This window comes from Lissotriton vulgaris, chromosome 9 (assembly GCF_964263255.1).
Source record: "Lissotriton vulgaris chromosome 9, aLisVul1.2, whole genome shotgun sequence".
Taxonomy (NCBI): Eukaryota; Metazoa; Chordata; class Amphibia; order Caudata; family Salamandridae; genus Lissotriton; species Lissotriton vulgaris.
Window position 1 is genome coordinate 229,464,601 of NC_141697.1, and position 144,179 is coordinate 229,608,779.

Here is a 144,179-nt window from a genome sequence, read left to right on the forward strand (position 1 = left end):
GAAGACAAAGAGGCGCGGGCATTGAGAAAGGCAAGATCGGTGTTTGTGAAAACACAGTGCATCTACAAACAGAACTAGCCTGGGAGTGGTGCGGGTGCGCGCTCTAAAAGGATTTTTTTTAAAAGCATGGCGAAGATGCGTGCCTGCGCGGGCACCCTGCTCTTTTTCAAAGCACATGATCATGATTGTGGCGTGCCGCTGCACACTCCTGCAAGGTGTATGCCGCCACAAGCAAGAGTATGTGCTTTGAAAAAGAGCTGCACAATGGCTAAAGGTCTCTATGCAGTGCATGCGCAATACGTAGGCGAGACCTAAAAAATGGGCCCCCCTCCATCAGAGTCACGCTGCAATATGCTGGCCAACTTCTTTCTGGAGACGGTGAACAATATCCTCACATTAAGAGAAGACACAAAATCCTATAAGCCCCCTAATACACAACTGAGAAAATGTAAACTGGTTTCCAGAAATGACCCAGGAAGACACTAAAGAGGTTCTGAAATCCCTAAAATCAGGCTCCCCGAGACCCTGCGCCCCCTGACATTATGCTAAAAGGAGGGAAATCAGTAATTGCTGTGCTGACAGACATGTTTAACTGCTCACTTAGCTCAGGGACCGTGCCATGAACATGGCAGCATGCCATTGTAAAGCAATTATTAGAAAAGCCATCAGCCGACCCTGAAAAATGCGAAATCTTCTTGCCAATCTCCCTTCTGCTGGGACCCAGCAGAGTCCTAGAAAATATCTTAATAAGAATCTCTCATTATACTTGGAAACTAACGACATAGTACACCATTCACAGACCGGTTCCGGTCAGGTAGCAGCACATAAATTTGCTCTGCTTGCAGTCACAGAAGAACTCAAAGCCATCTTAGATCAAGGAGGGTCCACAGCTCTGATCTTTCTGGATTTCAGTGCGACATTCAACACGCCTTACACCAGTGCTGATCACATGGTTAAAGGAAGTAGGAATATCCGGATCTGCACTTACGTGGCTAACCTCGTTCCTCCAAAATAGAACCTTCCAAGTCTATGAAGAGACCACACTGTCAGACGTCTTCTCTCTAAACTATGGGGTCCCTCGCTGAGTTCAATCTGTATTTCATATCACAGACAGAAATCATGAACAGCCACGGTTTCTCAGCAATATCTTATGTCGATGACACTCCCTTTCCCACCAAGCAGACAATACCTCCACACCTCTCAACTCCTGTCTTAAGAATGTTGAGAAGTGGATGGTGGCAAGCTGCCTAAAACTAAATGGGGAGAAAACTGAGGTGAGGGTGGTGGGAAACATCTCCTCCAGATGGATGGACTTCAACTGGCCTGAGTCCCATGGCAGTCAACCTATCTCAAAATCAGTAGGTTAAAGCCTAGGATTCTGCTTGACAATAAGATGTCAATGGCAACACGAAAAACTGGCAGCAGCCTGCTTCGTCATGCTTAGGACCTTGAGAAAGCTGCTCAGATGGCTACCAGAGCCATCGCATAGAATAGTAGTACAAGGCTTGGTCAATTCCGGACTCTATTATTGGAATCCCTTGTACTTGGACTGCCCCAAGTCCATCACAAAAGGACTTAAGTCGTCCAAAATGCCACAGCAATTCCCAAACGTCACTCTGTTACCACAGAACTGGCAAGCCTTTATTAGCTGCCAGTGCTCAAAAGGGTGCACATCAAGGCACTGTGCATGGCCCACTAAGTGATGGATAAAAATGGTCCCAGATTGATTCAAAATCTCCATACATCCCTGCCAGAACGGTGCGATCTAACAACCAGCAATTGTTTGCAGTCCTTAGGATTATAAGGATTAGGAGTGGAGGGCGGCCCTTGGCTTTTTGGTGGTACCCATGCTGTGGAACGCACTCCCACAGAACCAAAGGCGAACCAAATCAGAAATAGTATTCAGGAAACTACAAAAAATAAATGTTCTTATTGTGATCTTCTCTGAAACTAGTTGCTATAGAATGATGGTTATAACCCAGATCTCTTGACTGGGAGTGAATGTTTTGATTTGTTCTGCATTCCGTCCATCAATTAAGTGTCTTTTCCTTTCTCGCCCTAAGTGCGTCAGGTATGCCCAGAAGTGGGTCCCACTGTGCCACTGGATTCAAGCTATCCTGGCTGATGAGAGGGTGAAACCCGAAATCGGTCCCAGGGTGCTTGTTTCTTGTCCAAGGAGGACCTGGCTTGGCAGTTCGGGCTGGACTGTTCCCTGGAGGCACAGGGTCAAGGCTTATTTGCATATGGCCAGGTCTAAACTGGGGTTGCGTGGTGAGCAAAAGAATGATGGATATAAACTCTTGACTGGGGGTGAGTGTTTTGATTTGTTTGTTGCATTCCGTCCATGTGCGTCTTTTGCCTTCATTTCATTGACAATTTATTTTAGCACTGGTGTCTCTACACATCGATGCCCTTTGCCTGTGTCAGTGCTGGTGATGATGTGTTGTTTATGAGTGGTCCTTACAGGGGTCAGCGTGGATGGATGCTAGCTTCAGTACATGTGCCAATGGGTGCAGGTGCCAGTGTTGGTGCCAGTGGGTGCAGGTGCACGCGAGGAGTGCTACAAAGGAAGGAAGCTCTGGGGGATGCTCTGCCCGCTGATGAATCCCGCAGATGAATCCGATAGAGAAAGGGGTTGCTTGAGGGGCACAAGCTGGGGGAATAGTTTTTAAAACAAATATGGGAGGGTGCATGTGTGCGCTTCAGCTGCAGCCGCCGGACACTTATCATAGTCAAGGAAAGAATGTGACGAGGAAGGGATGCTGTGTTCTGGGGATAACTGGTAAGCAATGTACGCAATGAATTCTGGTAATTGTAGTCCATGTCTACACTAAGAAACCTAGGGCCTCATTTATGAGGCAGCGCGTCACTTTTACGCCGCTGGTGCGTCACTTTTTGTGACGCACCAGTGGCGTAAAAAATGCGCCTTGTTCCGCCATATTTACAAAGTGACGCATCTAGGTAGATGCGTCACTTTGTAAACCCCTGCTCCACAGTATACCTGTGCCAGGTATAATGTATGCAAGGGGGGCGTATTGACACAAGAAAAGGTCGTAGAAGTGACGCAGTGAAATTTATGAGATTTCACTGCGCCACTTCTAGGACACAAATGTGTCAATTTCTTACGCCAGCCTCAAGGCAGGCGTAAGACTGATACAGGCCCTTTCACAAGGGGCTTGCCCCATGTGAAAGGATACATTGCTGGAGTTGCGTCACTTTTCTGACACACTCCAGCAATGTGCCACTTTTGCGCCATACAGATACGTCAGAAATACTGACGTATCTGTAACTCCTTGCGCAATGATGCGTCATACTGTAAATATGACGCATCATTGATGTTGCAAGGAGGGCGCAGTGAAAACAGCGATGCGTCACTATTTATAAATGAGGCCCCTAATATTTATTATATGTAAATTGAAAGCCCAGGACTGAAAATATGATTTTTTTGTCGACGCGCTTACTAGTAGGGCCATAATTCAACTCTCTGCGCCCCAGAAGGGGCTAAAATAAATATCTTTAACCAATCATTTCTGAGGTACAGTGAGCGCGATGAATAAACTTTGCAGGAAACACTAAAACAGTACATTGTGAATTGTTAAAATACATTAGCAGGATCTGAGCCACTACATACCAACTCTCTCACAAGTCTGAGGGCCAAAAACGTTTATTTAACAGATTCCTCTAATGCAAGTCAACATACGTCACTGGTCAGGCCCATTTTCAGACTGTGAGGTCTCGAATTGTTTACACCTTTAAGTAAAGTCAGTGTGCCATGTAATTTGCGTGTTTGGAGACCTCGTGCTCCTAGCGTTTGACTTGCATGTGCTTTGCTCACTGAGAGGTTTCGGAAATGTTCTGGTATATTCATGTCTCAGCCTGCTCCCACACGCTGCTACTTCTGTTGACTCTTTCGGGGAAGACGCTGGCACGCCTTACGCTTAGTTCTGCTGGGGAATTCGGAGGCACAGGGGACCCGGCTGCAATCCATCATCCGTCTGTTCTGGTGTCCGAGTGAGGCGCGCAGAGCGGCTGTTCCTGCACCCTCCGTCGAAGCTGTCATCCCATGAAGTTCCCCAGGGCACGCGACAGAGGGTGGTGCACCACAGACCGGATGTCCCAGAAACCTCCTTGCCTGTCATCTGCCCCAGCAGGTATGCTTCCAGTGATGGAGTGGTGCTGGGGTACCGAGTGTTAACTATATAATTACCAGTATATAAATACACACATTTAAGCTTGCTGACGTTTTGTAGAGAATTGAAGGTCAGATTAGGACCAGAATTAGGCCCGGGCATCCAGAAATAGCGACCCACATTATTGCATTGCGGCCTTTTGTGAATATGTACTTGGTTAGTAATAGGAACTAATTTGTGCCGAAAGGTGGTAAAAGAACATTTCATTTCCTCTCCCAACTTCCAACCTCTTTATTACCCCTTTTGATCCCCGCACCTTCACTAATATCTTGCAACGGACTCTATTCCCGCACCCCTCCATCGCCCCCTTAGCACTGCATGGCACATTTTCAGCATTTCTCCTTTTCTTCTCACCTCGCCTTATCTCCCTCCGTTTCTTCGGACCGAGCCTGTGTTTCCTTCTTTTCCTCTCCTCTGTCCTTTTCCTCTCCTCCTTCATTGTCCTACCTTAGCTATTGTTTCTTTTCTTTCCAGTGCACTGCTGGGGCGTAACTTATAGTTGGCTCAGGTAACTATAACTGCTGAATTTTAATGGTGTTGTACGAGTGGAATCTGAGCCTAACTATGACGCCCCCGAAACTATTGTTTTTTCCAGTGAATTTCTATGGTTTTTATAAGTCTCTTCCCTAACTATAAGGTCACTGTAATCTTTTGTTTTTTAATTGCATTTTTTTTAGTTCTTTATGAATGAGACACGTTTGCAGAGTAGTGGAGAAAGGGGACGTTCCAGCCAAGAAGACTTAATTCCTCAACAAGTTGTGCACCAGGAGGCTCTTTTGCAGAGTGGTTGAGAAAGGGGGCGAGCCTTTGGTGACTTCCCCCAGGGCCGGCCTATTTTACATTTTTTATGAGGGGAGGAGGGCCGCAAGGCCCCCTTCCCTAGGCCAATTTTGGCCCGGGAGACCCCATCCCCCCATGCTGGGCCTTTTCTGCCCCCCTTCCGGTGCTGATTTCGGCCCGGTGACCCAATCCCCAAGGACCCGCACCTATTTGTACTAGGGGAGGGGGACCCCGTCCCAGGGTGTATTATGGCCCTGAGGGCCCCATCCACTAGGGCCTAGCCATTTCCAAATTGTGGAGGGGAAGCTGCACAGCCCCCTTCACCGGGACGATTTCAGCGCCAGGGAGCTCATACCCCGGGCCTTGCCATTTGTTCAGGGTGCCCCCTGGGCACCAAATCTGTATTGGGACCACAGGGAGAGCCTGAAGTCCTTTGCTTTCCCTGTCGGCTCCCCGCCTTCTGAGGGAGCTGGTACTGCATTCAGACACAGGGAGCTGCTAAACATGCAGCTCCCTGTGTCTGAAAGGAATTAGTCTGTTTCCTTGCTCATTTGGCAGCAGGCAGGGCAATAGACAAAAGCAACGCTTCCAGTAAGCAGGAGTATGTCTCCTCTCTCTCTTGCTGGAAGTGGAGTATTTGTTGTGGCTTGGCAGGAGCAGTTAAAGCTCCCGCCAAGCAAACAGCTATGTCTCGGGGTGGGCACCCCGGGACATAGGAGGAGCTGGCCCAGGGTGGTGGCAGTCCCCAGGGCCATCTATGGGTCCAGAAGGAGGGGGCTGTGCGGCCCCCCTCCTTGGTTGTAGTAGGACCTGCCCCAGGAAGGTAGTGGTCCACAGGGCTGAGAATAGTCCGGGGGGCGTGCAGTACCCCTCCCATTAAAAAAAATAGAATTTTGCCCCAGGGAGGTGGTGGTCCCCGGGACCCGGGGGTCCATGAGGCCCCCCTTCACAAACTAAATAGCCCCATGGAGGTGGTAGTTCCCGGGGTGGGGGGCCCATGTGGCCCCAAAATTATTTTTGCTATATGGCTCCAGGAAGGTGGTGGTCCCTGGGACCCAGGGGGGGTCTGAACAGCCCCCCTCTATACATACACATAAGCCTCGAAGAGGTGGTGGTCTTCAGGGAATTTTGTAAGTTCTAGCTGGGGGGCCTGTCACCCCCTCCTTTAATTCCCCAATGCCCCTGGGACCTGCCCAACCCAGGGGCCTATTTGAAAAGAACCACTGGAGCCTGCCATTCTTTCTTTTTTTGTGGGGGCTGCGGGCCTGGCAATTTTTTTTTATTATCTTTTTTTAGCATTTTTTGTGGGACTTGGCTGAAGCAGAGTCCTAAGATGACTGCGAACACTGCCTGGTTGAAGTGTTGGCAGCCAATTAGCTTACAGCACTGGGACTGTCTGATCCATGGAGGATTTGCATCCCTATATGTACACATTTTGATTTTGGTTAGCATCTTTAAAACTACTGAATGGGTTAACACCAAATAAGTGAAAGCATGATTTGCGTAACCAAATCTACCTTTCTGGTAAATTTGCTGTAATTCCGTCCAGCAGTTTAGGCTGTAGTTGTCTTCAAAGGTACTATGGGACATTTCTCAGCCCCTGTTTGATGGACTACCCCAAAACTTTCCAGACACAAGCTGAAGTAAGTATTACATTTTTTGGGAAACTTTCGTGAAGATTCTTTTGATTGGCACCAAAGATATAGGCAACTGAAAAATAACTTTTTAACAGAAATCAAGTCCTAACTATATCTAACTACTGGGAGTATATGTATATTTTAAATATTGTTTGAATGTTTGTAGTTATCAGAAATAATACTTTTAATTGATTTTTGTGAGGTATTTAATTTAATTTATTTTTTGGTGATTTATATTTATATATTTAAATTTATTTTATGAATGTTATATATTAGATAACATATGTTTGTATGTTGTTTAATGTTTAATTTCACATTTTGTTTGTTATAAAAAGTTATTTTTAGGTTTTGTAATTATAATGTAATTATTATGCTGATAATAATGTGGTTGATATTGTGTGAGGCTATATTTTGACTATTTATATATTTATTTAACAACACATAGTAGCCCAGCACACTTTAAGCACAATTTAGTACAATCAATAAGTCAAAGAAAGTTTGATTTCACGAACAAGCCGATGTTTTCAGCTTCAATTGTTCTTTATTGTTCAATCTTTAAAACTTTTGACAGCATCACTTTTGGAACCGCCAACGCGTTTCGTCCCAACCAGGGACTTCTTCAGGGCTATAAAAGTACATATAAAAAAGGACTATTTACAATGTTATACATGACAATATTATACAAGATAAAAACACATACATCGACTTTTATTCATTTTATAGAACACGTCTTCTGACACTACATAATGTCATTCTTTATACAGTACATTCTTTTACTTAGATGAACGAATGGGAGAAACAAGGGAGGAACCACTTTCTAGTATTATATGACCAAATGCATCAGCACAAGCAGTCAAAGGACATACCTTGAACAGTCAATATAGTCAATTCTGGTTGACAAATTCTTAACAGTTCTTTGTTGACAGTTTCTTATGAATTGTTAATGGTAATACTGAAAATATTAAGAAAATAAGTTTATCAGTACGGTTGCACCACAGGAGCGTGAAGCATTAGTGTTGATCATTTATTATACTTACAAGTATTTCAGAAAAGGAGTATTCTATTTGGTGACCCGTTGTCGTTTCTTCATCTGGTTAAGGCATCATATTTGATAGTCGGAAGGGTAATTATACAAAATAGTAACCTAAAGTGGATAATATTAGTTGTGGATTAATGTCTACAACAGGGTCACGTTTATTTATAATTCTCATAAGTGATTCCCTAAGAATCATAGTCGGTATTCTTGAAAAAAGGGGGGAGTGAAGTTCATATTTATATGGACTCAAACCCTATTTTAGCAAAATGACAGAGAATTTAGATATGTAACTAGACATTTTGAGTCAATGACAGTCAATTAATACCAAGCTACCAGTAGTTAAACCATATTGGTTCAATTTTAGGAAAATATGCATATGTGGTTGTGATGAGCGCATTAAGCTAAGTAAGGTGGCAAGGTTGCTCTCGAATTAGCAGAAGTCGATATGATCAGACAGGCGCCATGTTATGACACAACAATGTTGCCCATGCTCTAAAACCAGTAAAGAGTGGCAATTATTCGGGAAGTATTTGCAGATGAAATTATTTTAAAATTCAAAGGATCAAAAAAGGGCAAATATCTAAAACCATTAGGCCGATATTTTTTAGTGCAGAATTCTGTTATTTGACTCGCACAGCTGAGAGGCAAATTGCAGTGGTTTAAAACTAGGTCGTTCGTATTGGTGCAGAATAGTGTTGTTTATACTCGCATAACAGTAGTTTTCAGGTTTAAATAACGAGGCAACCTCATTCACATAAAATATGCCGAACTGGGTCCTCTGATCAAGTTAGTTAACCGTCTAGCAGCATCAATATCATAGCTTTAGACACCAGTTCATGGACCGAGAGAGTTTCCCCTCTTAAGTATTTAGCAAAAGTCGGGCCATTTTTTCAGAGTCCAACTCACCCGGATATAGTAGTTCGGGTCCGTAAAGAGGGTCCTCGATCGTCTCTGCTCCAACAGGAATCACCACGATACTGAGGAGGCAAACCCTGCTTCTTATATACTGTGTTTAATTAAGAATTAAACCGCATTATTCAATCACTAAGTATCGCAAATTGGCGCGCTTTTTTAAAATTAGTTTGCATTTGTTATGGACTTATATGCCAAAGTAAGCGCCATCTTGGAGTGTCATTATTAAGTATGGTATGTGTTTATATTGGGACTCACCACAGTTATTAAGTAAGCAGATCGCTTCGTATTCAAATCAAAATATTAGTTTAATTATAATCAAAATATTTGAATGTTTGGGTGACGCGTATTGCGGAATATTATTTTATGACAAGGTGGTGCTCAACTGTAATTGATTATGTCTAACGAAAGGAGCGACATACTGATTATATAATCAAGCGATATGGGGTAATAAATGAAACAATATCGATCGAAAATTTATCTACGAAACGGCGTGGTAATTGCTGTTCTGATCCCGCCATCTTGGAACAGTAACACACTCCAAGGTTCATATCTGTTTCCAAAAGAACCTAATTTCAACCACGACAGAAGAAAAAATACAGTGGCAATACATCTGTCCAGTCTGTACACATCTCACGGAGAACAGCATGTTGCCAGTGCCACTAGCTGATATAAAGTCTTTAAAATAATAATTTTTATCGTAAACTTGATTTGAAAGGGGAAACAGAATAATTATTGTTTAGATACCGCCATCTTGGCGCAGGTAATCATACCAGGGTTTGTTTACTATTTTTTACGATATAACGGAGTGATCAGCAGGAGCCCTCAGCCCTCTTAACATACAATCGATTAGAGCTACAGTATGGTATAGTGAAAAAGTAAATACATCTATCTATTTTCTGAGTTAAGCAGAACAATACAGTTTTGAAAATTAACATTCATATAACAATAGGTCCCTTGAGTCATACATTTATTAATAGTATGTCGAACTTTAAAAGTGGGTAACACATGTTCTCTTTTTAGCAAATATTTATACGATCTGATATCGAAAACAAAGGAGGAAGGGAGAAAAACGGTGGAAAACAGAAACAGGTCTTTTTAGATATATGGGTAAATACCCATATTAGTTTTATATCATTACTATGATTCAAAATTGATTATTATACCATTGCTATAAATCAGAAATGGTTACAGTGAATTATAATTTTTGGCATGCAAGATACAGACATAAATATACATAATCACAGACTGTTCTTAATAGTCTCAAGAAGATCTTTGATCTATTACAGAAAATGATGAAATTCATTATTGATATTGAGGCCAGAGATCACACTTCTAAGTTTACAAATCCAAAGGGATTCCATCTTTCTCAGATGTACAGTTCTATCGCCACCCCTCGCATTGTACTTTAAATGGTCAATCGCATGAAAGGTGATGTTCTCATTTTCGGGATGGGTCTCCAATATATGTTGTACTATTGGGTTGGACATGTCACTATGTCTAATATTCCTTAGATGTTCCTGTATCCGTACTTTAAGACATCTGGTACTGCTGCCCACATACATTTTATTACATGCACACCGAATAACATATACGGTGTGAGTAGTATTGCAGTTGATGAACGTTTTTATGTGGTATTCCTTTGGACCATTATACTTAAATGTTTTCTTTTTATTCTGGCCAAATTGACAGACCGAACATGCCCCACAGGTGTAAAAACCACTTGGCTTTTCAGGGAACCAAGACACTGACTTTGATTTAGGTTTAGTAACATAGCTAGGACATAATAGATTTTTTATGGTACATCCCTTTCGATACACAACCTTAGGTTTAGTGGATACTAAATCAGATGAAAGCATTTCAGATCTAAGTAAGTGCCAGTTCTTTCTTAGGATGTTATAGATATGATTGCTATAGATCCCATATTCAGTAATGAACGCACACTGTTCTTGATTGTTATTGTCTTTAGCAGATTTCTTGTTTTGATGTTCTAAAGTATCTTTTCTTTTACATTTCCTGATCTTGTTTTCTGCCCTATTTAAGCATCCTTCATCATATCCTCTGTCCTTGAAATCATTTCTAAGTTTAACGATATTTGGCTCAAAGTTGTGTTCCTCACTGCAATTACGGCGGGTTCTAACCATTTCGCCGTATGGTATTGTAGTGAGTGTAGATTTGTACTCTTGAGCACTGGTTCTAATGGGAGAGGTATTGTTTGAAAGGGAAGAATGTCCCCTTTCCAATGGAACCCTGCCGAGTGGATCCCTGCTTGGGGCCCACCCACTAGCCACCAGTGATAGGCAGAGTGACCCCTTGGTCAAGGGCTTGTGCTCCCCAACTCCTCCTCCAAACGTTCACTTTTTCTTCCTCCCAGGGGCCACATAGGGGCAATTACCTAATCCTGGGCAGAAAGCCCACTTGACACTCGGAATCCAGGTTAGGTTTCAGTAGCTGTTTTTAATGCTTGCAAGCATTAACATATATATATATATATATATATATATATATATATGTATATATATATATATATATATGTATATATATGTATATATTAAGATGGCCACCACCTACATGTATTTTATGTTGGTCCTTTTTCTATGTTCGCAAACATCTTTATCACTGTGTTTGGTCTTCTGTTTTCTACACGTGGTCAAGCCGCTAGGCGAAACGCGTTGTGTGGAATAAACCTGTGTTCCTGCATATGTGGTTTCTGACTCACTTTTCTGAGAGCGTACGATTGAACTTTTTCAAAGGACTTGGATATATATATATATATATATATATATATATATATATATATATATATATATATATATATATATATATATATATATCACGCTCCAATTCCTCCTCTGATCCGAGAAAGATGACAGCACTCGGGGGTTACTTTACGAAAGTGCAGGTTTATTTATTCTTTGCAGGCACCCTCCACAAACGCGTTTCGGCGTGCTGCCTTCGTCAGTGTGGTAACAACGTTTATCATTACTCGGTGGATTTAAGTAAGACATTCTCAGTTTCTAATTACAGTAATAGAAATAGAAAAAGACAGAGGACAACCCCACTGTGGTTGCTGTAGGCGCCATCTTTGAGTGTTAATGTGCGCAACCTGAAGATGTTACACAGGTTTCACAATGTAGCCCACAGATGGGCAAATCTATACAGAGCGTGGGTATACACAAAAATCATACTGTTCAAGGCATAAACAAGAAATAAAGCCGTAGATCGGCTAGGGTCCTCTATCTAGTACATCAAATAACAATCCACCAATATACTGCATGAAAATGCCATCTTATGTTACCGAAAAAAAGATCACAAAATCATTTTGCTGTACAAATCCAAATCTCAAATAATAATTGTATACATTCTTGTATAAGTGCATTCATGCATGTCATGAGAAACAGCAGTGTTGAACCCTATGCATGGATAAAATCCAGACACAGGGACAGCCTGTGCCTCCAGGCAATGCAGAGATATGTGAGATAAATCGTACATTATCACAGGGTGATTGCATCTAACAATGTACAACAGACAAACAGGTACATGCGTCAGCATACGTCATGTTCAACTTCCCATTCCAGCCACAGTAAGGACCCTGTGTATATTCTATGGTCACCTGGGATGTCTACTCTAATCTTCCCAAGACGTTATATTGTAACAGGGAAAGGGGTATGTCCTATATATGGCCTAAATACACTGTACATGGTTCTATTTTCCCAGATGGAACGCCATCTCCTCCCCCGCATTCAGACCCCTGGGATGCTTCGTGGAAAGGTCAATAATAAACCTAGATTCCAGTCTGCGGAGTCGTCTCAAACGATCTCCGCCCCTCGCATTTATGGGTATGGTGTCTAGACCGTAGTACTGTAGCAATTTACGGTCCCGTCCATGTACCTCCGCGAAGTGGCGGGCCACTGGATAACTGGGGTCAGCTTTGTCGATGGCTCTCAAGTGCTCCATGACCCTCAGTTTCAGTTCTTTGATCGTGCTGCCTATGTAGCGCAAGCCACACGGGCAGTGTAGGCAATAAACAGCATATTGTGTGCTGCAGGTAATGAACTTTCTTATGGGCATGCTCTTGCCTGTGTCTGGTATGGTGTATGAGAGAACCCTTTTGCTATTTGCACAGGCTTTACATCTTCCACAAGGGAAGAACCCTTTTTGGTCCTTCAAGGTATTAACCCTTGGAGGGGGTTTCTCCAGATGGCTTGAAACGAGCATGTTGCCTACAGACCTTGCTTTGCTGAATGCCACCAGCGGATTGGGGGGAAGGTCGTCCTTCAATACAGTGTCTGTTTGTAAGATATGCCAGTTCTTTTTAAGCATTCTTTTTAGGTCATTGGCCCCAGTGGAGTAGGGGGTGATCATTCTGAATTTATTGACATTGGTGTCTTTGTTTGCATCACGGCCTGAACCAGCCGGTCTGGCGGTGAGCAAACTCCTTCTCGATGTCTTTTTAACCCTTCTCAGTGTGTCCTGTAATAGGTCTTCACCATATCCCCTTATCATGAAACGGGATATGCATTCAGAGGCAGCCGCCTCGAAATCCGAATCCCTGGAACAGTTCCTACGGAGTCTCAAGAGCTCTCCGTAGGGAATGCTGTTGATCAATTGTGGTGGGTGGCTGCTGCTGGCAAAGAGTGTTGAATTGCCAGCAGTCTCTTTTCTGAACAGGCGGGTGTGTAACTGCCCATCTTCAACAAACACCCTCAGGTCCAAGTACTCCGCTGCCACCGGACTAATAGTACCCGAGAAGTGTAGGTTGAGGTTGTTGTCATTGAGCAGTTTGATATATTCAGTGGCTGTCTCGATATTACCATTCCAAACGATGAAAAGATCATCGATGTATCGATGCCAACACACCGCGTTCCCCACCTCCTACCCAACCCTGCAGGTCCTTTTTCTATGTTCGCAAACATCTTTATCACTGTGTTTGGTCTTCTGTTTTCTACACGTGGTCAAGCCGCTAGGCGAAACGCGTTGTGTGGAATAAACCTGTGTTCCTGCATATGTGGTTTCTGACTCACTTTTCTGAGAGCGTACGATTGAACTTTTTCAAAGGACTTGGATATATATATATATATATATATATATATATATATATATATATATATATATATATATATATATATATATATATATATATAATAGGGGTGGGGGCTCCCTACCAGGGCGTGGCTATGCTCCACCCCAATGTACATGCAACAGTAGTTCTGCCCCTACGTGGGTGGAGTACTCGGAAAGCCCACTAGACACCAGATTATGTTCTAAAATTAAAATATATAATGGTGGGGGCTGGCCACAATAAGCATGGCCCTGACTCCACCAAAAAAAGGTAGACAGTCTTTCTGCTCCCCCAGGGGGGGGGAGCTGGGATCAATTACCCCGATAATTGCCCCCTCCCTCACGGGGTGCAGAAAGTCAACTACACACCACGGAATTAAAAAATAAATAAACATAGAGGTAGAGTCAGCCCAACAGGACATGGCCATGTCTACACCCCCAATATACACAGAACAGTCCTTCTGTCTCCACATGGGGGCATACGGGGTGAGTACCCCAATCTGCCCCCTGGTGGGTGGGGGGTAAAAAGCTCACTAAACACCAGAATATACTTTTTAAAGATAAACATAGGGGTGGAGGCTGCCCACCATTGGTATTGCCATACCCCACCCCCGAAAAGGCACACACAGTCTTGCTTCCCCACCCTGGGTGGCAGATGGGGGGTTATTACCACCAGTCTGTCCGCTCTGGGCAGAAAGTCTACTATGCACCAGGGAAACAACCTAGGGATGAGGGCTGCCCACCATGGGCATGATGAGGCCCTGCATCACAACAAGAGCTCAACAGTATTTCTGCCTCCCTAGAAGGTGGATGGGGCAATTACCCTTCCCCTAAGGGACAAAAATCCCACTGGTCAAGAGGAAATGCATTTATGCAGTATTGGTTTGGGGAGAGAGGGGGCCCCTTGGGCATGGGCCTGTGTTCTCCTCTCCACAGAGCCCAGAAGACTCTCTTCCCCCAGGGGTAAATAAGGGTATTCACTCCCAATCTGCCCTCCTCGGGGGACAGAAAGTGCAATAAGCACCAGGGATTAAACAATGGTGACAAAACAAACAAAAGGAGGTGGTATCTTACCTTGGCATCGAGCCGTACCCCGACCTCAGAAGGGGCAATAGTGTCTTTCCCCAAAAGAAAGGGGTGTGGGCATTGCACTCTGACATTAGACTACACCCCTAAAGCCTCAACAGGCATTCTGCTTTCCTGGGGACTACATCCCATCCTACAGGCAGGAGAGAGGACATTCAATATTTTTAGGTGTTGTTTTTCCACAAAGGCCATCAGAGTGGGGCTAAACCCCAATATCTTTTTACTTGCCGTGGTGGACGGCTGCACTTTTTGTTCTTGGATAGACCACCACCGGGAGAAAACTACCACACCCTGAAATTTCGAGGGTAGTCCATGGTGGTATTCCTTGCATGGATTCAATGACATTTTCTTACCCACAATACTTTGCATACCTAAAACTCTGCCTAAAGTCACACATTTTCCTTGCATTTCTGTGATGTAAAATTTTGGAATACACAGGGATCCAACACATTTTTAGTGCCCAGAATTCCCCGACTTGTTATAATAAAAAACGACCCTTCTTGTATGGGTGGCCTAGTGTCCACAACAGAAAAAGCCCACAATTTAATGTGGAAACTTCTACATTTCCTGTCAAAAAACATTTGGCAATAGGAGTAGCTGTGTTAAATAGAGCTTGGCTTGGCTGCCTCCAAGGGAAACCTACCAAACCACCACACTTCTGAAAAGTAGACATACTGGGGATGTAGGGTGGTGTGCTTCATCAGGATCCCATAAGGTTTTCTTACCCACAATGCCCTGCAAACCTCAAACTGCCTAAAAAACAAATGTTCTTGCATTTCTGTGACAAAATCTCCTGGAGTCAGGAGGAATCCACATAATTTGCCAAACAACCTTAACTCACTTATGCCAATAAAAACACTGCCCCATTTGTGTGACTGGATCCAGTGCATGCTAAATGAATGGACTCTCACAAGGGCTCCCATTGACCTAGGTGGGATCCATTCCTGTCATGGCACCAGACCCAGCCACAAGTGGCACAGAATCTTTATCAGCATAAGTGGGGTAATAAAGAGTGGTATCAATTTTGTGGATTCCTGCGGATTCTGGAAGTTTCCATCACAGCAATATAAGGAAAATGTGTAATTTGAGGTAAAGTTTAAGGCTTGAATGGCACTGTGGGGAAGAAAACCTTATGGGATCCACACAACGCACACCACCTTGGAATCACCTGGATGTCAAGTTTTAAAAAATGTCTGTGGTTTGTAGGTTTGCTTGGTTGGCGCTACAGTGCAGTCCCAAATACCATGGCTACCCCTATTGTTTATCTATCAATGTAGTGCTTTACCGCCTTTTGTGTCATGGACTCTTGGTCCGCCCTCATAAGCGCGGCCCATTCTTATCGAGGGACCTGTTGCAACTAAGGGTGGTAGGAGATGTGTGAATCTCTGCAGATTCCTAATGAGGCATATCTATTTTTTTAGTCAATTCTGAGGTTTACAAGGGACATTGAGTATAAAAATTTGGTGAGAACCTCGCAAGTCACCCCTAACCTGGATTCCCTCAGGTATTTCATTTTCAAAAATGTGCTAGTTTGCTAGGTTTCCCCAGGTACTGGCTGAGCTGGGGCCCAAAATTCTTAGCGGCCCACCAAAAATGGTCAGTTTTGAGTGGGAAAATGTGATATATCCATGTTGAGTTTTGAACTGTTACCTATTGCAGGCACTAGGCCTACTCACACAAGTGAGGTACCATTATTATGGGGAGACTTGGAGGAATGCTGGGTGGAAAAAAGTTTGTGCTCCCCGCATATTGCAGAGATTTCTATCACAGAAATGTTAGGAAAATGTGTTTTTTAGTCAAAGTTTGAGGTGTGCAAGGCAATTTGGGTAGAAATAACCTGGTGTGTGCCATGCAAGTCACTCCACCCTGGATTCCCCCAGCTGTATAGTTTTAAAAAATGTGCAAGTTTGCTAGGTACCCCTACGTGTAGGCTGAGCTATGCCCCAACATCCACTGCTACCCTCTTTGCAAAATAAAAGTCAGTTTTGACTAGAAAAATGTGATGTATCCATGCCGCGTTTTAGGCTATTTCCTGTCACCGGCACAAGGCATACCCACACAAGTGAGGTGCCATTTTTAAAGGAGAGACTTGGGGGAATGCTGGGTGGAAGGAAGTTTGTGGCAGATTCCAGAACTTTCCATTTCAGAAAATGTGTTTTGTTAGTCAAGGTTTGAGGTTTGCAAGGGATTCTTGGTAAAAAAAAATTGGTGAGAGCAACACAAGTCACCCCAACCTGTATTCCCCCAGGTGTCTAGTTTTCGAAAATGTGTATGCAAGTTTGCCAAGAGCCAAAATCTACAGCTACTCACTTTGCAAAAGAAATGGGTCAAATGTGAGGTGCCCATGTTGTGTTATGGGCCATTTCCTGCCATGGACACTAGGCCTACCCACACAACTACCATTTTTATTGGAAGGCATGTGGGAATAAAGAATATAATAACGATTGTTATTAGCAATTTGATTTCGATGTATTTGTGCCTTCCAAATGCAAGCCAGTGTGTAAGAAAGAAGACATTTTAAAAAATACCCTCTAAATTATATGTTACTATGAGTACCCACACAGTCAGAGATATACAAATACCCATTGCTCCTAAACTCCATGGGCCAGATGTGCGACCCACCAATTTGCAACTCGCAATTTGCAAATCACAAATTGGGACGTACAAAGTGTCTCAGCACTGCTTTTGATTCTTAATGTGGCGCAAATTGCATGCCTCATTAATATCAATGAGGCAGGCGCAATTTGCGACCCCATTAGGAATGGTTAGCACTCACAGGGATGGTGGCCTGCTGAGGTCATCAGACCACCATGTCTGTGACTGCTTTTAAATAAAGCATTTTTTTTTAAATGCATCCCGTTTTCCTTAAAGGAAAACAGGATGCATTTAAAAAAAATTAAAAATAAATTTTCAATTTCATTTTTTAAGGGCAGGCAGTGGTCTCTGGGACCACTGCCTGCCCTTAAAATTGATATTTTGACCCAATCACAAAGGAGAATGGGTCCTTTGCCTTTGGGGACCCCTTCCTGTTTGGGAATGGAGGTTGCAAAACATTCATACATACAAATGCAAGCCGCTATTAGGAAGGGATGCCCTTGGCATGCCCCTTATTATTAGAGTCCCAAACCTCATTTTACGAATCAGTAAAATTTAACAATGCGCAAAATGAGGTTTGTACGTGGCCATGCCCTAAATTGCGGTCGCAAACGGATGGATTGCCCGTTTGTGACTGCAATTTAGGGTCATACATATGGCCCCATATCTGATGCCCATTTCAGAAATGCATTGGTTTCCATAATACCATTTTTCACACTACATATTTCACCATATGAATTGGTCTATACTCAGGACACAAAGAAAAACCATTGTAAGATGCAGCTCAGTTGTTGGAACTGGGTACTTTGGGTTCTTGGAGAACCTACAAATCCTATACATCTGCACAACTAGACGGGTCTAGCAGGCTTAATGGTGCATTGCTTTTGTAAATCTGCCACTTTGACAAAAAGTGACAGGTGAAAACATTGTCCAAAATAGCTGTTTTTCCAATTAATTTTCAATGGTTCTTTATTTGAACAGTTTCTTTGGGAAAACCGTGAGGGATCTACATATATAACCCCTTGCTGAATTCAGATTTTTTTCTATGTTTCAGAAATCGTTAGCCTTCCTGGATCACTGGTTTACACCACAAACTGGAGTGGTGTGGCTCACTGGTTAGAGGCGGCAGACCCGGAAGCAGAGAACGGCCCGGGACCAGGGTTCAATTCCCGACGCGGCAGGGTCGTGGACCAGGGTCAGCGGACTCGATAATTCTCGCCTCGGTGCCTACTCTAACTAGGGATCACACTCGGCAACTCTGGGCATTACCTTGCCTCATCTCTACAACGGCCCCCCACATTCGCCAGGGATGCCTGGTTTCATCTTGGAGATACACAGTAGGAACCATCTCACAGGGATAGCCAGGACGGGTTCCCCAGCGGTCTACAGCGCCACGACCCCTCAGGGCAGCAGTGCGCTTTACAAGACACATACATACATACATACATAGATTAAGAGCTCATAAACTAGGAAAAATGTGCTACCTTTTTGAAAAATGCTAAAACAGTGGTAAGAAAAATGTTTTTTCATGCAACTCTGTATGTTTCAGAAAGCTGAGAAGATGGTGATTTCGGCACAGCAAACCGTTCATTGATGCCATTTTTAGAAAAAAAGTAACTTTTATTCAGAGAACTTTTTTTTAGAAGTATACATAAAACTTGAAATGTAGCTAAATTTAGCTTATTCTCTTGGTCCCCTCCAGGGAAATCAACAAACCCTAGGTATCATTAGAATGCCCAGGATGTTTAAAAAAGGGCACAAATTTGGAGTGGATACCTTAGATTAGAAAAAATGGTATGCAGCCCTAAGCACAAACTACCCTAAATAGCAAAAAAGGGCTCATCACACAAAAGCCCAGCAGTTAAGGAGTATATTTTTGTTTCCGATATTTTTGTTGTTGATAATCGTAAAATCCTATATTTATACCAGCGATATTTTTGTTGTCAATATTTGTGAATTTCTTATTTAGGTATTTGAAGCTGATATTTTTGTGAACAATATTTTCTGATATTTTTTGGCTCAATATGAAAACATCGATATTGTGTCATTAATCCACTTACAAGCCTGCTCAATTCAATTCTGGTAGAAAAAGAAAACATCTTGACAGGAAGCCCGACTGGTAGGAAATTTACTTAGAGGACCGTTCCTACCATTAGATATGACCCAGTGAGTAAGTCTTAGCCATGGAACTAACCCTTGGAAGTAAGGCTTCAAAAGTAACTTCACCACTTTACCAAAACGCACTAGTAATGAACACTCTTGGCATGCCCCCCAGAACAACAACATTTATGTGGTAGGAGCAGTCCAGGAGCATCACCATCAAAACCACCCCACTTCAGTTGTACTCTTTTGGCCAAGTTGAAAACTGTGAAACCTGTAGAGATGGAGGTCTATTCACAAAGGTCAATTTGCTTGTGAGTAAATCTACAGTGTAAGTGTACTTTTACACGTTTGAGTAACTTTACTACTTTGGACTATTCACCATTTACAAGTGTAAAGTTACTCAGAAGTGTAGATTTACCCATCCTCACCTCCTGAATTGAGGAGGTGGAGCCTAATTTATGAGTGTAAAGTTACTAGTTGTCACTATTCAGACTTAGGTATAGATATATATCTGAGACATTCTTATGGTAAAGTATAGGGAAAAGTTTATTAAAGTTAAAAAAAAGATAAACACTTTTGTGTTAAATACTTGATGTTAATGTTATATATTTTTTTTTTATGTAGACCAATATAACAAAGTTAAAGCATTATTACCTTAATTTTATATTAAACATGTAATTATTTTAAACATAATAAATTTAAAATGTAATCATTCTTTTGAACTTTAATAGTTCCTATGGGATTTTATTTTAAGTCCCTGCCTCTATTATTTTCTAAGGGAAGGTGTTTGTAGCCATGGATGGTGCTGGACTTTGTCAAGCTTTGAGCTGGAGTACATTTGCAACTGTATTGGGTCCTCTTGACTGTAGAAATTTTAGAAGGGCTGTTTGTGAATATGATGGGGTTCACTCTTTTGTGGGTGGGTGGGTGCATACTTCCCAGTTCTCACTTACCCCCCTCTTAACTCTTCCCTTCCCTTTAGTAGCAAGAAATCACAATTTTCCAGCCACTCCCCTCTGTACCTATTTTCTACTAACTCCCCACATAAATAATAGGAAAGGTGAATATGGAGACCTCCGCATGTAGGTATGTGTTAGAAATGGAGGTCTCTAGTTGCCAAGAGTTTGGACCTTTGTCCAAATAGGGACCCTTCTTCCTAGTCAGGGTAAGGGAGTTACACTCCTAAAATAACCCTTGCTCACCCCCTTGGTAGCTTGGCACCAGCAGTCAGGCTTTTCTTAGAGGCAGTGTGTAAATCATTTACACATAACCAACAGTAATACAGTGTAAGTACTACAAAAGGACACCACACCAGTTGAGAAAAATATCCAATATTTTCATGTACTTGAGACAAGACCAAAAACAATAAAAAAATCCACAATACAGTACTTCAAAATCTTCACTTATCAAAATATGCTTTAAAGATAGTTCCTTGATGTCAATAGCTCCGTCCGGGGCTATCACGGCGTTGTGATCAAACAAATCCAAACAGTTCTGGCTGATCGCAGCGGCGCAGGCCAGCTACGGGGTCGGAAAGACCGGCAAACAGTACCTGTTAGAAATGCAGGGCATCGATGAGCTCTCATGAGCTTCCGAAAACACGACATCCGCAGGAGTCGTTTCCGGAGGTCGGTGCAGGAGTCGCCGGGGCCCTCGAAGTCGCACGCTTTGCAGGTCGAACTCCTCTCTGATGGAGTCAGGAGCGCTGGCGTCAGCAGGCGTCATCTGCTGTGGTGCGAAGTGCAGCGGTCCGGCGTGTGGCGCCCACAGGTCGCGCTGCGAGCAGCGGCTCTGTGGAGGAGTCAGATGGCGTCATCTGTGAGACTAGGGTTGCGTTGCGGTGTTGCGGCGGTGCCTTCAGGACAGAGTCGGCAGCAGCGTTGTAGACATCGTTGAGTTGCTTTTCTTCTGTTGCAGCACAAAACACAGAGTCCCCAGTGCTGAGGGCAGAAGAGATTGAAGTCTTTGCTTTTCCTGAGACTTCTTGAAAAGGGGGCAAGCTCTACCTCAAGCCCTTGAAGAAACTTACAAAAGTAGATTGTAGAAAGTTCAGTCCAGTCCTTTCACTGCCCAAGACAGAAGCAGCCACTGCAGGCCAACTCAGCAAAGCACATAGCAAAGCAGTAGTCCCTCCTCACAGCTTCTCCAGCTCATCTTCTTGGCAGTCTTCATGATCTAAAAGAGTTCTAAAGTTCAGGGGTCTGGGCCCCAATATTTATATCCCAAAATCGTTTGATCTCTTAGGCAGAGAGTGTCTGCGCCCAGCCAGAATCAGTTTTGCCTTCTCTGGTGTGATTTCCTGGCAGGAGGTCGAGACAGCATTGTCAGAGGCAGACCAGACCCTCTGAGGTGCAAAGAAATCTCCTCCCCTTCTCCAATTGCAGCCCAGGTCTATTCAGCCCTTTCCTGACCCTACTTAGACTATCTGGAGCCACTCCTGCTCCCCAGCCTTCTGTCATCCAAACCCCAGACAGCCAATCCACATTCAGCAGAGGTACACAGGATGACTGAGTCTGAAAATACATACTTTCTAAAAGTGGTATTTTCAAACACAGAATGTAAAATTCACCTTCACTAAAAGATGCATCTTTTGATTCTGAGTTCACGTATACTAAACTTTATTTTCCCACCTAGTTCCCAGGGCCAGTTATGTTTTTGAGATGTTATAATCAAACTTCCCATTTCGTCCTATGGCGAACAGGTAGCCTTGAAATAGTGAAAAACTAAATGGGCTGTAATTCACTATCAGGACATGCAACACACCAGGGCATTTCATACATTTCACATACACTGCACCCTGCCCTCAGGGATACTTTGGGCATGCCTTAGGGGTGATTGACATGTAGAAAAGGAAAGATTTATGTCCTGGCAAGTGGGTGCACTCGCCAAGTCGACATGGCAGTTACAAACTGCATGCAGACTCTGCAATGGCAGGTCTGAGTTACCTTTTTAGGGCAACCACGTGGGTGGCACAATAAGTGCTGCAGGCCCACTAGTAGCCTTTGATTTACAGGCCCTGGCACACTCAGTGCACTTTACTAGGGACTAAAAAGTAAACCAAACACCCAATCCTAGAAACATCAATCCATAACACAATTTACCACAGGAGCACTTGCACTTTACCACTGATCAGCAGTGATAAAAGTGAGAAAAGTATGCAGAAACACTACGCCAGCAGACAAAACCGGGAAGGCAGAAAGCAAAAACTCAGGGGAAACACGCCAAAAGATGCCAAGTCTAACACTATGTGAATAACGGTTTGTAGTATGTTAGTAGTAGTATTGTAAATGCACTACAAAAACGCAGTTGGTGAATAAGCATCATGGTTTTCAATCCTGGATTTCCAAAGTAACCAAACTGTGTGTTCTTGGGCAAATGTGTGATCATAAAACTAGACTGGAACCTAAAATATATCTGATATTGTCCTGGAGGAGATCAAAATATGTTACAGGGAAATTAACAGGTCTTGGAAAAAGCAATCCTGAATTGCAATCTCTCTTCTACTTGAACAAAGTGGTTGTTCTAGATAAATCATGCACTCCTATTGCCTTAGTCCTCTAAGAAACTCAAAACATGAGAACAAAGGACATATACCTAGAACAGACCCAGCTCAGTTGTCCTTCAATAAAATGTAATTTTCATGATTGTATTATATTTTTATAACTAACTGGTTACGATTAAATGATAATGCCTACATGACCTGTCATTGTGACTGATTTATGAAACACTTTCTGAACCACTTTGGTGGTAGTTTGGGTCTTTCGACACTAATGTCCTAGAGCCTGAACTATTATGGCACTGCAACTGGGCACCAAGTCCACCCTTTCCACAATTCACTCTCATGATAGCAAAGGCTAGATTTTCAAGTCTTCTCAGCGAGATAAAGTGCGTGCAAGAGACTCAGAACTCAAACAGTTATGCAACAGAGACAATAAACATTGTCAAGTCATTTTCCTTTCTTTGTTGAAAGAAAAAAGTACTTTTAAATCACACACCAAAATGGAATACTACATAAAATAAGGTCAGTCAGGCACAGGGTTCTAACATGAGTGCTACTGGCTTATAATCGGATAGAATATGACTGGCGAAATTATGGTACAGGTTCAAGCTCAATATGGCATTTGTGAGCAGCCTAGTTCAATAAGCCATTGGAAGGTTTAGTTGTGTTCCACTACTACTAGTCAAGAATCCAATGCATGGAGAAAAGAAATGACCATTCCGTTTAGTGGTAGAGGCACCATGTTCAAATTCACTCTTTGGGGTCTACTGGAAGTATACAGCACTCAGGAATCTTGAGCTTGAAGTCTGTAGACAGCAATAGTGGCACAGGCAGGCAATCCTGCATCCTTTTCCTGGTGTTGGTTGCAGAATGTGGTAGCTCTAGCAGAGCAGGAGCATAGGCCAAAGTTGTCCCACCACCCAAACAACAGGGAGCCCTCTCCCTCTGTTGGCTGTCACAGGTTGTCCGACCGTAGTTCTAGCTCCCGGCAGAGGTAGCATAAGTCACTTCACCCCAACTGGCAGCTTACAACATTGTGGTCATACTGATGGGCATGCTTTCAGGTTGTCAGATGTTCAGGCATAAAAGGTTTGGTCTGGAAAGTTATGGGAGGCTCAGAAACCCATTCTTAGACTTGGGCATGGATGGGCTATACGCCCTTGATTCAGTATGCTCTTCTGGGCTGTCCCACACTCTTGGCACAGCTGCTGGACTTCTCGTCCTCAGACAGTGCTCTCCCTGCCAGCTTAGGCTCTCCTTCCCCTCTCTCAGCAGACCAAGCAGTTTCCCAGGAACTAGGCAGACCCACCATTCTTCCGGTAAGATGAAATAGACTTGAGGGGATGCCACCTCACATCTTGGAGTCTGGCTGTCAAGGACAGACAGCTTCTTTATTTAAGATGATGGCTCTCAAGGTAGTAATGATGCTACCTGCAAACTGGAGCACCCAAAACATAAGCACCCTGAAGTGTGAAGGGTCTTTGCACCTGGCTGTCATCAGCCTTCTGGAGCTGCACTATAGGGAAACACAGAGGGGCAGGTCCTGCATAGAAGAATTCCTCTGCAGAACAAAAGAAGACTCCCTTATCACCTATCACCAGCCAAGTGTTCAGGATGAGTTGGTCATGTTGAGTCACTCACAAGCAAGGCATTTTTTCTTGACATCTACACTTTTGGGTTAGCCTGAACACTTTGGGGTTTTAATGTTAATAGAAATGTGTGTTAGATCCGCCAAATCGGTTTTTTAGCAATATAGACCGATCAGTCAAAACAACAAGAGAAATCAGATGAGGAGAATACCTGAGGTGTTGAAGAGAGTATGTAAGGAAGTTTTCTTCAGGTGTAAGGGAAGGCTGTTCCAGAGATGAAGAACCATTGCAGAAAAGGCTTTACCTCCAAATTTATTCATAACCAAGTTGGCTGAGGAGGCATGTCTTCGAGGAAGGAAGAGTACCAGTAGGGTTGTATCTGTTGCTTGTGTTCTTTAATAGTTTCTGATTTCACCTTTTCAGGGCTTAAGCCATGGAGGCATTTGTGGACCAAAGGAGACTCTATTTTGAATAGATACACAGTGAAATCAGATCATCAGAGGGGAGAGAGTAACCAACCTGACCACTTAATTTTGTACAACTTGAAGTCTTGGAATCAGAGTTTTAGGAATTTCATTGAGCCCTTATGGTTGCAGCTGTTACAATGTAATACTATGAAATAAAAGAGGATGCATAAATTGATGGGTTTTAATGTACACATCCAGAAGGAGTAGGGGTAACCACGGTAAAGGCTTTGTTCTCTATAGCCAAATACCTGCCCAATTTCATCCAGATGCTTTTTACACTTATTTTAGCATTTGGGAAAGAACGAAAAAGAGTCAGGACAGAGAGATGCAGACAAGAACTAGGGATTACTGCATATGTGATAAAAAAAACTCGGATGGACCAAAATTGGCTGAAAAAATCATCAGTAAAAAGAAATTAGTTACTTACCTGTAACTGTAGTTCTCCAGTATTGGAATCATTCATAGATTCACATGCCTAAATCATCTCCTGTTTTCGAGATGGGAGTCACCTGCTACCTTTAGAAAGCAATGTAATGATAGGTATAGACAAGAAGAACGCTTAGCCCTCTTAGTTTAGTAACCTATCATAGTCATTTTATAAAAAGAGACCAAACTTAGGTTTTAACAAACCAGGTTGTATCATCCTCTAGGAGACTCCTGTGAGAAGCTCCGATGCCTCCATTGTTTTACTGCATGTCTTGTTAAGGAGTCTCCACTGAGCTCTACTCGGGCTTTCTTTTTCAGTGAATTTTCAGACATATAACTCTTTATATTTAATACAGAAATATGTATACACCTGTAATTCTATATTTGTCTTGCTAACATCTAACTTACCATTGCAGAAAGAAAAATGTTGTGCTATCTGTGATAAAAAAGAGGCTCTACACAGATGATCCTCATTAGGACTGCATCTACTCCAGACTGTAAGGTATGTCATACCTTTTCAGTTAAAACTCTTAAAGACCGTGAGGGAAGGCTGCTTTTATGGCTCCAAAACTGAAAAGAGGAAAGGAGCCTGTGACGGACACTTAGGGCCCGATGTAGGTGGCCAATACCGGTCGGAAACGGCCGAATACGGCCGTTTCCGACCGGTATTTGGCCTTTTGAGATGTAGGGGACCTTTTTTTGTCCGATTCGGTATTTTACCAATTCGGTAAAATTACCGAATTTGAAAAATACCGAATCGGTAAGTTTACCGAGTTTTAAAATTCGGGATGTAGGTGGGACTACTTTCAGTCCCACAGGCCCTTCAGATTCGGTATTTTAACACCCAATCCAATTGGGTGTTAAAATACCGAATCCAGGTGTGCATGCACATGTGTGCATGCACACCTATGCCATGTGACAGACAAACATGCCCTTAGGGCATGTCTGTGTGCCACATGGCACACAAGCCAGTATTGGGGGTGCTAGAGGGTGTCAAAGTGACACCCCCTGCACCCTTGCAGAAATCGGTAATTACCGAATCGGTAAATACCGATTCGGTAATGCACATTGATTCCTAGGGGCTTCAAGGCCCATAGGAATCAATGGGGGATACCGATTCGGTATTTACAGAATCGGTAAATACCGAATCTTACAGATTCGGTATTTACCGATTCTGAAATACCCACATCTCCCCCCCTCCAATTTACCACTTCTTAAATACCGAATCGGTATGATTCGGTATTTAAGAAGTGGTAAATTGGAGTTTACCTACATCGGGCCCCAAGAGTGAAGAATCGTCATTTTCTTCCAGAAAGTCACAAAAGAGAGAAAGGAACTCTTCCCATCCTCATTCCTCTCTAGAGCCTTCCTAAAAAGTCTCTAAAAAATCATCTCATGGTTCTTTACATAAGGCAAAACATTCTTCTTGTCATCAACAGAAAAAACAATGTCCAAAAGCAACTTCAAAGCCTCCTACACCTCCACCACAGATCAGACATTCCTTCAAATAAACGTCTTCAGTGCCTTTGACGAACAGATTGCAGACTGTCGATGACTAAGACGTCCACTAACATTACTTCCACTCTTGCTACATTCTTGATGACTTCATCACTCTTGACCCCTAACATAGTAATTTGTAGGAAGGTTCCGCTGTTGACGGCACTCTTGCCGAAGAAGACACCGTCATCGGCAAAGCCAGCATCGTTAACGGAGAGACCCTCATCGACTGAAAGCACTGCCTTCAGCGGATTCTCCTACATAGGATATTGGAGGATTGCGCAACCTGCTTGAGAGCGCTGCAAAAAGGTTCAACCTCCCAATGCCTACAAAGCAAACAGATTCTTTTCTGTATGACTTTAAGGAGATGTTTCTTAAATCTACCAGGGCTATGTCTATTATAAACTATATTTGGGAGGAAGGCATTAGGTCATGAAGCCCACAGCCTCGGGGGCAGCAGTTTTACTATGCCTTGACAAAAAAAAGGCTCCTGAAGATGCTCCTGCTTGTCATATTGGGCACCCTAAACCAGACTCTGTTGTCACCTAAGCAGCCCAGTGCCGCTCCAAAAACCCTTCTGCACCTATCTCAGTACCTCCAGATAAAGAGGGTAGGCACCTTGACAATATTGGGAAATGTTTTTCCTCAATGTCAGCATAAACTGTCAGAACAGCCAACTTTTTAGCACTTCTGGGAAAGTACAACCGACAAATGTGGTGAAACATTGCCTAGTGCATCAACCAGTTGCTAGATGACATCAAAGCAAAGGCCCAGAAGGTTCTGCTTGAAGGTGAGCGTACATCCATTGAAGTAATAGATTGCAACTTGGATATCGCCATTACCGGTTTCCGGCAATTGGCAGGGATCGACAATGCTCAGACGTCAAAGGTGGCTCAAGGCTACGTCTTTCCGACTGAAAGTTAGGAACACAATCTTAGACTTCCCCTATGACGGGGAATTCCTCTTCTGGAAACACATGAATGAGGCCCTCCGGGCTTTGAAATAGGACATAGACATAGCCAAGTATTTGGGAAGCTTACAATTTAGGAAAGTGCCCTTTCATGGCTCACATGGAAGAGGACAACCCTCATATAGAGGGACTACCAACAATACTGTTACTACTCATACTCCTCTTCCACTCAACAATATCGTCCTCAATACCAGCAGAGGAACCTACCACAATCCTAATATGTCAGACCTCTGCAGAGAGGAAAATCAGGACTTCTGGGCAAAGACACTGGCCTATGTCAATAATATGCAGCAGGCTCCGGCTAATTCCTTCACTCATTCGGCAACACATTGGAATTACTCCAATGACCACCCCCAACCCGCCTTAACCTTTTATACACAACCATCTAAAACTTCTCAAATTGGAGGTAAAAACCATGCTAAAAATAGGAGCTATAGAAAGAAGCCCTACAGCCCACAGAGCGAATGGTTTCTACTCCTGTTTCTTCTTAATCTGCCAGAACTCAAGGCAGTGGCAACCAATTCTAGACCAATTCAACCTCTTCGTCAGAAAACAATAATTCCCCATGGTAACACTACAAGAGGTGCTACAGCTTTTGAACCAGTGAGACTTTATGACAACCCTCAACCTCCAAGATGCGTACAGTCACGACCCATCCACCCCAAAGACAGGACATTTCTATGGTTTACGGTAGCCCGAAGCCACTGCCAGTTCGGGGTGCTCCCCTTTGGACTCAAACCCACCCCTCGCATCTTTACAAAGTGCCTCACACCTGTAGGAGCTTTCCTCCAATACCACCCCCATCAAGTCTTTCTTTATCTGGATGACTGGTTGGTCAAGGTGCAGTCCAAATCCTCTGCGCAGGCTTCCACTATAGCCTGCATGGATCTCTTCAAACAGCTAGACCTCATGTTGAATCTAGACAAATCCAATACTCTTCCATTGCAGACTAATACATTTTTCGGGGCCACCCTGGACACAGGATCCTCCATCAATTGTCTTACACAGGAAAGGCAACTACGACACATGAGGCAGGTACAGTCCATCCAAAGAAGAACATTTCTTTCTGTTCGCCTCTACAAGTCCATTCTAGGGATGATGTCCTCTTGCATACCGCTCATTCCATTTTGTTGTCTACGCATGCGTCCACTTCAGGAGGAGGTTTTAGACATACATTGGGTGCAGGTGACTGGTTCGTTCAACGACCTCACTCCAACAATGGTCAGTGCCTGGTGGACCAACCAGGAACATCTGTCAATAGGACTCTTTTTTTGCCCTCTAACTTCCCCTCTAGTCATCACTACTGATGCTTTCCTGGAATGATGGGGAGCATACCTTCAAGATCTTCAAGTCAGTGGAAAATGGCCACCAGTTCAACGTCACTTGCACATCAACTTACTAGAGTTAAAAGCAGTGCATCTTGCCTTGCACACTTTTCTCCAGATAATTTACAATTCTGCAGTGCTCAACTGCATGGACAATACAACAACAATACACTACATCAACAAGAAGGGTAGCACAAGATCCCACCTGTTGTCCAATTAAGCACAAAAAATATGGAAATGGTCTATTCATCACAAAGTACGTCTGCGAGCGGAACATGTTCCTTGGAAGCAGAAAACTATTGCGAACACTCTCAGCCGCTTGACAACATCATGCCATGTTTGGGAGCTGCACAAGGGGACCCTGGACAGCATTTTTCTCTGATCGGGAAAGCCAAACTTGGAACTCTTTGCCATCCCCCATACCCGCAAATGCCAGTTTTATGCCAGCTGGCAGCACCAAACGGAATTCAGAGGAATGCATTTTCAATAGCATGGTCCGGCATTCATGCCTACGCTTTTCCTCTCATTCCTCTCCTCCCAAGATTCCTAAGGAAAATGGAAGCAGACCTCTGCCAGATAATTCTGATCACTCCAGCATGGCCACACCAACACTAGTTTACGGAGTTGCTTCTCCTATCTCAACAGCATCAAGTTGAACTGAAAACATTTCGCACTCTACTGACAATGAATCAGGGTCAAGTGTTCCATCCGGATCCTAAGTCTCTTCATTTATCAGCATTGCATCTAAGTTCCATGAATTCCAGCTAATGAACATACCATCGGACTGTAGAGAAATTCTAGCTAGAGCTCGTGCTGATAGCACCAATAAAACTTATTGCCTTAAATGGAAAAGAGTTTGCATCTGGTGTCTGCAGGCTAAGATACTTTCTCCTCTTGTGCAGATGAAATCCCCCCATATCTCCTTCACCTAGCTAAATCAGGTCTAGCTCATGCTTCTATCAAAGTCCACTTAACAGCCATCTCTAGTTTCAGGCAGTCTCCCTCAGCTCAGCCCCTATGATCTTCCAGGACTATTAAACAATTTATCAAAGGCTTATTCTGGACCTTTCTGCCTGTAAGGCCTCCTCCTCCACTTTGGCAACTGAACACAGCGCTATTACAAAGATCCCTTTGAGCCCATCCACAAATCGGATATCAAATTCCTCTCCTAGAAACTGGCCCTTATCCTCGCTTTGACCTTGGCCAGAAGGGTTTGCGAAATTTTGGCCTTTACAATACAAGTACCATTTCTGCAATTCAGGGACAATAAGGTTATACTTTGCACAAACCTCAAATTCATTCCTACAGCCCTGGCAGACTTACCCCTTAAGAACCCATGGTTTTCAACTCTTTCTTTCTAAATCCTACAACCTCAGCAGAAAGATCACTTCACTCTCTAAACATCATACAATGCCTCAAATTCTACTTGGACAAGACTAAAGGTTTTCACAAATCCTCCCAACTATTTGTAGCTTACAGCGCTCCAAGGTTTTCCTTTCGCAAACAAAGCATTTCGAGATGGATATCAAGTGCCATTCAATTCTGACTCCAGAAAGCTGGAAGGCCCTTGACCACCTCAGCTAGTGCCCATTCTTCAAGGGCTATGTCTACTTCCATGGCGTTATTTGCTGGTGTCTCTCTTCCTGAAATTTGACGAGCAGCAACCTTCACTCAGTACTACTGCTTAGAATCAGCAGTCCACAGCGATGCAGCAGTGGGCCAGGCAGTACTTCAACATCTTTTTCACTAAAGGTGAGCTATTCCAGCCTTCCCTCCACCCGCTTATTCTTTACGCACGTTTCATTGTGTATTTGTATATATAGTGTCTTCTTCTTGGTGAACAAGTTCTACTTCATACATCTGTATATCCAAGTGTACTTCTTGTATGCGCTATACATTGAAAAAATACACAAAATGTGCTCTGCAACTGCTGTATAATCTGATTCAAGCATGTGAATCTATGAAAGTTTCAATACTGGAGTAAGAAATTAGTTAGCTACCGGTAACGGTAGTTCTCCAGGAAATACATCTTTCATAGATTCACATGCCGTCCACCCTCCTCCCCTGGGAAGCTCACCTTTCTTCCTCTCTCTTGCTATCAGTGAATATGTATATTATGCACTCGTACTCTAAAATCTGAGGGACTGGAGCTTCTCACAGGAGTGTTCTAGGTGGTGATACAACCTAATAGGTTAAAACCTAAGTTTGGTCTCTTTTTTGTCAAATGACTAGGATAGGTTACTATACTAAAAGGCCTACGCCTTCTTCTAGTCGTTACCTATCCTTACATTGCTTTCTAAAGGTCCTGGGAGACTCTCATCCCGACTACGAGAGATAATTTAAGCATGTTGTTGTATGAAAGATTCCAATACTGGAAAAGTACAGGTAAGTAACTAATTTCTTTTTACTGTTGATTAGGATCTAATTTTTTTCGATATTAATTTTCAGCCAATTTTAATCTATCTAAGTTTGTTTTTATCACATATGCAGTCTGTATACTCCATTAAGATGGAAAATTAGCTGAACATTGTCAGCATATGTATAGAACAGAACCTACAAACTTACAGGCTGATCATCTTCATGATTGGGAGCATGTGGATATTAAACAAACAGGACAAGGAATAAGATAGAACGCTGAGGCAAACTGGTGTTAGTAACTTTAAAATTGGAAAAGAAATTGCCTAGGCGGAATCTGTGGGACCTATTCCAAAAAGTAGGAGAACCAATCAAGAGCAGTACCACTTAGACCTCAGCTTTTGAGTCTTATTAGCATGGTGGTAGGGTCCACCATAACAAAGCTGGCCGTTAAATCTGAAAGTACAAGGACCACAGTGGTGTTAATACCAACAGATTTATGTAGATTGTCCATAACTGACACCACTGCTTTCTGCTTCTCTTAGGCTAAAAACAGCCTTATCTATCTTTGAGGATGCTATTTGATACTAAGAAAGTAGACAGTTGGACGACCACTGTATCTTCTAGTATTTTGGCAATTGCAGGGAACAAGGTAATGGGTTAGTAATTTGATGACTCACCAAGATCTAAGTCCGGCATTTTTTAAGAGTGGGCCTTACTTTGCCCTGTTTGAATTCTGTAGGGACAACACATGAACAGAAAAAATATTACAATTTGTTGTATAGCCTCATGTAAAGATGGCAACTTATGGTGAATAATGCAAAGGGGGTGGGGATCAAACGGGGCACCTGATTTGCATTCTTTTTTAAGACTCTGTTTATTAAACAAGTGCTCAATAGACAGCATTTAGACAGAGGAGACAGTGCGCAATAGTTTGAGCCAATATGCCACATACTTAAAAGCAGCGTGTATACAGTGAGTAACATATCCTGCCTTCCCCAGCAATCCATAACCAATTTCCATCACAATCAACTGAAACACATGGAAAGTACCTCATGGTTCAGTTATGTGCCCCTGTAGCTTTGCTAACACCCCCATACCATTTCCCATTTCTGAGGGCAGCCCCTGTTGAGATGCACTGTGTGTTCCGTCCATTGACACCAATCAAGATCTGCCTCCCAGTCCCTTACCATGAGGGGTGGGCGCCCTCCCATTTCCTCACAGTATTGCACTTTACCACCACTGATGCCAGGGCCAGCCATATTTTGTGATAACAGTCCCAGGTCACCTCACCCGTAATATTAGGGAGGTGCAATTTTGCCTCCAAGGGGCCCTCTAGACCTGTAACCTTAGCCATTATACTTATGACCTCCACCCAATAACCTTGAATTATGGGGCAGCTCCACAGCACACGAAAGAAGGTTCCCTCCTATCCATAGTCCCGACCACACAGAGGTGGCAGCCCACCCCATACGGTGCAGCAGTGTTCCGGAATAATATACCCTATGAAGAATCTGCAGTTGAATTGGATGGAAATTAGCCCTTATGGCTACCTCATTGGGCGACCTGGTCAAGTGTGCCTAGGCCTCTCTCCCATTTAGTTCTCAGCTTCACCAATGGATCTGGGGAAATGAATACCAACTTCTTATAAATGGTGGAGACTGCTTTTCCTGTCAGGGGATCATGAGCAAGTGGGCGTTCAGCGGGGTTGCCTCATGTAATTATTTCCCTTCGTGAATGTGACCTCACAGAGCATGTCCTACTTGCAAATAACTGAAACGCTCTGAATCCCTTTATTTGTACTCTTGCAGCAGGACCTCATAGGACAAATACACCTGTCCCCTTCACACATCAACAGGCCAATCAGTCCCCATTTTGCAAAGCCTTTCACCCCTCTCAATGCGCTCAAGAGATCGCTGTCCCATAGTGGAGTCATTACCGACAACTTACCCTCCCAGCCAAATTACTTGATGGCATCGCTCCACACCTACACCACCATCAGGGTCTGAATAGGTAGGGTCTGCTCGAGCCTTCTACGATCCAGAACTGGAGGGTAATCCCTTATGCCCATGGCCATTCTATCTACTAGAAAGACTGGTTCCTCAAGTTCAGCAAAAACCAAATCAACGACCGCCATCAAGATCGTGTCCCAGAAATATTTGAGAATTTTCGGCATCGCCAGCCTCTTGTCGTAAACCCACCTTTGAAACTTAGTCAGGGAAATGCGGGCGGATTTGCATTTTTAATCAGTCAGTGCAGATGTAGCTTCAGCACTCAATCCGCCTAAATTAGAGAAAGTGATTGATTTTGAATAGAATGGCAAATAGTTTTGTGTTTATCATTAAAATAGGTGACCAGAAATTCTCACAGAATTATTTAGAATAAGTCAAGTATGCCAAATGATTAAGTGGAAGAATTGCTATTTATGGCCTGTAGGAAGCTGACTCAGTATATGGTATGCCAGGTGGTTATATCATGCACAGAGTCCAGAGATTCCACCAGACGTGTAAAGGGCTCAATGTCAACCCAAAGTGCTCTATTTTTGGTAGTGTGGGTGACCAGCCTTAGGCCTAACACAGAGGAGTGTAAGACGTGTTATTCACACATTGACTAATCAATGATACACAACTCAAAAAGGAAATTCACACCAATTTGAGAAAAATAAGCTTCTTTTAAGATTTATTGTAAGACCAAGATGTTTGCAAACAGGTAAATAGTTTTTTCAGGAAAAATTATTTACACGTTAAAAAGTGGATTCAGTGCAGTTTTCAAGCTTTGCAATGTTAACCTATGGGAGGAAAACAAGAATGCAGTTTCCGAGGTAAGTACACGACTTACGAATCACGGCTTCGGGGTTTAAGGTCAGCACTGGGCAAGGTTCAAGTTGGGACCAAAGGTGCATTACCTGGGGCTAGGCCAGGTGCAGAGGTAGGCCAGGTGCAGAGGTGCAGAGGTTACAGTAGAGGTTGGATGCCCAATGTTAACCAATAGAGACTGGGGGTGACTGAAGATGCACTACTCACAGGTGAGTTAACCTGCACCTATGGATGATCTCCTGGATTTATGGTAAGCACAGGGGGGCCACAATGTAGCACCAAACTTACACCCACAGCGGCGCGGGTGAGGCCGGGGGCAGAGTGCCAACACAGCATTGGATGCCCAATGCTTGTCAATGAAGGAGATCGGTTTCAAACAAAGGCTGCAGGCTCAGGCCAGGATGCCAGACGAAGAAAGCCCACAGCTGCCCAGTTAAGTAGAGATGATAGGGGGCAAAGGGACAATGATGGTTGAGGTCCCCATGACCCAGGGGCTTTTGGTGCTGGCTTGTCCTTAGGCATCTAAAAACAGCTTACCGGGCGGATTGAGGATTCATTATCTTCATTTTAAAATTTGCAGAACTTTTGAAAGTACTGAATGCAGCTAAATTTAGATTCTTTTTTTGAAGGCAGGCAGTCCTCCCAGGGCTTTTGAGATCACTGGGCCTGCAGGACAAGTCGTCTTTTTCTAGCAGAGGCAAAAGACTGCAGATTGGCCGCCAGGGCTGGCGGAGAGTCAGTCAGCGGTCCTTCTTCTCTGGTGCTGGTGCGGCTCCTAGGTGTCCTTGATTCATAGCTCTGCCTTCAGGGTCTGCTGAAGCTACCTAAATACTAGATTTAGGGGCGTTTACATGGGAGTTACAGGTAGACCCCAATTGGTTCCTTACCTTGTCTGTCTATACCCACTATTATGCCACCCTCCTGTGGGAGGGGCGTAGCCCAAGCCCTGATTGGATAAGGCCCACCATCTTCAAGATGGTGGGCATTGAAAATTATGTATTACTTCGCCTCCAGCACCTGAGGGGTGGAGTTGGCCAAAAGTGGGGGTTTGAACAGGGCCTGCGATTGGCTGCTAGCAGCAGAGGCTGGAATTGCATTACAAAGGCAGCAAGGCCTTTGAAGCTCCCTCTTGAGAACTGTGCTCATCCTGGGGGAGGAGTTGTGACACCTCCACCCAGGATGTGCTTTGTTTCTGGCCTCATAGAGCAGGGGCTCCCAACCCAGGGGTCCAGAAACATTTGTGGTGGTGGCAGGCTGCCTTAAGCCAGCCAGAGACTACACCAGGGTTGATAGGTTTTCAGGGGGTACCTCTGAGGTGCCCTCTGGGTACATGTTTCAATAAATCCTACAATGGCGTTAGTGTGGGTCTATTGAGAAGAGTTGTTTGGTACCAAACACTCCTGGGTTCAGTAAAGCCATCTTGGCGCTGGGGAACTCGAGTTGAGTTTCTCTATGGCTTCACTTGCACTTACAATATTAAGAATATACTTAAATATTGTAGGGGCATATCTTCTCCTGGAGATATGCCCACACCTGAGAAATAAGGCACCCTGTCTAAGGGCTTGTAAGGCCTGCTAGTGGGGTGACTTACCTATATCTTAGGCAGTGCAGTTTGGCGTGGCACACATGCAGTGTGCCATGTTGACTGGGTCGTTTTTCTCTGCACCAAGGCTTGGGGGCTGCAGTGGCAGTTTGCATGGCCTTGGTGAGAGGACCCTCTTCAGTCCCAATGCCCTAGGTACCAGGGTACCATTTACTAGAGACTTACAAGGGGTCTGAAGTGCTAATCTTTGGTACAGTTTTAAGGAAAGATCACTGGTACTGGCAACCTAGACAGCAGGGACCAAGTACTCTACAGTCAAAGTTGCATCAAAAGCCAGGCAAAAACCAACGGGCTATCGTGGGTGTGGGGCCTCGCATCCATGTGAAGGCTACGCAGTGCTTGGCAACTATAAAGCCCATGTCTACTAGTCTAAGTTTGAGTGGCGTAATAGGTTTGGAATATCCCAACAAAGCCAGCAAGGGGGACGGAAGAAGGGTCAAGTCTGCAACTCTATTTACCTCCGCATATACCGCGCGCCAAAAATCAGCCACCTTCGGACATAGCCATGCCAAATGGAGAAAATCTGCAGCTGGCTCACGACATCTCTCACAGCCTGGGCTCTCGCGTAAGCCAAATCTAAATAAACGTGCAGGGGTGTGATAAACCCTATTCAAATATTTAAAGTGTAGTAAACGGTGCCGGCCGTTAAGAGACACCCTGCGGACGCTAGCGCAGCAGTACTTCCACGTGTCTTCAGGAATGTCGATCTCCAAATCCGTCTGCCAAGCCAGTCACGGCTTAGAATAGGCGGCCGTCCGCTCAGTTAGAGTGGTACGATACAGGTTCGGGATCAGTTTGGTCAAGGACTTGGCTGCGACTATATATTTATTTGACCATACTGTTGGCGGTTCCGCCATGTCTTCACCAAGCAGGCCCTTCAGAGCATGTTGCACTCTATGAAACTGAAAGCGCGGGAGCAACGTCGTCCCCGCGCCCTCTCGCGGAGTTAGGTTGTCCCATGTACAAACCTTTTCATTCACGAAGAGGTCCCCCATTACAGTCACATTCAATTCAGAGAGGTCAGATAGTACCCCTTTATCACCGCAGGGAACCAACCACGAGCACCAATCTAATTTCACCTCCGGGGCGTACAGCAGAGAACATGCTTGGGCATCCATTAAGTGATACCACGCATGTGTTACCGAATTCATAGAATCCAAAATACCCGTGCGGCGGTCCCTATGTCTAGACATCAAAGCTGGAACGGGGGCCGGAGATGCCACCAGTGTCTCAATCCGTATGTGCGGAGCCTCGGCCGGACCGTGAATCCAGCCATAAGCATGTGCCCCCTGTGCAGCACGATAATACTGCTCGAAGTCCGGAGCATTAAGACCTCCAGATTCGTATGAACGGATCAAAATATCCCAAGCGACCCTGCGTTGCTTCCCAGCCCACACAAGCTTGAGCACCAGGGCATATAGCTGCTGAAAAAATGTTTTACTCAGAACCATAGGAATTTTGCTAAATAGAAATAAAACACGATGTAAGACCACCATTTTCAATAACGAGCTACAACACAACAAAGACAGAGGCAGTACTATCCATCTGTCCACATCGTCTTCTAGCTTAGATATGGCCACTCCATAGTTTTTGCTCGTTCCACTGCGAGCAGCTTGAGAGACCGACGCCTCGGGGTACTTCTCCCTCACCGCGGACCAGTTATTCGTCTGGCCGCTTTCCCAGACTCAGCGCTAATTCGAGACGCTGCAGGACGCCGATCCGGCCGCTAAGGCATCCTCAAGCATATCAGCTTGCAGTTTCATCCTCAGAAACGGATCTTTTGCAAAATCCTCATAGTCACCAACAGACCAGGTAAAATAATGTCATAGGACCAGATGTCTCAGACTGATCATTTTCAAGACCAGCTCGTGCGGTTTCACCTCACCGCGCAAACCCTAAAGATCGGGCTGCATCAATCCCAGCACCAATACAGAATCGAGTGACCGACACCTCGGAGAAGAGTGTTATTTTAGATTGGGCTCCATCAACCCCAGCACCAACACAGAATCCATAACAACCTTTGGAACGTTTTACCCCTTAAGAATTACCTGGCGGACCCATTAAGTTATCTCATCTGAAGACAAGTCTGCGTCAAGCCACCACCTTGGTGTGTTATATAATTGTGTTCAGGCAAAATTATTTCACTTGTCCTGATGATGATCCCATGATACCCGAGCTAGGGATCGAAACGTCGACCTTAGAGTAGTTCATACATGTACTTCCTTGATACTATTGGTTGTATGAATGACTCCAGGATACACTGCTAAATGTATAACCTATACCAGTGACCTGCAAGCTCACACTGTTTGCCTGATAAATTTTCTTCACTTACCTCTGCTTTCTCACCTTTCTCCTCCTTGCATGGCACAGGACTGTGCCCCATTGTAACCCGTAATTCTCGGGTTATTTGTTGTATCTTTGAGACTATAAATTTATTGAACCAATAAATATTCTTTGGCCGGCTGGTCAAGGAACCTTGAACTATATAGAGCCCCATCGTGATCTATATATATCTAATTGTTTTCCCTATTTTCGTATGCTCAGGACCACCTGTTGTTTTGTTGAACTCTAGAGGCCTGCAGCGCAGCGTAATAATCTCTAAACCGTTACGCCACCTGCCCATCAGTTAAAGCCTCATCCGCGCCCTCATATCTCAATGCGGGTATTCGAGTTTCGTGCCAGCACCGCCCCCGGGCGTTCCCCCTCTCCATAGAACCTAGCCGTGGCGTACTTCCCTAAATGCAGCACTTCAGCATCTACTTCTTCGTGTGTGAAGTGAATTAATTTAACCTGACATTTATCTGAGTAAAGGCCAGATTTACAAAGCCTTTTTACCGTCGTAAACGGCCCGTTTCGCACAATCCGGCTATTTGTGACCAGAAAAATGCTTTTATTATGTACAAAATGCAAAATGCGATTCGGTACCTTGAAACTGAATTGCAATTTGCATTCAGTACTTGGAAGGGGTGTGTTTTGTGCGTCCCTTTCAAATACCAAATCAATATGGTATATATCATTGTTTTGCAACCAAATTCCAGTTGCAAAACAGTAATACTTTACCACCATATAAAAAGTAGTAGTAAACCATTCACAAATTGGAAGGGCTCCTTTTGGGACCACGCCCCTTTGAAAATGTTGAAAAAATATTTTTTTAGAGCAAGCAGTGGTCCCACAGACTTAAACGTTTCAGTTATTTCTTTTTAAATACATCCAGTTTTCCTTTAAGGAAAACGGGCTGCATTGCAAAAGATGATTGCTATACATAAAAGCAATCACAAACATGATGGTCTGCTGACCCTAGAAGGCTACCATCCCAGTGATGGCAAAGAATCCTATTGGGTCACAAATCCATTCTTCCTCTTTAATATGCATGAGGTAGGTCTATTTGCTACCCATTAGGAATCACTAATGAAACTCAAAAGAGTTTCATACAGTAGGAATAGTGATTTGCTATTTTCAATTCGCAGGAAATCACAATCCGGAAATCACTATTCCTAATCTAAGTACATCTGGCCCTTAGTGCTTTATTTTCAGACAGCACAGCCCAGAAACAGAAAGAGGCAAACCTTTCTCACTGTTTCTAAGTGGTATTTCTTAAAATTAAGCACTCACTCAAAAAAACATCGGGTTAAATAAATTCACATTACACACTGCAAGCACATAAAAACAGGTACTTGGCACTGTGCAGAGCCAGCAAAGTTCCTCATGAAACAGCCACAGGATCCTTGTCTGATGGGAGCTCATTAAATCTTATTAGGCCATTACTTTTTTTTTTTCAAAGCAAACCTTTAATGAAAACATCAGCGTAAAAATATACAAAACAGTCACCAGATCAGGTCAATCAAATTCTTATTCCTTAAACTTCCTCTGGTAGTAAACGCCAACTCCTCAGGTCTTGCCATCTTATCTAAGGTACCTGGGACAAGACTTCTACACTGGCCCTTCAACCTTTTTGGAGGGTAGCCAAGATAACAGCAGCATTCTTCGGGCAATCATTCTAGAAACGGAGCTGATCCCAGCTGAATTTAGCAGACAACAGGAGTACACTGAAGCTTTTTGGAGGGAAGCCGAGATAACAGCAGCATTCTTCGGGCCATCCTTCCTTTTTGGAGGGTAGCCGAGATAACAGCAGCATTCTTCGGGCCATCCTTTCTTTTTGGAGGGTAGCCGAGATAACAGCAGCATTCTTCGGGTCATCCTTCTAGAAACTGAGCCAATCCGAGCTGAAATTGGCAGATGACCGGAGTACACTGAAGCTTTTTGGAGGGTAGCCAAGATAACAGCAGCATTCTTCGGGCCATCCTTCTAGAAACTGAGTTGATCCCAGCTGAATTTGGCAGACAACATTAGTACACTGAATCTTTTTGGGGGGTAGCCGAGATAACAGCAGCATTCTTCGGGCCATCTTCCTTTTTGAAGGGTAGCCGAGATAACAGCAGCATTCTTCGGGCCATCTTCCTTTTTGAAGGGTAGCCAAGATAACAGCAGCATTCTTCGGGCCATCCTTCTAGAAACTGAGCCAATCCCAGCTGAATTTGGCAGCCAACAGGAGTACACTGAAGACAAAAGATTACATGGTGAGTGCTAGTAGCGACCTAATTGGATGGATTAATCAGGGACCACACCGGCACCAGGTACAGATACCCCATCGATTCTAATGACCCCTTACAACCAGTAAGCCTCCTTCTGACCATCTTCATAGCCTTTAAGTCTTGTTGCATACCATATTCTATGTTCCTAACTGTTGTATTCCTCTATGGCCGGTCAATAATACCTTAAAGTCCAAAAAGTCTACTTACAGAAGTACTCAAAAGACTCCACTGTTGTGACAAATCCACCTAATAGGCAAATCTAGTCCTGGATTTAGTTTACCCTTTGTTCCCTATTCTCCTTTAATTCCTCTTTCGAGCATACCATCTACCACATAAGTCTCCAAAGAGATTTAGGGGCATAAGGGATTCTGGGTGTGTCTGATTACTTGGAATCTGACAGATCAGCAGGCCTTTGCTAAGAAGGGTTAGTGCTGCATTTCTATAACAGCCCTTTCTCTATTCTCCCACACTTCATTGTTTGAGGCTACACTGTTCCACTTTGAAATACGAACAATACACTATTGCTGTCTTCTTGAGTTATGCTTTACCATGTGCTTCCAAAATAGAGCCCACTCATCTCTGCAACCATACTCATACCATAGCACATGATACAGGATGTCAGTGTAATGTCTGTGCATTAGGTTCAAGTGGACTTTACTCGAGTTGGGTCAGTAGTCAACACACTCATAACTAAACTGGAAGAAAGATCGCCTTAGTATTATCAATCAGAAAAACTGTAAACTGCCACACCTGTTTAATGTATGTGTGCCAGGACATTGAGCGTAGTCCCATGTTGACAAAAGAGTGCGCTTGGTGTGTCCCTCTGGGACTAATAGTTAAGCGATGGATCTCATGGTCAGCTACAACACCTACGTCTGAACAATCATGCAGGATAATTGTTTTTGCTGGGCCAATAATATCAGGATAATAACCTACAGCTGGGTCCCTCAGGGTACGGGTGCAAACCTGTATTACCATCCATGAGACTGTCTCATGCCTGTGCATTTATAGCACACCTTCAGTGCTGCAGGTAGACCTTGCTTCCTAGTCACCTCTTAAACATATGGTAGCCCTCAAAGCAGTCCCTATTCACTATTTTCTGTGATAAGCAGATAACCGTACCCACTTGACCCGTATCATTATCATTATTGTTTGCCAGACAGAGTATGTTTCGATCTGCTGCAGCCTTTTAGGTTGTGCAGGAGGAGTAAGCTGGCCTTGCATATTAATAAATGCAGGGAAAACCAGTACACAGCTGACCTTGACCTTTGGGCCTCAGGTTATGGCTGATAGCCTTCGTCTCTATCTGACCGTGAATAATCAACCTTTAGTTACAATGGAGAATCTTAAAAGGATCCCCAGTCTATTCCCATTTCCCATTGTCAATTTGAGACTGAGGATGTGTCAAGGATTAGTTTCCTGCTATCCCGGCGAGTCAGAGACAAAAAAGAACCCTTACTGGACTTAACTAGCATTGGCAAAGATGGACAGGCGCACAGGACAGTTGGCTTTGCCGATGGTTTTCCCCCAAGATGGCTGCTATGCATGGACACACACGATGTTGTCTTGGAATGCTTTATCATAAGCTTTAAGAAAATAATTCAAAGGTGGTTGCTGGGTGTGTACCTGCACACGTCTACATACACCACAATGCCCATCTTGCAATGCCTTTTCATTTGCTTTCTTATTTTAAGATGGCCGCTGTTGGATTTGGCCCTCTCTGCAGGGTCAACCCTATTAGTTTTGCCTTCTCCCCACCTGTTTCGCTGATTTCGTTTTTTGTTGACTTTAGGACTCTGTCTACTTTACCACTGCTAACCAGAGCTAAAGTGCTTGTGTTCACTCCCTAAAACATGATAAAATTGGTTTACACCGGATGGGCATATTTAATTTACTTATAAGTCCCTCATAAAGACGTATACCTTATACTGTCAATTGAACCCAGCAAAATAAACCCCTTTTCTAGTCCTAAAACTCATTCTTTAGTACATATAACCCCTAGAGTAGTCTCTTGCGGCGTCTACCCCAGCCTGAGTACCTGCCATTGACTACGCCACACATGGAGCTTAATATTACATGTCATTATTCTTCTGTGTTTAACTGTGAACCTAACATTCTAAACCAAGCTTTCATTGCCTTCTGATCTAACACTTGCCTCAGCTCTAAGGAGACCGAGAGGAACCAAAAGGGTTCCATAATAAAAACTCACAAGACACTACATCTCCCCCTCTGTTAACCAACAACTTGAAATGTTCTACTTTACCGATCAACATATATATGTATATATATATATTCACTGAAAAAACCATAGGTTATAGACCATATATAGTTAGGAATTTGCATTTACAAAACCTTGAAAATTCACTGAAAAAACCATTGGTTATAGACCATATATAGTTAGGGATTAGCATTTTCAAAACCTTAATTTACTCGCACAAAACCATAGAAATTTGCATATATAGTTAGTTGCAATAACTATATATCGCGCACCCGCAATCCACTGCTGATGATGTCACATATTACATCATTCATGACATGGTCAGTGACATCACTGATGACATCACTGATGACATCTCAAATGACATCACTGATGACATCACTGATGACAACACCCAGTGACTTTATGTTTCTGTAAAGTTAAAATATGTCTTACATATTGAAGAATGAGTGGATGTATAAGTGTCTGGATGAAGGATTTAGTAGGTGCATGACTGACTGTATGAGTGAGTGATTTAATGTGTCTCACTGAGTGCATGGGTTAGTGACTAAACTGTCTTAATTTGTGCATCATTATGTCTGTTGTTCTGTAAACTGCTGCATGTGTTGATCAGTAGCTATATGAGTAACTATATGGGTTATTGATTGGTTGCCCAAGTATTTGTATGGGAGACTGAGTGTGTGTGTGGGTGGCTGGGAGGTGTGTGACTCTGTGCATAGATGTGTGAGTAGTTGATTCACTATATGTATGGGTTCAAAAGTGCATGTGGAAACAGCTGTATGGGCGGTTGACTGTCTGCATGAGTGTATTGGTGATTACATGGATTTCTCAGTGCTACATGTCAAAGTAAGTACATATGTAAAACACAGTACATGTGAGAGTTGACATATATAAATAACTGTGCATAAGAGCCAGTGAATGTGTGAGTGGCTGTATGGATTATTGTGAACATGTATCAGGGATTGTATAAGAGAGTAAATATGTGTTAGTATATGTTTGAATAAGTAAGGTGTGTATAACTGTATAGTTGAGAAAATGGAGGTGTGATTGATTCTTTGCATGACTGACTAGGTGTGTGAGTAACTCCATGGATAAGTGACAGTCTGTGAGTGTCTGTTTACACTGATTGTATCTAAGGTTATATTAGAGTCTGAAGATGTTCATTGTATTATCACATAAATGATATCATCAGTGATGTGATCAGTAATGTCAAATGAGATGTCAAGAGTGATGTCATCAGTGATATCATTTGAGATGTCATCAGTGATGCCATCAGTGATGTCATTTGAGATGTCATCAGTGATGTCATCAGTGATGTCACTGACCATGTCATGAACGATGTAATATGTGACATCATCAGCAGTGGATTGCGGGTGCGCGATATATAGTTATTGCAACTAACTATATATGCGAATTTCTATGGTTTTGTGCGAGTAAATTAAGGTTTTGAAAATGCTAATCCCTAACTATATATGGTCTATAACCAATGGTTTTTTCAGTGAATTTTCAAGGTTTTGTAAATGCAAATTCCTAACTATATATGGTCTATAACAGTGAATTTCATTGGTTTTTTAAAAGCTAATATCCATAGCTGTAAAATATATTCTTTATTACGTGATGTATCACGTCGCCACGTGAGACGCCTCATGACGCGTCACATAAACGTGACGTATCGTCTCTGCAGCGCAAACAAAACCCGTAACGTAAGCGCGCCAGAGCACGCTTACAGATATATATATATTTTTTTAACCTTAATTAGACAAAATCCACACGTGCACATATCTTGAGGCCTTGCAAAGGCATATCAAACAAACAGTCCCTACAATTTTGCCAAGTTTGGTGGAAATCTTTTCCTTTAAATTTAAATTTTATTTTACTGTTTCTCTTGGTTTTCCCTTGTTACGCTTACCGGAACGCTACCCGGTACGCAAACCGGACGCTCCAAAACACAAGATGTCGGACTCCCGTTACGCTACCGTTTAGCTGCCCGGTTGGCATACCGGGAAGCGCCTCTACCGCGAAAAATCGCAATTTTTTTTTCTTTTTTCCTTTTGTCCTGCGGGGCACTTTAATATCCCCCTCATCAATCGTAGGGGGTCAGGAGGGGTCTACCTTGCCCCCTTTCCTTCATTTCCCCCTTCTTTTTTCTCCACCTCTTGTCTCTCGATCCTACCGAGAGACAAGATGGCGGCTGCTCCGGACTGTTTACAATGTTGACAGCCAATCAGCTTCTCCTCAGACTCCCGTTACGCTGCCAGTTAGCTGCCCGGTTTGCTGCCCGGTTCACGTACCGATTTGCGCCTCTACGACGAAAAATCGCATTTTTTTTTTTTGGGCCCCCGCAGGGCACTTTAATATCCCCCTCATCAATCCTAGGGGGTCAGAAGGGGTCTACCTTGCCCCCTTTCCTTCATTTCCCCCTTCGTTATGGCCTCCTCTTGTCTCTCGATCCTACCGAGAGACAAGATGGCGGCCGCTACGGACTGTTTAGAATGTTGACAGACACCGGAGAGCCAATCAGCTTCGCTTTGCAAAGCTCAGTTACGCGAAAAGTACGCGAACTAGTACGCTATCTAGGACGCTGTCACAGATATATCTGTTTTTTAAAACGTTAATTTCTCAAAATCCACTGGAGCACATATATTGAGACCCAGCAAAGGCACATCAGGCTAACAGTCCCTACAATTTTGCCAAGTTTTGTGTAAATCCATTCAGCCGTTCGAGCTAAAAGTGAGGCCAAACGCCCTATGGAAAAATGAATGGGAAAAACGCGTTTTGGGACCCCCCTTTTTTCTCGCCCCCCCCCTTAACGAAACCCCCCCATATTTTCAGGGGCTGCTCAGAAACAAAATGTGCCATTTTCCTGAAAATTTCAGCCAATTCCGTCCACAAACGCCAAAGTTATTAGACATAGAATTTTCAAAAGTTCCATAGAGAAAAAATCCTAACTATATATACCTACTGGCGACCGCCAGTAGGTAATATATATATATCTATATCTATATATATATATATATATATATATACCTCCAAAGCAGTTCCTTTTTGGGAGATGGTGCAGCGCTCACGCATGTGCGGTATCCTGCGGCAGAACCAAGCCGCTATTATCCTCAAAACTTTCTCCCAGCACGGGAAAAACGGGTCGCACAGCCAACTTTGGATTTTAAACAGCAATCCTTTTTATTTTGCTCATTTCCAAGGGCAACAGGCGCAGAGATCTACGCGTTTCGGTGTCACTCCACTTTTTTTCAAAAACAATTGTGTTTCCTGTCTAGTTTTTGCGAAAAGTTTGACAAAAACTTTTTGTGAAAAACAGTGCACCCAAATTAATAATTAAATTAAAGCTTTCAAAATTAAATGCATTTTAGTCATGTGCCTTCCAATAGGCTTAGAATGTCCATCTTTGATTTGCCTTCCAATAGGCTGACTCTTACTGATTACTGACACTTGTCCTTGCGTAGTTGATTCATTTCAGTCTGTTCATAGGTGCACATACAACTCCTCCGATTGATTCAACCCATTCGGGTGCAGGGTCCTCAGGTTAATGATGAATTTCGATTCAGCTTGTCGCAATTTTTTCGCTCGATCACCCCCCCGCTCACCTTTAAATATTGTTTGAATGCCATAGAATTTCAGTTTTTGCCAATCACCCTGGTGTGCTAGTTCCATATGTTTGGCTATGGCATTTGAGCGGTCCTTGTGAATTGTAGCCCTCATGTGTTGCAAGATTCGGTTCTTCAATTCAACAGTTGTACTGCCCACATATTGCATGGGGCAAGGGCACTCCATGTGACAGGAAACACAATTGTTTTTGAAAAAAAGTAAAAAAAATTGTTGTGGTTAAATGTTTGTGGGTGGGGCAAACCCAGTGATCGTGAACAAGGTGGAGTGACACCGAAACGCGTAGATCTCTGCGCCTGTTGCCCTTGGAAATGAGCAAAATAAAAAGGATTGCTGTTTAAAATCCAAAGTTGGCTGTGCGACCCGTTTTTCCCGTGCTGGGAGAAAGTTTTGAGGATATATATATATATATATACATATAAATCTTCAATTTGTCTTTTGGGTGTTTTAATCATGCAACCTGATCTGGTCACTGGAAGCTGGGAGATTTTGTCTTTAGTGTCAGAGATCTTCAAAGAAGGTGAAGAAACAACAACAGTCATTGGTCTTTCAGGCTAAGTCTTTTGTTCACCACTTTGATCAGCAGACCGATGAGTTAAAAGCCTAATGTGAGAAGAGTCTATGGTTACCGACTTCCCAGGTCACTGGGCAGTCACCATATGTCCCTTTGTGGATATCACGTAGAAGGGTTCAACATCATAGTGCACATCAGACTTCCTCCGTCGGGTCTGGTGAGCGATCAAAAGATCTTCTTGGAACAGGAGGTTCTTTGCCCATTGCCTCTTGTCTGCATAGACTTTCATTTTCTGCTTGTTAACCAAGTCCTTTAAGCGAGTGGTACTTTCACTGTTTTCTCATTAGTAGGTCCATTGAGGTTACTTGGTTATCACTACTCTCCCGAGCATCAAATTTGCAGGACTTTTGCTGGTGATCAAATGCGGTGTTGAACAACAGGCTCATTGAGTAGAAGTCAGTACCATTTTCAACTTGAGCCCGTCTAGAGTTGCATGCTGTACCACTTTCTTTAGTGTACATAATAAAAGGCTGAACGAGTCCTTTGGCCTGTGGCCACAGAGGTTTACTCTTCTGATGCTTTATGTTCATATGCTGTAGGAAATCCTTAAACTCCAGACTATTAAAGAGTGTGCCATTATCAGACTTCACAATGGCTGGAGGGCCCCACGTCACAAACATGTTATCCATTTTCTCAATGACGAGTAGGGGATGAAAGATCCTTTATGAGTGGCAAGCGAGAATATTCATCCACAATTACCAGGAAATGATTTTGGTTATCAAGTGGACCAAAGAAATTGGTGGCTATTCTCTCCCAAGCATGTTTAGGGAGTTCTGACATATTCAATGTATGTTGAGTTACCTTTGAGGAAAGGCAGTTGCATAGATGACAAGTTTTGAGTTCCTTTTAGACTCGCTCATCTAGGTATAGGAACCAAACTCGATCTAGAAGAGCTCTCTTTGTGGCAAGTATCCTGTGATGTCCTTCGCGAGCCACTTCAGTCATTCTCTGTCGCAGACTCTCCAGAATTAGGATTCTCGGCCCTCGTAGTATGACTCCTTCCTGAGTTATGGACAGTTCATCTTTCACGGTCTTGGATTTTTTTATATTCATCATTATTGTTGAGGGGTGGAGTGTGTCGGTTCCACGACTGATGTGTAATTATCTCTTTCAATTTCAACATGTCACTGTCATGACTTGTGGAATTGATGATCTGGGCTAATGCTATGGCAGCTGGTTTATTTGTTTTACAATTAAATTAATGTAGGCCTCAGCCACCTTAGATGGAGTACCTTGACCTTGTATAGGCCCTCTGGAAAAGTAGTCAGCAGTATTCTGATCCTCTCCTGGACAATGTACAATGGTATAATCATGCTCTTGCAATAGTAATTCCCATCTTTCAATATGAGGAGGAATCTTGGCTTTTGGATTGCCAAATATAGTCAGTAAAGCTTGACGATAAGTTACCAATGTAAAAGGTTTTCCATAAAGGAACACATAGACATATTCACAAGCCCATAACACACTCAGACTCTCTTTCTCATGTTGTGAGTAAGCATGTTCTGTCGCGGACAAACGCCTACTGGAATATGCCATTCATGCATTTGGATGTCCTTTATGAAGTGCAAGGATAGCACCTCACCAAACAGGGCTAGCATCAACAACAACCTTTAAATGAAGCTTTGGATTGAAGTAGGCGATTTTTAGTAGGACGTTGGATGGCTTATAATGTTTAGTTTTCGTAAAACCTATGGTGCATTTCTGCAACCACACAAATGAAAACATTTTTTTGTCAATTCTGGCAATGGAGCACTAAAAATTACAAAGTCTCTTATGTATTGTGAACAGTAACTGACCATGCCAATAAACAAACTTTGCATAGAAACATCATGTGGGGGATGAGTATTTGACATTGCTTGTACTTTGCAGGATCAGGTGTCATGCCCCTATCTGAAAAGATAAGGCCAATACAATTCAACTTCGTCTTGTGCAACTCACTTTTGTCTGCATTTAATGTCAAACCTGCATCTGTAAGTAAACAACACACTTGTGTGAGAGCTATGCCATGCTCCTTCTTTGTAGCTCTGAAAAACAATATGTCATCACTGTAGTTGAGTGCATTTACAACAGGTTGTATGATCCGTCCAATGACATCTTGGAAAAGTTGTGCAGCTGATGGCATGCCAAAACTGAGTCTCTTTTAATGAAACAGACCAACATGTGTAGAAAATGTTGTAGTGTACCTGCAAACTTTTTTGAGTTTCAATTGATGATAACCTTTATTTAAATGAAGGCGAGAGAACACTTTTGCACCTTTTAACTGTGGACCTGGTTGTTGTTCTCTTCCAATTGCCTTGTTTGCCTCACACATGTCAAAGCATATGAGTACATCTTTTGCACTGTCCTTTTTAGGCACTATGATTATGAGAAAAACCCATGGCGTCGGACCAGTAGAACGCTCAATAATGCCATGCTTAAGTAACAATTCAGGTTCTTTTTCAACAACTTCTCCTAAGTGGAAAGCAAATTATCCATGTCTCTGAGCAACAGGACGCACATCTTCATTATAATGCAATTTCACATTTTTATAGTCTTAAGCTTTCCTACCCCGTGAAATAATGAAGGAAATTTACTTACGATTTCTTGAGGAGCATTCATGTTGTAATTCATGGAATCTATGGACAATGTTTATATGATTTTGATGATTTGTCATGTTGACTTGATTGACATTTTTTCTCACACATGCAACCAGTCCAAAAATTGCAAGCTTTCTGAGGTAACCATCGACATGGCACCACCATCTTCTTCACTTTCACTCAATATTGAGGCAGATGAACAGTTTGATGATGATTTAGACCAAGTTCTAATTCATTCAGTCTCAATTTGCCTCACCTGATGTCGCAACTAGGCCTTTTGCGCGTGCGTCAAAAGTTGCTTCTGAAAGGTTCTGGCAGCATATTTTGTCTCTGCGCCGTGGCGCACTTACTTTTTCCTTCGCTTTGCAAACCGTCACAAAATGGTTCTCCTTCTTACAACCTTTACATATCTGTCCAATGGCAAGAAATTCTTTTTTTTTTTTAAAAACCTTTATTTTGTAAAAAGTGATACAGTTACAGACCCACAACCACGGAGGCTGGTCAGTCAAACACAACAACATCAATATCAAAGTACACAGCTCTTCAGCCGACAACCCGAGGGTCCGGCAGCGACATTTCGTGATGATGTAGAAGCAGGTGGTATAACTAGGAGCAGTGAAAGGTTTCACATTTTATCTTTTATAAAAATAAAACCACAAACAAAACGCAAGAAAGATCGAGGCATCACTATGTAAAAACTGGCTGTTCCTTATGGCAGTGGGAGACGGGTAAAAGACGTATGGCAATATAAGATAGGAGAAATATGAGGGAGGGTGGGGGGGTAGCCGGGAGCAAAACAATACAGTGTAGTCAACAAAACTAAGTACAGGGAACGCTCGGTCAAGGGAGAAGAAGCGGATCCGGAAGGTCGGTAAATGGGGGGGGGGGGTGCAAATCTCACCAGGGTATGCGTTCCATTGACCCCAGATCCTACCCCATTTCTTTGGTCTGCCGCGGGAAACATATACAGTTTTCTCTCTGAACATAGACCAGTCCATATTTTCTTTCCACGTCAAGAGCGTTGGCGGCCTTGGGGAACCCCATAACTGAGCTATGTCTCGTTTAGCAACCATATTACCCAATGTGACCCATTGAGTTTGAGCAACAGTACAATCATTTGGTTCCCAAACATTCAACAGATAACGTCTGGCCTCAGGCAACAACACAACCCCCGTCACTTCACCCATAACCGCATGCACTCAGCGCCAAAACGTCGCCACCTCCGTACATTCCCAGAGGATATGCAAAAAAGTAGCCAGCATACCACAACCGCGCCTACACAATCCATCCACAGAAAAACCCAAATGCTTTAGTCATGGGCCCGTGACATATACCCGATGCAGTATTTTAAGTTGCACCAACCTAAGACGTGCCGAAATCGCAACCTCCTTAGGGGAAGATATCGCCGCCTGCCAGTCTTCATCATCCAGTTCTAACCCGTCACTGGTCCAAGCGTTCCGCAGCTGCATAAGGAGATCCGAGCGATCATTGATCAGTTTCTTATAGATGAGAGATATAGTGCTGTCGGGGACGTATCCATCATGCACCCTATCCTCAAGAGGGGAGGAATCCGGAATAGTAGTGTCAGCCGGGAAAACCGAGGTAATCGCATGGCTAATTTGGAGATAACGGTAATATTCCCTGTCGCTCAGTTTATATTCCTGCTGGAGTGCCTCGAAGGTCTTGACCTTGCCCTTGGCCCAGAGGTCGCCCACCCTACTGATACCGATGAGATCCCATCTGTCAAAACCCTTCGATGTCCACAGGCCACCTAGCGCTTCCGCGGCGTACAATGGGGTCGATTTCGTCAATTTATCCGTCCATCCCGTGGCGGCGGTAGCGCTTCCCCAGACTCGCACTGCCACTGCCGTAGGGCCTGTGAGATGCTTCTGGTCGGCTCTAGAATAGAGCGCCCGATTGTAATCCCCCCCGGGGAGTTGCCATCTGTCCATCTCAAACGCGGGGTTTGGGATAGGGCCGTACATAGCGTGGTTCACGGCACTCAACTGGGAAGCCCAGTAGTAGCGCTTGATGTCGGGCAACGCGATACCTCCATCGTACCATGGCAAAGTCAATTTCGCCAGTGCGATATGTGGTCGCCCACCCCATACCAACCGCCTCTGCAAGCCCTCGATCTTTCAAAAATAGCTGGCAGGTACCAAATCAAGTGTGTTTTGAATGGCATACAAGAAGCGGGGGAGAGACATCATTTTGAACAGGGCCGCCCTTCCCAGGGGGGAGAGTGGCAAGCCGCACCACGCCGCAACATCCGACCGAAGCCGGGAGAGCGGAGGCAACAAATTCCGCTCATAGCGAGCTTTGGGGTCCAGTGAGATGTAGGTCCCCAAGTACTTAAAGCCATCCCTAGATACCGGTATCGGACAATTGCGGGGAAGAAGAGGTTCATCGTCCGTGAGTGGATAAATACAGGACTTGGCCCAGTTAATGACCAGACCGGAATTCCTCCCAAAGGAGTGTAAAACATCAAACAGGACGCCCAATGACTTACGAGGAGAGGTAAGATACAACAATATATCGTCGGTATAGAGCGATATCCGGTCCTCGAAATCAGGCGACCAACGGATGCCCTTAAGCGATGGTTCCCACCGCAACCATGCGGCCAGGGGCTCAAGGGCAAGCACAAAGAGGAGCGGTGACAAGGGGCATCCCTGTCTCGTTCCCCGTCCGAGGGTGAAGGGCTCCGAAGCACTACCATTAACCACCACCTGTGCCAGCGGCTGCTCATACAAAAGCCTAATCCACCCAATGAATTTAGGGCCGAAACCAAACTTAGCAAGAGCAGCCCACAAATATGGCCACTCGACCGTGTCGAAGGCCATCGAGGCATCAAGAGAAACCAAAATGGCCGGCTCTCGAAGAGATCCCGCCTTAGCTAAGACGCCGTGAAGGTGACGTAGATTGAGCGTGGTATTACGGTGGGGTATAAATCCAGATTGGTCCGGATGGATCAAGTCCGCAATCACCGTTACCAGCCGATTTGCCAGAAGTTTAGCGAGAATTTTGGGCTCAACGTTCAAGAGCGAAATCGGTCGATACGATGAGCAACGGTCCCGGGGCTTGCCATCTTTATGAATGACCACAATGGATGCCAATCTCTGATCTCGAGGAAGAGAGCCGAGATCTTGCGATGCCAAGAACATCCGACGAAGATACGGCGCCATTTTGTCAGGGCATAGTTTATACAGTTCCACCGGAATCCCATTTGGGCCTGAGGCCTTCGCAGAACGAAGTGAACGGATAGCGAGCGCTACTTCATCGGTGGAAAAATCCACCTCCATAAGCTCTTTGTCCGAATCCGACAGGCCAGGAAGGGCGATATCTGGAAGCAAAAGATGCGAATCCTCTTCCGGCCTATCAGAGACCGGTACATAAACCGACTGAAAGTGCCGGGCAAATGCTTGGACTATATCAATCGGGTCCACGACATGCACACCATCCATACGCTCAACAACAGGCACCACCCGGTTCAATCTATCCTTTTTGTCTAGCCATGCAATCAACTTTCCCGCCTTATCACCAACATCATACAAACGCCCCTGTTGCTCACGGTGCATCGCCTTGGCCGCATCAGTGACCAGCGCCTTATAATCAGATTGTTTCAGGGCCAGAGAATGCAGCACCTCCGGAGTGACCCCGGATTCCAACTGCCCCTCTAAGTCAGTGATCTCATTTTCCAGATCCACCACCGCGGCATTCTTACGTCTCCTTTCGCTGGCAATGAGGGACAAGGCCTGACCACGAATCACTGTTTTATAAGCCTCCCACAGTGTAACCGGGGAGGATACCAATCCCTCATTCTCAGCGAAGTAGTAGTCCATACATTTCACTATCTCTGACCTGATCTTAGGGTTACGAAAGTGCCAGGGGTTGATCGGAGCAATACGGCCCTCGGCACCCAATTGCATGTCAACTGTAAGCCAAAGCGGAGAGTGGTCAGAGATCCCCCTGGCCAGATGCCTAACCTCCCGCACAGAGACCATCTGAGCTGCTGGCATAAGAATATAGTCTAATCTAGAAAGACTCCTGTGTGCACCCGAGCAGAACGTATATTGGAGCTGACCAGGGTGCAGCTGTCTCCAACAATCAACTAGCCCGAGCGCATCCAGGAGCTTCCCGAGCCAGAGCTGTGCCGCAGACAGAGCTCTGGGGGGGCTACGATCCTCATCTCCACTAACTACAGAGTTAAAATCGCCACCCACTAACAGTATGCCGTCTGGAAGCCCCAGGATCACATCACCCAAATCAGCAAACGTGGTAGACTGCAGGCCAGGGGGGACATACACAGACATAATAGAAACCGTTTTCCCTTCCCATCGACCCGTAATAGCCGCATAGCGGCCCCTGTCGTCCAACACTACGTCGTCTATCTCCAAGGGGAGGGAAGTTCGTACTAGGATCCCCACCCCTCTCGAACCAGATGTGAACCCTGAGTGTGCCACCATACGGTAACCACGTCTATTTAGTGCGCGGCATGCATTTCCAACCAAATGCGTCTCCTGGAGCAAAATCACATCTGGGGCACAGCGTTTCAAATATTGCAATACAATACCCCGCTTTATTCTGTCTCCGAGACCGTTAACGTTCCAACTTAGCATCCTAAGCTCCCCCCCCCCCCCATCCCCGCACTGAGCACCCCGCCCCCCCGCCTGGGATTAAGCACAGAGAACAAACAAAAGGATATAAGGCAGCCTCGAACAAAACTAAAAGAAAAATACCCCCCCACCACCCCCAAGGAACCCTGAAAAACACACTCCCCCACCCTGCACCCCTGCATTAGACCAGAAAGCCACCCCAACTTGCAGTGTGCCTGTCGCCCCATTAAACTAACCTACAAGAAGAGAGAAAAAGCCCCCAGAGGAGGAAGAGGATGCCCGATTCCCCCCACCCCCGGGTATCCACATTATAAGCAAGTCTATTAAAAAGCCGCTGCTAAAAGTCCAAAGTAACTAGTTCGCCGTTGCAGACTCACTACTCCTGTTCAGCCAGGCCCCCCTCGGCGCCTCTCGAGCCCTCGCTGCTCGTACGATTCGATGGTAACGTGTCCAACCAGTCACTGGCCACTTCGGGGCGATCGAAGAAAAACGCCCGCTCCTCATACTCGATCCTCAGTCGGGCAGGAAAAAGCATAGCATATTTGAGGCCCATATCTCTAAGCCGTCTCTTCACCCGGGTGAAACCCATGCGTTGTTTCTGCACCGCCTGGGTGAAGTCCGGATAGAAACTGACCGAGGCATTATCAAATTTGGTGGGACCCGTGGTTCGTGAAGCTTGCAGGATAGCGTCCCGGAAATTAAAAATCCTTGCGATGATAGGTCTTGGTGCGGCCCCCAGCTTGGGCTTCCCACCGGGAACTCTATGTGCTCTCTCCACGGTAAAAAAGTTGCTGAGGCCCTTAGGTGCAAGATGTTTAAGGACCAGATCCTCCACCAGGAGGTCCGTGGAGACGTCCGCGTAGTTCTCCGGAACCCCCAAGATGCGGACGTTGTTGCGCCAGGCCCGGCTCTCGAAATCCTCCAGCCAGCGGGCAAGCTGGTCGTTGGAGGTATGGAGAGTGCGGACCTCAGCCTGGAGGTCCGAGACGTCAGTGGTCAAACTCGCAGTTTTAATGTCCAAAGACTTGACCCGTTCATTCGTCTTACCCAGGTCCGCCCGAATGAGGTTAACCTCGATCGCCACCGTGTCGATCTTAGCAGCGAGAGTTTCATATTGTTGCCCCATAGCTGTCCGAACACTAGTAATGGCGCCCATGATGTCCTTCAGTGTCGGCTCCTCCGATGAAGGAGTACCATCTCCAGTCCCTTCAAGAGCCTTGCTCGCTCCACCTGGGGACCCTTTCGGGCGAGTATAGCGCTCTACAGTCTGGGATTGAACAATGCCCCCACGATGCGTGCCCTTGGTGTTACGCTTCTCCGATTTCGCCTTGCCCGCCATAGTGGGCCTTGAACTCCCACGGAGTCGTTGTGATCTGGTCAAAATGATCCCGCTTTCGATGAACCTCAGGGGCAAGCGGGCCAGGAACCAGTGCAAATGTAGGAGCCGTAGTTCAGACGAGAAGTCGAGTGAGGCAGCTGTAGAGCGTCGTCAACAATGGCCCAAAACAAAACCGAAAGTACCACAGGGGCTGTGGGTGTGCCAAACTGGCCGTTGTTGTTGAATTGCCACCTGGGTACCTCGGGGACTCAAGTCCGGGGATGGTCTACGATGTAGGCCGCAGACTTCAGGATGCAACAAGTCCGGTTTTCGGCGTCCGATTTAAGTTCTCAAAAGATCCTCAGAATCAGCAGGGCATAGTCTACCAGTACCCGTCGTTCAAATCAGGATTTGTGGCAGGATAGATGCGGGAGGCGAAGAGGGTCTCAGGAGCCCTGTGCTCACGCGTCCATCTTAGATCCGCGCGAAGCTCCTCCAATGGCAAGACATTTACCTTCATGGATGTGGAAATGAAAATCCACATCTAAAAAACAATTTCTTTTTATGTGTAGACATCACTTTGTGTCCTTCTGTCTTTTGCTTATGTTTACTTTTTACTCTCATGACTGATTCACTCAGATCACCTCCTGCCTCCATTTCAGCAGCTTGTCTTTTACTACGCTCTTCAGCTCTCGCAGCCATCAACACTCGCTCAAGACTATGAGTTTCTATCAGCATTTGTCATCTCAATGAATCTGACAAGCATTCATCTATGACTCTAAGACACATAGCTCTTCATCATTGCATTAATTGAACTTACAGTAGTTGAAGAGCGTCTTGAGTCTCTGCACAAAGTCATCAATGGGTTCACAAACTCTTTGTCATTTTTGACTGAAAATATATATTTTGTAATCAACATTTTGTTCAAGATTAAACTTGAGATTCAACATTTCTCTAATCTGCCAGTATGTGATTTTTTCATCACTTGTGGCAGTTTCTTTATGACTTCCTTCACACCCTCACCAGCAAGATTTTTGAGATACTTGATAATCTTTTAATTTATCAGGCTCTTCAAGTGCATCTATGAAATCATCAAATGTCTGTAACCAAGCTGTCCATCCATCGCCAATATTTAGCTTTTTGGCTGTATCGAAAGGTGGTGTTGGTTTCAGGAAAGAAGCAGTGTTGTTAACCAGTGTGGAACTTACTGACACTGCATGGATCACTCCACTTGGTTTAGGCAACTTATCTGTGAGAACTTGCGACGTGCTGTTCTCGGAATCATCTTTAATGATAGTTGGAAATGTAACCTTCTTCGCTGCCATCTGTAGAATTTCACTCTATATATAGTCACTCTTGGCGCTTTATTCTTCAAAGACCTGTGAAATTGTTCTGAGCCCCACACAGCAGTTGTCGTGGCTGACCACTTCAGGTGTGAACAGCTCTGTATGCACAACCCCTGTCACTTCTCCCCGAGCCACTTAACCACTTGCTGTGATACGATGACTCTCTTTAAAGAATTCAGTAAGTCATTTACTTCTCTTCTTTGAAACATAAGTTTGTATTTTCTTCCACCTGGTTGAATCTGCCTTCAGCGTTAAAGGTCGTATAATGTACAATTCTATCTTGTGTAGCAGCGCGGTACCTTCATGTAAGGCTTGACCAACAGCTTCTCAGCCAACAATGTGTAGATTCTTTACACTGTTTCCTAATTTTCAATTGCTTCACTACTGCTGGAGCTCCACTTTGACTCCACATGCTTGAAGCATCGATTCCGTACTTTGGCAGCAACACACGTGGCCCACCAGCAGTCTGCCTGGACCACGGCACACTCTCTGAAAGAGCCCAGTTGTTCTTTGGGTTTCTTATCCTCTATCTCATTGCCAGTTTCAGAATCCACCCCAGCCTGGGTACCTGCCATTGACTACGCCACACACTTAATAGCTTAATATTACGCACCTTTATTCTCCAATATTGGGGTGTCTTTCATAGATTCACATGCTTGAATATTCCCTGTCGTCGAAGTGGAAGCCCCACAATAAATAAAATAGCAATAAAACCAATAATATATGTATATAAAAACATAATTGCATACATTCCAAAACCATAAATATGAGTACCAAGTTTAGCATTAGCACATAGGAATACATAGAAGAAAAAGAACACTGTTATAGCATATCCATGTCATTATGTTAGACCAAACTACAGCGGATCAGGCGCAAGGACCCCTCTAGAACTTTCTCCTCAGAGGCTCAGGCCCTCAGATTTTCTACCGCACGTCGTGTGAAGGGAGCCTCCCTGAGCTCTGCTCAGTTTTCAACATCTTTCTAGATTTCTACAGTTTTCTGGAATGTCTTCAAGTAAGAAGTCTTTGTTTCGACCATGTGCTTCTTGTGGGAAATTGCGACTCTTCTCAGAGGACCCTCACAAGAAGTGTATTAACTGCCTCTATCCAGAGCATGAAGCAGGAAAATGTAAAATTTGCAGGACTTTCTCAACCAAGGCCCTTAAGGACAGGGAAGGGTGTCTCCTCCTGTGGTTGCAGAGGTTGAAGGATAAGGATTCACCTCTTTCTGATGCCGAAAGCCTTGCATCAGGTGTGTCTAGAGCCACTTCTAAACGTAGCAGTGTGCAGGATTTGCCATCCCCTTTCCTAAAGAAGAGGAAACTTCAACTCCAGAAGGCTCCTGCTGTGTCTCCACCTCCTCCTGCTACGCCTATGCCCCCGAGATCTGACTCTCGGGGTTCCACTAAAAACATGCTAAATCGTCGACGGGAGCGTCAACGGTCGTTCCGGCGACAAAATCTGCCGTCTCCAGCTCTCTGACAACGACAGTGACGACGACTTGTCCCAGCGGGTCATCGACGGTGGCTGCGTCAACGTCGTCAGTGTCGACGATGGTGTGTGTGAGCTTCAAGTCTGTCTCGTCGACAATTCCAATCTCCTCGTCGACATCGAAATCTTCATCGGCGCTTGCTGTGAAGAGAGCCTCTTCGTCAGCGGTTGCTCCGTCGACGACGGCTCCTTCGACGGCTGTTTCGTCGGCGGCGGCTCTGTCGACAGTGGCTCCATCGACGGCGGCTTCATCGACGGCTGTGGTCTTGCCGTCGACAGCTTCGTCAACGGCTGCTTTGTTGACGGCTGTGGTCTTGCCGTCGACGGCTTGGTCGACGGTGGTTGTCCCGTCGACGGTGTTACTGTCGTCGATGTCTACATTCGCATCATTGCCTCTGGTGCCAATTTCTTCATCCGTTTCTGGGGCTTCTGCTGTTGACCCTCTGCACCAACGTCGACATGTGCCTTTGGATCAACTTCCGATTCCACGTCACTCTCAGCCTCCATCACCTCTTTTTGCCATGAGTTCGGAGCAGGACTCTGGTTCTGATGAGGATGAAGATGATAGATTTCGGGCAGCTCAAAGCCCTTCAGAGCTGGTCATTAAATGTCAGGACTATGAGGATGATCAGGAAGATCCTTACTTCCATGAGGAGGAACCTTCTGCTCAGGTTCCCACAGCACAAATACTGCTCTCCCTCATTTCTAATCTCCAATACATGTTAGAGGATTATAATAGATGATTTCCACCGTCTCAACAGGGGTCTCCTCAACCTAGGGTGCCTACAACTACAGCAGCTCCTCCCTCTACTACACTGCCAGAGCCAGCTGCGCCTTCTGCACCATCTACCACCTCTATTCAGGTCCATGCTACGGTTTATGAGGATGATGACGTTTGCCCAGATCGGGAAGATGGTGAGGTTGATGATGATGATGGGAACATGGCGGATTCGGATGATTATCAGATCCAGACACCGTCTCCGCCACGTTCGGGTCCAGGGGATTCCCCTCCCGTGGATATAGCTGTTTTTCACCAACTTATGGAACGAGCGGCTCTGCGCTTTAAACTTCCTATGGTTCTGAAGGATGAGGACTGTTTTCTTTATGATTTCAAGAGTAAACCTTCAAACAGGTCCGGACAGAGCCCATAACTGACTTCCTTTGGAATGAGGGTGTCAAACTGATGCAGACGCCAAATTCTATTCCGGCGCTTCTTCCTCGTTTGGAGAAGAAATATAGGGCGCCCCAGGGTTCTCCAGCTTGCCTGGTGGCGCAGCTTAAACCCGATTCCGTCATCACCCAGGCCGCACAGCGCCGTTCCAGGAATCCGTCTTCTCCTATTACCGCTCCTCTGGACCGTGAGGGACGTCGTCTTAATGCCATTGGACGAAAATGTTCCACTATGGCTTCTACCACCGTGAGGGCTGTGAATTCACTGGCCATTCTGGGGCGCTACGACCGCCAGATGTGGTAGGATATGTCTTCTTTTATCGACCTCATTCCTGAGCCCTCCAGAGCAGAGGTTCTCAAGATTCTTCAGGAGGGAGAGAGAGCGTCATCAGAGATTATCGACTGCTCTGTGGACATTGCGTGCACTGGTTTTCGTCAGCTTGTGGGGGCAGCCGTTTTGCGTCGTCAGGGCTGGCTTCGTTCCACCTCTTTTCGCCAGGAGGTTTAGGCAAAAATCCTCGACATGCCTTATGACAGCGAATCGCTCTTTGGCCAGCATGTGGACGATGCACTTCAAACTATCAAAAAGGACACAGAGATGGCTTGTGCCCTAGGCACTTTGCAGTTTTGCAAGCAGCCTTTTCGTGGTGCGCGTGGACGCGGCACCTCCTCTTCTTTTCTGGGTGGATCCAACCAGTACCGCTCCTACGGCCAAGGAAATCAGAGATATGACATACAGAGGAAAGTCTTCCTACAGAGGCTCCAATTCTAAGAAGCAATGATTTTCCTTCCCCGCACAAATTTGGAGGTCGAATCTCCCTTTTTTCTTTTCCAATTGGTCTTCAATCACCTTGGACGGTTGGGTGCTGGACATTGTATCAAAAGCCATGCTTTGGAGTTTGGCAAGTTCCCTCGAAACACTCCTCCAACTGGTCCGCCGCCGGCTCACCTCAAGGAGCTCTTTCAACAAATTCGACTCATGATTCAGAAAGGTGCCATCAATGTGGTTCCCAAGTCTCAGAAGGGGAAGGGATTCTATTCCTGGTTTTTCCTTGTCCTCAAGAAGTCCGGCGAATGGTGTCCGATCCTCGATATAAGAGCCTTACACAAGTATCCGCATGCTCATGGAAATTCTCTGCCTTCTCTCGAAGGACGACTTCATGACCACCATCGATCTCCAAGACGCTTATACTTCGAAAACGCCGGAAGTACTTGCGTTTCCGGGTAGGGCGCAGAGACTTTCAATTCAAGGTTCTGCCTTTCGGCCTTCTCTCCGCCCCTCGCGTCTTCACGAAAGTCCTGGCCCCGGTGGTGGCATATCTACGTTTGAAGGGCGTTCAAATCTTTCCCTACCTGGACGACTGTCTCATAAAGTCGCAATCTCGCCATCAGGCGTCTCTGAACACTCGATTCTGTCAGACTCTATTCCATTCCCTCGGTCTCTCCATCAACACCGAAAAGTCTCAGGTCGATCCAGCTCCCTGCAGGACCTTTCTAGGCGCCACTCTGACTACTTTGCTGGCAAAAACATTTGTGTCTCACGAGCGTCAGCTGCAGATTCTATGCCTAGTGGCTTTCATCCGTTCAAAAGGGTCCGTTTCAGTTCATGTATTGAAGTCCTTCCTTGGGATGGCGTCCTCCTGCATCTCCCTGATCCCAAATTGCAGGCTCAAGTGTCACCCAATTAAGGAGGAACTTGACAAACAGTGGCGTCAGGTCACCGGCTCTTTCAACGATCTGGTCCCGGTGACTGCTCGGATGAGGTCCGCTCTCCAATGGTGGGCTTAACCGTCAAACATCGCTGCCGGTACTTCTTTCCTAACCATCGCTCCGGAGCTCGTCCTTACCACGGATGCCTCCCTGTAAGGCTGGGGCGCACATCTTCAGGGGCTCTCCATAAAGGGCAAGTGGACCCTGTCTCAACGTTCCTGGCACATCAACTGACTGGAGCTAATGGCCATTTTCCTGGCGCTCAAGTCTTTCCAACTTCTACTCCAGGGAGAATCAGTGCTCATTCAAACGGACAATACCACTAGTACGCACTATGTAAACAAGCAGGGCAGCACCAAGTCACTGCTCCTTTCTCAGCTGGCGCAGAGCATCTGGGACTGGGCACTCCGTCACCAAATTACCCTGACAGCGGTTCACCTACCAGGCATCTCCAACATCCTAGCTGATTCCCTTAGCAGGTCAGCGTCCTCGACCCATGAGTGGGAATTGCATCAGCCGACTCTGGACTTCTGGACGACATGGATCTTTTTGCAAGCTCTGTAAACCGGAAATGCCAGTCTTATGCAAGCTGGCTTCCCCATCAAGGGTCATGCGGGAATGCCCTTTTGATGGACTGGTGCAATCTCTTTGCCTACGCCTTTCCACCGATTCCGCTGGTTCCTCGAGTGTTGTGGAAAATGCGGAGACAGCCGTGCCACATTCTCCTGATCGCTCCCAGATGGCCTCGAGAAGCGTGGTTCTCGGAACTGCTTCTTCTCTCACAATGCGAACCCATCCTCCTTCGTCCTCGAGCGGAACTCCTCACAATGGACAAGGGTCAGATCTGTCATTCGGAACCCTCCACTCTCAAATTATCGGCCTGGAACCTGAGCACCTTGAATTTGCCCACTTGAATATTTCGCCAGCATGCAGAGATGTTCTTGCCAATGCGAGAGCTCCGTCCACAGTAAAGAATTAAAAGCTAAAGTGGAAAAGGTTCTGTCACTGGTGTGCATCTGCCAACCTCCATCCCGTGTACTCCTCTCCTGCTCAGCTCTGCAGTTCTTTCTGCAGTTAGCTCAATCATGACTTTCCCACTCCCCTTTGAAGGTCTTCCTAGCGGCAATATCTTGTTTTCGGCAGGATGGGTCTTCCTCTCTCTATTCTTCCAGAGTCATTCGCCAGTTTTTCAAGGGGCTGTTCAGGATGTTCTCGCCCATTCGGCGTCCTCCTCCTACCTGGCATCTCAATGTTGTTTTGGCACAATTGATGAAGGCGCCTTGTGAGCCCATTCACAAAGCGGATTTGAAATTCTTGACCTGAAAGGTGGCCCTTCTTCTTGCTTTGACCTCCTCACATCGCGTGAGTGACATCCACGCCTTTACCATTCAGCCTCCTTTCCTTCAATTCTAATTGGACTGCGTTGTACTTCGCACCAACCCAGCATTCATGCCCAAGGTGCCAACTGATTTTCACCTCAATGAACCAGTGTTCTTAAAGACTTTCTTCGGTAATCCCCAATCTCCGGTGAGCAACGTTTGCATTCATTGGATTTTAAAAGATGCCTTAAATTCTACATCGACAGGATAGCGCCTTTTCGTAGGTCTGATCAACTGTTCGTTGCTTACGAACGCATGCGCATGGGGCGTTCTGTTACCAAGCCAACTATTGCACGTTGGATTTCCTCAGAAATTTCATTCTGTCCTCAGAAGGCTGGCAAGCCTCTTCAATCTACAGTGAGAGCTCATTCCACTAGGGCAATGTCATCCTCTACCGCCCTGTTTGCTGGTGTGCCGATTCACCAAATATGTCGAGCAGCCACGTGGTCCAGCAGACACACTTTCACAAAGCACTACTGCCTTGAGACGATCAACGAAGCTGATACAGCAGTGGGCCAAGCGGTGCTTTGCAATCTTTTTAAATAAGGTGAGCCTCTTTCCTTCCCTCCGCCTGTATGGTTTCTACTATTATCTGTCTGGCAGCTTTATGTCATTTCATTGCATTGCATGCTAATGCACTGCTATTTTGTCTTGTGGCCAGCTATTACTGCTCACTATTCTATTCAAGCATGTGAATCTATGAAAGACACCCCAATACTGGAGAAGAACAATTGTTACTTACCTGTAAACGGTGTCTTTCATAGATTCACATGCGACCCACCCACCTCCCCTCAGAGGCTCGCTCCTCCTTCTAGACTGTTTTGTCACTCTTGTGCTACGAAAATCTGAGGGCCTGAGCCTCTGAAGAGAAGGTTCTAAAGGGGTGCTTGCGTCTGATTGGCTGTAGTTTGGTCTAACTTAATGACATGGATATGCTATAACAGTGTTCTTTTTCTTCTATGTATTCCTATGTGTTAATGCTAACCTTGGTACTTATAAGTATTTATGGTTTTGGAATGTATGTAATTATGTTTTTATGATGTATCTCTTTAATTGGTATGGTTATGGTCGCATGCCACTGCATGCAACATGTTTTCATTCAACAGGGTTCTGTGTTCCACATGCTTTTAGATCTGAAATGTTGTTGGATGAGAAGTCAGTTACAGCTGGACTCTGATACCTGTGGATGGATTACCATGCTGCTAATAAATATACATCACATTTTTATTGAAGTTTCCTGATTATTCAACAAAATATGGCGACGAGGGAAATCACCACTAAGCAGCATGGATTTCAGTGGTGTTGAACTCACTATTTTACTTATTTTCTGCTGAAATTTTGGTATGTACTTTGCTTATATTTTTTTTTTCCTCTATGTACTGTGATTGTACCTGCGGCTGAAAGGGAATATTTATGTGCTATGATCGAACCTGCGGCTGAATTTTGCTTTTTATTGCCATTTTACAAGCTGTTCCTTCATTCCTTAGCGTTTATACTGTGTCATTTTTTTTTTAAAACTATTTTTAATTCACCTTTGTCTTCAATGCGAAAAATTTCTCATTTACTACACTCGTCTAACGTTTTAAATTATTTTTTGGATGTTTACCTACTTTTACGTTGAAGAATCTTAATTGTAAACATCTTCCGATTTCTCAGGCAGTGACTCGAGCGTGTGCGCATGAAACTGACTCGAGCGCGACTTGAGCGCGCATGAATCTCTCAGCACATGCGCATAAATCTGTATGACGCATAGCGTTCATCACCCTCTCACGTCACCTGCATCGCAGCCATCGTTGCTTTGTTTTGGTTTCCTTGGCAACGCGACAGATCTTTCTTCAAAGATTTAACATATCCACACACCTCGTTTTTCGACACAATTTTCTACAACGCGTCAAAGTAAGTTGTTTGTTCATTTGATGTTATTTTCTGGAAAACTTCCAAAAAATGTTCATTTCGAGACTGTTTGCCTCACGGAAATACAGCGTGTGTGGTGTATTATTCCTTCATTACTCGGAAAACTTGTTTTATTTTTATTAACTATTAAAACATTGTAAGGAAACATATATTCTATTACTGCTCCACTAGCAGATTAAAGACAAACAAAAGAATATTTATATATTAATTTAACAGAATTTCAAGCATTGAACAAAATTTTGCCATCTACAATTTATAATATAATTTTCAACTTATTTTACACAACATGCAATTTGATCCTCCTGCTAAATGTTTACAACTTAAAGGAGATCCACCCATGCCGTGGACAAGGTGGAAAGAGGAGTTCATGACTTATATGAAGGCTATTGATGGTGAAAGAATGGGTTCTGAGAGGAAAAAGAGTATTCTTTTACATTGCCTTGGTTCGGAAGGGCAGGTTATTTTTAGATCTTTACCACAAATAATCTCTCAAAGTGATGGTGGTGGAGATTCCATGAATGTCTACACTGAAGCATTAGCGAGACTTGAGAAAAGATTTAAACCTAATGTCAGCATTGCTTTAAATCGTTTTAAGTTCTACACTCAAAAACAGAAGGAAGATGAGACTTTTGATGACTTTTTAACTTCTTTAAGATCTCTAAGTTTACATTGCAATTTTGGTATGATGACAGATGAAATGATTCGAGACCAGATCATTGTACATGTTAAATGCAAAAAAATACAAGACAAACTTTGGGTTATGGGTGATCCCAACCTTACAGAGACAATTGCAATTGCGAAAGCACAAGAACAATCTGACTTATGGATGAAAACTATTAGAAATGATACAGAAAAGAAAGTCCCTGAAGAAGAAGTTTGCGTTATTAAAAATGGACAGGATAACAAATTTGTTGTTAATCAACCTTCAACAAAATATGTACCTTTCAGACCTAAAACTAATTTTACACAAAAGTCTAATGATTATAGTAATATGCAAGGAATGTGTTTTAGATGTGGAAACAAATCTCATTACGCTTCCTTTCCAGGTTGTCCAGCACTAAAAAAAGAATGCAATTTTTGTAAAAGAATTGGTCATTTTGGAAACATGTGTAGAGACAGACGCTTTCAAATTCATAATAAGGGTTCTGTTTCGCTGGTTAGTTAGGTCATATTTTTGGTGGCCTGCGGTTGACAGATTCATTGATAGAATTGTCAGGGAATGTCAGGATTGTGCATCCAGTGACAGAATGTTGAGAACTATTACTCCACCCCTCAAAATGGTTAAGTGGCCATTGGAACCGTGGGAAAAGGTTGCATTTGATATTTCTGGTCCTTTTCACATGTTGCCAGAATCTTCAAAGTATGCTTTGGTTATGATAGATTACCACTCCAAGTGGCCGGAAGTTAAATTTGTACCCAAAGCTTCCACAGAAGCTGTGATTGGATTTTTCAAGGAAATTTTTACTAGAGAAGGTTGTCCTTCGGTAATGGTATCTGATAATGGGGTGCTGTTGACTTCTGTGGAAATGTCTACTTTCCTTAAAGATTGTAATGTTGTCCACAGGCTAACATCTTTATACGAACGACACGAGAATGGGCAAGTGGAGAGGTTTAATCAAGTGTTGAAGAATTTTGTTGTGGAATCTGTCAAATGTGGGAAAAGTTGGGTAAGTGCTTTAAGAGAGAGGTTTGGACTTATCGCATCACGCCCCACTCAACTACAGAGGTGAGTCCCTTTAAACTTTTCAAAGGTCGCAATCCAGCCTCCAGTGTTCTACCTTGGTGGTTAAAAGAGAAGTATAGCAAGGTTTCTATGGATGATAAGGAAAACCTTTTTGATGTGGCTAAACGTGTAGAAAACAAACAGTTGAAAACGAAATCATGGTATGACAAGAAATGGAATACCAAACGACAATTTCTTCAAGAGGGTGAATGGGTAAGAGTTCTTAAACCTGGTCTTTTGGCCAAAGGATCCAGTAAATTTAGTGATCCAATTGAGATTAAAAAAGTGTTTACCAACAGTGTCATGACTCAAGATGGTAGGATTTGGAATATGGGAAGGTTAGCCAAATGTTCTAAACCTTATAATGTTCACAATAATCTGTCTGACGAGTATCTCGGTGTAGACACAGAAGATTCTATAGCTCATAGAGTCAAGGATGCAAAACGTGTTGTCAATTTACCTAAAAGATTTTCTGACTGAATGTAATGTCATATGTTTCTTCCTTTTCTAAATACTGTACATATTTATTTTGTTCTCTTTTGTTTCATTTGTTTTGAAAAGGGAAGATGTTGTATTCCCATTTTATGATGTATCTCTTTAATTGGTATGGTTATGGTCGCATGCCACTGCATGCGACATGTTTTCATTCAACAGGGTTCTGTGTTCCACATGCTTGTGGATCTGAAATGTTGTTGGATGAGAAGTCAGTTACAGCTGGACTCTGATACCTGTGGATGGATTACCATGCTGCTAATAAATATACATCACATTTTTATTGAAGTTTCCTGATTATTCAACAATATATTATTGGTTTTATTGCTATTTTATTTACCGTGGGGCTCCCACTTCGACGTCGGGGAATATTCAAGCATGTAAATCTATGAGAGACAGCAATACTGGAGAACCACCGTTAACAGGTGAGTAACAATTGTTCTTCTTCTGCATGTAACCACAAACTCAACATTCTAAACCAAGCTTTCATTGCTTTCCACTCTAACGCCTACATCACAGTCCTACGGAGTCCGGGAGGAACCTATAGGGTCTGTCATAGAAACTCGCAAGACACTATGGCCCTAACCAGCCCATAGGGCAGGGTGCTTTGGATTTTAAAAGTTGGACATGCACCTTTACGTTTTAAATGTCCTGGAAGTGAAAACTTCCAAATTCGTTTTTCACTACTGTGGAGCCTACCTCTCACATAGGATAGCATTGGGTTTACCTTATTACCTTTAATAGATGCTAAATTTTGTTTAGGATCAGATAGAAATATCATGTTTGGTGTTTAAGAAGGTACACAGTCAAAATATCGAGTATGAAATATCGATGTACCAAAATATCGTGTCAGTAATTTCGAAGGTGCAGAATATCGAAGACAAGAATATTGTTGGACAGAATATCGACCCTAAGGTAAGTAATATCGAAATACTTAATATCGATGTAAGTGATATCGAAGTTAGTAATATCGATAGCATATATATCGATGTTACTAATTTCGATTACACTAATATCGATATTTGTATTATTTCTGTTTTTTATTATGTATGTGTTATATGTTTTACTTAAGTAATTAAAATAATTAATATTATATGTGTATTACACATATATATTAATACATTTATTTATAAGTAAATTATATGTTTTAGTACCGGAGCGGGTTGTGGGTTTATAGGGGAATAGGGTGGGAAGTAATTTAATTATGTTAATTTGATTATTAATTAGTAGGATTTATTAATAAATTGTAATTAATTGGTCATTATTTTTAATTAATTGGAATACAATTTTAATTAATTGATTAATTGATAAATATGTTCTGTAGCGGGTTATGGGTTTATAGGGAAATAGGGTGGGAAGTAATATAAATATGTTAAATTGATTAATAATTAGTAGTTAATATTAATTAATTATAAATAATTGGTAATTAAATTTAATTAATTGGTAAATCATTTTAATTAATTGATTAATTGATAAATATGTTCTATAGCGGGTTGTGGGTTTATAGGGGAATAGGGTGGGTAGTGATTTAATTATGTTAAATTAAAAAATAATTCGTAGTTATTATTAAATAATTTTTAAATAATTGGTAAATAAATGTAATTAATGGTTATCTCATTATAAATAATTGATTAATTGATATATATGTTCTGTAGCGGGTTGTGGGTTTATAGGGGAATAGGGTGGGAAGTTATTTAATTATGTATAATTAATTATTGATTAGTAGGAATTATAAATTAGTTTTAAATAATTGGTAAATAATTTTAATTAATTGGTAATTAATTTTAATTGATTGGTAAATAATTTTAATAAATTCATAAATAGATAAATGTGTTCTGTTGTGGGTATTGGGTTTATAGGGGAATATGGTGGGAAGTAATGTAAATGTAATTAAGTAATAATTTTTTTAATATGATTGTTTTGTAAATAATATAATTGTTAAATAATTATTAATTGGTAATTAAATATTATAAAATTGTATTTTTTAATATTTATTTTTGGTTAAATATATTTAGGTAATCATGTTTTTTATAATTATGTATAGGTATTGTATATGGTTTAAATTTTTTTAATACTTTATATCATTTTTTAAATAAAAAGCTTTTATTTATAAGTATGTTATTTTAACCCCCACGCTATCCAACATTTTCCCTACTGTAGCATTCTTTGGAGTTGGAATAGTAATTGTTACCCCTACGCTATCCAACACTTTCCCTACTGTTGTACTCTCTGGAGTGGGAATAGTAATTTTTACCCCTACGCTATCCAACACTTACCCTACTATTGCACTCTCTGGAGTGGGAATAGTAATTGTTACCCCTACTCTATCCAACCCTTTCCCTACTGTTGCACTCTCTGGAGTGGGAATAGTAATTGTTACCCCTACGCTATCCAACGCTTTCCCTACTGTTGCACTCTGTGGAGTGGGAATAGTAATTTTTACTCCTACGCTATCCAACGCTTTCCCTACTGTTGCACTCTCTGGAGTGGGAATAGTAATTTTTACTCCTACGCTATCCAATGCTTTCCCTACTGTTGCACTCTCTGGAGTGGGAATAGTAATTTTTACCCCTACTGTTGCACTCTCTGGAGTGGGAATAGTAATTTTTACTCCTACACTATCCAACTCTTTCTCTACTGATGCACTCTCTGGAGTGGGAATAGTAATTTTTACTCCTACGCTATCCAACGCTTTCCCTACTGTTGCACTCTCTGGAGTGGGAATAGTAATTTTTACTCCTACGCTATCCAACGCTTTCCCTACTGTTGCACTCTCTGGAGTGGGAATAGTAATTTTTACTCCTACGCTATCCAACGCTTTCCCTACTGTTGCACTCTGTGGAGTGAGAATAGTAATTTATACTCCTACGCTATCCAACGCTTTCCCTACTGTTGCACTCTCTGGAGTGGGAATAGTAATTTTTACTCCTACGCTATCCAATGCTTTCCCTACTGTTGCACTCTCTGGAGTTGGAATAGTAATTTTTACCCCTACGCTATCCAATGCTTTCCCTACTGTTGCACTCTCTGGAGTGGGAATAGTAATTTTTACCCCTACGCTATCCAACCCTTTCCCTACTGTTGCACTCTCTGGAGTGGGAATAGTATTTTTTACTCCTACGCTATCCAACTCTTTCCCTACTGATGCACTCTCTGGAGTGGGAATAGTAAGTTTTACTCCTACGCTATCCAACGCTTTCCCTACTGTTGCACTCTCTGGAGTGGGAATAGTAATTTTTACCCCTACGCTATCCAATGCTTTCCCTACTGCTGCACTCTCTGGAGTGGGAATAATAATTTTTACTCCTACGCTATCCAACGCTTTCCCTACTGTTGCACTCTGTGGAGTGGGAATAGTAATTTTTACCCCTACGCTATCCAACATTTTATATAATTAATTGTAAAAATATTAAAAGTATATTTAATTTTTTATGTTTTGTACATTTTATTTATGTTATTGTTTTATGTTTGTAAATGTATATGTAAATTAGAATATATTTTAATAATTTATAAGTTAGTAAAATAATTATTACAACATATTGTTCAGAACATATATATTATATATTTACAGTATATATTTAATTAATGTATTATTATTATATATGTATTATTTATTAATTTTAAACATTATTAGATACTTATAAGTATGTATATTATATTTATTAGTGTTATTTAATTTATTTTACAATTATATTTTAAAAGAAAAAAAATCGATATTTTTAACATCGATATTTTTAACATATATATTATTTTTTCGATATTTTTGTACTTACCATGTTGTAGATAGGATGTCGATATTCTTGCCCTCGATATTTTAGACTCGATATTTCTGTAGGTCGATATTTTGGAGGTCGAAATTTTGTCAGTGATCCGTTTAAGAAATTGTAATTTAACATCCTCTTTCTTGGTGAAGTCAGATTTTAAGTCAGAATTCTGAAAAAGCCACTTTGAGAAAATTCGCATTTTTTTGTCCTAAACATTTAGTGGCTGAAGCCTGTTTCTTGAAACAAATTACCAGGAGTAGTTGGGAGTTGGCTTTTGTATTCCTCCCACACAGCCACACAATAGAGGGGCTAGATGTTGAAAGGATGTGCCATTGTAGCAAGATGAGGGGGCATGGCTGTGCACAGTTCCACTTTTACTTAAAAGACCCGGCCTCAGCTCACACACAAAGAACTTCACACTAGCCAATTGAGACTGCAGACAGCCTGAAACCAGAGCAGGAAGGCAGGAAATTCCAGGCACTCTGTAGCGGGACAACTTCAGAAGTTTTTTCCCGTTCAAAGCTGGCACCAAGTATAAAAATAGGACCCCCTCTGCAGTTCAGTTCTGTACCTGCAGAAGGACTCTCAGATGAATTTCCTGCTGCCAGTGGCCTGCTGTGTACCTCAGAGGACTGCCCTGGTGCAATAAGAGAGATACCCTGCTGCCTGAAGCCTGCCTTGTGCTCTCAAAGGAGTAGCCTGAAATCTGCTTTTCTGCTTGGACTGACAACTTCCAGAGTATTTCCAAGGCCTAGTTGGCGAGTGACCTGATCAGGGCCTCAGGGACAGAAAAGGCTCCACCCATCTTGAACCCACAATTGAACCGAGCCTGAGTCATGTTAATATAATTCATATTGTGCATGCATCACCCAAGAGGTGTATCTTGTCGTAGAGCCAAAAACGCATGCAAAAGCGTAAGCTGCAGAATTAAGAGTTTAAGTAGTTCTCTAAATTCGAGATGTTTAATGCACATTCAGATTTGGAGGCGTAGCCTGTTCCAATACAGAAGGGCTACGTGAGAAAAGACCTGCCCTCCTGTGCGGGTCCTTCTGACCCGTGGTGTCATCAGCAAAGCTTTATCACTGGATCTAAGAAGTCTGGCAGCGCAATAGAATGTGAGTTTAGAAGATGGATAGCTGGGGCCTTTCCCTATCAGGGAGTTGTGTGAGAAGCAGCAGATTTTAAAAATAATTATTTTTCTGACCAGTAACCAATAAAGGAAATGCAGGAGGGGTTAAGATGCTACTCTAGATGAGAGATTGCAAATAATACGATCAGCTGTATTCTGCACAACTTGAAGTGTCAATACTACCTTCTTTATTTGCAGGGGCCAGCAAGGCGTTGCCATTGTCCAAACAACTAATGACTTATGCCTATATCAGAGATTTCCTCACTGAGAGAGGGAGGAAGGTGAAAACTCTCTTCAAAAGGATACTGTGTAAAAACAGATGCTAATAGTAAAAAAGACCTGCTCTTCAATAGAAAAAGTTTGGCCCAATCAGACACCAAGGTTATTGACTACTTGTTTGGGGCTCAGAGCCACACCAAGTTCCGGAAGTAGAGGCTCAAAGCTGTTGAGCCTTGCCAAACAACATAAACTCAGTTTTGCCTGCATTCAACCGGAGGCACTTAAATGTTATCCAGTCGGCAATTGCTTTCATCCCGGCTGAAAAACACTGTTTAGCTTTGTATAGATCTGCATCAAAAGAGATTATTAGCTGGGTATCATCAGCATAAGATACTACCTCTAATCCAAAGTCTTATCAAGGGGGCCACATAGATGTTAAAAAGCATAGGGCTGAGACAGGCGCCCTGTGGCACCCCCTTGTCCATTAACTTGGTGTGGGATTTATAGGAGTCCAGAGTGATAGTTTGAGGTCTGTTGGTAAGAAAAGCCTCAAACCATTGTAATTTTAAGCCCCGAATTCCAATCTCAGAAGCCTTTGTATCAACCTGGTATGAGATACAGTATCAAATGCTGCAGATAAATCCAGCAACACAAGCAAGGAGGGACTGTTGGGAACAAGGGACCATCTGATATGGTCAGTGACTGCTACCAGGGCTGTCTCTGTGCTGTGGAAAGGCCTGAACCCAGATTGTGAAGGGTTCAGAATCTTATTGGCCTCAGGATAGTCCATAAGTTGCTTATTTATTTGGCCATCCAACAGCTTGAGTGAGTCCAGACTCCTCATGTGGTGCCCCTCCAGTCCTGGACCCATGGAAGTTGTGTTAACGGTGTACAGATAGCCCAAATCCAAAACGTAGTACATGGAAAATGTTCAGACAAATAGTGCTATAAGAACCCAGAAGCCACTGAGATCCTACATTCTTGTTGATGCACCTGAAGTGCATCGCCAGTCGGCCTCACTTCAAGCTATTTACTTTTTTGCAGCAGCACATCCTGTTCAGCAGCTCTTTTCAGAAGGGGTTTCCGACCTTGTGAGCCCTCGTGGGCTATAGCCTGCAGCTTCGTCCGGCTGGAGATGTTCGACTTCTATAAAGAGACCAAGTCAGAATGTAGAAATCTTCACTGCAAATTTGTCTAGCAGCTCCCTGTGACAGCTCCTCCTTGTCACACACGACCAGCTACCTTGCCCTGTTGTACTTTACCTTCTCAGACAATTTCCTTCAAAAATTCTGCTAAGTCTGAAGGAAACCCGAGACTGGGCCTAATCCACTTCATGTATCCGAACTGCGCTCCATCGCGGGGGCCATAACTTTTGCCTTTGCCCTGGTCTTGAGGGACTAGATGTCTGCGATTCGTAACCCCGGTTCTACTGATCGGATTTTTGTCATTTTCATGTCAAATAATTTATTAACATTTACTCAATTTGTCTACATTAGTGTGGGATTTTTATTTTGTTGTGTTTTAACTTTGTTACTGTTCTAAGTACTGCATACATTATTCACACATTGCCTGTAAATTAAGCCTGAGCCAAGCTGCCAGAGGGTTAAGCACAGGTTAATTAGGTGACATTTTGTGGTTCACCTGTCAAGGATTGTAGATGTTGATTGAGAAGGACTCACGTCCCCCTCAACCAACAACCCAATTTCCCACTGTCGTCATGAATGTGCATGTATGGTGGCTATATTTGGATAGTTTCTCTTACAACATGTAAGAGGCATTCCAAGATTGCAGATAAGTGTGTGCATGCATGTGCATGCATAAGCCCACATGGCAGCCATATTGGAGTAATAAATACATATAAAAAGCCTTCCAACGTGACCCACCGGTAAACTGGAGCCCTTTCTCGATTTCATTGAATCCCCGAGAGATAGGGCACTGTACCTGAAGTTGAGGCATGGAACACTCTCACTCAATGACTTTACGGTAGGGTGGAATACTTGTGATATGAAAGGTAGTAAGTGCCCCGCCTGTGCTTCTCCCACAGAATCTATTCCACACTTTCTTTTTGCCTGTCCGGTGTACAAACTCCCGAGAAGAAAATGGCTCAAACCCGTATGTACCAACCTGGGAGCAAGGAACTATAGGGAGGTGCTGCGCATTTTAAAATCCGATACATCCTCCCCTAGTACAATCTGTGGGACAGCTAAATTTCTAGGCTGCGCCTGGTTAACCAGAAGTAAGCTATTGAATGCTAATGCCGTTAAAAACCAGGATCAATAGTAAGGGATCCCCTTGATATGTGGATTCTATGTTATATGAATTGTTTTTAATCTGTATAGATTTTATGCTATTTTTACATTTTGTATAACTTGTTTTTATCATTACGATTGTGTTTTATCGAGCTAGTGTATGACATTGAGACACTGTTTCTTTTTATCAATGGATTGTCTCATTTGATGGACATGGTCTGTTTATACTTTTATGATATTTTTATATCGAATAAAGTCATAGAACGACAACAGCATTCCAACGTGACAGTCCTGCTTGTGCACATGCAAGGACAATATTTTAGAAGCCATTAAAAGATGGTCATCCACCAATACAATAAGGTGCGGCGAAAGAAATGAAGTGCTGATATACAAGAGTTGTTTTCACACTCACGGGTAGCACAAGTTAACTTAGTCCAATGTACTAGTGCTTATGTGAAAGGCAGGTTATTGCAGCCCCACAGAACCCCACCCAGTTTATAAATAAGGTGGTGTCAATGCTTTTGGGTTACTAACAGGGAAATGTGGTTATCCAAACAATTGTTCATTAATGATTTACACACTCAAGATCAGTAGAAAAAGAATATGTATCTCAAAATATTTATTTTATAATAGTTATTTTAGAATGTCCAGATCTAGTGCACATAATATGGGTAACATCACAGAAAATAATAAAAATCAGCTGTGCTTTTCAATAACAGTGAAAAGGGATAACAAATGTCACAATCTATAGCCCTTACACCCTCAATGTGCTATCTCTAAGCGCTATGCTAGTTCTAGCAGATGAATAAATAATAAGCCCTAGTTTCTGAGGTGGTGCGATACCTGGACTACAGGGTTTGTTGTCTAGATTAGCCTGTCAGCTATTTCGAACACAAGGCCAAAAGCTAGGAGATTTTACCTATGAGAGAACACAATCTTAGCACCAGTCCATGAAGGGACAATAAAATGGTTCTCAGACCCTTGGGAAGTCTTGCATGAGGCTTCTTTGGTTGAGTAGACATCTTGGGCCGTAATCATCTGGATTTGCAATCTGCGTCTGCGACTGGGTGAAGATTCTCTCCTCACTAAGTGGTTGTGACAATTCTTATATAGTGAATCTCATTAGAGATTGGAATTTCTGATATAAATTGCTGAATGTCTGACAGATTATGTGCATCTCAGAATTTCCTTATGGATATATAAGGTGAGAGTACGTCAATTCAGACTACACTATTTTGGCTATCAGTATCATATGACCTTGAAAAAGGTACCTGTCCCAGACTGATGTTGCACTGTGAGTTTTGTTGATGTCTGTATCTTAATGACATGACACTTTCACAGCTCTTAGAAAGATAGGCGTAGACGACATCTGGCAGCCTCCTTTGTCTAACATGGCAACCTCGATTACCTAGGATGGATTCGGGGCCAAAGGAAAACAAGCTGGACAGGCTAACTAAAATAGAAACTATAGCTAAAATTGAACCTGTCCTGTATGTGTTTCAGAACTGACACCTAAACGAAAGAAGCCTAAAAGCAAGTAATTCAAATAATAGGATTATGGAGGAACCAGTCATAAGATTTAAGACATTTCGGCAATCATTTCTAAGCTAAATAGCTACAAAATTTTCACTGAATATGTTTTTGATTGATTTTGCTCAACAAAGACATGTATTTATTATACATTTTCAGAATAAAAAGCACGTCAGAAACGTGCATTTGATGAGATAGCAATTCATCACATGCTACATGTTCCATAGCACGTCTTCAAACTGAAATAAGAATGGGGTCTTTACCCTGGAAGACATGATCCTTATAATTAATGCACCACTTTCCTCACACGCCTACTCACCTATACTTTTCCTCCTACTCATTCCTACTTGCTCCTATCAACTCTTATTCCTACTTGCATCACGCTTTTACTTTTAACTCAGCATGGTCCTTCTCCTCAGCCCATTATTACACCCACTTACTTCTACTCCTACTGCTAAACCTTCTCCTCATTCCTACTTGCTACTCCTACTTTCACTCCTGCTTACTTCTCATATTTCTCATATTTACGCTAAGGGAGTCCACAACCAGTCGCCAGCAAAGTATCCCACCAGCACAGGTACATTGCATCCACTTTGACCAAAGTTGTGCTGATATTCAAGTGGCACATTCAGCTGAGGCGCAATACACATTGAACATGGGAGCAGTCCTTATGGATCTGCAGTCCTCAATTGGTTTCTGGAATCACTTTCCCCTATCTATCATGGGTCGTGTGGCCTTGGCCCAAATGGTCCGGCTAACAGTGTCCTTGTTTCTCTGGTGTGGGCTCGGAAACATAGCAGGGTAAAGCTAGAGATTCTGAAGTTGGATATGGATCTGGGGGGAGTGGGCCTCCCGGACCTGCATTTTCATTATCTTGCTTCTCTCCTTCAATATGTGGCGCAGTGGTGTGTGGAGGGCCCTAATATAGAGAAGGACCTCCTGGCGGATTGGGGGCCGGAGACCAGTCTTCTGAGATGTCTCCTAATGGGATCTAGAACTCCCTGGAATTATCCCTTTAAGTTCGTCGAGTGATGTGGGCTTGGGAGCGAGCGGTCACCCTAGTGCTGTGGAAGTCACTATATGAACGAATGTTGCCATTGCAATGGCTACACACCATTCATCATATTCAGTCCGTGATGAACTTGACAAAGTGGCTTGAGGGGGGTGCCTCACGGCGGGTGACCTTTCATTTGCCAACGCACAGGAATGCGTCTGATTCCCAGTGGGATATTTTTTGCTATATGCTAAAAGTTTGTGCATAGCACATGAACTATAAATCTCATTCACCTAGAAGCCTGCAGAGTCTCACACCTTGTTGGTGATTATTTAACCAGGCTCCTTTAGGGGATTGATTTCTCGCTTATACGGGGCACTTAAAGACAACCATTGTGTCGATGTTTCCTGCGTGGATAGGTTGTCAGCAGACCTGCTGGTGCTTTTCACTGAGGGGGAATGGAAGCGGCGTTTGCACAGGTTCGAGAGGTGGCCATTAATGCTCGCTTCAAGCTATACAATTTCACAACTTACACCTCATGTACCTGACCCCTAATAGGTTAGCACGGTTCAGTGTGGTGCGTTCGCTGGTGTGTCCCTGCTGCAGATTCGAGCCAGCGACTTTTGCCCATATGACATGGAACTGCCCTTGTCTCTGAAACCTACTGGTCGGGAGTGTTGAAGGCACTTCGGGAAACCACAGGACTTCAGGTAGAAGCAACAATCAAGCATTGTCTCCTTAGTGTTCTACCGGTCCACACGGCTAGGACCAAGATACAATATAAATTTGCGATCTTGGGAATAGGGTTGGCTAAGCGCCGCATTGCAATTCATTGGATGCATCCTGCGCCTCCTAGGGTACCAAAACGGATAGCAGATATGTGCGAATGGGGTGTAGCGGAGAAGAGATGTATACAAATACTTTGCACGGTTGAGAATGCTGACCAAGACATGGGGGATACTACTGGAGAAACTGCAGTCTATTGGACAGATGAAAACGCAGACACTCTCCCGCAGATGGGGACCTCTGACTCATGGGCCAGAGGCGATGCCAGACATCCCGATCACGGACTCTATCAGCCAGCATAAACTAATAGGTTTTGGGGCAGAGATGCCTAACTGGCCTAAGCAGGGAGAAATGGGTTATTAACACAATTTGCTAGTAGTGGCGATAACCTCTGTAAATCTAGGACACTCTCTAGTCACACTTTGTGGGAGGAGCCTTAGGACACGGCCCTGTAAACTTGGTACCGAGTACGTTATAGATCAATTCAGAAGAAGGCGCGGGATGGACATAGATGCAGGGCTAAGTCAGTCTATGTTATTAGGGGATACATATGACGCACTGCTCTGTCAGTTTCTGCCCAGTTTTTAATAGTTATGTCCTATTTGATTAGCATATCATTGTTTCTTGTTTACCTTGTTGGGGATGTGCAGGGTTTTCGGCCTTCTTGGTTGCATTCTGTGCCATGGTGGATATTTTCCCCACGCACTGCAACTTGATTTGTCATTTGCTATCCATCCATGTGTTTCTTGCATGTGATCACCCTGTATATTGCTATATGTTTCCCGAAATATAAACAAGGTTAAAAAAAAAAGTTGTGCTGATGCATGTGCAGTGCCTGCCGCCTGGTGCTCTTTTGTGTCCTTGTCATCAATAAAAAAACTGCACATAGAAGCTGTAAACATCCTCAAAACACCATGAGCTGATACGAAAATATAAGTGCAATTCAATGAGCTATTGCTTGGAGAGAGATGGTTCAAACAAACCAATGACTGAACCAACATCCTTTCTGTATGTTGTGTTGACATGGACGATGCTTGACAGCTTAAGCAGTTCATTCCCGGAATTGAAAACGGATTCAGAACGAGCAATTGGATTTTCAACAGAATTTAATTTGGCTGTAAAGACGATAACTTAGGTAGTTCACAGTGAAATAATCAGCAAAGTGAGAAATTGTAAGACCTAAATCATGCTCTAAGCAGTTAGATACAAAACACTTAGGTCCACATGAAGTAATATTTGCATTGGTGCTTAATATGCATTGTGCAACAGGTGGCTGCTTTTACATTACGGAATGGAGAAAATCGATTTTGCTCCAGTCTGCTTTACAAAACTCCCTTTACACTAGGACATATATTGAGGAAGCAAATTATGAAACATTTGCAGATCATACATGACACAACAGTTGCTTATAAATCATTTTACATCAGTAATTATGTTTTAAAAAGGAAATTGTGGTTTGTGGCTAAACTGCCTAAATATGGAAGAAAGATATTTTACTTTGATTTTTACCTCAAATGTAACCCAACTTTTCAAAATTAAAGAGTGGTGGAAGATGCAGTGTCTCCATCTCTTATATTAGGTACCTGCTGGCTCCTTGGAAATCATTTTGCTCCATTCTTCGCTCTACTGGAAAATCTATGTTCAGAGCAATTACTGGTTTCTGTGTTACCTGGCTGCTATTATGCAAGCTTCAAAAACAGGGTAAAAAGATTTACTGTACACTTTGCACCAGTTGCAAACTTTACATGAGGCACCTTCTGTTTGTTTTACTTTCCTTAATCAGATTTTAGAGAGAAGCCAGTGGAAAAAGAAGTGCAGAATACCAGTAATGTGGGAGCTTCTGGATGAGCCTGTGATCAAATGTGCCTGAGGGAACAGAAGGAGAGGGTCTGAAAACTGTTGCTGCCACATGTCCCCTCATTCTTCTCTTTTTCATTGTAATGGGTTTGGCGCGTGCCTCATCTGCAGCAGGAGCCTGTTCAGCACGTGCCAAGCTGGGCCCCAGTGACCTTTGCTGTCGGCATCTACGAGAGGTCAGAGGTAGAATTAGGCACACGCGCGGAACAAGAGAAAATGCTTCCCGGCAAGCTACTACTTATATTCATTTGCAAGAACGCTCATTCTCAGACAGTAATTTTGAAGCATGTGATGTCTGTATGCATTTATAGTGAATTAGCAACTTTAAACAGAGTGATAACATTGTGAAAAACATATTCTGCAATTTTTTTTAGAATAAGAGCAGTTTCACTGCTATTTAAACATAAATATAAAAGAATCGAGGTGCAATTGCACAATGCGAAAATTAAAAACATGGTTCTTAAAACTAGCTCCTTTAAATTTGGAAATGTGACTTTCTACTTTTATATCAGTGCAGCCTACATGATGCTTTCTAAAGCCTTAATTTTAATGGGCAATGAAAATTCCACCTTTAATGAGAGGTACAGTAAATGCAGTGTTCATGTCTCCGAGGTCATTTGCATTGTGAGCACACTTCACAGCGTCGACTGATAACATACTTATTTAGCCTCAAAGAACTTTAAGTTTGTATGATAGTTGTGATATTTTATTCATTGGACTTTTGCACAGCGCTGCATGCATTATCGGTGGGTTACAGCATTACATAACTCAACATATACATAATTCCATTCATTTAAATCAATCTCTTAGGACATTGGTGCACACCATAGTGTTAGAGTTAACAACATGATTTTTCTGCACATTTTAAAATTCTAAAGATTCCAGTCCTTTGAGTAAACACAGTGAGGGATATTCACAAGAATGGGCGATAATCATCACCAACCTAGGTTAACGCAATTGTACATAACGCCATCTATCGCGGGAAATCAACGCTGTGCTAACGGAGTATCCTCAACACGCTGGCAACAGGCGATAGTCTCCCGATAACGTGTCATATGACTGCTTTAAAATGACCAGGACGCCAATAAAAAAGGAAACCCAAACGTGAAAAAAGTTGCGATGGACCCAACAGCGATAAAAACTTCAGCGATAAGCAGCGCTAGGCTTGCAATTTCCACATCAGGGATGAAAAATCACCACAAAAGCAGCATTAAAAAAAATAAAAAAAATACTGAAGAGCACCATGGAGGAAGCTGGAGCAACTACAGGGGCCAACCAGAACCCCACAAACCCCCCGGAGGACCAGCCAGGGACCTCGGGGAAGTAGAAGGGCAAGAAGAACAAGAGGTCCGTAGTCTTGTTCTGCGCTGCCTCGGTTGTTGTCCGGGGGGTGGTTCTGGGGGTGGTGGCGGTGGGTGTTGTGGCCCTCTTGGGTCTCCGAGCTGCTTGATTAGTAGCTCCATGGCATCCGTTGGTCTTCAGATGTGGCTCTGCGCTGGGCTCCCTTTATACTGCAGGTTTTCGTCCTACTTTAAACCAGAAAAAAGCAGGTCTTAAGTCCCTGCTGCTAACATGCCTTATCGCCGGTTTTTGGACCACATTGCCGATCTGGCTGGTCGCTGAGAATATCGCAAAGAGGTGTTATCGTGAGTTTTTGGACGGGAACGCCTACTCTTTATATGATTAGCGTTAGTAGTCGCTGTCAGCCTTGGCGATGTTTTTAGCGACAGCTATCGCAGGTAAACTGACGATGTTGGCTGTTAGCGCAGGCTTGTGAATAGGGCGATATATCTATTGCCACTTTTGTGGCGGAAAAGTGCCGCTAAATCTGCGATGTGTCCTTGAGAATATGCCCCACAGTCTGTGTTCTTTTAATGAAAGTAATGAGGTAGCTTGAGATTTCTCGGTTAAAATGATCTCCAGTTTCTTGTTTCTAAAGGTAGACACATTGGGAGTCATGGTAAAGGACTGAGCTTTATGAGAACATTATTGATATCGTAGCTCCAAAGAGGGCTTGTGCAAGACAGTGCCTCTTGAAAATGTACTTTTATGTATGTTTGAATATATGTATGTATACACGTATGCACTGAGTAAGATTGTTAGTGGAGCACTGCCATGTTGTCTGCTTCCCGCTTCATATCTCTAAATCTTGTTTTCATCCCACAGCAAAAAAAGAAAATATAGTGAAAACAGCAAACACAGCATAAAGTTCTTTACTAAGACTCTTCCTTCTTTATACACGCCCATCGTTGTTATTTCTTAGGTGTTTGGTAAAACTACTGTGAATCTAGTCTTGATAGAAAGTTTTGTTAGCTTTAAATTCATCCCAGGGGCTAAAATACATCCTCAGGGCGGTGTGTTTCAACTCTAATTCGTAGAAGAAAAAAAAAACGAAACTTCCCAACTCAGAAAGGCGGAAAGTTATTTGCTTCGACACAAAGATCAAACCCTCATTACAATGCTAATTCAAGGGAACAATAGTACACTGCAAATCAACAGCGCATTAATTAGTGCGAGTAAAGAGTTGTCCTGAAGCGGATGTGTCTTTACATAAAAGTGCCCTGTAACACTTTTACGTTCCCCATCTGCTTGCTGCCAACACCTGCCGTTCAATACATTGATTTTACAATTCGTGTAACAGCTTCCCGGGATAGTTTCTGTGCCAGATGCCAAGGGGCACTGCAACCACCCACCCCACCCCGGACTGTATTAAAGTGTAGAATAGCAAAGCAGTGTCCTCAATCAACTGTAAATGCAGAGCTCTCTTATGCAAAAAGTCCACCCCCAGGGAAACAGTATTGACCTAGTAATGACTACAAATGACTCTGCACACACGACTGGCCCAGACTTACTGATCTGTCATCCAGCCTGATCTTTATCACTGGAAGTCATAAATGTGCTTTTTTAATAATACCATATGTGATGTCTTTGTGACCTTATCGGGAATGTTCCCTTCTAAAGTTTGCAAAAATAAAACTAAAAGGGAGTTGTATTAGAAAACGACCTTTGGAAAGAGGGTCAAACCCAAAATCACCAAAATTAAAGAATGGGATAAAATAAATCTGAAGGCATGCATTTATTTGAGATAATGACAAAACGTTCCCTCAAAAATGTTTGGCTTAGTTTGCTCTAGTCTTAAGCCCTTATGAAACAGGATGGGTATTGGTTAGAATCAAGAGCGTGACCTGAACCCAGGAGTCTGCTGAAGTTTATACAAACAGAATATCCACATTCTCTATTAAATTTTATGTATAAATCTATGGTGCAGAGAAATCATGACATTTGACCATATACAGATTTGACTGTATGGCAACAAAGGCAAAATCTCGCTGCTGTAGAATCACAATAACTGAGCGCGAGGAAAACCTCAACAACACCTGCATGGTTCTAAAAAATATACTTACATTGTTTATAGTGAATTTCTTGCTTCCAACATCTATATCTTCTTTCATGTCTCCCATCCAAGAAACTGGGACTGATAATTTATCTCCTTGTCATTTTTTCCAGGGTCAAACTACAGTGAAAATAAACGAGACTCAGTGTAGTGTCTTGCAAGTTAGAAATGATGGAACCCATTTGGCTCCAGATGGCTCCGTAGAACTGGGACGTAAGTGTTCGAGTGGAATATAATGATCGCAGATTTAGAATGGTGAGTTCGTAGTTAAACGCAGCTGAATAAAGTTGTGTAATACTAAGTTCCGTGTGTGCTGTAGTCATTGGCAGGTACCCAGGCTTGGGATGGGGAGGATGCTACAACTGGCGACGAGCTTGGGGATAAGTAACCTGAAGATTGACAGTGCCCTCCCAGAGAGTTTGATGTGGTCCAAGCAAACTCCTAGTGCATGCCACATGTGTTGTCAGTCGAAATAAGGACCCGACGTAAACGCATGCAGAGTCAAAGTGCAACTCCAGGCGCTGTAAACAAGTTGAAAACAATGAAAGCATTGCAAAGAACTCTACATATCAGTGTCCGAGAACCTGCTGTTCAGATCATACATAAAGTGCGCTGTCAAACGTAATTCGTAGCATTAATGCTGAAGGCAGATACAGACAAATATTCAAAGAGCAGCTATTGACAATCATCAATTACATGATAACTCTGCAACTAGGTCTTAAATAAAGAAGTAGAGACAAATCCCGCAGAGATTCTATCATTAAAAAGCAGCAAAAAATCTCTTATGGATAAAATTGAAGCCTTAGAAAATACTAGCAGACTGAAGAACCGGGTTTTAGAACCCAGCGGCGCATGGGGAAACGCCCGATGTCTTCGAGTTCTCCTGTCTTGGGAAACAGAGACACGGGACACTTCTAGGTGACGTCAAAGACCAAGTTTATTGGCTGCAACCAGGAACAGAGGTCTACGAAGCAGAACACGGGTGTTTCGTCAGAGACTGCACAATTTAGTAGAGCGAGACATCGTCTTTTATGCCAAAAATCACATTCCTGACTAGCATCAACTACTTACGAAGTGTCCAATCACACAGTGACATTTCAAAAGATATCGCATAACGACAAGCCCACTTTCAGTTGTCCAACCCACCATAAATGACAAGGTGAAATCCAACATTCATGCTCGGACAGGCCGGACAAACCCATAATAATAAAGACCTCAACCCAAACCATAAATAGGCCACAAAAGAAGGAACAGAAACAGATGAGAAGCAAGATAGAAGGGTGTGTGCAGGTACCATAAATTCAGCAATGTCCTGCTCTTTGATCTCGGTCTGATCAGCTGCCTAACAAGGAACTGGCTCAACAAGGTCAGCCTCGGGCAAGGGAGTCAGTTCGTTCAGGTCACTCAGAAGTCAGCTAAAGGTGTATGTGTCCCAAGGACTCATTCGGCCGCAGTCATCGGCCTATGTGAGGGCAACCACCAAATGGCTGCCGTACACAAAATGGAACCCGAAGGTTCGAACGAAATCCCTGAATACACAGTGTATCCATCAATCGATTATGACGAAAACATTTGTACATACCGCACTCGTCATTTGCGGTCCGCTGATACCAAAATCGTCTTGATACGACGACCTTTATTGAACGGGTTCAGAATCACGGAAGAATCCACAGAGATCCGTTCACAAAAACACCAATAGAACAACACCTAGAAGAATTTTGGTAAACTTTAAAACATTTCTTCTGAAGGAGCGGATTTTAGCTGAGACACTCAAAGCTGGTTCCTACAGAAAGGGTGCCCGGTCCTTCCGAATTAAGTCAGATCTGTCTAGAATTACCCAAGATAAACAATAGGAGCTGGGGAAATTCATACCGATTTTAAGATCTTTAGGGGCTTCAGCACATTCTCGGAGAACTCCAGCCAGATGACAGAAATCAGCACTTTCTGCTCCACAGCGTCTACAGCAGGGCAAAGCCCTAAGCCCATATTTATGGAGCTGTAATGGCGTATAATACATTTGATGGAGATACTTATAATGTATTAGTCTCAGATTTCCATTAGAGGTAGGGATTTTCATAGAGCTAATCAGGACCAAGGGGTAAAGTTGATTTTGTACTGCAATATACTGTAAATATACGTTGTCCGCAGAGGAGGGGAGGGAACTGGAATGGGCGGCCTATCATCAAGCCCAGGTTAATGTTAGGGAGGGTTCAATGGGAGGGGGGCACAGTTTGAGAAAGTTAAATTTCTATCTTTCTTTTCAGTGGGTGAGGAGCAAGTTAGGGAAAAAAGAAAAAGAAATCCTTGACAAATAGACAAGACTGTACAAATGAAAGTGGGCAAAGTGGCAAGCATTGTATTTTATTGCCACTCTTTCTTTAACTACAATTAGACTACTGACCTGGAATGTTAATGGACTAACTGGCAGATGCATCAACGTAGACTTTTGCTATTCCTAAATAGCGATTTTTAAGGAATCGCTATTTAGGAATAGCAAAAGCCTATGCATGTAGGAATCGCTATTAAAATAGTGATTCCTAAACATTCCTTAATTGCTACTCGCAAATTGCAAGTCGCAATTAAGGAATGCTGTCCCATTCATTCCAGGCCCATAGAAATGTATTGGAGATTGCATGAGCAACTTGCGAGTACCAGTAGGTACTCGCAAATTGCTCATGCAATTTCAAGAGTGCAAGGGTGTCAAAATGACACTCTGTTGCACCCCTGAAATTGATCTATGCACATATGTTGCACACACACATGCCCTAAGGGCATGTGTGTGCGCAACATGAAACTTTGAAAAATGCACAAAAGTGCTTTTTTCAAAGTTTTAGAAAATTACCATGAAGTCCAACTTCATGGTAATTTGCTCCCCCTATTAGCGAATTCGCTATTTTTTTTTTACTTTCCTGCATTGCATTTAAGGAATCTCAATTTGGGATTCCTTAAATGCAATGGCAATTTAATGAATCTCAATTTAGAGATTCCTTAAATTGCGATTTTTGAATTTGGGATGATGCATCCCAAATGCAAAAATACCAGGAGCAAAGGGGCAGATTCTGAGAATCTGCCCATTTGCTCCCGGTATTTACTTTGATGCATATGCCTGTAAGAGTTCTAACCATGCAGAGGAGAATCTTCCAATATCTGCGTCAATCTGAGTTTGAAATTATTATCCTCCAAGAAACTCACATAACATGTGAGAAATGGGAATCCATCTGCGATAAACAGCGATGGATCGAATGTTCCTGCCACACGGCACAATCCTGTTGTACAAAAGGTGTAGCTCTTATTTTTAACGTTTAACGTTAGGTGAGGTCAAGGTGGATGCTAAAGGGCGCTGGGTCATTTGTAATGTTAAAATTCAAAAGGAGTGGCATACCATAGTTGGTTATTACAGGCCTAATATAGATGACGAAACCCAGTTAAACACAATTTATAACCACTTGATTCAATCTAACTATCCTATAATAATGAGGGAGATTTTAAGATCCTTCTGAATCCACTTCTGGATAGGTCCAGTGGAGGGAAAGTTGTTTCTTCGAAAATGGATTTGTTTATAAAGGTTTTGATGAGGTATCCCGGTTTGATAGATATCTGCTTTAAAAATATAATGGTTTGGGGGCACCGTCAGATTAAACATTCCATAACAAAAAGTATGGGCATTCTTCCCGTATTGATTTCTTCCTGATTGATTTAAGGTTGCTGAAATATAAATCATCAATTACACACGTCCCTGAACATCTCCCAGATCACTCTGCTGTTGCACTAGTCCTTCAATTGCCTAAAGGGGAATCTACGAGGAGATGGACTTTTGGTAGGACGATACTTCTCGATCCTTTAATAATAGCACAGTTGAAGAAAGAAACACTAACTTTCTAAATGTAATCGCTAAGAAGCAGTCATTAAAAGACCACTTGGACAATATAATTAGGAAAAAATGGGAAGTCAGCAAATTAGCTAACTATGAGTGTGGGAAGGGGTGTGGGAGACTACTTGCTTGGAAGTCTTGTGTAAATCAAACTAAGATTCTAATCAAAGAGATAACACTGGAATCAGGGGAGATTTCCTCAGATAATTTTAAAATAGCAGAGGAATTTGAGTTGTTTTTTCAGGATTTGTACACAGAAGATCTAGTGGTTTCAGAATAGCAAATCAAGAATTTTATTGAGGATCTACCGCTCCCTCGACTGATAGAAAGTCAAACTAGTTTATTGAATCGAAACATAAATCTAATAGAATTGAAGAATGTGCTAAACATTAAAAAATGGCAGGGCTGTGTGAACGGATGCTATAATGAACTTTATGTGGCATTGTCTGATGAGAACACCCAGTTTCTTGTGACTCTATTTGATAATATCTTTCTGGAAAATGACCCAATCCCCAAGTCATGAGATGAGACTGCAGTTTCTTTTATTCTTAAACCAAATAAGAACCCAAAGAACTGTGAGTCATGCCGACCCATCTCCCTGCTAAACTGTGACTATAAAATCTTTGCACACATTTTAGCAGGGAGGTTGAATCTGGTAATGAGCTCCTTGGTTTATTCGGACCAAAAGGGATTCATTAGGGGTCGTCAGCTACATGAGCTAACACACAAAATAATCGGGGTGATCAATATAGACACTGCTCACAATTGTCCCCTCTCGATTTTTGCCTTTGATGCAGTGAAGGCTTTTGATCAAGTGAACTGGCCTTGTTTAACATATATGAATCGATGGTTCGGGTTGGGTGACTATTTTATTAGAGCAATTAAAAATATCTTTAAGACGCCCACTGCCAGACTTATTATCAATGGTAATCTCTCTAAATCGATTATGCTGGAACGAGAGACAAGGCAGGGATGTTCATTATCCCCTTTATTATTTAACTTGTATATAGAACCTTGTAGTGTTAGGGCCAGTAATAGGTTCACACCTTTTAGAAGGGAGGGATGGGAGAAAAAAGTTGACTTATATGCAGATGACTTGATGATCTTCTCTTGTGAGTCTCCTTCTATCTTGCCCTGTCTAGAGAAGCTATTGATACATTTTGGAAGGATTTCGGGTTATTTTATTAATCCTCAAAAAACTCAGATTATGACTTGGAACACATCTGTAACCTCAATTATAACAAAACAGCAAATCCGTTATCTTGGCACCCAAATTACTCATGATATAACAAAGACGACCCTAGTTAGCTTCGAGCACAAAAGGAAAGAAATGGTTTTACTTCTAAACTCTTGGAATAGCCTTGCATTATCCATTTTGGGTCGCTCTAATTTAATTAAAATATCAATTCTGCCAAATTTTACCTTTATTTGTAACACGATCCCCTTATCTTTTGACCAGTCTGCTTTGAAAAAAGCACAAGTCTTAATAAGTAGTTTTCTCTGGGCTAATAAGGGGGTGAGGATTGCTTGGTGGAAATTGAGATGCTCCAAGGTAGAGGGGGGTATTGCTAGTCCGGATATACGCTTTTACTATTATACTTTTCAATTAAAAAATGTAAGACCTCTCCTGTTCAATTCTTTACTCTTTCCTCCTATGATGCTAGCCATGTCTAGAAACACCCCATTTTTAGGTTTGGTCACCCTAAATACTTTAAAAAAATAAGACTGAAGGTTCTAAGTTCGGCCTGTGAAGTTTGGTTCCAAATCAGGAAAGTCCTGAAGATTTCTTATTATAGTGCAGGGGCCCCCATCTGGAATTATCCAGGTACGACAGCCTGCTTAAAATACTCCCTATCCACTGTACTACAGGAAGAAGGTATTATGAGTTGGGGTCAACTGCTTCGAGGGAATACACTTCATTTGTGGGACATACTGGTTCAAATGGTTCAATTCAGCTCTGAAATTACAACACCTTGAGCTGCGCCAATTGGAGCGTAGGTGGAGGCGTAATTATCTAGAGAATATAAAAAAGCTATCACTACAACCAAGTCTGCTTTTGTCTCAGAGAGAATACTAACAGCTCCTAATAAATCTAAAGAGATATTTAAGGTCCTTGGCGAATTAACATCGGACGCCAGGACACTCCCGAACTTGGCCCCCTCCGCAGAGTCGTGCAATGCCTTAAACACCTTCTTTATCGATAAGATCTTGGCAATCAAAAACTCCATCCCCCATTCCCCTCTCTCAGCTATAGTTGCAGCCCCCCCTATCAATACCTCCATCCTGACTTGTTTCCCTATACTTGACTCCGACTCCCTAGCCAAGCTGGCTACGCGAGTGAAATCCGGCTCCCCCAAGGATTGCTGCCCTCCTTCAGTGCTTCGCGACATCTGTCACACTTTACCACGCTGCATTTTACCCTTACTCAACACCTCCCTCAGCTCCCCAGGTCGTTTAAGGAGGCCGTACTGGTGCCTTTGTTAAAAAAACCTGGCATGGACCCAGTGGTCCTCGCCAATTATCGGCCCATCTCCCTCTTGCCTTACCTGTCTAAAATCTTGGAGGCACACGTTACTGCTTGCCTCTCGCAATTCATCGAGGAGTCCAACTTCCTGGAAATAAACCAGGCCGGCTTCAGACCTGCCCATTCCACGAGGCTGTGATTCTCGCCATGTTGGACAACCTCAGAGGCAATGCCGACAGAGGACTTCCCCAGGCACTGGTCCTACTGGATCTGTCGGCGGCATTCGACACGGTGGATCACAACATCCTACTCCATCGTGTCGAGTCAGCCGGAGTCCGTGGGCCTGCCTTGTCCTGGGTCAAGTCTTTTCTAGAGGGAAGATCTCAAGCAGTTAGCTTGGGCCCTTTCAGCGCTACCAGCGCTCCTTCGCTCTGTGGTGTCCCCCAGGGATATTCTTTGTCCCCCCTCCTTTTTAATTTGTATATTCAACCTCTTATTCACTCCCTGGGTAGGTGGGACGTCACTGTGTTCAACTACGCTGACGACTTACAAATCATTTTCCCCCTCACTTCCCCTGACGCCGTCACCAACTTTCAGGCGGTCATGACACACATCCAGCATTGGATGAATCAAAATCAATTAAAGCTCAACCCTGGGAAAACTGAGCTCCTCCTTCCTGGGAGGAGCGCCTCCCACTGGGGCCCCCAGTATTGGCCAACTGAGCTTGGTCCACCGTCTCCTCCTGCTGGCTGTGTAAAGAGTCTCGGGGTCATTATTGACTCTGAGCTCACTCTCAAGTCCCAGGTGAGCGCCGTAACATCTTCCTGCATGTTCCAGCTACACAGGATACGGAAAGTCGCCCACCTCTTGACTCCTGAAGCCTTGCTACAAGTCCTAATAGCACTGGTGATGTCCCGTTTGGACTTTTCTAATTCCCTGTACCACGGCCTTCCCAAATCCCTGCTGTCTAGGCTACAGATCGTCCAAAACCAGGCTGCCAGACTGGCATTCAAAATTCCAAGATGGCAGTCGGCCAAACCTTTATTACATCAATTACACTGGCTACCAGTCAGCGAAAGAATAGCCTGCAAGGTTTGCTGCCTGGTCTTCAAAGCCCTGACTGGCCCCTCCCCCGCTTTCTTGAAGTCCCTGATTACTCCCTACTGTCCCTCCCGCACTCTGAGGTCTACCCACCTTCAGCTTCTGATCATCCCCCGTTTCAAACTCACCAAACTAGGTGGCCGCAGCTTCACTCACCTGGCTCCTAAGCTGTGGAATTCTCTTCCACTCTCACTTAAGACCTCGTGCTCTATCTTATCATTTAGGAAATCTTTAAAAACTCTGCTCTTCTCACACCCCCGCTAAATCCCTCTTGCACGGCCTCAGTGTCCAATCAGCGCCAGGAAACTCATGGTGGCAGTGCGCTCAATAAATTCCCTTTAACATTAACATTAACATTACTGTATAATCTTACCAACCAAAGATTTGCGGGATTCAAGTTTTATCAATTATCTAGTTGGGCTTCACATTTGGATAAATAAGAAGGAGCAAGTGTAGAATATGAACTTTCCCTTTGTGGCTGACTATTTCAACAAAAGGAGGTCTCCAAATGGCATTGGCTCTTAATTAAGAATGAACCCCCTTCAGCGCCTATGGAGGAGTCCTGGAAAAGAGACCTGCCATCGACAAATTGTAAAACATCTATGGCAAGTATCAATGCGCTCCTTTTGAAATGTGGTCAAAGGTGCCTATCTCAAGAGGAGCCCTTTGTACACACTCCACAGGGCTTACTGGTCACCAAAGAAACTAGCCGAAAGGTTTGCCCGAAATGTGAGTCTGACGACGCGGATGATCAACATATGTTTTGGGAGTGTCCTTCTATCCAGGGCTTCTGGCATGACATAGGTAAGCCTGTCTCGGAGGTTCTGGAGCGAGACATCAAGGTAAGCTTAAGTCTGGTTATGTTTGGGGTCCGACAAGAGGAGGGTATTAGTTTTAATTTGTCTAATTCACAGGCCTCATTATTTTTGTTGGTTCTTCTAGCTAAACAACAAGGGATGGTCCCAGTAAACAATACTTTGCCACAAAGCACATAAAACATATAGTATATATTTGCACAGCTTAAAAAAACATAACATAGAGGAGAAAGATTGAACAGTGTTATTTATTCACACTGTCAGTACTCAAATGCATATAGTACATAATCTCAATTTATAGAAAAAGTGCCCGGAGCAAAAGAGAGAAAAGGGGGGGGGGGGTCATTAAGGAGGTGATTTTGTGAGGGTGAAGTGGTGTGAAGAAGTGGTATTTGTGCAAACAGTTAAATCTCAATTATCCACAAAAATCCTGAAGCTGAATTACATAGCCATTAATGCACCATTTTATACATGATTAATCTTAGCCAGGCCTAAGAAATGACCAAACATAGTGAGGCAATCTCTGTTGTTTATGGCTGGCTTAAAGCGAAGTGTCGAAGTTTCGCCCCCGAATGACTGTAGGTTTAGTGGCACCTTATGAGGGGGTCTTCATCAGGACTGGGGTGGAAGGGGAAGGGCAGGTGGAGTGGGGCACCGTGGTAGCCCTACAGGGAGGGCTATGATGGGGCAAGGATTACTGGCCCATGGGCTCAAAAGTAGCGAAAGCGGAAAAACTGCACGCTCATCCCAGGAAGTCACGTTTTGTTCCAGCCACAATCTTAGAATAGTCCAGCTAAATTCCATTAGCTAAAAACTAGGCAGCATAAATCTGCTCTTGACTCCAGAATACTACGCACCTGAGGGCGAAGAATCGCTCCTCGAGGTTTATGAAGACATCCCAAATTAACTAGACCGGGCAGTGCTCAATCACTACTGGCCGGCTGCCCGGCCTCGTTAATTTGGGATTTGCCTACATAAACCTTGAGGAGCAATTCTTCGCCCTCTCATGCATAGTATTCTGGAGTCAAGAGCAGATTTATGCTGCCTAGTTTTTAGGCGGAGTGTCCCCGCGCTAAACACCAGTAAGTACCCAGCAACTGTGATCGAGACCGCCCCCCCCCCCACCCTGCAGCCAGGACCCCCTGTGGAACAGCTACCTATTGCCTATTTCCAGCCATCCGGTGGACAGCGGAATAGCCATGTCTTAAGTTTTTTCCGAAACAAAGTCTCCGACTGGCACTTCCTTAGGTCGACAGGGAGGTTATTCCAGGCTTTCGCCGCAAGGAATCCAAAGGAACTCCCACCTGCCCGTTCCTTCCGAACCTTAGGCACGATCAACTTTGCCGTGCCCAAGGACCTTAGGCAGCGGGCAGGTCTATAGGCGATAAGAAGGGGGTGCAAGATGCCAGGCCTTTGCTTATTAAAGATCCTGTACGTGAAACACAAGGCCTTAAAAGTAACTCTGGCCTGTATGGGGAGCCAGTGTAATTTCCTTAGAACCTCTCTGACTGAGGCCCGTCTAGGAATGTTCAGAATTAGGTGGGTCGCAGCATTCTGAACCTTCTGCAAGATGTACAGATTTTTTGGGGTCACCCCTAGGTACAAGATGTTACAGTAGTCTAAACGCGATGTAACAAGGGCCTGTATAATCGTCCGTCTAGCCTCTACTGGGAGAAGGTCCAGAATTTTTCGCAGCATCCTCAAAATGCCAAAATAGCCACCAGCCACCAGCCACCACTGATAACAGTTCGGAGAATGAAAGGGAGTCATTAAACCACACTCCTAGATTCTTAACCTTGGCCTTAGGGGGCGGGGATGGTCCCAGTTCCTCCGGCCACCACAAGTGTGACCAAAGGGAGGGCTGCTTACTGACTACCATCACCTCCATCTTGCCCGCATTCAGCTGCAAACAGCTGAGCTTCATCTAGTTAGCAAGCTCCCCTAAGCAGGCCTTGAACTTGACAGCCGTTCCTGCCTCCTTCTGCTCCAGGGTAACAATCAGCTGTGTGTCATCAGCATATGATACCAGTTTTACCCATGTCTCAACACAATGTTTGCCGTGGGGCACATATAAATGTTAAATAAGGTAGGGCTAAGAGCAGAACCCTGCGGCACCCCTTGCGACAATGGACAGACTCTGGATTCAAAAGGATGCTGTTGAACCTGGAAGGTTCTATTCTCCAGATAGTTTTTAATCCACCTCCATATCACTCCACCGACCCCTGCCTCCCCCAACCGTTCTAAGAGGAGGCTGTGTTCAATCTTCCTCCTCTACGTTATGTTTTTTTTTAAACTGTGCGAATATATAATATATGTTTTATGTGCTTTGTGGCAAAGTTTTGTTTACTGGGACCATCTCTTGTTATATTGCTCAATACCCAGGTCCCAGTACCATGGAGTCTACCCCTATACATAACTGGTTCTTATAGCTAGGCTGGAAATTTGTCTTAAATGGATTTTACCACAATCACCCGTAATATTAGATTGGGTGACCTCGGTGAGGCGTATTCATAATCTAGATATGACAACTCTATCAAAGAAAAGATATAAAATATGGAGGAATTGGGTAGACTGGGAGAATAAGGTCGGATAAAAAATTGCTTTGTTAATTGCTTGGCTCACATAAAGTGCAATGATTATTAAATAAGTGAGATTGGAGGTGATGTTTCTATCTCGTAGAGGTGAAATGGTTTCACTCGCTACTTGCATCACTAATCCCTACTAGAATCTTGGTAACTGGTTTTGTGGAATCTCCGGGGCCCAGCGACTTGAAGACATCGACAAACTTATAGGGGGATTCCTAAATAAACCTTGGATTGCCTAAAGATTGCTCACTTATTTATGTTAAATGAGGACAAAAAAAAAGATAACACTGCAACTAGAAAGTGGGGTAAACAAAGAACAGGCAAAGCGACGCCAAAGAATAAAACAGTTATTTACTCACCAGAATCTGAGTAAAGTGAGTCGGTACGACCGCAGCGCCAGGATCCACAACCCAGAATAAGCACCAGGGTTGTGTTTGACATGTGCATGACAGTCATCATAATCTCAGATATCCCTGGAATAGTGGAACACTGTTTTTCTGATGGAGGCAAATACAGAGGCTGTCTTTTCAAAAGTCAGTCATCAAGAAAGATCCAGATGCCAGCCCGTCCCAAGGCCTCAGAGGTGGCTCACACATACAGGTTCAAGATGATCAGCCGAGGAAGCAGTAGAGAGCTCCACCCTCAATGTCAACCACTTCAATAAATGGCTACAAAGCTACCGCTTTCCTGAATTCACCACCAATGTTCAATACCGCCAAAAAGCTAAATATTGGCAACAGATGGACAGCTTGGATAGAGACATTTAATTATTTCATTCATGGAATTGAAGAGAATAATAACAAAAAGATTGTCAAGTATCTAAAAAAACTTGCTGATGATGGTGTAAGAGAAGTCATATAGAAAATGCTGCAAACTGATGAAGAAGTCACATATCATCAGATTAAAGAAGTGTTGAATCTCATGTTTAATCCAATACCAAATGTTGATTATAATCAACACATCTTCAACCAAGAACACCAGAAAGTTGGTGAAACCATTGATGAATTTGTGAACACACTTGACATACTCATCAGACATTGAAGGTTCACTAAATTCAATGACTAAGAAGCTATATGTGTCTGAGACCTGTTGATGGATGCTTGCTAGATTCATTCAGACGACGAATACTGAGTCTGGAGCGAGTGTTAATGTCTGTTATAACTGAAGAGTGTGCTGATAGACAAGCTGCTGACATGGAAGCCTAAGATGGCCAGAATGAATCTGTCATGTTTGTGAAAAGTAAGCCAAAACAAAAGACTGAAGGACAAAGTGATGTCTACACGTAAAAAGAAGTTGTGTTGTAGATGTGACTTTTCGTTTCCACACAAAGGTAAATGTCCCGCTCTTGCACAGATATGTAAAGGGTGTGGGAAAGAAAACCATTCTGTGACGATTTTCAAATCAAAGGAAAAAGTAAGTGCGTCACAGCGCAAAGACAAAATGGCTGCCAGAATGTTTCAGAAGCAGCATTCGACGCACACCCACAAGGCCAAGCAGCAACATCAGTTAAGGCAAATAGTGTCAATGTTCAAAATATTTTCTCAGGAACGTCAAGAACATTAAGCAAGATCCACAACTTCCCTAAGGCACCTATTGTACCAGGACCCGTCAGAATAAGGCACGAGGCTATGGGTATGTAGAAAATGACACCGATTAAATGAACATACAGAAATATTCACCCTATGCCTCTTTCAGTTGTCTCTAGGGTACTATTCCCTACCTTAAAATAATAAAGCCAAGTCTTGAATGATCTTGTCTTCCTTATAATGGGTTAGGCTTGTGTCTGATTCCAAAATAAATAAATAAACATTATTGAAATGAGTGTAATTTGTGCAAAGAATTAAATGTATTCTTCAGTGCCGATACTAAAGCCTACCTCTATGCCATGTCTTGCTTGTGACAATAATGCATAAAGGTGTTTGTTCTGAATCCAGCGTAAAAGGAACAAAAAATAAACCTTACATTTTGGTATTCTTTCTTTTTTGTATCAATAGATTCACCAAAGAAAAAAGGTCGGATCCCCACAGTGCCAGGAGCAAGATCAGGTAAGTAGTAGCAGATTCGATATATGAAAGAGCAGCGCAAAAGCACTGTTACCGGTAATTTTCATTAATGCAGAGTTGATTTTCTAATCTTCTTCCTTTGCAGGTACGTGAAATTCCCCCAACAGACGTTGTCAAGAAGGAGCCAAAATAAGGGATGCGGCCAGGGAGAGACGCTGCAGATGAAAACGACACAGGAGGTATGCTGCCAAGGAGAGATGCAACAGGAGGGATGCCGCCAAGGAGAGACGCCACAGAAGGGAAGCTGCCGAGGAGAGACGCCGTAGGAGGGAAGCTGCCAAGTAGAGACTCTGCCGAGGAGAGGAAGGCCCGCGGGGAAGAAGCCGCTTCAATCGCCGGATCTTCACAAGAGACGCAGCTTCCTGTGAGAAATCAGGTAAGTTGAAACCGGGACCACTACAAGTACAAGTGAATGTGAAGCATCAATGCTCGAGGGAGGCCGGGCTTTGACTCTCCTGACATCCCTCCGCGCATGCGTATACCTGAACGGCGGCGCCATCTTAGTAATTCGCCGGGATCAGAACCGGCAGTTCTGACAAATAGATACTGAACAAATTTGATCGTCATCTAAATCATCGTCATACAGTTCTTCTGTATCAGTATCACGTGAAAGTGCTGAAAAAGATTGTGCCATGTCGATGTTTAAAAGCGTGCTAGTGTTGGCTTAGCCTCTTGTGAAGAAAAATGTCAGTCAATATAAGAACAGCATGCCTACGAACCAAAGTCATTCAAATATTGTCCTAAGGTTACACTGAAAGTAAATTGTTGTACAATACCTTTCATTATTGACAGTGATGCATCGTTAAACATTATGCCTGAGGAGAAATAAGATTAACTATCTCTATTACTACAACTTACACCATTGAAAACCTAAATCTCCCTTAAAAAGTCAAGGTTCATTTGTAGCAACACTGAGATACAAGAAGGCAAAGGTGCAAGCACCCATCCATGTGTTTCCAGGCACAGTGTCAAGTGCCTGTCTACTCAATTTCAGCACAGCTGCTGATATGAGACTGATTTCTGTGAATTACAGCATGAATGCTCACCACTAAATAGTAAGACAGTTGCCTTCGTTATTTCATGGTTTGGGAAAGCTTAAGACTATGAAAGTAAAGTTGCATATTAATGAGGATGTCTGTCCTGTTGCTCAGAGACATAGACAAATTGCTTTTCATTTACAAGAAGCTGTCGAAAAAGAACTTGAAGCATTACTTAAGCATGAGCATGAAGGCTGGGATTATACCTACCCCCTTTACGTCGACATCCTAATTATCGGAAGGAAGACCAAACTGGAAGGATCTTCCTGATTAGGAAGTTTCCTATTACACTATCGACCTTGGTGAAACAGAGTTTCTCCAGAAACGTTGACACAACTGAAAGGACAGTCTCAGACAAAAGCGCCAAAGAGTCTTCTGGTCGCTTTTTCGTTATCGTCTAAATAAGCATCTAGATGTCCTTGTATATACCAATAACCTTCCATATAATTTCTGTAAAATTTTGTAGTCACTTGATTGTCACTTTTTCTTGATGTTTTGGTTATGGTTTCTTAACCTGGAGCTTTTTAGCACCTATTCCTCTACAAACACTTACCACTAAAATCCATATGCGCCATTGTACATATGTATAGCTATTGTATCTAATGTTTGTGAAAATAATAGAAAAATAATTACTCAGTTCGGCTGAATTGAGTGTTATGACAGTTTGGATATGGCCATAAAATAATTTCCCAACTCTGGTTTTAATAGATAAATACTGTTCTATAATTCTATAACTTTTTCTTTAATTACACACATTTTTTTTTGCGAAAATATAAAAACGCTGTTGTAAATGAGGTCCATGTGGACATTTGTAAGAAGGTAATGCTTCATACCCAGTTTGCAGTGACATAAGGGTTACTCTTGTTGTTGTCTAAAATATGATACAGCCGAGCAGCTCAAAAAACACGTGAGACTAGAGAAGACAGTAAATGTGAAAACAAAAATCTAATGCTATGTGAACGCGTATGGGTGTGTGTCTTTGTGTCTGAGTACGCATTTGTGTGTGCATGCAGGTTAGAATGCATGTGTGTGTGTGGAAAATAGCACATGTGCATGTGTATTGTATATAAAGACCTTAGGCAGCCTATACATGTGTATGTGTGTGCATCTGTGAGTGATGGAGTGTATTGGTGTGTGCAAGTATCTATATGAGTGGGTATTTATATATGCAAGCATTAATATTTTGTCATCTGCTACTGGCATTTTAGTGGTACAAAAGGGGTTGGTGATGGACGGAGCCTCTGAATCAATCAGACACTCACACCCAGTCAAGAGATCTGGGTTTAATCCATCAGCGTTCTTTAGCCCACTCTGCCACCCCAGTTCAGACATGGCTATATGCAAATCAGTCTGACCCTGTGCCTCATGGGAACAGTGCAGCCCGAACTGCCAAGCCATGTCTTCCCTGGACCGGAAACAAGCTTCCGAGGACCGGTTTCTGTCATTCCAGCCTTCTTCAGCCCGGCTTGCTTGAATCCAGTGGCAAAGTGAGCAAGGGACTCACGTCTGAGTATACCCTGCCACACTTATGGCGGCCAAAAGCGGTACAAAAGGGGTTGGTGATGGACGGAGCCTCTGAATCAATCAGACACTCACACCCAGTCAAGAGATCTGGGTTTAATCCATCACCGTTCTTTAGCCCACTCTGCCACCCCAGTTCAGACATGGCTATATGCAAATCAGTCTGACCCTGTGCCTCATGGGAACAGTGCAGCCCGAACTGCCAAGCCATGTCTTCCCTGGACCAGAAACAAGCTTCCGAGGACCGGTTTCTGGCATTCCAGCCTTCTTCAGCCCGGCTTGCTTGAATCCAGTGGCAAAGTGAGCAAGGGACTCACGTCTGAGTATACCCTGCCACACTTATGGCGGCCAAAAGCGGTACAAAAGGGGTTGGTGATGGACGGAGCCTCTGAATCAATCAGACACTCACACCCAGTCAAGAGATGTGGGTTTAATCCATCACCGTTCTTTAGCCCACTCTGCCACCCCAGTTCAGACATGGCTATATGCAAATCAGTCTGACCCTGTGCCTCATGGGAACAGTGCAGCCCGAACTGCCAAGCCATGTCTTCCCTGGACCGGAAACAAGCTTCCGAGGACCGGTTTCTGGCATTCCAGCCTTCTTCAGCCCGGCTTGCTTGAATCCAGTGGCAAAGTGAGGAAGGGACTCACGTCTGAGTATACCCTGCCACACTTATGGCGGCCAAAAGCGGTACAAAAGGGGTTGGTGATGGCCGGAGCCTCTGAATCAATCAGACACTCACACCCAGTCAAGAGATCTGGGTTTAATCCATCACCGTTCTTTAGCCCACTCTGCCACCCCAGTAGGGGTGTATGTCTTTGTGTCTGAGTACGTATTTGTGTGTGCATGCAGGTTAGAATGCATGTGTGTGTGTGTGGAAAATAGCACATGTGCATGTGCATTGTATATAAAGACCTTAGGCAGCCTATAAACGTATGTATGTATGTACATCTGAGGGTGATGGAGTGTATTGGTGTGTGCAAGTATCTATATGAGTGGGTATTTATATATGCAAGCATTAATGTTTTGTCATCTGCTACTGGCATTTTAGTGGCAGTTCGTGGCATTTTTGCACCATCAATGACAGGATGATGCCCACCCAAGCGCTTGTGGCAACATGCTGGCCCTTGCATATAGACTGTAATTCTTGGCATATTGGACCATTCACAGACGGAGGTGCCCACCGGTGGTAATACACTGACCCTGGCTTACTGGTAGTAATCCTTAGCATATAGGTCCCATCAATATATTTTTCTGTGACAGTAGTACCAGACTAGTTGATGGAACAATAAAATGATGTTTGGCACTAAGCCTGTATTTTCTAACAATGAAAAGGTGATGTTTAATGACAAGAACTGTGTTTTCTCAGTAAAATAATAATCTTTTGTTTAGAGAAATAGTGTTCCTTTTTCCAAAATGTAAAGCCTATGCAAACTGTGTATTTTTGTAATATGGCAAGCTGTTTGTGGACAACATTATTGCATTTTCAAATACAATCTCAGTGATAATCACTACTGCTGTCTGAGACACTAGCCTGTCTAATTGGCTTAGTCTTGTCCACTTCCTGATCCTGTAACAAGAGTATGATGCCATTTGATTCAATATTGGTCTATAGCACAGAAGATCCATCTCCCATCAGAGCTCGCATGGTGCACAGTAGTACTGACGAATCAGGGGACTGGAGGATAAGGTTAGTAGTCTTGGCAGTTTTCACAGCACTTAATTCATTTCACAATTTGGTACCTTTTCTTGGTTTGGTTAAAACTCGTTTATTTGTTTTGGAGATATGAGATAAAATGTATAGTTCTCCTGCGCTTGACAACATTTGTCTATTTTCCACAAGGATACGAAAAGCTCTTCGTTTACCCGGCTGCTCTGGGGTTTTAGAAGGTAGGATGGGGGGTGAGGTGGAAGAGGGCCCTCCCTGTCCATAGCATAATAAAGTGCTTCCTTATAGCTGGTGCGCAGGATGCGCTTACCAAAAAGACTTGGTTTACCTGGCTGCACTATGGCTGCAGAGAGGAGAAGGACTTAGGCTCTTCCCTGATGACACCACTGTAAATGACTCCTTTACAGTCACTCTGCGGGACACACAGACCAAAATGGACTTCATTTAACATGCTGCTCTGGGGCTGCAGAAGGGGGGAGGAGGTGACTGAGTCCCACCAAAATATAAAGTGCCCCTTTGCAGGTGTTGCACTGGGCGAACTGGGGTGGCACCTGGGCAAAGACCGGACTAAGACGGGATCTGTCTATGACCAACAGAGCCCAGAAAAGGCTGGGTTGGGCCATCCCCTAGGCTGCTGCACTCCACATTTGGAGATCTCTTAATTGGGCACTATCGGAAAGAGAAATGCAGGCGTCCCAACACATCCTTGTAAAAGGCTCCCAATTTCCCCATCTATCGCCAATTATTTAGCTAATGTTATAATTTCCATTAACAACGAAATATAGCCAGTAGAAAAAAGATTTAAAGGGCACTCAGTGAGCCCTTTCGGGAACCCTGTCTACATCACTAAATAATATACATCATATTCAGGTTCAGGTTGATATGACATCAGCGACTGAAGATATCGAGGCTAACATTAACCCCTGTGTCCATACCCGCTCACTGACAATTGATGCAGTTATCTCTCAGTCATTAGTCCACTGTCCCACTGTCCTATGTGCAATCCCCTTCCAAGTTCTCAGTCTCTTGTGCTCAAACGTTGCTTGGGACCTTCTTATATGGTCCTGGAATGGCTCCATTTAAAACGCTGTCGCTTGCAGATCGCACAGAAATACTCAATTCCCTTAAAGGACCTTCTTAAGAAGATGATATCTTACCCTCTTCCTTCGTCAAAGCTCTCTTAGGAGATGCTCTCACACCTTCTCTCCATTTTCAATGCCTTCTTCACTCAAGACATCTCCCAGAAACACTCAAGAAAGGCCACATCCTCCCACTTCTAAAGAAATCTACACTAGGCAATGATGACCTTGCCTAAAACTCAGCAAGATCTCTGAAAGAGTAGTCTGCATTCAACTCCATTTCCACATTAAGTTCAACCATCTCTTGTGTGACTACCAATTTGTTTCCAATTCAGGCTGTAGCATGGAGACAGCTATGTTACACATGATTGATGAAGCCCCTTGACAACGGATGAAGATAAAATCAGCCCCCTGATATTGCTGTACCTCTCATCTTCCTACGACATCATTGAACCTCTCACACTCATTCGCACCCTGAAGAGTCTAATGGGATTCACTGGCATCTTCCTTCAGTAGTTCTCTTGCGACCTTTCCTTCCGATGTCAGTTTATTCAGATGGGTGCATCCAGGTGGCAGAAGATCTGTTGCACTTGTGGATTCCATAGGGTTACATACAGTGATCCTCTACTCGCAGCTCCTTGGAACGCTATTCACTGATAAAAGCATTGAAATACATTACTGTGCTGACAGCAGACTACTTTACTTGAAAGTCACCTATGTTACAGACATCCAATGCCGTAACGCTGAATGCACCTTATCCAGACCGGGATGTCCAGCATCTACCTGAATTTCATCCTCACCATGGCAGAATTCCTGTTTTTTGTCAAGACGAGAAGCGATCAATAGTATAAACTTGACTCAGTGACATGAACCTTGATGCCTTTGAACCCTATCTTTCACCCAACTCCGACTTTTATTATGGGCCCAAATTGAAATAAATCCTGGATTGGAAAAAAGAGGAGGGTGGATGCAAACCATTTGCTTCTATGGTTTATTATGTAGAAATTCGTTGAATGTACTATTTGCATACATTTGGTACAACTTTCAAAGGGGCCCTAGCAAGCGGCTATATGTTTCCACACCAACAGCCTCATGTTTTTCACTATATTTAGAAGCTAGGGAAAGAATGCCAGAATGACTGCTAGGGCAATGTGCTTCTCAGCAGCTGTCCTACTGCTATGTTCTTGTCCTTCTGTCTGCTTAAAGCCTGAGCGATGCCATTCCTTGTTTCAAAAGACAGTGGGATCGGGAACTCTGCACCGGGCAAAACTATGCTTTACCTTCTCAAGAAATCTTCAAACTCTCTTGAGAAGTGACATCTTGGTGGCACTTTAGAAGAAGTGTTATGGTGTTCGCTGTGTATTTCTGGGCTGCAGAATTCTGCTTTTAGTAAAAAAAACAAATCGCCGTATTTTACAGAAAACATACGAGAAAATAAAGTAACTTTATATGGACCATTGACAAATTTGGCTCTCACTGCTGGTAATCATGCACTGATTGATGATTGCACTTAATAATGTATTGGCCTAATCGAGAGGCAGAAAATCGATGTGCTTGATTGATCTTATGGGGTGCCACTGAATAATGACTGACTTAAAAAATGCATTTCATTATGCTGAGGAACACATGCTGGGCTCTGATTTACAAATATTTACATGTTTGCAGTTGGGGTTTGCCCATTTCCGAAGTAGTTTACAAATGTATATGCTCCAAGTACAGGGCAGATGAAATCCAGTACCATCAACTAAGTGTCCTGCAAAACAGCATTTATGCTGAGAAAAGAAATTCTACCATGCAGGGAAGTGACCTACAAAGGAGAAAAGAATTCACATGCCAAGAATAGTAATTATGTGGCAAAACATGATGTCCAATGACAAAAAGAGCTCTTGGAGCCTAAGTTTCAACAAATGCACCTGCTTCATGAGATTAACTACCACAAACCTATTTATGTAAGCAGCTATATTAACACGACTGGACTATGGGAAACTGTTTACATCGTGATCTTCACAATGACTTATTTGCCGAGCTGTAACTATACAGAATAGGGCTGCCAGACTTACCTTTTGCTTTACAGGCAGAAATGATGGGCCATATTACAAAACGGTTTGGACTGGCACTATTGTATGTCCTTGGGGGCAAGACCTTTTACCACCATAAGATTAATACAGGATTCTGGAGGTGGTACTATGTGGCAAGCCAATGTATGCATTTTTGTTTTGCGGTATTATGTCTCGGTGATGTGTTCTGTTTTTATGCTTCTGTGTGTTTGTGCTATATTATTTCAATGTGAATTTGTTGCATGGTACGGCAATTGTTATATTTCTTCCTGTCTTGGCTGTTTTGCTGTAATGTACCCTGTTATGTTTTAATTGTGTCGGTATGTTGCATTGTGTAAGTTATTGTATTATGTTCTGTTTACTTTAGCTAGCTAGCTTTCCAGATAAAAGCAGCACATGCCTTGACAGTTGTTGTAACAAACAACCCTTTACTGCTGTCTAGGGTGATAAAATAGCACTGCTCCAGCTTTTCAACTACTTAAGAGTAAGACACCAGTCAGGCCAACACTGTGGCACAGACTGACTGAGCGCTCACAGTGAGCTCTTTATGTGATGCATCTCCAAGGGTTCTCTTTATGTGACATAGACAGTGCCTCCCACTATCTCACTGCTTTTTGCTGGTTGCAAAAATAATCACTTTTAAATGTACATTTGCCACCGGGCTACTCATAAATTTGGACTGATACTTCTACATTGTTGTTTCTCCCAGTATTTTGTTGATGCTACCTCTGCTACAGTTCAGAAGAACTTTTCACCCAATGACTGTTAAAAGCAGGGCTGGACTGGGAGCGGTAACTGGCCATGGCCACAGGTGGTGGGGGTGGAGTTGACAGGGGGGGCTTAGGGGGCCGCGTGTGTAAAACACGTTGCTTTTGTTACAGGGGGCCGATACTACAAAACTGGCACTCAGTAACATAAACGCCCCCCCCCCCCAAGTCAAAAACCGCGCCCCCCCCCCCTTTAGAGGCCCACCGGTGAATCGCCCTGTGCCTGCTATGGCCTGTCTGGCCCTGGTTAAAAGAGATGCGGCAGGCGGTACCTCTTCCTTACGGTGGAAAGCTACAACTGTCTCCTTCTAAATCCAAGCTCCAGCACTAATAACTTTACATTCTGAGATCTCTTAATGATGTATCTCTTCACTTCTGTCATGTAATACAATATGGTTACTATGTTTCTCTTCCCTCTTCCTCCCCGTCCTCTGAGATACCCCGCAGAGTCACATTGTGCTACATAATACCATTGATCATCTAAATAACAAATTCCATTTATTTTGTTTTGTGTATTTTAAATAGCACGAGCCTTTCTTCAAGGAGGTGTGGACCGTTTTACAAAGAACAGTTGTATTGTAGCAGGCGCATCTTAACCAAGAAGAGCTGTGCATTGAACACTGTGTGTGAGATCCAGTTGAGACATGATTACAAAAATCATGATTTGAAAATGTGCAATTAATAGTGTGGTTACTAAACCTGTGTCACATTTTGATGTATCAAATTGTATTTTCAAATAAATAAAAACATTCTAATATGGTCGCCTCATTTTTGCAGATACAAACAGTGGCCAGTTTCTTTATTTTAAGGAAAAGCATTCCAAGATGGCTGCTGAATATCCCCATACACACAATGTGGCCATCTGGAGAAAAAAGATATTTGCAAAGCCAATTGGTTTCACTAGCAAGACCGTTTCGATTTGTGAATACCTGTTTTGTTTTTGTCACTGTTTTCATAACTCCTGAGAGGAGGGTTAGCATGCACAGTGCTAACTCTCACCCTGTTTGATATGCTGCTAAGGAAAAGAAAAGCATAAATTAGAATACATTTGCCAGTGAGGGAGGTCTCCAATAGTTTCACGTCAATTAAGAGTCAGGGATGTTGAGTCAGATATACCAAGGTGGGATGTCAGAGCATGCTTATGGTTCCATCCTTTTCAACAAATAAAAACACTTGGGGCCTGATTCACAAAGGTAAATCTATACTTTTGTATAAGTTTAATTTTAACTTTTGATTAAGTTAACTATTTGTTGGTATTCACAAACTACAAGTTTGATTTTACTCATGGTAAGGCTCTGCAGTCGAGGTGGAGAACTCTGCACATAAGAAGATAGGACTGGCCTATGTATCAAATGCTAATTTCTCCAATGTGTAACACATTTAAAAGTTGATACTCAACAGCTATAGCCTACTAACTACAGTTTAGACAGTTTGCAACATGTTGTTAGAATAATTGCTTATTAGTAGTTTTTTTTATAAACTTCTTTTTATTAAACAAGTGTCAGTGTCAGTAAACAGGTTACATGGGCAATGGTTAAAAAATATGAGTTTCTCATCAGTTTTCACAACATTCGACATATGGATATGTGGGAACAGTCTAGGATATATGTGAATTTCACTGTTCCACCACCCCGTCCTCTTCTAACTGGCTGTTACTTCCCAATTCCCCCTGTACTCATCCTACGGCTGCCAGACTTTCTCCCATTTTTTGGGGCAACCCCAACTCTCGTAGATTGTCTTTTCGGCACCCACAGCACCAGTCCATATATCTCTTCCATTGTGACACTTTCGGCGGTTGAATAGCCCCCCAGGCCCCAGGCCCCAGTACATTTCTCTTGGCCACCATTGCTGCCACCAGTAGCCACAATTTTTGGTTTTTGGGCCACACTTGTTCTCCAAAGATGTGTAGCACGTGCCACCTTGCGTCCATGGGGACTTCCTGTTCGATTACCTCTGACATAATCCGAGTCACCTTCCTCCAATATCTCTGTATAATCGGGCATTCCCACAGAATATGGTAGCAGGTACCCCTCTGACTACACCCCCTCTGACACGCCTCTGTTAATATGCGCCCCAACTTAAACATTAGTGTGCTGGTGTAGTATGACCTGTGCAGGATTCTCAGCTGGACCAGTCGAAATCTTGCCCGAATCACCACTTCCCTGGGACTCTGCACCGCCTCTGCCCAGTCATCATCCTCCAACAGGCCCACAGACTCCCAGGCCTCCCGCATCTTTGTGGGTAAGTCTGGGGAATTATTAATTACCTTCTTGTATGTGCATGACAGTGCTTTCTCTGGAATTGGCTCTAATACTAATCTGTCTTCTAGTGGGTTATTTTCAGGGATCTGATCCCCATCTTTGAGGTGTCTGTTCAGCGCATGTTTCAGTTATAGATATCTGTAGTGTTCTGTGTGCACCAATCGATATTCTTGCTGTAATTCTGGGACTGAAAGCACCGCCTGCCTTCTCCACACATCCCCTAAGCATACAATATCCATTAATTTCGGTTTAGCAAAGCCCTGCAGTCTACCTACTTCCCGGAGCATTTCGCTGTGCCACAGAGGTGTCTGTTCCGTCAACCGGTTAGCCCAACCCAGAAATCGAGTTGCTATTGACAACACTGTCAGTACTAATTGAGTATGCAGGGGCATGCATCCTTGTCTTCCTCGCCCGTACAGTGCCCCTAAATAGCCATTAGCCCCCATCGCCCAGTGGTCCACCCAGTACGCCGGGTCATTTCTATCCGCGAATACCCAATCATTAATGACCATTAAGCACGAGGACCAGTAATACTTTCGATGATCTGGAATGGCCAGACCACCCTCATATACTCTCTTTTGTAGCTTAGTCAGTGCGATCCGAGCACTCCAGCCATCCCACCACAACGTTCTCAGTTCACTATATAAATAATTTGTACGGTATTTGACGGGGTGTTTTGTAGGACGTATAATATTCTTGGCTGGGACAGCAAGAGAACTGCTCTGCCCATAAGGGATATTGGTAGCGTCCTCCAGTGAGCTACATCTCTCCTCAAGCGTTCCAATTGTGGCTGTAGATTCCCTGCCAAAAATGCTGAATCTGTTCTATCTGTATACCCAGGTATATAAAACTCTCCTTGACCTGCAGTTTGGAATCTGCACCCAATAGTGGTGGCGGCCCATTCAATAGCATGAATAGGAGGGACTTGTCCCAGTTGATCTGGTATCAGAATACCCCTCAAAGAGCTTAAAAATCTGTAGTAGGTTGATTGTGAACCGTGGTCTCGTGGCATTCAAGAGGACATCGTCTGCATGTAACAATATTGTCTCTTCCCACTAATCTCCTCCATTTATGCCCGATATCACTGGGTCCCCCCTCACCCACGCCGCGAGCAGTTCAAGCGCAAGTGCAAATAAAATCAGAGATAAAGGGCACCCCTGTCTCGTACCCTTTCTGAGAGCACAGGAGCGGGACACCGAACCATTAACTCAAACTCTGGCCATGGGCTGTGTGTACAACAACTTAATCCATGAGCAGAATTGGGGCCCGAACGCAAACTGCTTCAGGACTCTGAAGAGGTATTGCCACTCTATGACATATGGGCGTCCAGTGACAGTAACGCTGCCTCCACCTCCGGGGTTGGCCTTTACCAGGTGCATCACCCCATAGAGCCGACAAAGGTTGAGCCTGGTACTACGGCGGGGCATATAGCCCGATTGGTCTGGTTGTATCAGTGTCGTAATTGGTGCCAAAAGTCTGTTCCCTAGGACCTTGGCTAATATCTTAACCTCTAAATTTAACAGGGATATCGGCCGATATGAACTACATTGGTCCGCTGGCTTACCTTTCTTGGGGATTACCACAATGGTTGCCGTCCGTTGGTCAAGCGGTAAGTACCCACGTTCTCTCGCCTCGTTGAACATTGCTAAGAGATATGGGGCCACAGTGTTGGCCGTGCATTTGAAAAGTTCTGCTGGCAGACCTGTCCTGGTGCCTTCCCTGTTATGTTATGTTATATTGTGTCTTTTATAGCGCTCGGCTACTCAAAAGAGTGTCCCGGCACTTTATTGACAACCTAGGAAGACAAACACAACACAACAGATAAAAGAAGGCAGGGTCAGCAGAACATAAAAGAGACTAGGAAGCAAAAAGCCAGGTTTTCAGGCCCTTCCTGAAAGCCAGCAGATTTGAGGTGCTACGTAAGGTCAGGGGCAGAGTGTTCCAAAGCTGACGGGCCCGGAGCATGATAGAGCGACCTCCAATGCGGGCCCTCCTCACACGTGGAACAATGGCCAGAAATTTCGACTCTGACCTCAAAGAGCGAGCAGGACGATAAGAGGCTAGCCTCTTCTGAAGATATTTAGCCCCCGTGGCATAGAAAGCCTTGTGGGCAAGGGTTAGGGCTTTAAAAACTATCCGCTGTCAGATAGGCAGCCAATGAAGCGACTGCAACAGGCCAGAAACTTTAACTCGCCTATGCAGGTCAAAAATGGCCCGTGCTGCAGCGTTCTGGACCACCTGCATCCGTTGCAAGAGATATTCGGGCAGGCCAAGATATAGGACGTTGGATCCCTGACTGTAAATCCTGTATGGGGGCCTACTATTTCTGTGTAAAATCAGTAAGGACTAGCCTATTTGTGAATTTGCATAGACTCAAGACTGCAAGACAGGGTACAAACCCTTTTGTTTGTTCATGAAGCCCTCACCCACCAACCTGGTTGGTGGCATGCTTCATCATCGGGCCCACCCAGTGACACCGAGTGTGTCCCGGGTGTGCTTCGATGCCTGAATACAGCGGAGCAGGTATGTTTCTGAGTGTGCAGTGTAGTGACGTGAAGGTGAAAGTTTAAAAGCTATACAGTGATCCCCTTACCCGAGGGTAAATTATATTTTAATAACTGGGTCACTGTTAGCGTTAAAAAAGGCTGATGGATGTTATAGGTGTGTTAATTAGGGTCTCCTACATCCAGGTGTGGTCTACATGTTTCAGCCAGGCCTTTATGATTAAAAATGGCTTTCCTCAGGACCAAAGTGTGTAGGTGCAGATTACTTAAGTTTAAGTGATTGTGTAATTTTGAAAATGTGTAGCACTCGCTAAAGTGCTTTACATGTGTGAGGGGGATTCCCTCTTAGAGCATTAGTTGGCTTGTTGCCAAATTAGCCCCATGGAGTGGTCCGGCAGAGGAGTGGATTGAAACTTTCGGTCAGTGTCTGCGTTGAACCTCTTGTTGTCTCTGCGTCCGACGGATACTTATGTATCTGATTATGGTTGGTTGGTTGATAGCTTTATTTCAATATGCAAATATCATAAAAGCAATACAAAAAATAATGTATAAAACAGCACATCGTAAGAGACTGTACATTAAAAAGCAGAACAGTAAAAACTTGCAGTTGATCAGAAATAAATTAGTTAAAAATGGATTAAATTGATATGGACAGTCTTTTTTAAGCGAATCAACCACGCCCATTTTAAAAATTTGGATACAGCGAAAACTATGGGAGAGGATGTATCAGTTAATAAAATCCGTAAGGCCACCATATACTGGCGAGTTCCCAGTTGTCTACATAGAGGTTTGAGCCAATGAGTTCTTGGGCGGATGTAATCGGGACATTCAAAAAAGAAGTGAGCCACAGTTTCGGGCCTAGTTATACATAGGGCGCAGTGGGGCAATGCCTGCGCAGGCATATTCCATCTAGAGATGAGGTCTGCTAGTGGTAAAGTGCCTAGTCTAAATTTAATGTAGAGTGCCCGGTCCGCGGAGATTGTAATTATGTCCAGGTAAGGCTCAAAGGCAACAACGTCTTTTATTTTCAAGTAAGCTGCGGTGGAGTTGCAGTGTCGCGGGTTGCTGATAAGCTGGGCAGAGACCCATTCCCAGTATAGTTTTTTTAGGGTCGCCTTCGGTGGAGCAGAATGTGTGGACCAGCAAGTCCCCAGACCTAGGTCTCCCAGGAGGTTTTTAATGTCCCTGAGCCACTTAATCCTGTGCCAGCCACCCAATCCCATCACCTCTGACAGCCCGTCCGCATATGTTTTTAGTTCGGGAACCCTCCAGAGGCGAGCCCAGAGGAGAAGAGGCTGGAGACGAGCCTGGTCCTTAATTGATTTACAGCCCACGTCCAGAAGCACCGGAACTGTTGGAGTGCTCTTCGGGATGGCCAAAAGGTCCTTCAGGAATTTGTTCTCAGCCTTGGTCAAAATCTCCATGTTACCAAGGCCCCATAGCTCAGCCCCATAGAGAGATGCCGATACAACTCTGGCTTTGTATATGTCAATTACTGGAGCTACACATTGTTTAGATGAGTTATGGTACTCCTTCAACAAAGCTCCCCCCACCCTTTTATGGCTGATGGTCATTTTGTTGATATGGGGTGTCCAGCTCATGACATCGCTCATGCGAATCCCCAGATAGTCAAATTCTGAGACTCTCTCCAGGGGAACAGAATTCAGTATTGGAGGGCGGCCAAGCTTACTGGGGGGGGTGCATGATTATATATTTGGTTTTGTCCACATTGATGACAAATACTCTTTTTGTGCAAAAGTCCTGAAAGCGGTTCAAAAGCTTCTGGAGGCCCTGGGGAGTCTTGGAGATAAGGAGGGTGTGGTCGGCAAACAACAGGGTTGGAATCCTCATGCCCCCTAGTGAGGGTGCGTCTGCAGGTTCTTCTAGCAGGTGCTCTACCACACCATTCACGTACAGGGAAAATAGGGTGGGAGCTAGTACGCAACCCTGCCGGACACCCCTAACAACCGGGATCCTGTCGGTCTTTTCCCCGTTCTGTCCCCATTGTACCTGGGCATAGTTGGCATTGTGTAATTTGATGAGGAGCATAAGAATGTAGGGGGGCATCCCGAGGCCATACAAAACCCTCCAGAGTTCCTCCCTAGGAACCAGGTCAAAGGCAGTCTTCAGGTCTATAAAGGACAAATAAAGACTGCCTTTGCCCAGTTCCACCACTTTCCAGTGAAGTAGCAAGAGTCTAAAGACTTGCTCAACAGTTCCTGTACCGGAACGGAAACCTGCTTGCAGGTCGGACAATATGTGATTTTCATCCACCCAATGTAGAATCCTCCCCAAAATTGCTTTTCCCGCCACCTTCTGGGTTGAGTCAATGAGGCTTATTGGCCTATAATTCCCCGGGTGGTTCCGACAGCCCTTTTTAAAAATTGGGACTACCTCTGCCCCTCTCCAAGACTCATGGACAGGGCCTCCCGCTAAGATAGCATTCAGGAGGGCAGAGATCAACATTCCCCATTCGCCCGGATAGGCTCGAAGAAGGTCCCCTGGCAACCCATCCGGACCAGCTGCTTTTAGTGGTGTTAGAGATTTAATTAGATTCGTGATTATAATTGTACTCTGACTTTCCTGAAATAAAAAAAAATAATAAAAAAAAGATAGTGATATTGGCCTACTATTTCCTCCATCGTTATGTCGCACTCGATATGCTCTCTATCTTCTTCCGACAGCACTGGCAGTCGCATTTCCTCCAGCAGCTCACAACAGTCTGTGGCTGGCCTAAAAGGGTTTGTTTAATAAAATTCCTCATAATAGTCGGCGCATACTCGTGCCAAGTCTTCCCCCGCTGAATGCACACTACCGCTTTTGTCCAAAATATTTCCGCAACCCAACTCCTCTCCCTGTCTCGTTTTTCTAGCCAGGCAATCATTTTATTAGCTTTGTCCCCCAGATCATATACTCTTTTCTGAGTTGCCAGTGCAGCCGATCTTGCAGCGTTATTTGCCAACTCTTGTGGCTCATTCTTCCGAAGGTCAAACTGATGAGCAAGGTCCTTAGCCTTACTCCCACCCTCCAGAAAGGTGGCCTCCATCTACATTATTGTCGCCTCTAACCTATCCCATCTCAGTTTCTTTTCTTTGTTTGCTCCTTATATACAGGCTTGGACATGCCCCCTCATAGCAGGTTTATATGTCTGCTTGCCGATGGGCAACATGGAGCCCATGGAGCCCATCGGCAAGCACACATATAAAATCAACTACCCATCCACACTCACCAAAAAAGCCGCTAAACGCTTCAAACACAACTTCCTGAGGTCCCACCCTGAAACCCCCTTTGTCGACACCTACTTCTCACCGGTCAATGGATCCCTGAACATCGATATCATCTTCCACACCACTCGCAGAGCTCAATGGAGAAAGACGTTCCTCACCTTACTCACTGTCTCCACCACCAGGAAATCCGCTCATGGCATAAATCTCTCCATCACACCATCCCAACTCTTCCTAGGCAGAACCACCATTACTATCTACAATAACGGGATTGTCCTAATTCAATCCACAGACAGGAACCTGGATCTACTAGACAACCTGTTCCCCACTGTCAAAGAGCACCTCTCCTCTCCTCGGACTTCCACTCACATCCCCTCCAGTAATATCACCCCTGACCTCACAGCCACCACCCACAACCCTTCTATCCTAGCTCAGCACCAGAACGACACGCACCTCACCTCTTCCCCCATCACACTAGTCATTCACCCACCTGCTGTAATCACCCCACACTCCTCAATCACAGACACAAATCCCTCCCCCTCATACACCAGCCACCCCCCCCACCTCCAACCCAGGGACCCGCACTCATACCACCCCCACTCCCTCCAACCTTGGGACCCGCACTCATACCACTCCCACTCCTCTCCCCCCTGACATCGCAGCCCCCACCCACAATCCCCCTAACCTAGTTCAGCAACAGAACAACACTTTATCCCCTCCCACTCTCAGTCCTCACTACCACCCTCTAACTAACCACGCAGAGCACTCCACATCTATTAACTTAACTCCCCCTCCCCACAACAGTACCATCACCAATCCCATTTCCCCTCCCACTCTCAGCCCCCACTACCCTACCTGCTCCCCCATCACCACTAACTTACACTCAACCCCCACCCGGCTCTCTCCGCCTGCCACCAACGCCCTCATCTACACCACCAACCTCCTCCCTACTTCATCCACACCCATCCCTCCAAAACCCTCCCTCCTCTCTAACACCACCCAGTACACCGATACCACAGAGCCCTGCTCGAACACCAACCCACCCCCCCACCCGCACGCTCATTTTCAGGTCAGTCACGCACCCTTGATGCCCATCCCCAACACCAAGTCCTATCCCACACTGGACAAGATTATGTCCACCCTCCTCCAGCTCAAAAAAGACATTCACCCCATCTCAAATGCACTCTCCTCAACTGCAGATCGGCCTCTAGACACTCCTCCGCCATCGCTGATCTCATCTTAACATTGGACCTTGACCTAATCATTTTAACTGAAACCTGGCTAACCAAATCTTCTACCCCTATAATGGACATTCTGGTTCCTCCCAACTACCACATCATCAGACTTGACAGGTCTGGCAAGATAGGTGGTGGAATCGCATGCATATACAGGAACAACCTTTCTGTTCTGAAAGTCACCGCACCTTCCCTACCCTCCCCAACCTCCTGTGAATACATCTGCCTCGATATTATCAGTGAGGGCAAACCGATATGCTCTCTTCACAGCATTTACCACCCACCCAGGGACAACCTCACCTTCGCCCAACAAATCATGGATATGATCTCAACCAATTCCGGACGACAGCTCACCCAAATATACCTTGGTGACTTCAACCTCCACTGGAACGATCACAATGATGCGGTGGTAAATAGTCTTAAAAATTTCCTCAACGCACTTGACCTCAAACAAATATGCAACAGGCCGACCCACGAGAAAGGCTCTATCCTCGACCTTATCATAACCAAAGAGGACGCTATCCAACTTGAGTCTATCCAACCCTGTGACTGGTCAGATCATCATATTGTCACTTTCTACATCAATGAAAAGGTCAAATTCAACACGATGCATCCCTCCAAGCCCAAAGTATGGAAAAGAGACCTGAAAAAATTCAACCCAAACTCCCTACCCCCTAGCAGCTGTGACCTCCTACGCCCTCCTACCGGCGCCACGGACGTCCAATCCTTGACGGACAACTATCTCAACGCCATGACTTCAATAATTAATGAGGCTGCACCATTGCAGCTAAAAAGAGCCTCTGCTAAAATCTCCAATCCATGGTACGACGGGAGTCTCAATGAGGATAGACGAGCCATGCGAATGGCAGAGCGCACTTGGAGATCAGCTCCCTCGGCACTGAACCTAAAAACCCTGAAGGAAAAGAGAAACGCCTACTTCAGGAAAATAAAGCGCTCAAAATCAGACTTCTTCAGCCTCCAGCTCGATCAAGCAAAAAACCGCCGAGAAAACTGTTTGAGCTAATCAGAACCCAATCCAAGGAACAACCTCAACCTCTCAGCACTAGGCGCGAAGCACCCTCCTGTGAAGACTTCGCTGCTTTCTTTATCCAAAAAACTGACAACATAAAGAGTGATCTCCTCATTGATGCAAGCCTTTACTCCAAACCCCACTGCATAGCACCCAATGATCCAAAAAACAATGCTACATGGTCATCCTTCGACACCTACTCTGAAGAGGAAATTGGCAAACTGCTCAGCACCCTGAAACCTTCCAATCACCTCACGGACCCCCTCCCTGCTAACGCTGTCAAAGACTTCACCCCTTTGCTCCTTCCACTCTGGACAAAAATTATCAACAGCTCACTTCAACAAGGAATCATCCCTGATTCCCTCAAAGTTGGACAAGTCACACCTTTACTAAAGGAACCTACAGCCGACCCATCTGATCTAAACAATTACCGTCCCATTACCAATTTTCCCACTCTCGCCAAACTCCTGGAAAAATGCGCTCAACTACAATTGACTAAACACATTGATCAGTTTGATCTCCTCAACCCTCATCAATCAGGCTTCCGAGCAGGACACAGTACAGAAACTGCTATGACTCACATAGTAGACAACACCCTTCAAATCCTAGATTAAAATGATACCTGCCTCCTCATCCTTCTTGATCTCTCCTCAGCATTCGACACCGTCAAACATGAGAATTTACTCGAACTTTTAAACACAAGAATGGGTCTATCTGGGACTGTTCTTAAGTGGTTCACTTCCTTCCTTCACAACAGGTCGCAGAAATTCAAGAGCAACAACCTGATGTCCTCGCCAATACCAGTATCGTTAGGCATCCCCCAAGGATCCTCCCTATCCCCAACGTTGTTCAACCTAGTTATGGAACCTCTCACCACCTTGCTACAAGCATCCAATGTACTCTTTCACATGTACGCCGATGACACCCAACTATATCTCAAATTACAATCCCCCAAAGACATTTTACTCCTGAACTCAACGATCAGAAGCACCCAATCCTGGCTTGCCGATAATCATCTCAAACTCAATGCTCTGAAAACAGAGTTCCTTCTGATCTCACCTCCCGCGAAGATCTCTTCCACTCAACTTTGGCTTAAACACCTAACTGCACTCAATGTCCAACCCACCATCGTGGACTCCGCAAAATCTTTAGGCATAACACTCGACACCAATCTCAACATGCAGCAACATATCAGCAAGGCAACTAAGGGAGCGAACTACCAAATCAATACCCTGAGGAGACTTAAACCTTACCTCCCAGCCAAAGACTTCCAAACTGCAGTGCAAGCGCTAGTCATTCCTCGAATAGAATATGGCAGCATCGCTCTCTGCGGTCTCCCTCTAACTACTACTGCACCCCTAAGAGCTTCTCTAAACGCTGCAGCGAGACTCGTCACTGGGTCAAAAAAACACTCGCACATCTCCCCTGACCTGAAATCCCTGAACTGGCTGCCTTTTGAAGCCAGAATACATCTGAAAATCGCCTGCATGACACACAAGGCTGTACACCTGAGCTCACCCGGATACCTCACCCAGAAGCTGACAATCTCTGGCGGCACTAGAAACACTAGAGGTACAAACAATCTGCTGCTAAAACCTCGAAGATTCCGGAAGGAAAAAACTTATAAACGCTCCTTCTCAGAATGGCACCCAGGATCTGGAACTCACTCCCTCCTGAAACCAGGCTCATATCATCCATCACACTCTTTAAGAAAGAAGTAAAAGCTATCCTCATGGCTAAATACACCTGAGCTATTGACGTCGTTTTTTAAAGTCGCTGCACCGATCTGTATTATCTGCTAGATCCCTTCAATTATTTGTTTTACTTGTATTGTTGATTTACCTGACGGTCTATGTTTTCACTCATGTGTAACCCTTGCATTATTGATGTAACTGTTTTACTATGCTCCCTCCTATGCCTACCCCACCCCACTTATTACCTACAATTTTGCCATATCTAATGGCCTGTTATGTGTGCACTGTAAAGCGCTCTGATATCTGCAAAGATCTGGTTCGCGCTATATAAAACCTTCAAAATAAAATAAATAAATAAATAAATAAACACTTCCCAGAGAGTACAGGCCTCCTCTACCGACCCAGCATTTTCGCGAAAATAAAGCTGAGCTCTTTCCCGGACCCCTTGAGCATTATCTTTGTTCTTAAAGAACCATGTGTTCATTCTGGGTAGCGGCATACATTGACGAACCAGACCCCTCACCAATACCTCCACTGGGGAATGGTCCGAGATTCACCGTGGACCTATCTGGCATTGCACACATCCCCTCCTCTGTGGGTCAATATGTGATCTACCTGAGAGTAACTGCCATGGGCAGCCGTGTAGAATGTATATTGGCGAATGCCCGGATTATGCAACCGCGACAGGTCTATTAACCCCATCGCCTCGGTGAATGCGTGCAGCGGCTCCACCCCCCTCTCCCTCACTGACGCAGAGTCCCTATCTATCCTCGGGTCTATAGTGGAGTTCATGTCACCACCCAGCACCAATAGGCCCGGTGGAAGGTTCACCAGCAGGGTGCCTAGCGCTGGAAGTGCCTCGTACCCACCACTGGTGGAATGTAACTGGAGACCATATTGACTGCTTGCCCTCCCAGTTCCGCGTGATGGCTACAAACCTGCCCAGGTGATCCTGCTAAATCCTGTCAATCACTGGGGGAGATTTGACTTCACCAAAATACCCACCCCTCGGGAGCCGGATGTATAACCAGCATGTGCAATCAGCTTATAACCATATCTATCTAAAGCTCGGTATCTATGGCATTTCCTGAAGCAGCGCAATACTTGGGAAGTGTTGATGCACATATTGAAGCATTATGCTCCTCTTAATGCGGCTCCCCAATCCATTTACATTCCAGGATAGATTTTGCAAACTAGTAGCCCCTTGCTGTCCCGCCCGCGGCCCTCCTGGTGGTATCTGTCCTATTCCCTGCCTTGTTACCCACTCGTGTGATGCCATCCCTGCACTAAGTACCCCGTTCTATACCCATCCTGTTGTATTGACCCATTGCTCTGACTGAGTGTTGTGGAAAACTGACACTAAAACTGAAGAAACCTACAAAACTTAACATTCCCCAAACTGCTCTCACCCCTCTCCCTGCTACCATGCTGGTGGGTAAAAAAACTCCCACCCCCAACTCGCAGAGTGCCTGTTGCCCTTCCATTACAATGCATGTTCATAGTGATACATTAAAACTACCATTACAACACATTCCATTATAATGCATACTAATATTATGCATACTATTACAACGCATAATATTTTGTTGGTGTTTTTTACTTACATTTCTTCCTACCTATTTACCTCCATTACTAACCTCACAATGCATTGGAATGGCATGCGTTGTCATGGCATGCATTGGAATGGCGCATGGATTGGAATGGCATGCGATACAAAGTCACCAGCATTGTAAAAGTTGTGTTGTAAAGGCACTACGGTGTAATTCCTGCATTGTAATGGATTTCTCCCATGGAAATTGCACCAAAGTAAACTGTGCTGAGCAGACCACATGTTTATCTTGTCCATTCGCCAAGTTTCTTGTTTTTCACTAAGAAACTTCCAAAGCAGCAGTTTGTTTGTGAAAAAAATAACTAAATAGCCCTATTGAGGAGGTTGTTCTGTCCCTAACCATGGGCGCTATTAAGTGACCTTTCTGCTGAAATCCCCAGGCCTTACTTGGCAGTTCCAGGCAGGGAAATCTAGTGATGGTCACTTCCCTCCAACTAGGGAAAGGTGATCATCACTGTCACTTGATGGCCCTCTGGTGCACAAAGAGTCAGATAAAGGTTTCTGTTCCTGAGCCACCTATGGGCCCACCTTTTGAAACTAGTGTTTCCACCACCTCTGAATGGGACAGGAGCATCACAGATGTGGCTCACAGATCATGGGGAATTATTTGGTACATGCTGCACATCTGGTAAACTTTAAATTTGCCTCTTCTTGTTGTGTTTCCTGCAGTGATTCGTGTCTTTGACAAAATTCCCCCTCCTGAGTTACAGTCTGATTAATAGATAAGTGAAGATGACTGGGGAGGAGTTTGGTGTTAGTATTCTCGACTGACCTATGCATCCTTGTTTTACCTTCTCAGATAGGTTCCAGTTCTGAAGTGAGGATGGAATTGATGCAGTCTGCAGTAGAATTCCTGAATTTGATGTCTTGTTCCACGTGGGTAGGTACTGGGCAAACTGAACGAAGATCTGTTGTTCTCACAAGAAGACTCTAAATATAGTAGAACGCTGTGCCTGCCTTCGTCAGGCCTTCACAGAGATTCCGCTGCCAGCTCTGCATTGTACGCTACAGTGCCACAGGAGGCTGGGGTATTGGCTAGGCTTCAAGGGACGAAGTCTGTCCTGGCAATGCAGCTCATAGGAATAGGTAACCTATGCAATAGAACCTATGGGCATTGGATGTCCCAGGTTGTGAGTCTACGTGGACATTGGGTGACTTAAGCTGCGGGACCCCAAGGGCATTGAGTGACTTGGACTGCGGGGAATGACTGACCTATAGCTGTAAACATTAATGTGTCCTTACTTGGCATGAAGATGGTGGTGTATGGAATGGACAGGTTATGCAACTGTTCCAGATGTATAGTCTAGAGTAATCACTGGTTGAGGTATAAGGGGGATCTAGGGTTGCTGCCAGGCATTGCTGCTACCACTTATTTCTTTGCAAACGTACCCTTCACCTGCCTCCTCTCAATCTGCCATTATTCTTCATTTCCTTTATTTCCCCCTGCTTTCTTTCCTCCACCTCCGATGCATTCACTCTATTGGTCACACCCTGCTACATGGCTGCGTTCTTTGCTCTGCTGAGTGTGTGTGTGAAGGCAGACTGTGGGGTGGGGTTCAGCGTAGTAGTCAGGTTGATCCCAATGACTTTTTCCTTCTCAGTGAAATATATCTTCCTCTTCGGTGGGGTGGTCTGCATTTTTCTGATTTAGACAAACCAAGCTCAATGCATGCATAGGAAAAGGGGACGAGGTCATGGCCCTGCATAGGGTATCTCTATGTGCTTCTGATTATGATTGTGCTGAGGTGTGGCTAGTTACCTGTTTCTCCATTTAGAATGATATGCAGCACATATTAATGTGATTCCGACTTTACAGGGTAAGCGGAGAAAAAGGAGGAAAAACTGCTGTATTGTAACAGTACAGTCAGATTTTCAGATGCATCTCTGTCATCTAACTCATTTGCATCAGTGAAAATGGGCTGGTGGGACGTACACCTACCTCTGTGCGGAAATACACACTTCTTTATGAATTACTATTCCATTGCATTCTATTCTGAATTTATAGATGTCACGAACACAAGATTTCATAGAGTTTTAATCACCTGAGGAGCGAAGGCGGATAGTTGTTCTATTGGTCTTTGATGACGGCCAGTTAGAGTTCATTCTGAGCTCAAAGAGCAGTGAGTTCCAATGCTTGGCCACTGCTACCCAGAAGGCTTTTTCTCCAGTGCAAATCGTTTTGTTTTGGGGCTACACATTCTGAAGTGCTGATGTGTCCTGCAAGCTAAAAAGGAGTGCGGGCTTTAAAATGCTTACAATTGTTAGAAAATTAGTATATTAATCATTGCACAGACAAATAGACTGAAAGGTGACTTAATGAGCCACAGGAAGCCAGTGCTAGCTGGCCAATGCATGCGAAATGTGACCAAACTACTTTGGTGGGCTCAAGTTCTGGTATTTTGCTCACACTGCAAGTACAATAAGAGTCTTGCTGGAAGTCCTGGATATCTGCTATTCACTTCGTCCAGGTTAACTAGTTCCAGAGTGTACAGTCAAAAACATGTGGTGGGACATCTTCAGAGGAAGGAAGAATGCTGACAGGATTCGATTTCACAGAAGACCACGACATTCTGTGAATATGGCTTATAAGGGAAAAAGAATAGCTACTAAAATGGGTACCAGTAATGTAAAAAGGTATGGATGTTGTCATGGATTTTGTGGATCTTAATGCGAATCTCATGAATAAAATTTGATATCCTTTAGGAAGATTAAATAAAGATGAAGTGAACAAATTCATTTCTATTGCTAGAGTGCTTTGAACTAGCCATAATTCCAGATTCAGGACTGGCGGTGAGCTTGCTAAATTCTGTTTTACTCTAACCTGCCACGGCTCTGGGAGGCATATCATGATCCTGTTCCCTGGATACAAACACCAACTGAGAACAACAAGTAAATACTGGAGGTTTATCCTGACAGAGACGGTTTATTGAGGCTGCTTATTCGCACGTCTCCGATTGTGGAGTTCCCGTGGGCTGCTTAAACTTTGGCCCACGCATCCTGGCTATCCATCTGTCTGTTATTTCCTCTCACAGATACGGCACCCGTGAGTATTTATTTTCCTGTTTACTTGTGCTCACTTGGTGTTTTTTGAGCACTTATGTGAAGTAATTCATAGACTGCTTGCATTCTGAATTCTTTTCAAGTCTCCATTCCCCGGGCTATCTTTTGGTCCTGATGAGACCCCCTTATCTCTGGATGGGTCGAATCGAAGTCAACATTGTTTACAAACAAACCTCCTGATATGGCACAACATTGTTGTGTGGAAAGGCAACTATGTGCCTGGTCTAATAGGACTTTAGTGCGTGACTGTCTGCACACCAACATACAGGGCTGGACTGGCCATAGCGGGCACTAGGCGTTTTCCCGGTCGGCCGGAAGGGTGGGGGCCAGTATCAAACGCTGGAGCATTGTATCCCACCAGGACCCCCAGCCCCTCCCCCAGGGCCGGTCCAACTTCATTGCCAGGGCGGGTTCGCGTTCCCAGTCCGGCCCTGCCAACATACCTACGATTCTCAGCACTTGTTTCACCTATAAGTTTGGTTGTGGTGTTGCACACGTGGGGGTCACTTTGCACTTATCATGTTTAAACATTGATTTCATAATTTGATTTATGATGTACTGGAAACCTGCTTCCTAGATTGTCATTATACTATAAGACAGGGGCTACAGTCATTTTTGCTGTTTTTGTCCAATAATTTTGTGCTCTGTGAGTTCTGTCTGAACCATTATCCTTGTTTGTACACCCATTTCCCAGGTTTGCATGGACATTTGGGTTGCGCTTGTTTATTTGTCATTTAGGAATGATTTTAGAGCACGTTGGCAGTAAGCCATAATCTTATTAGATCTCACCGCTGCATTTGACACTGGCTTCCATAACACCCTGCTGTACAGACTGCTAAAGGTAGGAACTTCAGACCATGCGTGAAACCTCTTTGCTTCTTTTCTAAACGATCGTATTTTTCAGGTTTTTGACAGACCATTCTATTCAGATGTGTTTAAATTAATATGTGGGGTGTCTCAGAGATCCTCCCTGAGCTCCTCTCTGTTTAACATATACGTCCGCACACTACCAGACATTGTGCAATCCTTTGGCATAACCATTGTCTCATATGTAGATGATAAACAATTGGCCTCCTTTCCCATGACCTGCCATCTGAATGACTGTCTTGCATGAGTAGCTTAGTGGATGGGCAAAGCTGCTTAAAAGTGAACAGTTATAAAACCAATCTCATGCTGGTGGATACCTTCCTGGGATCACAACCTCAACCAAAACCCCTCAATTAAAAACATAGCTTTCTGGTTTGACGACAAATTGGGTTCTAAGCACATGTCAAGAAACTGGGAGCTTGCTATTTTGGCGGACTGAGAACACTGAGGAAGATTAACTGTACTCTTCCAACTTCTACTTTGAAAACGGCTCAGTATCAAAGCATGGTCTTATATAGGTACCATCCTTGACTAAAAACCATTGTCCACTTAGTATAGTACCTATTTCCACTGTCTGAATTTGCACACAAGCACTTTAACACCCATAGCAGTGTTTTTATGTGAAGAGAAACGGCAGTGCTTCTAATTTGTCGCTGCTATGGTCCCCTATGGTGGCTGTTCCCGATCTCGTCCTGTTACGGCAAACATTTTATTTACCTTTGCACTTCCGTCTTGCACATTGGCTTTTTTCAAAGCACACTTGGGTCCCATGTTTGATTGAAAACCACTGTCCACCATAGCACCTACTATTGCTACTAGAATTTGCACTTAAGCACTTTAATTCCTGTGGTGGTGTTTTTAGGAGAATGGTAATTGGCAGTGCCAAAAATCTGTTGTGGCTTGATCAAGTCATTGCAAGACTTTTTATTTCCTGTCTTGGGCACTTTTTATTTTAAAGCAAAAAAGGGAGACCCCCTCTGAAAAGGATAGTTTCAGGTCATGGAGAAGAGGGGAAAAGCAATAGAACAATATAAAGAAACTCCCTTAGTGACCTATATTTCTTTCACAGATCAGAAATGACATGCAACATGGGATAAGCAGCTATACAATATCAACAATGTGCTTCAAAAAGAGGGAAGACTTTTATAATTTAACATTTTATCATTGTTTATTTTACCTCATTTTTATATTTTACAAAAATATATTTTTTTCTTGACTTATTTTCTCCTTTTTTTAAATGTAAAAATGTTATTCTCAACATTTACATATAGATAAACACAATTTTAGTATACAGAATAGAGTGCAATACAATCTAACATAATTACCCACTGAGTGAAGGATCATACAAGGAATTCATACATACTACAACACCACCATACACTCTTATACCAATTCATACAACATTCACTAATACAGCTACCTGGAAAGTGGGAGGCAAAAGATTGCACTGTCTCCACGACCAATTAGAATGGATGCGTTCAGCAAGATCTGAACACTTTTTGAAGCACATTTTTGGTATGATATAGCTGGTTAGCCCATTATGCATGTCATTTTTGAGCTGTGAAAGAAATATAGATCACGAAGGCAGTTTCTTTATATTGCACTTTTTATTTTAATACACAGGAAGGGCTGAAGGAAAATATAAAGGCCCATAAATATTAGGCTTTATGGTGAAGTAGATCTATGATGTCTTTTTATGCTTTCTTCTAATTTTTTGGTATTGTGTATTGTGCTATGTTTATGGTTTTAATTGACTAATAAACAATATATATATTATATATTACTTAGAAAACAGTAATCAAGGCCATAAGTCAATCGCGCTTGGACTATGAAAATGTCCTGTATATAGGGACCTCTCAAGCCGTTTTAAACAGAATGCACATAATCCTAAACGCTGTGTTCCATGTCCTGTTGCGGATCCCTAAGGACCTGTCTGTGGTCTCCTACCTAGTAGACCTTCACTGACTCCCCATAGTGAAGCAGGTTTATTCAGACATCAAGCGTGTAGTGTTCTACCTAGTCCGGTAGCATGCAAATGACCATACCACACACAGAGCTCTGTAGTGCACGTCTTTATTCTTCAGAGTAGAACCGTTAAATGCACTCACTGCGTCACAAACTTTATTAACCACACCCAGCCACACCCATCTGATTACGTAATACTTGTAAGGAGTCTGTCAAAGGCCACTAGAGCCTTCATGCAGTTAAACACAGGACACAACATCTCCCCCTTCGTTAAATAAAAGTTACAAACAAATATATATACACACTACAAATCCTCAATGAGTTTTCAAGGTGCCCAGCCTTCCAGATCTAGATGTTTAAGATAGAGGAGGGGTGCTCTCATCTGGCATCTCCAGAGAAGAGTCAGATGCTTGACTTGGCTTGACAGGTGGACTTGCTCACTCGCGAGGTCTGGAGTTGAGGAACATCGAGGCAAAGGCTTAAAGTGTGATGAGCCCCTTGTTATGAACTTTCAAGGTCATTGGACAGTTACCATATGTCCTTTGCTCAGCACAACTCTCAGTGGTTCAGCATCAAACGGAGTGTCTGTCTTGCATGTCTGCTTTTGCTCAACAAGAACTTGGTTTCCTTTCTTAAAAACCATGTCTCAAGCATGTAGTCGCTAGTCGGTGTAGGCCTTCATTTTGCATTTGCGAGAGGTATCAGTGACACAAATATTGTCAGGGTCAATTGATCAGCTGGTCATCCATTGTAGTATCTTCCTTTCAAGAGTTCTCCCAAACAGAAAGGTGGCAGGACTGTCTACTTTTGTGGAATGAGGAGTGGAATTGTAGACACGTAGGGCTGGGTGCAGAGCAGACTTTTGTTCAATGCCTTCCAATGCAGTACATTGAACTACCTTTTTAAAGTACTCATAAAAAGTTCAACAACGCCATTTGCGATTTGTGGCAAGAGATGTGTACCTTTCTGATGTTGGATGTTCAAACGATTAAGAAAGTCTTTGAACTCTCTGCTATTGAAGGGTGGACCATTGTCAGATTTGAGAATGAAGGGAATACCCCATGTTGTGAAAATGTCATCCAGCCTTTCAATGACTTTGTCATGTGTGGTTGATAAGTCTTCCACTGGAAGAAAACGTGACTACTCATCAACAACTACCAAGACAAGATGCCCATTGTCCAAATAAATGATCAGCAATCCTCTCCCAAGCTTGCTTAGGTAGATCAGACAGTTTCAACGTGTTCTGAGTTGTTTTAGGAGACAGGCAGTTGTAGAGATGGCAAGCTTTAAGCTCCCTTTCAACTAATTTGTTATGATGTGGGAACCACACTCGATCCATGAGAGCTCTTCTAGTTGCAGCAATGCCACAATGTCCTTCATGTGCCAGTTCAATCAATTGCTGACTCAGGCTTTCAGGGATAACTATTCTTGCCCCTTGAAGTATGACACCATCATATGTTACAGAAAGTTCTTCACAAACATTTTAGAATTTGTGGTATTTAACATCATCTTGTCATGTATGCTTCCTCCATGATTGTGTTGTATTCATTTCCTTGAGCTTATGCATGTCTTCGTCAGTATTGGTAGCTGTCAGTATTTGTTCAATAGAAAGAACTGCAGGCACACTTGACTTTACTATGAAATTGATGTAGGCCTCTGGCGCTTTGGACGTTGCGTTACGATGCTGTAGCCGCACTTGTGAAAGTAGTCTGCAGGGTTTTGATACTTTCCCGGTTTGTGCACAATAGTGTAATATTACTGCAGATGCAACCCCTACCTCTCAATGCAAGGGGGCATCTTGGCTTTCAGATTTCCTAAAATGGTGAGCAATGCTTGATGATCTGTGACATGGGTGAAATGCTTTCTGTACAGAAACACATGGAAGTGTTCACACGCCCATGCCACAGCGAATATTTCTTTCACCGGTTGAGAATAAGCATGCTCAGTCTGAGATAGACTGGCTAGCATAGCCCGCAATGTGGCAATGAACTTTGGGTTGTCCATTATGTTGAGCAAGGATTGCCCCCAATCCCACCGGGCTTGCATCAACCACAATTCCTGTATACAATTTCGGATTAAAGTAAGCCATCCCAGTTGCATTTTCAATTGCATGTTTTATTTTTTGGAAACTTTGGTCACATTCAGTAGACCGTTCATTGCTTTGTTAGTTCTCTTAGAGGGGCACTCACAGTGCCAAAGTCACGAATATACCTGCCAATGTTTTCAGAGAAATTATGCCCATAGAATTTCAGTTTGTTTTTGAGAGATTCACACTTCTCAGCATTCAGTGTGAGACCTGAATATTCAACCGCACGGCATACTTGTGTGAGTGCTTTGTCATGTTCCTTTCATGTTACCCTAAACACCAGTACATCATCACTGTAGTTAAAAGCATGTGTGATAGGCTGATTTGCTTGACAAATGACATCTTGAAAGATTTCCGCAACTGATGACACACCAAAACATAGTCTTTTAAATCTGAATAAACCAATATGCGGTGAAAAAGTAGTAATGTACCTACAGTTTTCTTCCAGTTCAAGTTGATGGTAACCTTTTATCAGGTCAAGGCAGAAGAAGACTTGGGCACCATTCACCTATGTGATTATGTCCATAACGTGTGGACCTGGATGTCTTCCTTTTTTCTATTGCTTTGTTGGCCTGTCACATATCAACACAAATGCACACTGAACTTTCACTGTTTTTTTTGGCCCCACCACAACGGATGAAACTCACTGTGTCAGACCAGTAGAGAGCTCGATGATGTCATGCTTCACCAGTACTTCTAATTCTTTCTCAACAGCTTCCTGTAAGTGAAAAACAATGCAATGGTGTTTCTGTGCAACGGGATGAATATCTTCTTTAATGTGAAGCTATACCTTCATTGGCTTAGGCTTCCCACATCCATGAAACAATGTTGGGAACTCACTCTATATTTCAGAATGGGCATTCAAATTGTAGTCAATAGAAATCAGTCCCAATGTAAGCAGCAGTGTCCAAACATGTACTCGACAAAGTGCCTATTAATACATGGATCAGCGCTTGCACTGTAGCTTTCTTGTGCTGCATGGTTGCCACAATGGATCCCTTACTCTGCCAAGGTATATACCTTGGTTCTTGATGGTGTGAGACGTGGTATCAGAGACAGTTCTTTGAACTTTTCTGCCGGCATGATGTTCAGCGACACAGGACTGTCTTTAATGAAAGTTGTAGGACACCCATTCACCTTTAGACTGATTTTAGGACAATCTCCAAAGGAAATGTGTTGCTTCATGTGCTAATGCTTGTCAGACATGTATTTTACTTGCAAGAGACCAATCCTACATGCGAACGTCGATCTGTGACTGACATCACCATGTCACATCCATTTTCCTCATCATCACTCGAGGAATTGATAACAACCAATTTCATTTTGTTTCCACTTGCCTTAACCGGTGGTCAAGTCGGGCTTTGTGGGAGTGTCTAGAATGCTTCTGGAACTTCCATCTTCTTGTCTCTTCATGATGTACTTAGTTTCTTCTTTGCTGTGCAAACTGTTATGCAATGGTTTTCTTTTACGCAGCCATGGCATATTTGTCCAATAGCAGGACATTTACTTTTATGTGGAAAAGAGAATCCACAGTGAAAACTTAATTTATTCATCTTCAGAGACGTCACTCGGTGGGCCTCTGCCATGTGTTTCTGCTTACTTTTTAAGCTCAATGCTCATTCGTTTTCGGTTGTTACAGATTCTATATTGACTGCTTGTCGATTGTAATGGTCCTCCGCTCTTGCAGCAATGAGCATTTTCTCTGAACTGAGCGTTTCTTTCAGGCATGAGTTGTCAGAATGAGTCGGAGAGGCAACCATCAGTAATTCTTAGATACATGGCTTCTTCATCATTACATTTATTACATTTGCAGTGCTTTATATATCAAGTCTCTCAACAAACTCATCCATGGTCTCCTCAGGTTTCTGTCTTGCTTGGTTTAAAATGTACCTTTTATAATCGACATTTGTCATTGGATTGAACTTGACCTCCACTGTCTTCTTGATTTGACGGTATGCTTCACCATGATAGTTTCTTTATCACCTCTTTTATTCTGTCACCTGCAAGGATCTTCAAGTGTTTGATGATCTTTTCATCATCGTTTTCGTCTAGCGCGTCGATAAAATAATCGAATGCTTCAATCCAAGCAGTCTATCTGGCGCCAATATTGTGCTCTTTGGTGGTATTATATGGAAGCTGCAGTTTCAGGAAAACTGCAGCGTCATAGCCAGTTGTGGACCTCACTGACATTGAGAGTAGGGTCTTCTCCAGCGCTATCTGCTGTACGCTTGAACCGGCTCCATTCATACCATCTATAAGCCCCAGCCACTTGCTTGCATCAGTGTCACCACGGCCGATATGATGTTGTATGCCCTCTTTTTCATCTTTAGCTGTGATTAGCTGTTTTGTTTCCTGTACAAGTAATCACCATTCTCAACTCTGCATCATACCCTGTTTTCACTGCTTTTAGCATTTTTTTGGCAACTTGATCCTGCTGCTTTTGGCACACTAGTGAACCTGGCTATTGCAGCCTCCTGTGCTTCTCTGTTCCTGGTTGTTGCTGCCTTTAGCGCTATCATACTGTATGTATGCCAGCTTTTTGCTATGTTGCGGTGCAGTCTCTTGTCTTTCGGCCTTCTCAGCAGGTTCCCGGACGACTGTGACTGAACTTTCTGTGGGGCCTTCGTCTGCTTCAAAAGCCTTGTACTAGCTGGAGTGGCTCTTGGACTACACCTAAGCGACTGAGGTGAACGTGTGTCAGGATCTCAGTGGCGAGGGTAAAGAGAAGAATTGGACGTAGTGATTACCTAAAGAAAGCAGCCAGATACCCCCATTGGAAGAGACTCCACACATCCTTTTTGAAGACTCTAAAAACCTTTCTTAAGGTTTTACAAATGGCCGCTGTTGCTCCGTGAAAAAAGACAGCTTTATATTTCCTAATCGGGTTCGCGCTCTAGTGTTTCTTTCTGACTCTCGCTCTCACTACCCGATGAGGAAAAACCTAATGCGTAACTTTGAAATGTCGCACTTCAACTATGGCTTGAGACGCTACATACGTCTCGCTGCGGTTCCGATTCTTGTGAAGAGAATTTCAGGACTTCTCATCTTTGGTGAAAAGAAGAAGGCTTCCAGGACCAGTTTCGTCATAATTGGAAGCCAATTTGTCATTTGGAGACATTGTTCTTTCATACCTTTTGTGAGAAAATTTGTAGTTAGGTTAGTTTAGGCTTAGCGTGCGCAGGGTAAATCAGTTAGCATATTTTTGAGCTTTCTTCATCTTTTGCTTGCGACCTTCGTGGGAGTATTTTAGCAAGAAGTACAAGGTATTGAGTTTAGATAACTCGTTCAGGATTAGTCTTAAAGAAATCCATCCTTCGCATGCTGAACTGGGAATATATGAACAGTGACGTTTGAACTATCATATGTTTTCCTAATAATTGAGTGCTTGAGGACATCTCTATTTTCAAAGATACAAGAATCTACAGAGAGGAGCTATAGCCTTGTTAGAACTGGGTAACTAGAGCAGAGATAACAAATAATGAAATTGTATTAAGATTATTGGCATGTATGTTTATCCTAATCTCTCCCAATGCAGATGCTGAGCAACCAGTTCCCAACAAAGTAGAGGAGACGAAGAGAAGCAACCATAGTCTCCGGGCCAAGGCAGTCTCTCTTTATCCACTTCCCCTTTTCCCCCACTGTTGCACTTACTAGAGAATTAGACAAGTTTTCTGGTATGTTCATTGGTGGAGGGGCTTTGGGACCATCTTCGACTTCCGAGGACTGATCTGGTTTCTGACAATGTGGCATGCTCGAGCAGTTTGCTGGACCTCAGCAGACTCTCAGGGAGAGCAGTGTAGTTTCTTCAGGTTTCAGATTTCCTATCTCACCGCCAGTTGTCGCAGCCCCCCCAGCCCGGTAGCTTACAAATGACCACACCACACACAAAGCTCTGTAGTGCATATCTTTATTCTTTAAAGTGCAACCATTAACTGCACGCACTGTGTCGCTAACTTTATTAACCACAACCATCTGATTACATAATACTTTTAAGGAGTCTGTCAAGGGCCACTAGAGTCTTCATGCACATAAATACAGGACATGACAAAGTGCAACTCTACTCTCCCTTCAGAGCCCTGAGATCATCTATCTTGCTAGAATCCCTAGGCTCCATGAATCAAGATAGGGAGGATGTTCCTTTGACTATTTTTCCCTAAGCTATTGATCTCTCTATTGCACTCTATCCGCCAGTAGCCTGATGAGAAAGCATTCAGAAGAACCCTCAAGACATGGCTGTTCCAATGCCCTTACATTTGAGATTACCTATCCATCTGACCATTATAAGCGCTGGGAATCCTTTTTGGGTATCTGTGAGCTATACAAGTGCGATCAAATTAAATCAAATGTAATTTGTGCTGCAAAGAGTACCCATTGGGCTGTTGCTGCTTATTATTACATTGTTTTGTGTTTATTTAGAGTGAAACTCTGGTAAACTGATTTGAAAAAAGGGAAATGAATGAGCAACAGTAGACAAATTACATCTTTCTTGCGGAAAATAACCTGAGACTATAGGTTCAAGACTGGCACACCCCACAGCTTATTCAAACTGGTTACAAGGAGCTGAGTCCCGAAAGCCAATAGTTTAGGAAATCTGGGGATGATAGCAGAATCCAGGATCCAGTCACGAAGAATGCCAAGTTTTCATTCAAGCTCCCCAGTCAACCACAGGGGACTCATCTGGTGCATTATCCCTGGCTTCTTACACTTGAGTAAGAATCGCCCCTGGAGTGAATATTAGCAAGTTACACACAGGCGACCTATTGTTGTTCACCTCATTCTGTTCAAGCAACCAAATTGGTTTTTCCCAGGTATTTTGCAGGAGAGATTTATGGGTTCAAAGTTTATAGCAACTCAGAAACCAGGCATGTTGTTTGAACCACTGTCCATGCAACATCAAGGTGTACCCCAACAACATCACACTTTGATCCCAAATTCTCGTCCAGATAGATTAAACTGTCTTTATACACTGAGAGAGAGCAAGAGAGAGCGAGAGAGAGAAAAAGAGAGATAACAATGTGTTTAATAGGACAATTATCCATAAAACATTCAAAAAACCAATACATACATTCTAAAAACCTTAAAGACATATGGTTAAGACAGACTGAACCCAAACCAATTTTAAAACGCTGCCTAACACAGAGCATAAAAAATGCAATTCCTACTGCAACCTCCATAAAATGCATTTCAGACAATAACCCCAATGCATTCAAATAGAGGTCTTAAAAACTTAAAGTGGCCAGCCTTATAAAAGACACAATCCATGAGAACATGACACAATGAGCATTTTACATTAAGGAAGCACAAAAAAGCCATTTTCATCCTGTATTGCCATATACCATTCAGCACTAGAAAAGATTGGGTTACACCCAGTCTCATTTTTTAACTTTCCTTACGTAACCTGGGATCTGGTAATTGTGCGCTATATGGAAAAGCAGCTCTCGGGCCTAAGCACTTTAGTTGAAAGCTTATAGAGGGTTTGTCCCTCAAATAGGTGATATTCAACGTACAACCTACTTTCTTAGCCAATTCCCTCAATGCTTGCTTACTTGGAAAAGCAGACCATGTTTCTTTTGTGCCCCATATGGAGAGTACAGTTTTAAGGTCTCTTATCCTAAGACAAACATCTCGGACCACCTCCTTTCAATGGCAAGAAGCTTTTTCCAGCATAACATGGAAACCTTCGTTGTTTCTTCATCCAGAGGTAACTCGTTGAAAATCCTCAGTGTACGAAAGCTGGCCAACTACTGCCAAGATAATAATTTTCATTTCCCTTCTTATACCATGTATCATAGTTCCCAGTGGAAGGCTCAGTAACCCTTTGAGGACTGCACCTTCCATTGGTTCGCAACTGCAAGAAGTATAGAGTGCAAAGATCTCCGCCCCCATATAGGGCGAGGGGAGGTATATTCCCTTTGTAAGCTTCCATAAGGGGGGTAAGAGACCAGCACCAATAACTAGGTATCCTGGTTGTTACGTGGATCTGGGCTTAACACTTCCCATATGGGTGGCTGGTAGAAAGGTGTCCCCAAATATTTGTAAAAGTCCACTACTTCTACTTGTATAGTATTCCCAGCCCATCTAAATTTAGGGGGTCATTATGATGGCGGAAGGACCGCCACTGCCGGGCCAGCGGTGGTGGTCCCGCCGCCATCTGACTCCCATTTCCACCCGCCACATTAGGATGGCGGGGGGAATCGCTTTGTGACCGCGGAGCTGACAAAGACCGCCCTCCACGCTTCTGCCACAGGTAATCGTCTTGATTGCCTGACGGATCGGTCAGCATGAGTAAAATGGTGGTGGTGACTAGCAGGCACCGCCTGCCAGATTACAATGCTGGCGTCAGCCAGCCTTTACATGGAGGTGGAACTGCCATGGAAAGGCTGGTGGAGGCTGGGTTTGGGGCTCGTTGCGGGCCCCTCTGTGTGGTGGGAATGTGTATGTCCACAGGGGAATTTCCATGCACAAGGTGGCAGGCACCACGCGGTGCCTGCCACATTGTGCATGGAAATGCACTACGTGGCATTTTGGCATTGCGAATGGTGCTGCAGCCAGCAGCAGCGTCCGCAATGATCAGGGCCCTGGATGCACCCGCCATCGTAGCCCTCCGCCATCTGACTCCCATTTCCCCCGCCACATTAGGATGGCGGGGGAATCGCTTTGTGAAAGCGGCGGTCACAAGGACCGCCCTCCACGCTTCCACCACAGGCAATGGCGGAGCGGTCAGCATGGGTAAAATGGCAGAGGTGTCTAGCAGGCACTGTCCGCCAGATTACAATGCTGGCATCAGCCAGCCTTTCCATGGCAGTGGTACCGCCATGGAAAAGCTAGCAGAGGCTGGATTCGGGGCCCGTTGCGGGCCCCTCTGTTTGGGGGGAGGGTGTATGTGCACTGGGGCATTTCCATGCACAAGGTGGCAGGCACCGCGTGGTGACTGTCACATTGTGCATTGGTTGTTTTTGCGCAGGAAGGCGGGCCTTCCTGCACAAAAACAATCCCGCCATCAATGCAAACACCCTTGCACCATGGGTCAAGGGTGCCTGCATTAGCGCTAGGCACCAAATTGTGCACCGGCAGAAAGGACAGGAGTGCACTGTATCTTATAAATACAGTCCAATCCTGTATTTTCGAATTGGCATAGGGCAGTGCAGCAAAAATACTGGCAGAGCTGCCCTATTCCATTTCATTGGAAATGAGACCCATAGATTCTAGTAATAACCAGACACTATGTAATGCAATTTCTTTTACATAACTGTCCCTTCAGCACTATGTAAATACAATGACTATTAAAAGAAAGCACTTCACAGCTCAGTAAACTCTGTGCACTACCACTCAAAAAGTGATTTGATCAGTTAGCTGCACTAGAACTCCCGTGTCCAGAGACATCAAAGCTGGTCAGACAGCTAAACACTCCTTTCTCCCAGTGTGCTGCTGGCCTGAATGAAATGCAAATGTACACAATGAGTTGATCTGCAAATACTTTACATTTGCAGATTAACTGATTGTGCACATTTGCATTCCTTTCAGGCAAGCAACACAGTGGTAGAAAGGTGTGTTTAGCTGTGTGTCTGGCTTTGATTTCCCAGCACAGGAGAGTCCCTGAATAACACTCCCGGGAAAACATGTTAACTACTGGAATCAACCGCCTGGGCCGTTTCCTTTAGCAAATGAAGAGCACAACCCCCTTCCCATGCCTCGAGGGCCCCCCTTGGGATCGCGCCCCACATATTGAATACCCCTGCTCTAAGATATCCAGGCCCACCAGGTGTCTTTGGGAGTGACAAGGAAGAAAGCTGCTCTCTTCTATGGAGCCAAAGCCAAAACCCAGAACAACAACGACATTGGGGAGCTGAAGAGATGCCCAAATACGGGGTTGAAAACAATAATGGTGTCTGCGGATCTATGAGGCAGGATTAAGATGAGGGCCTGGGAAGATTAAATGGATGTGAAGTAGAAGGCATGCATGAAGGAACCACAAGAGCTTTGGGGGGAATGATGGGGTATCCGGACACACGAGGCGCTGGTCCAGCCCACTCTCACCCTGCCATGCATCCATACCGCCCAGCATTCAGGGGGTAGACCAAAGTAGCGAGAGAGGGTTTTTGCCACCTGACCCCGCTGTCCCTGAAGTCCTACGACTCTGCTGAATGCTGCAACAAGCCTGTTACCTCCCAGCCCCCAGCTGATTCCTCTTGCCTCTGTGGCAGTGTCCACCAAACTCCCGAACAAAGAAACAGGGTGGGGGGGAACACAAGACTCAGACAAAACAGAAGTCCTCATCTTAGGTACATCCCCCTCTGCATGGGACGACTCTTGGTGGCCGGAAGCCCTTGGAAAAGCACCCATCCCGACAGACCACGCACGGAACCTAGGCGTCATCCTGGATTCTTCACTCTCAATGAACAGACAAGTCAGCGCCATATCCTCATCCTGCTTCAACATTCTTCGCATGCTCAAAAAAACATTTCGCTGGATCCCCACCGAAACAAGGAAAACAGTCACCCATGCTCTGGTCACGAGCCGACTGGACTACGGAAACACCCTCTACGCAGGTACTACCGCTAAACTCCAGAAGAAACTCCAACGAATCCAAAACGCCTCAGCCAGGATCATATTGGACATCCCGCGCAACGAACACATCTCTGGTCACCTGAAAGACCTCCACTGGCTACCCGTCAATAAGAGAATCACTTTCCGACTGCTAACCCACGCACACAAGTCACTCTACGACATCGGACCAGAATGCCTCAACTCACGACTGTCCTTCTACACCCCCTCCCGCCAACTACGTTCTTCCAGCCAAGCCCTCGCCCCTGTACCTCGCATCAACAAGACCACCATGGGAGGCAGATCCTTCTCATACCTGGCTGCTAAAACATGGAACTCACTCCCCGCTTACCTTCGCCTTACCCAGAACCACCTAGCATTCAGAAAGCAACTTAAAACGTGGATATTTGACAAGTAATCCTCCTCCCCTCTCTAAGCGCCTTGAGACCCTCTGGGTATGTAGTGCCCTATATAAATTCTCTGACTTGACTTGACTTGACTTGTTTCCCGTGACCCTGCGTCTTGGTAGGCATCCTGTGTCTCACTGGGCAGATGTGGGTGGGAGGGCACGAGCAGCATTATGGCATTGCACCACAGCCAGAAGGAGCTATACCCAGAGCAGAATTTTATATTTATGGGGAGTTTACAGGGAGTTAAGAAAACTATTTTGAAATGCTTCACAATAAAGTAACAACATCTCCCCCATAATATTGCATATTTACTAATGCTCACAAATAAAAAGGATATCATTTAGATTATTTCTTTTTTATATTTTCCAAATGTTAGATTTGGAGGGGTTTCAAATTTAGTACGACCATTACAGGTTTTGAGCTCATGGTTTAGTGACGCATTGTCAAATGTTAGCCCACTTCATCATTTAACCTTGCCATCTGAGCTTAATGTTGAGGAATATGCCTTATCTCATTCCTACATTCCAAATCTCTTTTTTATGATGCATTAGTTCATAACAAGAATTGGAATCAGTATCAACAATTAGGATGACTGACCTAATACCCTCTATTTTCTTTACACCACCAAAATGATATTGAATGTGACCAGTTTTAGTGGTGTTTAGACAAAATATTGAGTTTAAAATAATGGGATACATACATATCGGAAATTAATTATTCTGACACACAAATAGTGTGATGCACTAATATAATTGACGAGAATATTTTTTTTTAGTTAAGTAATATTGTTTTAAAGAATATACATTTTTTAAAATGTTGTTTTCAGTTATATAGCTGTTAACAATATCGTTTTTAAATTATTTTAATGTGTTTTAGTTTATATCCGAATTGTGTGTTACTATTTTTTATATACATTGCATTGCTTTTTAATGTAACTTGTAATTTTAAGTGATTTAGAATGTTTTATTCCATTTAATTATTAATTGTAATTGATAGTGTTGTAGCAGTTTGTTAGGTTTGTAGTGGTATAGGGTGGGAAGTAATTAAGTAATAATTCATTAACAATTAATTATTAATTCATATTTAAATATTCAATTGATTTATTTTGTAATCTATGGAATACTTATTTATTTTACCTATATTTTAGTTGTGGGCTGCTAGGTTTGTAGGGGTCTAGGGTGTGTAGTTAATTGAGTAATACTTATTTAGTAATGTTTTAATTGTTAATTAGTTGTTTAATTAATTTTTTATTATGTAAAATATGAAATGCTGATTTATTTTACGCATATTTTAGTTTTGTGATGCTAGGTATGTAGGGGTATAGAGTGGGAAGTTAATTAAGTAATAAATATTTAACAATTAAATATTAATTGTAAATTAATTGTTTGATTTTTAATTATGTAAGCTATGGAATACTAATTTATTTCACTTATATTTTAGTTGTGGCCCGCAAGGTTTGTAGGGGTATAGGGTGAAAAAAGTAATTAATAATTAACTATTAATTATTATTTGTAAATTAACTTTAAATATGCAATTTGTGGAACACTCAATTATTTTAGTTGCTGACTACTAGGTTTGTAGGGGGTCTAGGGTGGGAAGTTAACTAAGTATTAATTATTAATTAATTATTAATATACACATATTTTAAAAATATATTTTTATTGAGCAGAATCATATACTAATCAAATGCAGGAGAAACATTGGAAGATAATTTGAAAAAAGAAAATATTAATCGTACTTGTTTATCATGAAATACAAAATTTAGGGCGAAATTGCTGATCCACAGTGGGAAAACTTACTAAACACCAGTAATATATATTTTTACCGCCGATCAGTATAGCAGCAAACAGCAAAAAGTGCAATTGTACCTAAATAGCAACACTTTTGTAGCTATCATGGCTGTAAGAATATAATAATACAGTACATATACAAGTAAAAACAACTACCCTATTATCAAGTATTTACTACTGCATCCATAAACTGCCAAGAGGCAGTAAATCTTGAAATGCCCCTCACTCTTTTCGCCTATGCCTCTTCAAACTTTTTTGTGCGGTTAATATTATTGACAACAAAACAGGTGATGGACCGAATGTGGATCAATGTCACACATTCACCCCAGTCTGAAGATCTGGGCCCAAATCCATCGGTTTTTTGCACTCCACACCACCCTGGGTTAGACAATGGCGATATGCAAATCAGCTCTGACCCTGTGCCCCATGGGAACAGTCCAGTCCGAACTACAAAAGCCATGTCCTTCCCAGAACGGAATCAAGCATCCAAGGACCGGACCGGTTTCGAGGTAACACCTCTCATCAGCCCGGCTAGCTTGACTCCAGTGGTGTGGAGTGCCTGGGACCCACGTCTGAGCATCCCCAGCGCACTTATGGCGGCAATTGCAAACAAAACAGGTGATGGACCGAATGTGGATCAATGTCACACATTCAACCCAGTCCGAAGATCTGGGCCCAAATCCATCGTTTTTTTGCACTCCACACCACCCTGGGTTAGACAATGGCGATATGCAAATCAGCTCTGACCCTGTGCCCCATGGGAACAGTCCAGTCCGAACTACAAAAGCCATGTCCTTCCCAGAACGGAATCAAGCATCCAAGGACCGGACCGGTTTCGAGGTAACACCTCTCATCAGCCCGGCTAGCTTGACTCCAGTGGTGTGGAGTGCCTGGGACCCACGTCTGAGCATCCCCAGCGCACTTATGGCGGCAATTGCAAACAAAACAGGTGATGGACCGAATGTGGATCAATGTCACACATTCAACCCAGTCCGAAGATCTGGGCCCAAATCCATCGGTTTTTTGCACTCCACAACACCCTGGGTTAGACAATGGCGATATGCAAATCAGCTCTGACCCTGTGCCCCATGGGAACAGTCCAGTCCGAACTACAAAAGCCATGTCCTTCCCAGAACGGAATCAAGCATCCAAGGACCGGACCGGTTTCGAGGTAACACCTCTCATCAGCCCGGCTAGCTTGACTCCAGTGGTGTGGAGTGCCTGGGACCCACGTCTGAGCATCCCCAGCGCACTTATGGCGGCAATTGCAAACAAAACAGGTGATGGACCGAATGTGGATCAATGTCACACATTCACCCCAGTCCGAAGATCTGGGCCCAAATCCATCGTTTTTTTGCACTCCACACCACCCTGGGTTAGACAATGGCGATATGCAAATCAGCTCTGACCCTGTGCCCCATGGGAACAGTCCAGTCCGAACTACAAAAGCCATGTCCTTCCCAGAACGGAATCAAGCATCCAAGGACCGGACCGGTTTCGAGGTAACACCTCTCATCAGCCCGGCTAGCTTGACTCCAGTGGTGTGGAGTGCCTGGGACCCACGTCTAAGCATCCCCAGCGCACTTATGGCGGCAATTGCAAACAAAATAGGTGATGGACCGAATGTGGATCAATGTCACACATTCACCCCAGTCCGAAGATCTGGGCCCAAATCCATCGTTTTTTTGCACTCCACACCACCCTGGGTTAGACAATGGCGATAAGCAAATCAGCTCTGACCCTGTGACCCATGGGAACAGTCCAGTCTGAACTACAAAAGCCATGTCCTTCCCAGAACGGAATCAAGCATCCAAGGACCGGACCGGTTTCGAGGTAACACCTCTCATCAGCCCGGCTAGCTTGACTCCAGTGGTGTGGAGTGCCTGGGACCCACGTCTGAGCATCCCCAGCACACTTATGGCGGCAATTGCAAACAAAACAGGTGATGGACCGAATGTGGATCAATGTCACACATTCAACCCAGTCTGAAGATCTGGGCCCAAATCCATCGTTTTTTTGCACTCCACACCACCCTGGGTTAGACAATGGCGATATGCAAATCAGCTCTGACCTTGTGCCCCATGGGAACAGTCCAGTCCGAACTACAAAAGCCATGTCCTTCGTAGAACGGAATCAAGCATCCAAGGACCGGACCGGTTTCGAGGTAACACCTCTCATCAGCCCGGCTAGCTTGACTCCAGTGGTGTGGAGTGCCTGGGACCCACGTCTGAGCATCCCCAGCGCACTTATGGCGGCAATTGCAAACAAAACAGGTGATGGACCGAATGTGGATCAATGTCACACATTCACCCTAGTCCGAAGATCTGGGCCCAAATCCATCGTTTTTTTGCACTCCACACCACCCCGGGTTAGACAATGGCGATATGCAAATCAGCTCTGACCCTGTGCCCCATGGGAACAGTCCAGTCCGAACTACAAAAGCCATGTCCTTCCCAGAACGGAATCAAGCATCCAAGGACCGGACCGGTTTCGAGGTAACACCTCTCATCAGCCCGGCTAGCTTGACTCCAGTGGTGTGGAGTGCCTGGGACCCACGTCTGAGCATCCCCAGCACACTTATGGCGGCAATTGCAAACAAAACAGGTGATGGACCGAATGTGGATCAATGTCACACATTCACCCCAGTCCGAAGATCTGGGCCCAAATCCATCGTTTTTTTGCACTCCACACCACCCTGGGTTAGACAATGGCGATATGCAAATCAGCTCTGACCCTGTGCCCCATGGGAACAGTCCAGTCCGAACTACAAAAGCCATGTCCTTCCCAGAATGGAATCAAGCATCCAAGGACCGGACCGGTTTCGAGGTAACACCTCTCATCAGCCCGGCTAGCTTGACTCCAGTGGTGTGGAGTGCCTGGGACCAACGTCTGAGCATCCCCAGCGCACTTATGGCGGCAATTGCAAACAAAACAGGTGATGTGGAGTGCAAAAAAACGATGGATTAGGACCCAGATCTTTTGACTGGGTTGAATGTGTGACATTGATCCACATTCGGTCCATCACCTGTTGTTTTTGCAAATACCGCTATAAGTGTACTGGGGATGCCCAGACGTGGGTCCCAGGCACTCCACACCACTGGAGTCAAGCTAGCCGGGCTGATGAGAGGTGTTACCTCGAAACCGGTCCGGTCCTCGGATGCTTGATTCCGTTCTGGGAAAGACATGGCTTTTGTAGTTCGGACTGGACTGTTCCCATGGGGCACAGGGTCAGAGCTGATTTGCATATCGCCATTGTCTAACCCGGGGTGGTGTGGAGTGCAAAAAAACGATGGATTAGGACCCAGATCTTTTGACTGGGTTGAATGTGTGACATTGATCCACATTCGGTCCATCACCTGTTGTTTTTGCAAATACCGCTATAAGTGTACTGGGGATGCCCAGACGTGGGTCCCAGGCACTTCACACCACTGGAGTCAAGCTAGCCGGGCTGATGAGAGGTGTTACCTCGAAACCGGTCCGGTCCTCGGATGCTTGATTCCGTTCTGGGAAAGACATGGCTTTTGTAGTTCGGACTGGACTGTTCCCATGGGGCACAGGGTCAGAGCTGATTTGCATATCCCCATTGTATAACCCGGGCTGGTGTGGAGTGCAAAAAAATTATGGATTAGGACCCAGATCTTTTGACTGGGTTGAATGTGTGACATTGATCCACATTCGGTCCATCACCTGTTGTTTTTGCAAATACCGCTATAAGTGTACTGGGGATGCCCAGACGTGGGTCCCAGGCACTCCACACCACTGGAGTCAAGCTAGCCGGGCTGATGAGAGGTGTTACCTCGAAACCGGTCCGGTCCTCGGATGCTTGATTCCGTTCTGGGAAAGACATGGCTTTTGTAGTTCGGACTGGACTGTTCCCATGGGGCACAGGGTCAGAGCTGATTTGCATATCGCCATTGTCTAACCCGGGGTGGTGTGGAGTGCAAAAAAACGATGGATTAGGACCCAGATCTTTTGACTCGGTTGAATGTGTGACATTGATCCACATTCGGTTCATCACCTGTTGTTTTTGCAAATACCGCTATAAGTGTACTGGGGATGCCCAGACGTGGGTCCCAGGCACTCCACACCACTGGAGTCAAGCTAGCCGGGCTGATGAGAGGTGTTACCTCGAAACCGGTCCGGTCCTCGGATGCTTGATTCCGTTCTGGGAAAGACATGGCTTTTGTAGTTCGGACTGGACTGTTCCCATGGGGCACAGGGTCAGAGCTGATTTGCATATCGCCATTGTCTAACCCGGGGTGGTGTGAAGTGCAAAAAAACGATGGATTAGGACCCAGATCTTTTGACTGGGTTGAATGTGTGACATTGATCCACATTCGGTCCATCGCCTGTTGTTTTTGCAAATACCGCTATAAGTGTACTGGGGATGCCCAGACGTGGGTCCCAGGCACTCCACACCACTGGAGTCAAGCTAGCCGGGCAGATGAGAGGTGTTACCTCAAAACCGGTCCGGTCCTCGGATGCTTGATTCCGTTCTGGGAAAGACATGGCTTTTGTAGTTCGGACTGGACTGTTCCCATGGGGCACAGGGTCAGAGCTGATTTGCATATCGCCATTGTCTAACCCGGGGTGGTGTGGAGTGCAAAAAAACGATGGATTAGGACCCAGATCTTTTGACTGGGTTGAATGTGTGACGTTGATCCACATTCGGTCCATCACCTGTTGTTTTTGTTAATATTATTGAGCCACTCTTGATATAGGGTTTCCGCCATAAATAGGCTGTCAGAAAGATATATTATAATCCTGAGGGCGGTGCCTGCCTTGGCACTTCTGCCATTGTAGGATGCTCCTCCGACTACCGCACCATCGGATCTATGATCTTGGTGGAGCCGGCGGTCTTGCGTCTGACAGACTAGGGTCCAACTGCCAGTATCATAATATGTGGTCAGACAGAAGGGATGTTGGCGGTCAGATCCCCACCAATGGCCTGTCGTTGAGCCAACTGCACAACATCATAATAAGGGCCACATTCTGAGTAGTGCTTGAGAAATACTTTGGCGTTTAGATCATACTTTGGCGTTTAGATTAGAGTTACTACTTGAGCTGTGTCTAAGATAGATTTTATGGTATTCTTGCAATTTTTTTGCTTTTTCAACCATGTTAGATATCAGAAGAACACGTTCGCTTTACTCGTAGCTCCTTTCAAAGCAAGAATTTTGATTAGCAAATTTGATTGATGTAAAATGGTCTTTCACCATTTTCTGAGATTGACTTAGCTCTAGTTTTGCAGCGGGTGTATTGGAAGTGGTACAAGCTTGGGTTGCAATGTGCATTGCTGATTGTTATTCTGTAGCTACCTCTTTATACTACTGTATAGTCTTAGCTTCAAAGGAGACTGCCATGCCTCAAATAAAGGCTTTTAAGGCACCACATACAGAAAAAGAAGCGACGGTACCAAAGTTCCTTTCTAAAAATTCTTCAAATGCGATACGCATATGTGCAACCCATTCCTCATTAACCAACAAAGACTTGTCCAAACACCCCCTAAAATGGGTCTGTTGAAATTTAATTCAGGAATCAAATAAGTTAAAGGTGGTATTTATTTCCAGCACAGCATTAGCAGTCTCTCTGCTTCCAGATCCAGATGCAACTGGCTCTGTCTCTCTCAACCACCTTCTAGAATACAGAATGTAATTGGAATATAAACAAGGTGTACAGGCAGGCATCTCAAGAACCGCATGATGTCACATAAGCAGATGTGAATGAACATAAAAGAAATATGATACAGGATGTAACATATCCCCCTTTTCCATAAAGCAAACATACATGTTCAAACGTAATCTCTAAACCTTGTTGGTCTGTTTCTTACACAGACATTTTGCTTGATCCTTGAAGATATTGTGCCATCAAGATTCTGTCCTAAAACTTCAGAATTAGATTTATATCTAGAATTAGAACCATAGATGAAATTATTACACTTGGCAATTCTCCTTACATTCCACAATTTTCCATCTTGAGTAAGTAAAGAATTACTAAACACTTTTTTGATTTGTATAGGCTTACCAAATTTACATGAACCTTTCATCATCAGACCTGGTCTCATAATCCTCACCCAATCCCCCTCAACAAAATTATGAGTTTTGACCTTCCATTTTTTATTGTACCAACCCATGGTCTTGATTTGCTTCGCTTCTACTCTTCTAGCTGTATCATGTACACATTCCTTAATGTCCAATTTGTCTTGCCATTTATTTTTAAACCACCATGGACAGATTTTTGAAGCTGGATCTCTTCCTTTCAGTAACTTAAAAGGGCTAAGTTTTGTTGTAGAATGAGGTGTAATACGATAAACCCACAACCTTTCTCTTAACTCATTCATCCATTCTCCACGTGTTTTCACTGCATCTGTTACATAAGACTTCAACACCCTATTAAATCGCTCCACCTCGCCATTTTCGTGTGGCTCATATAATGACGTACACTTGTGTGTAATTCCATGTGCTTTAAAAAAAATCTCTATTGATTTCAATTGCACCCCATTATCGGTAACTAACACAGACGGGCATCCTTCTCGAGCAAAAATGTATTTAAAAAAAATAATCACTGCATTAGTGGTAGCATTAGATACAAATTTTACTTCGGGCCATTTCGAGTGGAAATCAATCAACACTAATGCATATTGTGAATTTTCAGGTAAATTCTTAAATGGACCCGAAATGTCAAAGGCTAACTTTTGCCACGGCATGTCTGGCCACTTAACAACTTTTAAAGGTGGAACATTAGTTCTGAGCATTTTCTCACTAGACACACACTCTTCACATTCTCTTACAACCCTATCTCTAAATGCATCCATTCATGGACACCAAAAGAAACTCCTAATCAACCTCTTCATAGAAGATATGCCAGGATGCGTCTTATGAGCCAACTTAAGAATGACATCTTGTATTCCTTGTGGTGGGACACACTTGCCTGACTTAAACAGAAAATAATTTTCCCATTCCAATTCATCTGCCACTCTCGCAAACGGTAAAAGCTCTTCTTTAATTAAGTTTTTTTTAGGCCATCCTTCCATCACATATTTTTTAAGGGTACTCCACCTATCATCTATCCTTACACAACTATCCCACTTCTCCTCTGTAATTTCTTGAAACTGGTCACCCATCACATTAGCTATTGTCAGAAAAAAGTCTTCTTCCTTAACCACATCTACCTTATCTTGTTCACACGGTAGACGAGACAGAAAATCAGCAGTGACATTTTTTTTTCCTGGAACATACTCTGTGCTAAAATTGTATTCTTGCAATCTTGAAGATAACCTCTCAATTCTGGCTGTAGAATGCCATCTGCCACCTGTAGACAATATATTAACCAATGGCTTATGATCTGTTCTCAGGGTGAATCTACAACCCCACACATATAGCCTAAAATGTTCTACCGCCCACACACACGCAAGTAACTCCCTCTCAATTGCTGCATATTTCCTTTCACACTCATTCAGTGTGCGTGAAGCAAAAGCTACGTTCCATTCCTCTTTTCCTTCCCTTTGCGACAAAATTCCTCCTAAACCATATAAACTGGCATCCACCGTGATTATACACTCTTTCTTCATTCTAGGAGGTTTCAATGTGGGTGCATTAACTATATCCTTCTTTCTACACTCAAAAGCTTCTTGTTGTTCACTTGACCATATATATTTCACATTTTGTCCTAATAAAACCCGCAATGGTTCCATTTTGGTCGCAAAGCTTTCCACAAACTTACTGTAATATTCACACATACCTGTGAATGATAACAATTGATCCTTGTTAACTGGTGATGGAGCTTCGACAATGGCATCTACATTAGTTTTCTTCGGAACAATTCCATTACCAGACAATGTATGACCCAAATATTCAACTGAACGTTTGAAAAGCTTACACTTATGTGCCTTTAATGTAAGCCCACGACTCTCTAATCTCTTGCAAACTTCATTTAAATGGCATACATGCTCAGTTTCATCCCTTGAAAAAATCAAAATATCTTCCTGAAAACATTTGACATATTCGTCCAAATCTCTAAATATCATAAACATTACTCTTTGGAAGACTGACGCCGCTGATGCCAGGCCAAATGGCATCCTCGTATATTGGTATAGACCAAAAAGCGTAATAAACGCTTTGAGCTTCTTTGACTCCTCCTTAAGTTCTATTTGGTGGTATGCTGAACGTAAATCTAACGTGGAAAAGATTTGGGCTCCCTCAAACATTGATACAACCTCATTAATGTTTGGCAATGGGTGACAATCTATGATAATATTAGAGTTGA

The 144,179-nt window shown here is 43.7% G+C and overlaps 1 long non-coding RNA gene across 1 annotated transcript; it reads left to right on the forward strand.

Annotated features, from left to right (window-relative positions):
* Positions 1–3,983: 3,983 nt before the first annotated feature.
* LOC147689869 (uncharacterized) lies at positions 3,984–95,800 on the forward strand. Its single transcript, XR_015299764.1, has 4 exons — positions 3,984–4,151; positions 82,719–82,860; positions 95,436–95,486; positions 95,590–95,800. It is a non-coding gene; the product is annotated as an uncharacterized LOC147689869 (long non-coding RNA).
* The last annotated feature ends 48,379 nt before the right edge of the window (positions 95,801–144,179 follow it).